The 114,353-nt window shown below is 39.6% G+C and overlaps 3 protein-coding genes and 1 pseudogene across 8 annotated transcripts; 1 reads left to right on the top strand and 3 right to left on the bottom strand.

Moving 5' to 3' along the window:
* Window positions 1–6,635: 6,635 nt before the first annotated feature.
* Window positions 6,636–21,346, bottom strand: LOC142832894 (uncharacterized). 6 transcript variants are annotated; one of them, XM_075943716.1, is made up of 7 exons: window positions 21,067–21,326; window positions 19,013–19,123; window positions 18,441–18,531; window positions 17,423–18,320; window positions 15,027–15,118; window positions 13,069–13,195; window positions 6,636–9,122 (listed from the first exon to the last, which is right to left on the bottom strand). In XM_075943716.1, the coding sequence occupies exons 4-7, from the start codon at window positions 17,481–17,483 to the stop codon at window positions 7,960–7,962; spliced, it is 1,443 nt and encodes a 480-aa protein (XP_075799831.1). In that variant the 5' UTR covers window positions 17,484–18,320; window positions 18,441–18,531; window positions 19,013–19,123; window positions 21,067–21,326; the 3' UTR covers window positions 6,636–7,959. The 6 variants fall into 6 exon arrangements, with proteins under 6 accessions (XP_075799831.1, XP_075799869.1, XP_075799839.1 ...); XM_075943754.1 differs by lacking the exon at window positions 19,013–19,123 and having other exon boundaries at window positions 18,196–18,320; window positions 21,067–21,342; XM_075943724.1 differs by lacking the exon at window positions 19,013–19,123 and having other exon boundaries at window positions 6,682–9,122; window positions 21,067–21,346.
* Window positions 21,347–45,416: 24,070 nt separating this feature from the next.
* On the bottom strand, window positions 45,417–70,116 carry LOC142832814 (uncharacterized). The gene is given in 10 exon segments (XM_075943575.1): window positions 45,417–46,520; window positions 46,522–47,578; window positions 48,144–48,270; window positions 49,835–49,947; window positions 51,171–51,261; window positions 52,219–52,874; window positions 60,002–60,128; window positions 63,090–63,176; window positions 66,909–66,994; window positions 69,991–70,116. Coding segments are annotated over 8 exon segments (2,319 nt in total). The 5' UTR covers window positions 63,120–63,176; window positions 66,909–66,994; window positions 69,991–70,116; the 3' UTR covers window positions 45,417–46,402.
* A 29,409-nt stretch (window positions 70,117–99,525) lies between these two features.
* LOC142859492 (vomeronasal type-1 receptor 4-like) lies at window positions 99,526–100,473 on the top strand. Its single transcript, XM_075989693.1, has one exon. It carries the CDS (start codon window positions 99,526–99,528, stop codon window positions 100,471–100,473), a length of 948 nt encoding a protein of 315 aa, XP_075845808.1.
* A 2,925-nt stretch (window positions 100,474–103,398) lies between these two features.
* LOC142833022 (MARCKS-related protein pseudogene) lies at window positions 103,399–104,001 on the bottom strand (annotated as a pseudogene).
* Between the last annotated feature and the right edge of the window lie 10,352 nt (window positions 104,002–114,353).

Raw genomic sequence — 114,353 nt, forward strand, 5'->3', positions numbered from 1 at the left:
GAAGCAAACGGAGATGTCTCCATGAGACCGCCTCCGCATAATCCTTGCACTACTGCTTCTGCCCCTATGGACTTAGAGGCAGAAATCCGAGAGATCCGGGACAGGTTAAATTATCTAAGTGGAGAGAAGCAGATTTATCCTGTTGTGGAAAAGATTGATCAACAGGGACAGAGGACCAGGCAACATAACCCTCTGGCTTTTAAGGATATTAAGCAGTTGATAGAAGCAGTTGTAGACTATGGAGCTCATGCTCCTTTCACTGTAGCTTTATTGGAATCCTTTGCAGACCTCAACCTTATACCCAATGACTGGATGCAGCTTTGCAGGGCTTGTCTTTCAGGGGGAGATTATTTGTTATGGAGAGGTGAAATGCAGGAAAATTGCAAAAAGACTGCAGGCAAAAATGCTGAAGCAGGTTTCCCCCAGAATAACCTTGACATGTTGACTGGTGAAGGACAATATGCTAGCTTAGAAGCACAGATTGCTTATGATCCTGCAATTTATGCTCAGATAGCTGCAGCGGCCGTTAAAGCTTGGAAAACTTTACCTAACAAAGGATCACGAGAACAGCTTTCTAAGATCCTTCAAGGATCTTCAGAACCTTATTCTGAATTCATTGACCGCCTTCTACAGGTGGGAAGCCGCATTTTTGGGGATGTGGATTCAGCTATGCCAGTCGTTATACATTTGGCCTTCGAAAATGCAAACAAGTTCTGTCAGCAAGTCTTACGCCCCCATAGAGATGGAGATTTGAATGATTTTATCAGATTATGCAGAGACATTGATGGCACTCACGTGATGGGCCAGGTCATTGTTTCTGCCCTCAAGGAAGGTCAGGGTGGAGCTAGGCCTAGGAATTGTTTTCAATGCGGAAGGTCAGGACATCTCAAAAGGAACTGCCCTGCTGGTAAAGGAGCAATTAATCAGCCTAGAAGGAATCCAGGTGTTTGCCCAAAATGCCAAAAGGGAGTTCACTGGGCCAACGACTGTCACTCTAAGATGGACAGTCAAGGAAATCTTATCCCCAGGTCAAAAAACGGGGGGAGGGGCCTGCCCCGGGCCCCCAAAACACAAGTGTACGGGGCCATGAGTGGAGCAGGAGCTCCCATCAGATTCATTCCTCAGAGAAATGCCTCACTGTCAGCGACCTTGTACGAGGCACCTCAGGAAGTGCAGGACTGGATCTCTGTACCTCCGCCCGAGTAGTATTGACCCCACAAATGGGTGTGCAAGCCTTGGGGACTGGAGTATTTGGACCTATCCCAAGGGGTTCAGTAGGTATAGTTTTGGGTAGAAGTAGTTCTGCGCTCAAAGGAATCAAAATTTTACCAGGAATTATAGACTGTGATTTTACTGGAGAAATTAAAATTATGATTGAAGCTGGTATGGGAGTCCTTGTCATCCCTCAAGGAGCGAGAATAGCTCAATTAGTGCTTTTGCCCATGTTTCGCTCTACTAATCCTTTCTTTAAACAAGAACAGGGGACAAGGGATTTGGCTCCACAGGATCCCCTGGAGCTTATTGGGTTTCTAGTTTAGAGAATCGCCCCACTCTTACTTTAACAGTCAATGGGAAAAGGTTCCAAGGCCTTCCTGAGACAGGGGCTGATTCTTCAATGATTGCTAAAAGGCACTGGCCTGCATCCTGGCCTCTACAGCCAGCCTCTACTACCTTGCAGGGAGTAGGAACGGCCAGTTCTCCAGAGTGCAGTACTCAGTATTTAGATTGGGAGGACGAAGAAGGCCATAAAGGCATTTTTAAACCATTTGTCCTGGAACACCTTCCTCTTAATTTGTGGGGAAGAGATGTTTTGCAAGCTATGGGAGCAGTTCTGACCACTGAACCTGTGCAGCGTATGCTATTGAAGCAGGGCTTTGTCCCTGGTCAGGGTTTGGGCAAAAATCTGCAGGGGGATGTGCAGATTTTAGCAGACAAGAAAATAATACAACAGTCACCTGGACAGCGTGCAGGGTTAGGAAATTTTTCCTAGGGGCCATTGCAGAGCAGCCAGAAAGCATTCCTATAAAATGGAAAACTGAAAAACCTGTTTGGATAGCGCAATGGCCCCTGAGTAAAGAAAAATTACAGGCTGCTCGTACTCTAGTCCAGGAACAGCTAGAAGCAGGACACATAGTGCCATCCACTTCTCCCTGGAATACCCCTATCTTTGTTATTAAGAAAAAGTCTGGTAAATGGAGGTTATTGCAAGATCTTAGAGCAGTAAATGATTGCATGGAAATTATGGGGGCAACTCAACCTGGGTTGCCTCAGCCTGTAGGTATTCCTGCAGGATATTATCTTTTAGTTATTGACCTGAAGGATTGTTTTTTCACCATTCCCTTGCATCCAAAAGACTCTGATAAATTTGCTTTTAGTGTACCTTCTATAAATTTCAAAGAACCATACAAGCGCTACCAATGGGTAACACTGCCCCAGGGTATGGCCAATAGTTCTGTAATTTGCCAAATATTTGTGGCACGGGTTATTGCCCCTATTAGGTATAAATATTCTCAACTGTATATAAGTCATTATTTGGATGACATCCTATTAGCTGGACAGGACCCAAAAGTAGTCCTTGAGGCTTTTGCTGACTTGCAAGAATGCCTAGCACGTGCTGGGTTAGTTATTGCTTCTGAAAAAGTACAACAACAGTTTCCATATCAATACTTGGGGCATCAGCTGTTGCAGACAGGAGTAAAACCGCAGAAGGTTACTCTTCGCCTAGATAGACTACGAACTTTGAATGATTTTCAAAAGTTGCTTGGAGACCTAAATTGGGTCCGGCCCAGTCTGGGAATTTCTACTGGAAACTTAAAACCACTTTTTGACATTCTGCAGGGAAATCCAGACCCAACCTCCTTTCGTGAGTTAACACCTCAAGCAAGGCAATGTATTACTCTAATTGAAGAAAAGCTTGCCTCTGCTCATATTAACTATATTGACTATAGTCAGCCACTGCTGTTGATAATTTTCCCCTCCAAGCATAGTCCTACTGGAGTTTTTTGGCAGCAAGGACCCATCATGTGGGTACATGAACATGTGTCGCCTGTAAAAATTGTTATCTCTTATCCATCAGCTGTGCTACGTGTTATTCAGAAAGGATATAAGCTTAGTTTGCAAACTTTTGGAATGTTACCTGATAAGGTTATTACACCTTATACCCAGGCAGAAATCCCTAAAATTATTTCTTTGCAGCCTCTGGCAGGGGCACGAAATGTGTTTACTGATGGATCTTCCACCGGGAGAGCTGTGGTAGCCTCCCCTCCTGATTTTGTTATTCAGTCTGTTAATACTAACTCTGCTCAGATGGCTGAATTGGTTGCTGTCCAGATGGCCCTAGAGAAATATGCTGATATTCCATTTAACCTTTTTACTGACAGCCAGTATATAAGCAAAATTCTTGCACCGTTGAAAACTGCAGCTTATATTGCCTCTGTATCTCGAGTCCAGATGCAGTTATTGGCTATTCAAACTTTGCTTTGGGCCCGATCTGTACCCATTTACATAGGGCATTTGCGGGCTCATACTGACCTCCCTGGTCCTTTGAGTGAGGGAAACGCTTTGGCTGATCAGCTTACTCGTCAAATTTATGTAGTTAGTCAGGAATCTTATGAAGCTGCAGAAAAAGCTCATAATCGTTTTCATCTCAATGCTGGATCTTTAAGATTCTCATCTCATTTTTGCCTCAACTCACACAGGAGAAAGATTACGAGATGTTAAAAGTCATTGTCTCCAGGCTTTTGCCTACATGGGAGTTCCTAAAACTGTAAAAACTGATAATGGACCAGCCTATACTAGCACTGGCTTTGCTAAATTTTGTTCTGAGTTTTCAATTTCTCACAAAACGGGTATACCTTATAACCCTCAAGGACAAGCTATAGTGGAGCGAGCGCATCGTACTCTCAAAGCCTATTTGCATAAAACAAAAAAGGGGGAATATGGTTCCACCCCCAGAGATCATTTATCTTTTATTTTATACATTTTAAATTTTTTGACTGTTGATGCTCAATCTCATACTGCCGCTGACAGGCATTGGCGGCCAGATTCTTCCGGGATGCCTCATGTCTAATGGAAGAATCTATCAGATGGCACCTGGCATGGTCCAGATCCTGTACTGGTGTGGGGAAGAGGGGCTGTTTGTGTTTTCCTGCAGGATGCTGACAATCCAATATGGGTACCTGAGCGGCTGGTGCGTGCTGTGGATTTTCCTGTCCAGAAGCCTGAAGACAGGACAGAGCCGAGAGATCAAGGAGATTCTGGCTTGTCAACTGAAGAGTTGCGGGTTTCCTGAGGAGCTGGCTATGGTGGTCCAAGTGCCAAGGATTGTTCCTCGCCCGTCTACCTATCTACCCTTCCCATGATATCGGCAGCCACAGCTGTTGCTGCCACAGCAGCTAAGCTGCTGGATTTTTCATTAGTCAGTCAGTTGCTTCCTGCTAGCACAAAGGATACCTTCTCAGGGCAGGTTGCAAATGCCGTAGCCATTCAAATTGAGCTAAATTTACAAATGAATATTGCAGTTAATTTTGCTCTTGGTTGTGGTTAAAGACCACTGCTAAATGTTACAGTAATAAGCTTATTGCTGTTGTTTACGGACCCTGAGGTGTACAATTTACAAATTGGCTCTTAAAATTATTCTAGTTAGCTATACCAGGGTTATTTTCACCAGCGCTGAGACCTTACTTAAAGGGCTCCAATTTGGGCAGAATTATTAAGAATTGAGCAAGCACAGTCTCCTTAAAGGATGCTTACATATGCTGGAGCATCATCTTCATGGTCATGATGCCAGAGCCAAAGGCAAGCTCAGGTCAATGTTGCCACGTGGCAAGTCCCCTTAGCTATTGCCCCAGAGAATCTTTCAGCACAAATCTGGCTGAACTCGGTGTTGGATGACTAGTGAGCCAAAGACGGGAAAGGCTTTTGGGGGGCTGCCTCAACCTAAGACAGGAAATGTGTTTTGACCTGGATGCTTTCCCATGACGGGTAAGGGGTATTGCCTGATGTCCAATGCCACCCAAGACAGGCCTAGTCATAATTTATACAAAAGGGGGACCTGTAGGGCCCTGGTCTCCCTTATTCCTGTGGTGCATTTGTGGGGACAGTTTATGATCAACTTACTAAGCTTCCTGTGTGTTTCTGTGCTATGCCTGCCCCGCCTGGTGGTTAGCTGCAGGGCATTCACTCCATTGATAATATGGTAATTTCCTACCTGCCTGGGTGGAGATCGTGGTTAGCTGCAGGGCATTCATTCCATTGATAATATGGTAATTTCCCACCTGCCTGGGCGGAGATCCTTGTGCTGCAGTCAGGTAGATAAAAACTCCCCCAACGCTGAATAAAGTGGCATTCGGCTGATCTCCTTCCGAATGACCCTGGTCTCTCTGTGTCTTCTTTTCAATCTCCAGGCCCTTGCCCGACTCGCGTTCGGTACAGTGGCGCGCGAACTGTACCGAGGGTGTAACACCAAATCGGGTGTTACAGTAAGACACCACCTCATGGTGCTACACAGATTATTAGAAATGGGTTAAGCAAGATATGAGAGGTAGCCAAGAAGAGGCTAGATATAATGGGCCAGGCAGTATTTAAATGAATACAGTTTGTGTGTTTGTGTGTAAAGCTGGCCGTGAGGGAGCTGGGGGGGATGAAGAGCATGCCTGCTCGCCTCCTCACTACAGCAACTATGCAAGTTTGGGACAATTACCATTTCATTATGGTTGAAGGAGGGTCACAGGAGTCTCCTTTTCCTCAGTGAAGGTCTACTAAGGTTAAGGACAGGTATATTATTTTAGAGTTTAGAATATGTGGTGGTTTGAAAGAAAATGGCCCCCAAATGGAGTGGCAATATTAGGTTTGGTCTTGTTGAAGTAGGTGTGGCCTTGCTAGAAGGAGTGTGCCATTGTGGGGGCAGGCTTTGCTCAAGCTTAGCTCAGCATGAAACTTAGACTCCTTCCTATTGCTTACAAGTCTAGGTGTAAATTTCTCCACTCTCAGCTCATTCTCCAGCACCATGTCTTCCTGCATGCTGCCATGTCCCATTATGATGATAATGGACTAAATCTCTGAAATTGTACGCCAGTCCCAATTAAATGTTTTCCTTTGTAAGAGTTATGGTGGTCATGGTGTCTCTTAGCCCAATAAAAACTCTAAGACAGAATAAATACTTCCCCATTTTCCTTCAGCACTTCAAAAGTAATTTCTGAAAGCCTTCAGAGCTTTCTTTTTTTGAAACAGGGTGTCTTGGTATTTGCTTGTAGACTAAGATGGCCTTAATTTCCCAGAGATCAACCTGTCTCTACTTCCAACATCCAGAGATTAAAGCCATAGTCTACTAAGCCTTGCAACCTTGGGGATTTCTTTTTATGTATAAATGTTTTGCCTGCATGTGTATCTGTGCAGTATGTGAAAATGGTGCCTACAGAATCCAGTAGGCATCAGATACCCTCATCCTAGAGGTACATACAGTTGTGAGCTACCTGTTAGGTGCTGTGAATCAAAACAGGGACCTACAGACCATCTCTCCAGCCCTGACCTGGAGATTTATAAACTGTAGGTGTTGTAACATTCACAGTCCAATTCTTTACAGTTTCTCAACCTCTCCCTATTTGCATTAGTATAAACCTAAGATGAAGATGTTTGAGGATAGATAAACGATGAGAATTTATTGGAGCATTTTTTGTGTTTCATTATGAATTTCATGTTTACTATTCCAGCACTAGGCAAAAAATTTGTCAAACTGAATGTATTTGGGGGTGAAATTTCCAATGAACAGCAAGATATGGGGGTTATATATGGTGTACCTTTATAAAGTTTGTCAGAAGTATAAATTTAGTAATATACAGCAAAATTAGAGGAAAAAATAAAGGTTTTTTTCACAATTTTTTGACGCATTTTTGTCATTACTGTTTTTGGATACAGAGTTTATACAGTTCTGCCTGTTTTGATCTATTATGAAGACCAGGCTAGCCTTGAACTCACACGAATACCCTGCCTCTGTGTCTGAAGTATTGGGATTAAAGGTGAGCACAACATGACAGGAATCATTATGAATTTGTAGAGGCTGAACAAGATGTTTTACCATAGTTTTTCTCAGGGGCTTGAGAAATGGCTTAGTGGCTGAGAGCTCTGGCTCCTCTTTCAGAGATTCAGGGTTCTATTTCCTGCACACATGCAGGCAGCAGCTTACAACTGCATATAGCTCCAGATTTGGGGATCTGATATTATTGGCCTCTACAGGCAGAATGCATACATGCATGCAGTCAAAATTCCTGCATTTTTTTAAAAAAAGCTTTTCAGTTTGATTTGCAGAATTTTATTATAATATAAATTCTTTGATATTTTTCTAATATATACACCTCATTCAAAGTTTTCAAAAATTTCATATTTTTATGTTTCTATTGTGTATACTGTTGTGATTTATAAGCAGAGAGTACCAGGTAAATGCTACATCACAACATTCACAATGGCATTTTTCTCTCCAGTATTTTCTGATGTGCCTGAAGAGTTGAGCATTTAGTAAAAAATTCACATTCTCTACATATGCAAATCTATCTCCATTATGAACTCTATAATATATTGTAAGATTTGAATGCTGGATGAAGGATTTGTCAGTCTCTGCCATTTGTAAAGTTTCTCTCCAGTATGAATTTTCTAATGTGTTTGAAGACTTGAACACGTAGAAAAAGATTTGTCACATTCTTTACATCAGTAAGATTTCTCTCCAGTATGAATTTTCTGATGTGTTCTAGAGTAGCGGTCATAGTAAAGCATTTGTCACATATTTCACCGTTCTACGGTTTCTCACCTATGTGTATTCTGTAATGCATTTTAAGATGGATAGCTGAGAAAGGACTTACAACATTCTTTGCCTTTGTTTAATTTCTCTAGAAAATAAATTTTCTACTGCCTTCCTAATAATGAATAGTGGTTACAGGACCTGTTACACTCATTGCATTGGTAAAGCTACTCTCCAGCATGCCTTTTGTTTGAATGCATTTTTTGATGGCTTTTAAGTGCTGAGGACTGAGGAAATGACTTTCCACATTCTCTGCATTTGTAAGGTTTCTCTCCAGTATGGAGTCTTTGATGAGTTTTCAGACTTGAGCACTGGGTAAAGGATTTGTCACAAACATTGCATTTGTAGGGTTTCTCTCCAGTATGAATTCTCTGATGCTTTGTAAGAGTAGACTTTAGAGCAAAGGATTTGTCACATTCCTTACATTTGTGAGGCTTCTCTCCAGTATACATTTTCTGATGGCTTTTAAGTGCTGATAAGTCATGAAATTCCTTTTCACAATTTTTACATTTGTAAGGTTTTTCCCCAGTATGGAGTCTTTGATGTATTTTAAGATGTGAACATTGACTAAAGGATTTGTCACAAACATTGCACTTGTAGGGTTTCTTTCCAGTATGAATTCTCTGATGCTTTGTAAGAGTTGACTTCACAGGAAAGGATTTGTCACATTCCTTACATGTGTAAGGCTTCTCTCCAGTATGCATATTCTGATGGTTTTTAAGTACTACCAACAGGCGAAATGACTTTCCACAATCTTTGCATCTGTAAGGTTTCTCCCCAGTATGAAGCCTTTGATGTGTTTTAAGACTTGCACTCTGCTTATAGGATTTGTCACAAATGTCACACTTGTAGGGTTTCTTTCCAGTATGAATTCTCGGATGTATGATGAGGCTTGAGGTGGTACTGACACATTTCCCGTGTTTCAAACATTGGTGTGGTGTCCCTCCATCGTAGATTGTTTGTTGCAAAACACTGTATGCAGAAGAGAAAGTGTCATCATATTCTCCCTGTCTGTGTTCTTTCTTTGCAGTGTAGAGTATGTGATCTTGAGTAATGATAGAACCCAAATTTAAAGATTTCTTGCAGTCTTTAGATTTAAAAGGTTCTTTTCCAGTGTGCAAGCTTTCATGTCTATCAGGGTTTGATGAGTCAACAGAGTCATTCCTGTGATCACTGCATCTGTAGCTATTAGAGTTTTCTCTAGTTCCGTGTGTTTTATAAAGTGCACATGTGGAGGGGTCATGAAGCATGTTGCCAAGCTCATTAAACTGACGAGACTCCTTTTCATTATTCACATGCTGACGGACAGGATCACATTTGCAATAGTTCTCTGAAAATGAGTAAAATTCAGGTTAATTGGCTTGTTCCAATAATAAATATGTGATAAATGACAGACTCTCTAAGTTCTCTCATAAGTCAACCAGCAACTATTTAGAATAGAGCTCCCAGTAGTCAACTTTATTCTTCCACTATAACTCTATGGATTCTCACAGGGTGACCTTCATAGAAGATGAAACATCACTGGAATGGAGCTCAGTGACTGATTATAATTAGAATACATGTCTCTTTTTAAATATTTATTTACTCAGAGACTGATGAAAAAGAACTTAATCTAATCCCAGATCCACAGTATTTATACTTCCTAGTGAACAGCAATGACGAGTACTGTGAGAATTCATTTTAAGATTAAAGGCTTACTCAAAAGCATCAAAGGTTTTATTTTCTTTTTTCTTAAAAAAAAAGCTTTACATTCTCCAAATTTAGATGCAAAGCAATTATTCTGCCAGACACTATAGGAACTAGATTGTTTAAGGCAGGGCTGTCATGGGCAGCTATTGCTAATTTCTGTCTTCCACTGTCTGAACTCCACACACTGCTGTGTTTCTTAAATTTCCTCATAGGGTTAGGATGGAGTCCACAAGAATACACAGTATATCACAACTGATATTTAGGAGGCCAACCGACCATACACACACACACTTGCTGGAGGATAAAACTCACAAGGTAGGGCCTGTGAGGAATACTGCCTTTTGAATAGCTGTTTGCCTCTACCTGCAATTCTCTGTGTGGTAACATGGTCCCCCTCTAATTCCAGCTTGGGGACTTGTCCTATAAGCTTAGTAGTGTATTCCTCATATGCTGGGCCCAATATTTCTATGCACTGATAGAAGGATGATTTCTCCTCATATCATGTATCTCTGGTGGATAAAATAAGTCATAGCCAAGTTTTTGTTCTACATCGTGATAAAAAACTGAAAAGCCTGTTCTTTCTAATTATCTTAATGACAGAACAATTTGGCCAGACAAGGTGTCCTGTAAGAAAGATGACAAATGGTACTTTCACAGATAAAACTCAAGGACAGAACTGTCATATGCCTGGATTTGTTAACTCAAAGCCTTTCGTATATTAAAAAGAACAAGAAGTGTACTGAGCTCATTCTGCCTCCTGTGACAGAAAATGTAGCACTCCACTGCTTTGACCCTAACGGCTATTAACACCTTGAATACACTTTCACCTCAGTTTATCGATACAAGATTTTAACTTAGAAGACTAACTGATTATGTTTTAGTTCTGAGATCTGGATGATTTACAAGAAGATGTTGTAAATTGATTAACCATCTTCAGAGACAGATAGCCTTCTAGCACGGTTACTGATTAGTGTGTGAAATACATGCAAGTGGCTGGAGCGGCTGGGAGGTGTCAAGTCCCAGATTTTGTATGAAATAGTAATAGGTCCCGTCTTTGCTCTAAGCACACAGAGTAGAAGTGTGTTTTAGAATTGAAAGGATTTTCATTGCCAGTTAACATTTGGTGGCTATGCTGATATGAATCATCACTGTACATTTCCCCCTTGCCTTATGCAAGTTGCCATGGTTACTCACTGACAGTTTCTGAAGCACAGCTGCATTCTCTGTGCCAGGAGATAACAGCATTTTACTTTTGCATGTTTTACTGATCACAAACTTTTAGCTTACAAATTTAGTCACACTTTGAGTGCACGAATTCCTTATTTCCTCTTAAAATTTCTATTTGGTTTAGTTTTCTGCCCTTTAAGAGACAGATGGAATTTTTTACAGCCAGGGCCACAGCCAATCATTAAAATCAGTGACAAGTTATTGCTTTGTATAACATATCTGTCTGCAAAGAATGCTTTGTGACCCTAAGAAAACAGCCTTGGAAAAGAACACCATTGTATGTGTATAAAAACTGCAGAGATTTCAAACTGGGGACAGAAGAGTAAAAAACATGACTCAAACATCATCTGTGTGGGTTTCTGTTACCCCTCTGATTACAAATATCCTCAGTCCCTTCCACCCCACTGTGGCCTTCTGACTCAAACCCTGGAGGTAGCCTTGGGAGCTGGCCTCTCAGGCTACTTACTGTTAAGGTTATTCTCAAGTCTCTCTGAACACCAACTCTTGAGATTATTTCCCAGAAGAGTGTTTGTGTATTCTTCAGTGGAAAGAAAATAAAGGATGCAATATAAAGACAGCAAGGAAGGGAATTACAGAATAATCCTACTCCATGGATTCATTTCAGACATAAAGTTAGGAAAATTATTTTAATCCAATGTCAGCATAATGAAATAAAATTGCATTTTGTGTTAGTATTAAGTCAGCAAAATTCAGGTGCAATAAAACACAATATCTTCTAAAAGTTACAACATGCATCCTGGAACCAGGACACTACACTAAGTCAAATGATCAGGAATCCTTTTAAGTGGAATTAAGTGTAACAAAACTGTTTTCAGCTCTTGATTTCTCTTTCACTGGAAGCCATCACTGTTGTTCCACTCATTCACTAGCCCACCCTGGTTGTGGCTACTCTCTCCTCCCCACATTCCAGGGCTATCTCATTTGCTCAGGACAGGTGACCAGGCCTACCTTGCATATAGTCCTGTGAGGTAGCTCATGACTCAAGGCAGAGTTTTTAGAAAGAATAAAGACATGTAACCAAGTACTGGGTTCAGTACATGAAGAGAGCACAAAGTAGAGGAATATAGAAATGAATTTTCAAGTGCTATTTCCTGTACATATTGTAAATATATTAAGGGAGACTTTTCAGTTTGCATACTTTGAGTTTTTTTCAAAACTAAAATGATGTCAAATGCAATGATGGACATCAAACTTAAGTTATGGATGGAAATAGTCCAAAATCCTGTGATCTACAATCTGTCCCACCTAGAAAATATGCTAGGGCAGTAGTGGAACAGAAATTGAGGGAGTACCTAACTAACATCTGATCTTATTCATGGCCCAATCTGATGGAACCCATAGACAACATTGCTTGGGTAACCAAGGACCAAAGACTAGATAGACCAAAGAACAAGGGTAAAACCAAAAACTACTGCCGTAAAAAGAAAAAAAAAAAAAGTCCCTGTCTCGGAAAAACAAAACAAACAACAACAAAAAAGAATGAAAAGAAAAAAAAAGTTATCAAAAATAGCAGAGATACACAGAGTCGACGTGGGATGTCTCCATCAAATCCCTTCTCCTCAGAGCTCAGAGAACCAGGCACAAGAGGAGGTTAAAGGAATCTAAGAACCCAAATGGATAAAGGACAACAGAAGAACAAGGCCCTCTGAACTACCTAGCTAAGTGAAGTGAACTCACAGAGACAGTAGCAGCAGGCACAAGGCCTAAATGAATCCGCACCGGGCCCTCTTTATATGTATTATAGCTTAAGCGTAGTCTTATCATGGGACTCTGAAGTGTGAGAAAGAATGGGTCTCTGAGGTTTCTGCCTGTTCTAAGGACTCTCTCCCTTCTGCTGGGCTACGTTGTCGAACTTCAAATGATGGCTTTGCTTCATCTTTTATTTTGCCATGCTTGGTTGTTATCTCTTTAAAAACTGCTCTTTTCTAAAGAGAGAAAGAAATGGAGTGGATATTGAGAGGAAGGGATAGAGGGTGGAACTGGGAGACTTCGAGGGAAGGGAAAATACAATCTGGATATACTGGATGAGAAAATCTATTTCAATCAAAGAAAATAAATGAAAAAGAAGATATGGGTACAAATATTATATTCTACTAAGTTTCTGAATGTATCATGGAAAAAAATGTGGGGTGTATGATACCTCTAAGTGGAAAACAGAAACCTCTAAAATGAAAAATGGAAGGGAAAAAAAATGAAGTATCATGAAAAAGTTTTCGTCTACTACCAAAGTTTCCATAGTCCCCTATCATTTCCATGACAGCTTTAACAGCGAGTCCATAACCTATAAAGTTGTTACATACAAAGGATAAATTAGGAAATCTACAAGTCAAATTTCTCACCCAGAGAGACCAGGTTGCTATAATTCTCCAACATCACATCAATGTACAAAGTCCTCTGAGCACAATTCAGACATTTCCACTCTTCTTGGGTGAAGTCCACAGCTACATCCCAGAATGTAAACAGACCCTGAAAGAAAAAAAGTACAGTTTGATCATGTGATACTGGACAGAGTATTTCCTTGATATAAGGAGACGTGAAGAAATATAAATGAGTGAAGACAATTACTCAAAAAGATGACTTCTAAATAATCACATTCTATAAGGAATGTTCCAACTCTCAGACAATAGGATAGCACAGGAGTCTCACCACGCAATACACATGAAAGAAGGCACACACTTCAGGTGTGGACAAGGTTAACTATCTGTTATGGATGCAGTGTTTATATCCCACAGATCACAGTGTACATGTCTCAGAAGGAAAATCTGTGATGAGGAAATGTGATTTTAAATGCTTTACATGTTGATCATGCTACAGTGATTCAAAACTTATATTTAATATGAGAAGCACAGAAACCTAAAGAACACAGGAAACACCCTCAGGATATAGGATGGGCAAGAACTTTCTGAATAGTAAAAAACACAAACAGAACCGGAACTAACCAAGTATCAACAGATGAGACTACATAAAAATAAAATCATTCTGTTAATCAAAGGAAACACTCAGTAGAGCACACAGACACCCAAAGAATGGGAGAAAAATCTATACCAGTGACACTTTGGATATAAGTTCATTGCTAGAATTTACCAAGAATTACAGAAATTAAATTCCAAAGATATAAAACTGCCAATCAATATATGGCCAAATGAGCTGAAAAAACATTTTGTGAAAAAAGAAACACAAATGGCCAATAAATTTGCAAAGTGTTCAGGATCCTTAAGATGCCATCATGGAAATGCAAACTAAAACTACTTTGGAATACTGCCTCACTCTGCCCAGAATGGCTGTCATCAACCAATCTGACAATAAATGTTAGAGAGAATGAGGAGAGAAAGGAATCCTAATAGACTGTCATTGTGCTGTCTCTGTGTGTGTGTGTGTGTGTGTGTGTGTGTGTGTGTGTGTGTGTGTATGTGTGGTGCAAGTTAATACAGACATCGTGGATAACAATTTAGAGATTACTGACAAAAATTAAAGATAGATCTAATGTTTGAACAGCTCTTTCATTCCTGGGCATATACCCAGGGAATTCCACATCCCATTACTGAGATATTTATACCCCACATTTATTGCTGCTTATTCATGAAAACAAAGAATTGGAATCAATCTAATTGTTTTCCGACAGATCACTATATAATGCAAACTGTATATATATGTGTGTGTATACATATATATATACACACATATATATAAAATGTAATACTATATAGCTGAAGAGAAAAACATCATAAAAATTTACAGGATAATGTTTGGATTTAGAATGTAAGTAAGGTCATAGAAGTCAGAAAAAAGAAACCATATTTTGCCTCATAAGAAAAATCAAGCCAATAATACATGTATTTGGGAAACAATGTACATGTGGGTACAGCAGAGCATGGAGAAAAGATAACAAGAAAGGCTAACTATCAGGAGTTGAGCTACTGAACACCAGTTATGAAAAATGATATAAAGCTAAGTGCTTTTCTGGGTCTAATTTTGTCATATGTCTTTGGTTTTTGGTACTGTATAATTAAAATATATTCAATTTTGTGAAAATTTAAATTTTGTGAAAATATAAAATCTCATGTGAGGCTCTAGAGCTTCTGTTCCCAAAGATGACAACTCTAACTGCCTAAATACCTTAAGTTGTATAGCCTTTGGGTCTGGTTAAGTTCAGTGTGTGGGTTTTTTGTTGTTGTTGTGTGTTTGTTTGGAACAATTTTTATAAAAAAGTTAAAAAAAATCAGAAGCAGAAAATTAAAGGCTTTCAATGTCTCAAAATGTAAAATTTCCAGAAAAAATAGTGGATATGATAACTGACCTGGGACAGATTAACTGGAGAATCAGCCATTTCTTTCTGTTTCTCGTCTTTGAGTTTTTCTTTCAGGAACAAAGAATAGATGGCTTGTTGCCCTTTCATATAAGAAAATGCAAAAGTTAATACTGAAAGCTGGTAAAAGAAAAATGTCAAAACACATGAAAAGAGCTAATAAACAGAACACTACCAGGTGTCCAGTAAATGATTCCAAAGAAAGAACATGGAAATATAGTTAAAGCCTGGAGAGAAAAATCATATCAACCATATTGTTACAATCAGAAAAATAATCTCCAATAATAAACTAGAAGAAAATATACAGAAGAGAATCAGAGGAATTATCCATGAGAACATGGGAAGTAATACATTTCAAGGGAAAAACTGATAAGTAGATAAGAAATGGAAAGTAATCATCCATGTACAAGATAGCAAACCACAAATTCTTATAGTAGAGAAACAATGCTCCTAATAACTTAACTAGCAATTGCTGTGGAAAATCCTTTTGTTACAGTGTGAAGATTTGTTGCTATAATTTTTTTAAATAAAGAAGCTGATTGGGGGCTGGAGAGATGGCTCAGTGGTTAAGAGTATTGCCTGCTCTTCCAAAGGTCCTGAGTTCAATTCCTGGCAACCACATGGTGGCTCACAACCATCTGTAATAAAGTCTGGTGCCCTCTTCTGGCCTGCAGACATACACGCAGACAGAATATTGTACACATAATAAATAAATATTTTTTTTAAAAAAAGAAGCTGATTGGCTAATAGCTAGATAAGATAAGGCTGGGTGGAAAAATCAGGGGATGCTGAGAAAAAAAAAGGACAAAGTTAGGAGAGTTGCCAGCCAGATGGAGAAAATGTCAGATACACAAAATGGGATATAAGTAAAGGCCATGAGCCTCAGGGAAGTATATGGATTTCCTAGAAATGAGTTAAAGTGTAAGAACTGGTTAGTAGTAAGCCTGAGCTACTGGCTGAGCATTTACAATTAATATAAGCCTCTGAAAAATTATTTGACAGTGTGAGAAACAAGGAAACTTCTGCTTACAAGCAACAAGATTAAAATCAAAACCAAAGAAGATAAAAACCTATGAACACCAAAAAAAAAAAAAAAAACCTATGAACAAAAATTCTAGCCACTCTGAAAGTCAATACAAAGAATTTAAAATTAAATATACAAAACCTCGGGCTGGAGAGATGGCTCAGTGGTTAAGGGCATTGCCTGCTCTTCCAAAGGTCCTGAGTTCAATTCCCAGCAACACATGGTGGCTCACAACCATCTGTAATGAGGTCTGGTGCCCTCTTCTGGCCTACAGACATACACACAGACAGAATATTGTATACATAATAAATAAATAAATATTTTTAAAAAAAAACCTCAATTTAAATCAATCTAGCACATGGGTCAGCTGTACCACTCCTTGGCACATGCTCAAAGGACCTGACATCCTACTTGTTGCTCACCCATGGTAATTGATGTTCTAGTCACAATAGCTACAGAAGGCATGCAAGCTAAATGTCCTTCAACTAATGAATGAATGGTGAAAATATAGAACATATACACCATAAAATATCAGCTGTAAAGAAAATTTAACTCATTAACTTTGCAGGTAAATGGATAGACCTAGAAAAGATCATACTGAGTTTGGTAACCCCGACACAGAAAGAGACAATGGTTGTTATCTCTCAGAGAAAGTTCCTAGCTCCAAATCTTCAGATGTGAATCCACAAACTGGAGTGACTGCAGTAACCAGAAGAGCAAAATAGACCACTGTGGGGTGTGGGGGAGTATGAGAGGGGAATAACTGAAAGCAAGGGGTCTGGAGGGGGAAATGGAAAAATGAGAAGGGATTTAATTATGGAGAAAGAACAGAAATAAACACAAAAGGGGGGTAAAATAAAAGTAAGTATGTCTGAAAACGTAATAAGGAATCTTACTATTACCATCTACCAAAAATGCCTATAACATATAAGTCTGTATATCCAGTTATAGTTAGAGTATAAATGAAAAGTTCCCATCTGTGCTGATAATGCAAGAGAACTACAAATTTTCTAACAAAACCACCAACTCCAAGTGTAAAAACTGCTTTAAAGTTGTTGGTCACAGCTATCCATGAGATTACCTAACCAGCTCCTGCTGTTGTTCATGCTTCCCTCCTAGACACAGAAGGCGAGTCCCTATTGTTGAAGAAGCCATGCACTCTGCACACAGATCCCAGAGGATTTGACAAAGTTATGACTTTAAAGCCTACTCCATGTGGATCAGCTTTCATGGTACCAGAAGGCAACATTCAAACTTCCAAAGAGGGACCTGGTCAACAGTCCTATCCAGCAATGACTCCGATGAACCACAACAATGATCTGCACTGAGGATAAACGGAAGGGTGCAAGGGTGGCACACGTACCTTGGTGGTAACCAACACCTTCTAATTGGACTGAAGACCCTCTCAACAGGAGGGAAATCATGCCTGGTCCTGGAAACCTGGCCAGTTTCCTCAGGGATAGTGAAGTCAGGGATCGTGGAGGAGAACAATTTCATTAAATCAGCATAATCACTAACTGAATTCTAAAAATTTTACTTACTTACATAGATAAATGTTATCCTCACCCTAACCATGGAAAGTTCTTTTGGAACACATGGAGATTATTACAGAAAACCGCAACCAGTCAAAGTGCAGACTTGTGATGCTCAGTTCCCACTGACACCTAAGCAACACAATTCCTTTACCTCAGGCTCAGAGATCACCGAGAAAGAGGAGAGGGAACATTTTAAGAGCCAGAGGAACAAGATATTTGCTGTGAGATTGTGACTCCTAGAAATGTCAGAGAAGCTACATGCATAAAATCTTACAAACAGGGCTGCCTAAACATGAGCAGAACAAGGCCAACACCAAGAGACATGCTAACATGGAAGGGAGGAAGCTAACTAGGCCTAAACTCTAGTCAAACACTAAGGAATTCTGAGAACTGGAGAAATAGAGAAGAGTGCACCATATGGTTATCCAATACCAAATCTTCATCCCTGAAAACATACAGACTGAGTAGGCTGTATTTTAAAAACAATGAAAGAAAAAGTTACTAAGAAATAATAAATGCTTATGTAAAGTCAAGATTTTAGATCATCTACATAAAAATGTCTATAAAGAGCCTTATACCATTTTCTATTATTGATACTCACATAAGTAAAACTTAATAGGACTAGATAGATGGCTCAATGGGTATGAACGTCTGTGACTGCTTTAGAGACCCAGGTTCCATGCTCAGGCCCCAGAGGGTGGTTCCCATCAGTCCACACATACAGTTCTAGAATGCACATGATATATAGTCATATATGTAGCAAAACACTCATGCAAAACTGATTTCCTGTCCCACTTCAACATTCACTTGATCCTTTTCTACTCCTTCCCCAATTCCTCCAAATACCTGCATCCTTAGCCACTGACTCCTCCCTCTCCATCTTCCAGGCCTCTTTGTTCTGTTTCACAGGTGAACAGGTCCTGGTGCTCAGTGAGCGCTGCACATGAGAAAGAGATTCTTCAGAAAGCAGCTGGATTTCTAACACAGTACTGTGCTCAGTACATGAAGAGAAAACAAAATAGAGGATTAGAAAACGATTTTCCAATTGTCGTGCAGTGTCAGAATACTGAAAATATTATAAAACATTGTTAGTTATTGTTACTTGAATCCCACTTCCAATCACAGCTCAGTCAAATATCAGAGGCGAAAATGTAAGTGAATGATTGGGATGAGAATCATACCCTAGGGATGTTCTGTTATCATGGACCAAAAATGCTGGCAGCCTTTTACCTCCAAAAAAAGACTCAAAAGGAGAGAGAACATTTTGTGAAAATTTTTATTTGTTCCTCTGAGGATTTTACTTTACTCTGTGAACTGTGAGATTCTATAAACACACAAGTCACACACACACACACGCACAGATTAGTTTTGCTAGGAACTCTAAGGAGCAAAGGAGATTGCAAGCAAACTATTCTCACCCACTGAAACCAGACTGCTGTAATTCTGCAATATCCAGTCTCTGCACAAAGTCAGCGCAGAGTCCAGGCATTGCCCCTCCTCCTGGGAGAAGTCCACAGTCACACCACTGGCTGTCAATAGAGCATAAAGTAAAAAAAAAAAACAAAAAAAAAAAACAGTTTGAATCTTCCTGTTGGTGCATACTTTTAGTCCTAGAATTTGGGAGAAACAGGTGGGTGGAACCCTGTGTTTTCCAATCCATCTTGGTCTACAGGGCCAAGCAGCACAAACAAAGGGTCTCAACAAAGCAAACATAAGAACCAAAAGTTAATAGTTCTGTCATGTGTCCATGGTCAGAGTGCTTTTCTTGAACCAAGGAGTCAAGACTATTGTAGACATTTTTCAGATGTAAATGAGTTATCATAATTATTAAAATATGGCTTCCAATCTCATTCTATATTAAAATGTCTTTTCTTCTTTTAAACTCAGGAGAAAGTGGGGCTTATACATTACCCAGAACTGTAGGATGAGAGGGTTTCCAAATGTTGGAGGATTTCCAGAGGAACTTTTGCTAAGTAGGAACTTGGCTAAACATTTTGCAATTATTTGACAGAACATGTTATCAGGGTACATTGATGCCGTAAGTCAAACTCCATAGGTTGGAGAGCATGCCAAATTCCAGAAACAGCTTAAAGAATGGTCAACTTGAATTTGGCAGCAAACAGAAACAAACTACAAAGCCTTTAATCCCAGCACTCAGGAGGCAGAAGCAGGTGGATCTCCGACTTTGAGGTTAGTCTGGTCCACGGAGCAAGTTCCAGGACAGCCACCGCTATACTGAGAAACCCTGACTCAAAAAAAAACAAAAGAAAACAAACTGAAATGAACTTGTTTTGACCTTATAACAAATGATTTCTATCCTTAAGATGGAGTCAGGCTGGTCAATCATTAACCCTAGATGTCCTGAAAGTCATTCTGTAGATCAAGCGGGCTTCAAACTCAAGAGACTCATCTGTCTCTGCCTCCATGTGCTGGGATTAAAGGCACGTGCCAACACCACCTAGATCATAATGCCTTTTCACTGAAAAGACCGTGAGCAGACATCTCAAACAACATACTGTACTTTCTAGACAAGGTGCAACATTAAGAAATGAGCACAAGAGGACACGTTTCCTTTCTCTTCCATCCTTTTCCTTCTTTTTCTTTTTGCTCCTCCTCTTTTCCTGTTGTTTGTTTGTTTGTTTGTTTGTTTTTCTTTGATGAGACACAGTCCCTCACCATGTAGTTGTGGGTGTCCTGAAAATCATTATGCTGGTCTCCAACACAAGGAGATTCACCTGCCTCTACCACTGGAGCACTGGAATTCAAGGCCTGTGCCACAAGATATGGTGAAGACTCTTCTCAGAGTGGTATATTCACACCACAGAGAGCATATGTCTCAGATGGAAAAATAATAAAGTATGAAAATTTTAAATTGAAATGTTAATGTCTACAGCCATACACCAATAAATAAATAAATAAGTCAGTCAGTCAGGCGGTGGTTGGTGCAGCACACCTTTAATCCCAGCACTGTGAGTTCGAGGCCAGCATGGTCTACAGAGCAAGTTTCAGGACAGTCTCCAAAGCTACAAAGAAACCCTGGGTCAAAAAAACAAAAACAAAAAAATATATTTTTATTCGATTAAATCTGCAGCCATCTGCATGACTAATATTTAAACTCTGCCCTGGGATAATAAATAATAAATCCCCAACTCCCCAGATATAATATGAAAGTTAACCTGGATGAGTGTAAATTTGAAGAGCTTTTCCTTTTCGTCATAGCAACGAGAACCGTGTTTGCAAATATCGACAGATAAATTCAAATATTCTACTTACTATATTATTTTTATAAGAATATTTTGGCAATAAAAAGATCAATAGAAAAAAAACAGGCTTATTTCATATGATCTAAAATATACGAAGGCAAAGGCATTCAAAGCAGAATTTCAGAACCAGCTTCCTTATGAAGAGCAGAGAAACTGCTCGCATCTCTGGGCCCTTCCCTGCTGGGTCCCAGCCCCGCAGCTTCTCTGACCTGGGAGGTTCCAGGGCCGCCGGGCTGCGGTTCCCGCCACTGCGCTGCTGACTTTCCCAGGCCGCCCCGCGGCGACTGCGGCTCCGGAGAGTTTTCGTGTCCCCGCGACACCTAGGTCTACACCACGCGGTTCTATACCATTCCGGTCCGGGAGCAACGACAGAAAATACGGCATTTAGCACTTGTGGCTTTGGCTCCTAAGTCGATTTCAAACACGCACCAACAGGGTTTCCTAGCTTCTGCTTACGTCACCACTCTAATCCCTCCCCCTTCTCCGTCCTTCCCTTACCTCCAGCCTATGTGCCACACCGTTCCAAGCTCTGTTTCCGGGTTAGTATCTCCGCCCCCAACGAACCGTCCTCCCTCTCTGTCTCAGGCCGCCTTCCACACAGCTCCAGCTGTCAGGCTGCCCTGGCCCCGCTCTGCACAGCCTCCCCACATGCTTGCTGCCAGCCTAGAGCAGAACTGGGATCTAGGAGGACGCTGCACCCGTCCCGTATCTGACCCCACAGTGAGGCTGAGCACTTTAGTTAAAAGACAGGCAGCCTTACCTCTACCTGACTACCAGCCTCCTTGGCTATATACTTAGACCAAATGATAACTGGATAAATTCAGAAGCCAGAGTCCCAACCAAACAGACATGACAAGTAAAATACAAATACTACAATCGTGTTTTGGGGGAAGACATTTCAGGAACGTGGATTTTAAAGAAGTTTGGCTAGTCCACTGCTAACAGGCCAGGGATGAGTTCTGAACTGTTTTCGGAACTAGATGGTGGTCCTTTCGTTTCTGTGACTCATGCTTAAGGTCTTTTTGGATAAAACATATATTTTTCTTTAAATGCAGTGGTGAATGCCTAGATTCTTGGCTGTCCTAGATGCAAGAAATAAATAAGGTATGTGGTCCCAGTTTTAAATACTTTAGTTACACCATTCGTGGCTCTGGGAGTGGAAGATGCCCGGAAAAGGGATAAGAAGGAAAAGAGGAGGAAGGACTTAGACATGCCATTCTCTAGACTCCCTACAGCTGCTGTAATCAGTAACCATCAGCAACTGTACTTACCTGCATTGACCTCACACTTAACCACCATCAGTCTAGCAAAGAGAAAGCTCACAGGGCCCACTCTTTACCTCTCAAATGTCAGATATGGATGGATGGTAGGAAAATAACCATTGCCTTGAGCTGTACTTCTCTACTGAGCCCAGTAGCTCAGCACATAGCTCCAAACCCACAGTCTTAACAGATGGCTCTGGTCAATCTCAGCAGGTCCCAAAGCAAAATGAGTCAACGTGAACTCCATAGGGAGATTTAGTGGAATTTTGGACCAGAGTAATTGAGAAGTAGGAAATGAGAGTATTTTTTTGGCACACACGACACAGAGATACACACTGTATATGTGATTATGAAATAGCGAATGATGCTGCGGGAACTGCTTTGGCAAATAGCCTTTAAGATTCCAGCCAACTGGGGCGTGGCCTCTTTTACTATAAATGCAACTGTAAAGCTCATGCTTGCTCTCTTGCTGCTTCCAGTTCTCACTTCCGGCCGCTAGATTTGGTTCCGGTGCATTTTTGGGGAAAGGACTGTGATCTAGGACAGTGATCTGTGAGTCTCCCCTAAATAAATAACCCTGTATTATACCTAAGTCTGAACTAGTGTGGGACTATTTTGTAACTTCTGTCATCATAATGATAATTTTTTAAAATGTCCATATCGGTCTGTAATTTCTTTTTGGTTGTATCATTACCTGGTTTAACATCAGGGAATACTAAGCACTGGGAAATCTTAATTTTTTGTTTCAAGAAGCATTTTAAGTAGCTTTGTTGTTAGTTCTTTGAAATTTTCATAGAATCCTGTCAATCTTGTCATAGGGTTGTCTTTTTTAAAATTTATTTCTTTTTTTTTAAATGAAATTCAACTTCTTTAGTTTCTTTAAGATTTATTTATTTAGGCTGGAGAGATGGCTCAATGGTTAAGAGCATTGCCTGCTCTTCCAAAGGTCCTGAGTTCAATTCCCAGCAACCACATGGTGGCTCATCTATAATGAGGTCTGCTGCCCTCTTCTGGTCTGCAGACATACACAGACAGAATATACAATACTGTGTACATAATAAATAAATAAATATTTAAAAAAAAGATTTATTTATTTATTATGTATACAGTGTTCCTCCTGCCTGTACACTTCTGTGCCAGAAGAGGGCACCAGATGGTTGTGAGCCACAATGTGGTTGCTGGGAATTCAACTCAGGACCTCTGGAAGAATAGTCAGGGCTCTTAGCTTCTGAGCCATCTCTCCAGCCCCTAAAATTTATTTCACTCACAGTTCTCCTCACCCCTCCTATGACTCCCCTCGCCTCCCCTGCAGCCCAACCTCCTTCCATTCCTCCCAGTGGGTCAGGACTCCCATGGGAAGTCAACGAAGTCTGGCACAAATTGAAGCAAGACCAAGACAAGCCTCCCACCCACCCAGCGCATCAAGACTGAGCATGGCACCCCATCATAGGGAATGGGCTACAATAGGACAGCTCATACACCAGGCATAGATTCTGGTCTGCCAGGTTCCTCACAGACAACCTATGCTTCACCACTGTCCCCCATGTATGGAGAGCCTAATTCAGTCCCATGGAGGCACCACAGCTGTCAGTTTAGAGTTCCTGAGTTTCCACAAGCTTGGTTCAGCTGTCTCCATAGATTTCTCCATCATGATCTTGACCTCCCTTGCTCATATATTCCCTCGTCTCTCTATTTGACTGGATTCCTGGAGCTTGGCCTGGTGCTTGGTTATGGATCTCTGCTTGTGGTTCCATCAGTTGCTGGATAAATGCTCTATGATGATGGTTGGGGTATTCCCCAATCTGAATACAGGGGAAGGCCAGTTTGGGCTCCCTTTCCACTATTGCTAGGAGTTTTAGCTGGGGCCATTGTTAGGGATTTGGGGGATTTCCCTAGCACCAGTTTTTCTATCATGATCTCATAGTGGCTCTATCAAGATCTCTCTTTCATTGCTTTCCCACTCGGTTGCTCTCCCCACTTGACGATCCCGTACTCTCATGTTCTCATCTCACATCTCCTCCCCTGTACTGACCCCCCATCCCCAGTTTGCTCAGGAAATCTCATCTAATTCCGCTTCCCTGGGCTATCCATGTTTCTCTTACGGTCTTCATTGTTACCAAGCTTCTCTGCAACAAAGTCTAACTTGGTGAACTAATGACAAATGTTGTTTTTTTTATAGGATATTTTGTCTGTGCAACATATGTGTTCCTAGTGCTAGCAGACACAGAAGTGGGCACTGAATGCCTTGGAATTGAGGTTACATATTGAGTACCCATGTGAGGGTGCTGGGAATTCGAATTGAGTCTTCTGAAAGAGCAGACGGCGGTCTTAACCACTGAGTCAACCTTAAATCCAGTGAACCAGTGAGTCTTATTTGGGGTGGCCTACAATTGTGAGGTGAGGGGTTACTTATAGATGCTCAAACAACTCAATGAAAGGTGCATCATACTGTGGGAGTGATGGCTAATGAAGCTGGAAACCTTGGGATCACTGCACAGCTGGCAGGATTTTAAGGGAGATTGGAAGTGTCTTTCAAACCATGAAGTACATCCTCCAGGTGGCTTGTCTTGTCTGGTCCAGGCAACTTGACTATTGTCTGCCTGTTGGATGGTCTGAACACCTTCTGTGCAGTTCAGCTATCTGTCAGTGTCAGCAGTTCTTAGAGATTATGTATGCTTGAGCAGGGAGGGCACAGTTTCTGTGACTTCCTGAGCTATTACGTTTTCTATTTCTATGTTTCGGGATATTTTGTGCAGAATGAAGTATTTCACCTTCATTTTCTATTGGCACTCAAACCAGTGTCATGATCCTTCGGGATTGCATATCAGATACCCTATATATCAGATACCTTATATATCAGATACCCTATATATATCAGATACCCTATATATCAGATACCTTATATATCAGATACCCTATATATCAGATACCTTAAAGCAGCAAAGTTACAGATAGAAAGAAACAAAACAATTTTATGATTGGGTTCTCCACAACATGATGAAGTGTATTAAAGGGTTTCAGCATCAGGAAGGTTGAGAGCCACTCATTTAGAGCATCTTGCTCCATTACTTCAGAGGAAGCTGATACACAGTAACCACTCCTGGGCATAAACTCCTAGAACTTGCCATCTTACTAATGAGCACTTGCCCATCATGTTCATCGCTGCTTTATTGACCAGTACTTGGAAACAAAAATCACCCTAGATGTTCATCAGCTGACATATGAGTAAACAATTTGTTTCCCAGCTTTGAACTTTTTGTTTTGGGCATTCTTGTTAGACTATAGGTAAAAGCCAAGAAGCTAGAGGTGGGCCAGCAGTTGAGATAAAAGGAGAGGGTGGCTAGTAAAATATAGGTGATCAGAATTAGAGAGGCAATCCTGGGGGGGAGGGGGCGGAATGGCTCAACTATGTAGTGGAGTGGTGAAGAGAGGGGGCTTCTCAACGGTCAACCAAATGAGATGACCATGAAGAAGCTACATGGGAGCCTATCAATTTGAAACTTGAGCAAAATATATTAGAGGATGTATTAAATATTTAACTGAGGATGGGGCAAGAAAAAAGGAGGAAGAGTAGGAGGGTCATCCAAAAGGATATATGAAGAAGCCTTATGAAATCCCATATCTTACAAGTTAAGATGAAATATAGTTTCAAAAAACTTTGAACAGAGGTATTTCACAGGGATCAATAAGGCTGCTCCCAGATACTGGGACCATTAAATGGATTGGTTATCTGCTGAATGATTACTGGGCAGGTAAGGCCTCAAAGGAATTCCAAACAAAACAAGTCATTAACAATGCTCTTGCTTGGCCATTATAAGTACATGGTGTTGCTGAAGACACTAAACTCTTGGTTGCATGATAGAGAAAGAAGAGTCTTGAACTTACCAGGGAACTTCCCCTGCTGGCTAGCTATTGTAGTACTGAAAGGTCCTGTGTGGGCTACTGGCAGACAAAAGGTGTCAGTGGTCTTACTCCTGGACCATTCATCAACAATACTAACCTACTAGTCAAGATGTGTGTAATGGTGCAATACTGGTACAAATGCTAATGGGCATAATGATACTGTCTTTTGATATGTTTGACATAAGCTCCATAGAAGGAAATTCTTGTCTGATACAGTAAACATGGCCAAAAACGACAGTGTGGTTACACAGGCCCAAGATCAGAACCTATTGATGTTTTCATGTTCATGTGTGTTATGTTGGCAAACCAAATATGAGTATACATATCAATTTGTAATACTCTCAACCTTAGTGAAAGAGTATCTTTTTGTAGTTTGTAGTGGATAATTCGGAGTTGAAAGTGTTGCTCAAAAAGTCCTTGGAACAAGCAACTGTGTTAGATTGCACAATTACCATTTCATCCTGGATTAGGGAGGGTTGGTCTCAGGTGTCCTTTCCCTCAATGAAAGTCTACTGGCAGTGAAGGGCAGGCATATTATTTTAATGTTTGGAGTATGTGGTGGTTTGAAAGAAAATATAATGCCATATCACTTAGAAATTTAATTTATATTATGTGGTCCTCAACCCTTGGAGGCAGGAAAAGTATAACTACCATCCACAGTTTATAGGGAAAAATTAGAAAAAGAAATAGAAAGAAAAAGATATAGAAAGAAAAGAGAGAGAGAATATCCTTAGTTACTAAATCTGAAGTCTAAAATGATCTTAAGTTAATGTTTTAGCATCAATCAGATGCTACAAGTGGAAGAATATACATGGTAAACTTATTTATACAAAACTCTATATAAAATTGCCTTTAGGTTATGTGTACAAGGTGCATGTGATGCATGTTAATCTCATGTCTGGAATTTGATTCATCCATAAAATATTAGACTATGTATATGCAAGTAATCCAAAATTTAAAAATTCTAAAATCCAAACTGTATCTTGCCTCAAACTTCAGATGAGGGATATTTAATCTGTAATGTGAGTTTATTTTTCAATTGTTATGTAAACATTTAAATTTCACATTAATACAAATCCCAGTGGCATCTTTAAAAAAAATTCTATAAGAGCCTTATACCATTTTCTATTATTGATACTCACATAAGTAAAACTTAATAGGACTAGATAGATGGCTCAATGGGCATGAACGTCTGTGACTGCTTTAGAGACCCAGGTTCCATGCTCAGGCCCCAGAGGGTGGCTCCCATCAGTCCACACATACAATTCTAGAATGCACATGATATACAGCCATACATGTAGCAAAACACTCATGGCAAAGCTGATTTCCTGTCCCACTTCCACTTGATTCCCTTGCCATCCTTTCACCAATCCCTCTACCATACCTGGATCCTTAGCTACTGTCTGCTCTCTCTCCATCTTCCTGGCCTCTTTGTTCTGTTCCACAGAGAACCAGGTGAGCCCTGCACATGAGAAAGAGATTCTTCAGGAAGCACCTGGATTTCTAACACAGTACTGTGCTCAGTGGATGAAGAGAAGATTCACAAATGATTCCCCAATTGTCCTGCAGGGTCAAAATACTGATGTCATTTAGAAAGAATTCTGTTATTATAACATGAATCCCACTTGAATTCACAGTTCAGGGGAGAAATGAAACTGAAAGTTAGGGATCAGAATATTTTACATTGTTGAGGTTCTGAATTTATCATGGACCAAAAATGACGGAAGTTTTATACCTCCTAAAGGGGCATACACAAGAAGAGATGACATTTATTTTTTTATTTTGTTCGAGATGTGAGACTCATTCACACACGGGGAGCAAGCAATCTAGTCTTACCTACAGAAACTGGACTACTGCAATTCTGCAACATTCAGTTTCTGTACAAAGCCGTCTGAGCAGAGTCCAGGCATTGCCCCTCTTCCTGGGAGATGTCCACAGTTATACCAAGGATTATCAACAAACTACAAAGTAACAAACAACACTTTGAATTGTCCTGTTTGTTCACATGTTTAATCCTAGCACTTGGGAGAAACATGTGGGTGGAACTCTCTGTGTTCTATTCCAGCCGGATCTACATGGTGAGTTCTGGGCCAGAGAAACACAGTGAGTTCAGCAAACACAAGAACCAAAAACTAACAGTTTGGTCATGTGTCCATGAACAATGCTTTTCTTGAACCGAGGAGACAAAAGACTATTGCAGGCATCTTTTCTGATGTACATGATCATAATTATTGAAAAGATGCTTTTTATAAATCATTCTATACTATAATGCCTCTATTTTTTTTTTGAGAAAGGTTTCTATATGCAGTATAATCCCACCAAATGAAATTCTTTGGTCAAATTAAGCAAGTTTTATTTTCTGTCAGACAGGGTTATCTCCCTAAAGCAGGGTTTGAAAATATAGCATTGAACTCAGGAAAAAGTGGGGCTTATACATTCCCCAAAACTGCAGGGCAAGGGGGTTTTCACCTGTTTGTGGACTTCCAGACGAACTTTTGTTAAATAGGAACTTGGCCGAACATTTTCTAATTATTTGGCAGAACATCTTATCTTATCAGGGTATGTTCGAACTGTGAGTCAGACTCCAGAGGGTGGGGAGCATGTCAAATTCCAAAAACAGGTTAAAGCACAGTCAAGTTGAATTTAGCAGCAAACGGAAATGAACTTCTGACCTTATAACAAATATCTTCCTCAAGATGTAGTCAGGCTGCTCCATCATAAGCCCTGGCTGTCCTGAAAGTCACTTTGTAGGGACCACTCCCCCACAGTATTTAAATGAACTCTCCAAAGAGGAAAACGTGGTCTCTTTTCCTCCTCCTGGGGGTCTGTGATCCTGTTTGCACGAACTCCCGGTTCCCCCTCGGGACCACCTGAGAGCCCAGAACTCCCATTAAACCTGGATATTTCTTAATTCGGCTTGTTTTGATTTGGCTTGATTGGGATTTTGCGTTGGCAGAGAGCTCAAATTAGGAAATATTCCTAACACCTGCCTCTGCCTCTGGAGTGCTGGGATTAAAGACGAACCGCCACCACCTGGCTCATAATGTTTTTTCTAACTGAAAATACTGTGACCTGACACCCTCAAATAGCATACCGGGCTTTCCTTGGAAGGTGAAACACTAAGAACACAGCACAAGAAGACACATATACCCCACCCCCACCCCGGCCCGCCTTTTTGTTGTTTGAAACGGAGTCTCACGATGTAGCTATGGGTGTCCTGGAACTCACTATGTACTCTTGGCTGGTCTCAAATTCACAGCGATCCACCAGCCTCTGCTCCCTGAGTGCTAGAATTCAAGGCCTGTGCAATCAGGTCTGGTTAAGACACTTTTTTAGAATGCTGTGTTTACATAACAGAGTAAGTATGTGTGAGATGAAAAATTAATGATGAGTAAAGAGTTTACTTTTAAGTGCTAATGTTAACAACCATACATGTAAAACTCGCAAATAGATATCTTCATAGTCAATTAAAACTGCAGCCATTCCTTTCATTACTAATATCTAAAAGCGCTGCAGGGATGCTATGTCCTCAAGTCCCCAGGAGTAACACGGACGTTAGCATGGATGACAACGGTAATTTTGAAGAGCTTTGTCGTTTCCACCACAGCCAAAAGAACCGCGTTTGCAAATATCAAGAACCGAAATCAAGGGGCTGGAGAGATGGCTCAGAGGTTAAGAGCATTGCCGGTTCTTCCAAAGGTCCTGAGTTCAATTCCCGGCAACCACATGGTGGCTCACAACCATCTGTAATGAGGTCTGGTGCCCTCTTCTGGCCTGCAGACATACACACAGACAGAATATTGTATACATAACAAATAAATAAATAAATAGATAGATAGATAAAAGAACCGAAATCAAATGTTCTACTAATATTATTTTTATAAGAATATTTTGGCAATCAGAAGATCAATTGAAAAAAGTCAGGCTTATTCCATATGATCTAAAATACACAAAGGGAAAGACATTCACAGCAGAAGTTGAATTTCAGAGCCGGTTTCCTTCTGAACAGCAGAGAAACTGCTCTCAGCCCAGGTCCCTTCCCTCCTGGGTCCCAGCCCCTCAGCTCCTCTGACCTGGGAGGTTCCAGGGCCGCTGGGCTGCGGTTCCCCCCACTGCGCTGCTGACTTTCCCAGGTCGCCCCGAGGCTACTGCGGCTCCAGGGAGTTTTTGCGTCCCCGCAACTCCCAGGTCTGTACCACGGGATTGCTCACAGTGCAGGCCCAAGAGCACCGACAGGGAATGGGTATTGGGTACTTCCGGCTTTGGCTCCTCCGTACAACTTCCCTGGCCTCTCCCAAGGAGTGCTCAGCTTTCCTTCACTTCACTCCTCTAACTCCTCCCACTCTGGACTCTTCTTCTACACCTAAGGTGCCGCTTCCTTCCTTCCAAGCTCAGTTTCCTGTTCTGTGTCTCCGTCCCAACAAACCGGTCCCTCCCACTTCGCCTCAGGCCGCCTTCCACACAGCTCCAGCTGTCAGGCTGTCCTGGACCCGCTCTGCACGGCCTCCCCACATGCTTGCTGCCAGCCATGACCAGAACTGATCTAGAAGGACGCTGGACCCCGGTGTCTGACCCCACAGTGAGTTCTGAACCTTTCAGATACATGACAAGCAGCCTAACCTTTACGAGACTACCAGCCTCCCCGGCTATATACTTAACCAAATAATAGCAGGTTTAATTCAGATGCCAGATTCCCATCCCCAACACAAACATGACAAGCCAAAACAAAATACTGCAACTGTATTTTGACCTGGGAAATGAGAGACATTTCAGGAACTTGGATTTTCAAAAGAAATAGGGGTCTGAAACTCACTACATATACATTTATGTGTGGATTCAATTAATATTGAGGGCATTCCTTTCAAGACTAATATTTAAACGCTCTCCAGAAATACCAAGTTCCCAGGTCTATGTGACACTCTTGAGTAAGGAACACAGAAGTTCGAGTGGATGATTGTAAATGTGAAAAGTTTTGTTTCCAACACACCAATGAGAAATATGTCAGCAAATATGAACAGATAAATTTAAATATTCTACAAGAGTATTTTTATAAGAATATTTTGGCAATCATAAGATCAATGAAAAAAAGGGATTAGTCCACTTCCCATAGGCCGTCCCATGTGGCGATTGAAACTCGGAGGCGGGGGAGGGGAGTTCGTGTCCCCACGCCACGCCACAGTGTCCTCTGTATCCAGGTCTGCACAACGGGATTCCCCACTGTGCAGGCCCCCTAGCAACAAGAGAGAATGGGTACTCGGTACTTCTGGGTTTGACTCATCTGTTCAACTTTCCTGGACTCACTCACTGGGTGTTTTAGCTTCTTTCCTTTAACCCTTCGCATTCTCCAAGCTTCCTCTACACCCACCTAAATAAAGGTTAACCTCTGTTTCAAGGTGAGCATTCCAGCTACACTGAACCGTCCCTCCCACTCTCGCCTTCCACAAGCTCCAGCTGTCAGATTGCCTTGGACCTGTTCTGCACAGCTTCCCATATGCTTGCTGCCTGACTAGACCAAAACTGGATCTACTAGGACGCTGCACCCCAATATCTGACCCCCACACGGAGTCCTGAACCCTCCAGATAAACGATGGGCAGCCTAACCTTGACTTGACTACCAGCGTCCGGGGTTACAGACTTAACTCTAAAAGACTAAATTCAGATGTCAGGGTCCCATCGTCAACACAGACAAGTCAAAATCAAATACTCCAATTGTGCCTTGGGAAGAGGCATTTTTAAGAACATGGATTTTGAAAAAAAAAATAAAAGTGTCTCCAGAATGTTAGCGCATCGCTAACAGCCCAGTGCAGAGTTTATTCCGCCCTATACTACTTTAATCACTAGATGGTCATTTTACTAACTCAAAAACAAATTTTTCTTTTGCAACTCATGCTAAAGGTGCTTTGAAAATAAACTGCAATTTTGTTTAAATGCAATGGTGAAAGCGGAGACTTTTGCTGTCCCAGATGCAGGAAATAAGCAAGGTATGTGGTCCCAGACCTAAAAAGTCAGTTAGATCATTCTGTCTATGGCTCTGCCTAGCATTTATTGGTCACAGAGGCTCCAAAGGCACCCCAAACGTAAGTGTATATGAAGAGCCAAAATGGATATTATGTTCTTCCTGTTTGTGCTTTTTCTTTGCAGTGTAGAGTCTCTGATCGTGAGTAATGAATGTTGTAATATAAAATGTTGAGGATCATCTAGGTTGTTTCCAGTTTCTGGCTATTACAAATAAAACTGCTATGTACATAGTTGAGCAAATATGACCATCCTTTGGACATATGCCCAAGAATGGTATGGCTGGGTCTTGAGGTAGATTGGTTCCCAGTTTTCTGAGGAACTACCACATCGACAAAGTTGCTGTACAAAATTTCACTCCCACCAGCACAGGAGTAGTCCCTTTTTCCACTAGAATGAGCTATCACTTTTTTTATCTTAGCCATTCTGACAGGTATAAGATGAAATCTCAGAGTCGTTTTGATTTGCATTTTCCTGAAAGTTAAGGATGTTGAACATTTATTTAATAGTTTCCCAGTCATTTGGTATTTCTCTATGAAGAATTCTCTGGTCAGATCATCGTCCCATTTTTAAAATTGGATTATTTGATGTCTACTTTCATGAGTTCTTTATTTATTTTGAATATTCGCCATCAGTCAGATGTGGAGTTGGTGAAAATCTATTTCCAGTCTGTGAATTCCCAGTTTGTCCTAGTGACAGTGTTCTTGGCCAGAAGAAGGTTTCCAGTTTCAGGAGCTTCCCTTTATCAATTGTTGATAAAGTGCCTGTGCTCTCAGTGTTTCCTTTAGGAAGTTATTTCCTGTATCAATGTGTTTAAGACTATTTGTTACTTTTTCGTCTATCAGATTCAGGGTATCTGGTTTTATGTTTAGGTCTTTTATCTACTTGGTCTTGAGTTTTTTGCAAGGTGATAGATATGAATCTATTTGCACTGGATGTCTATGTGGACATCCAGTTAGACCAGCACCATTTGTTGAAGATGCTTTCTTTTTTCCATTGTATATTTCTCACTTCTTTATCAAAACTCAGGTGTCTGTTGGGTGTGCATTTACAACCGGGTCTTTGATTCGATTCCATTGATCAACCTGTCTGTTTTTATGCAAATACCAGAAGGTTTTTATTACCATTACTCTGTGCTTAATATAACTTGGCATAAGTAATATCTGGCACTACCTCCAGACGTTTGTTAATTATACAAGATTGCTTTAGCTATCCATCATGCTTTATTCCATATGAAGTTGAGTATTGTTCTTTCAAGCTCTATAAAAATTGTGTTCGAATTTTGATGAAGATTGTATGGAATCTGTAGATTGTTTTTTTGTAAGACTGCCATTTTTACTATGTTAATCCTACCTATCCCTGAACATGGGAAATCTTTCAATCTTCTGCTATCTTTTTCAATTTCTTTCTTAAAAGATTTGAAGTTCCTGAACTTACTTAGTCAGAGTTACCCCAACATGTATTATTTGTGGTTCTTGTAGAGGGTGTTGTTTCCCTGATTTCTTTCTCAGTTCATTTGTCATATATATATATATATATATATATATATATATATGACAATTATATATGTGTGTATGTATATATGTGCATATGTACACATGTATATACACACACATATGTGTGCACACATACATGCTTTTATACACACATACACATGCATGTATGGTAGCCACAGATTTTTGAGTTAATCTTGCATGCAGTTACTTCAATGAAAATATTTATCAGCTGTAGGAGTTCCCTCATAGAATTTTATAGGTTTCTTTTGTAAAGTATCATACGATCTGTGAATAATGATACTTTGATTTCTTCCTTTCCAATTTGTATCCCCTTGATCTCCTTTAGTTGTTAATATAGCTAGAACCTCAAGTAGTATTATGAATTGATCTGGAGAAAGTGGACAGCTTTGTCTTGTTTCTTATTTTAGTGGAATTGTTTTAAGATTCTATCCACTTAATTTGATGTTGGCTATCAGTTTGTTTACATAATAAAATTGCTTTTATTATGTTTAGGTATGCCCCTTGTACCCCTGATATCTCCAAGTATTTCATCACGAAGGAATGATTGATATTGTCTAAAGCCTTTTCAGCATCTAATTAGATGAACATGTGGGTTTTTTCTTTCAGTTTGTTTATATGGTAGATTACATTGACAGATTTTTGTATCTTGAACCATCCTTGCATCTCTGGGATCAAGCCAACTTTATCATGGTGAATTATCTTCTTGATGTGTTCTTGGGTTCCATTTTTGAGTATTTTGTTGGGTATTATTGCATCAATGTTCATGAGGGAAATTGATCTATAATTCTCTTTGTGGAACCTTTGTGTGCTTTGGTTATCAGGGTGACTGTGTCAGCATAAAATGAAATTGGCAGTGTTTCTTCTGTTTCTGTTTTGTGGAAAAATATGAGGAGTCCTGGCATTAGCTATTTTTGGAAGTCTGGTAAAATTCTGTACTAAAATCATCTGGCCCCGGAATTTTTATTTTTAATTTGGGAGTTTTAATGACTGCCTCTATTTCTTTAGGTGTTATAAGTGTATTTAAATTATTTATTTAACTGATCTTTATTTACCTTTGGTAAGTAATATCATATATATTGATAAAATTGTACTTTTTAAAATTTTTCTCATTTTATGGAGTACAGGTTTTATAAATATGACTTATTGGTTCTTTGGATTTTCTGTCTGTTCTTATGCTTCCCCCTTTCGCTTTTGTTAATTTGATATTCTGTTTTTGTGTGTAGTTTTTTGAGACAGGGTTTCTTTGTAGCTTTGTAGCTTGTCCTGGAACTAGCTCTTGTAGATCAGGCTGGCCTTGAACTCAGAGATCTGCCTACCTCTGCCTCCCGAGGGCTGGGAGTGTAGGTGTGCACCACCACCACCCAGCTAATTTGATATTCTTTATGTGTCTTTTAGTTTGGATAAGAGTTTTGTCTATCTTATTCATTTTCTCAAAGACCCAATTTGTTTCATTGGTTCTTTGTATTGTTCTCTTGGTTTCTACTTTATTAATTTAGTCCTCAGTTTATATCAAGCCACATATTCATCTTAGGTGTGAATGTTTTTGATCCTAGAGCTTTAAGGTTGCTGTTAAACTGCTAGTATGGAATCACTCCAAACCTTCATGAAAGCACTTAGTGCTATGTACTTTCCTTGTAGCATCATGTTCATCATGTCCCATAAGGTGGGTATATTGTCTTTTCATTTTCATTAAATTCTAGAAAGTCTTTAACTTATTTCTTTATGCCTTCCATGACCCAGTAGTAATGCAGGAGACAGTTGTTCAGTTTCCACGAGCATGCAGGCTTTCTGTTGTTTCTGTTGTTGTTGAAATCCAGCTTTGATCCATGGTGGTCTGCTAAGGTACAAGGGGTTATTTCAATTTTAAATATCTGTTAAGACTTACTTTGTAACTGAGTTTGTGGCCAATTTTGGAACAAGTTCCATGAGGTGCAAAGATGAAAGTATATCCTTTTGTGTTTAGATGAAACGTTTTGTAGATATGTTTGATTCCATTTGATTCATAATGTCTGTTTGTGCCATTATTTCCATTTTAGTTTTTGTGAACGACCTGTATACTGGCAAGAGCGGGGTATTGAAGCTTATTAATGTGTAAGTTTCAGAATATGATTTAAACTTTAGTAATGTTTCATTTACAAATGTGGGTGCCCTTGCATTACCGGTAGAGATGTTGAAAATTGAGACATCATCTTGATGAATTTTTCCTTTGAGGATTATGAAGTGCCCTTCCTCATCTCTTTTGGTAAATCTGTTTGAAGTCTACTTTTTAGATATTAGAATACCTAAACCAGCTTGCTTCTTGGGTTGATCTGCTTAGAAAATATTTTTCCATTCTACTCTGAGGTAATATTTATCTTCAGTGTGTGTTTATTGTATGTAGCAGAAGAGTGGATCCTGTTTTCATATCCATTCTGTTAGCCTTGTACTTTCATTGGGGGTTGAATATATTGACATTGAGATATATTAATAACAAATGATTAATTCCTATTATTTTGGTGGTGATGATGTTTATATGTTTATGTGCTTCCCTTCTTTTGGTTTTGCTGGTGTGATGATGTAGGATTCCCTTCTGTATGCTGTGAATAGTTTTTATTACCACTGGCTAATAAACAAGTTGCTTTCATCTATGGCAGAGCAGAATAGAGCCACGCTGGAATAGAGAGAAGGCAGAGTCAAAGAGATCCCATATTGCTGTCGAAGGAGAAAGACACCAAAACCTTACCAGTAGGCCACAGCCTCATGGTGATACACAAATTAATAGAAATGGGTTAAGATGTAAGAGCTCGCTAGGAATTCACCTAAACTATTGGTCAAACTGTGTTGTAAATAACATAGTTTCTGTGTGATTATTTGGAACTGGGTAGCTGTAAAATGAATGAGCATTCTCCATTTACAGTGTAAAATTGTTTATTTCCTGTGTTTTCATGGGTGTAGTTAACCTCCTTAGAGTTTTCTATCTAGTACCTTATGTGCACCTGGATTGGTAGACAGATATTAAATTTGACTTTGTCATGGATTATCTTATTTTCTCCATTCATGGTGGTTGACAGTTTTGCTGGGTATAGTAGGCTGGGTTGCCATTGGTGGTCTCTCAGAGTCACATTTGTGCAGGCCTTTCTGGCTTTTAGAGCATCTGTTGAGAAGTCAGGTGTAATTCTAATAGCTTTGCCTTTATGTTACTTGACCTTTTCCCCTTGAAGCTTTTAATATTTTTTTATTCCATGTGTTCAGTATTTTCATTATTATGTGGTATGGGAACTTTCTTTTCTGGTCCAATCTATTTGGTGCCCTGTAAGCTTCTTGTACTTTATCAGCATCTCCTTCTTTAGGTTTGGAAAATTTTCCTCTATGAGTTTGTTAAAAATAATGTCTGGGCTCTTGAGCTGGGGTTTTTCTCCTTCATCTATTTCTATTATTCTTGGATTTGATCATTTCATACTGTTCCAGATTTTCTGAATGTTTTATAAAAGGAATTTCTTAGATTACATATTTTCTTTAACCAACATCTCTATTTCTGGTATCGTATCACCAATGCCTGTGATTTTTTACTTTATTAATGACGATTCTGTCTATAGTTCCTACTTACCTAGATTTTTCACCTTCCAAATTTCTGTTTGTTTTCTTTATTGCTTCTATTTCTATTATCAGGTCTTCAACAGTTTTATTCACTTCCTTTACCTGTTCTTATTTATTTATTTTCTGCAACGGATTTATTTCCTCCAATTGTTAGTTTCCTGGCTTTCTTCATGGTTTGAATTTCTGACTGTCAGCATTATCTCTAGGCCAGCATGGAGTCTCCATCCAAGTTAGGGGCTGCACTAATTAGCAGGTAGCTAATTAGCTTGGCAAAGGGCCTCTGCCTGTGTTGGGGGTGGGGCAAGTGATGAGGAGGGGAATAGCGATTAAGGATAGTATGGGGTGTCACTGAGAGAGTGGAAAAGGGTCTTTAGATTGATGTGGCATGTATTTGCTTTTCCAACTTGCAAGATCCACACCTGTTCTTCTGATTAATGTGATGTTCACTTGAGCATTGGATATCTGCCTGTTTTTTTTATTATTATTTATTTGTAGAGGCAGAGTAGCAGGGGTGGGTGGTAGAGCTGGAAGAGAGTCAGCAGCTTGGTTCTTTCAGATCCTAACAGGGGGGCATGGGCGGGTTAAAAGGGCAGTTGGGTCTCTTTCCTGTTCTGACTCCAACAGCTGTTTTACAAAGGGAGAATAGTTGTCTGGAGATGATGGTAAAGCCTTGCTCCAAAATCCCAATGGTCTCTTCTGTGTGATGTGGGAAGGTCATTTGTCTATCTGTTGCTTTCACTGGTTAATTAATAAAGAAACTGCTTGACCTGATAGGTCAGAACATAAGTGGGTGGAGTAGACAGAACAGAATGCTGGGAAGAAAGGAAGTGAGGCCAGACCACAATGGAGCCAGCCGCCAGATCAGACATGCTGAATCTTTCCCGGTAAGCCACCACCTCATGGTGCTACACAGATTATTAGAAATGGGTTAATCAAGTTATGAGAGTTAGCCAAGAACAGGCTAGATATAATGGGCCAAGCCGTGTTTAAATGAATACAAATTGTGTGTTGTTATTTTGGGTGTAAAGCTAACCATGAGGGAGCTGGGCGGGACAAAAAGCAGGCCTGCTCACCTAATCACTACATCTGTGATTCATTTCTAGGGGTCTGCCAAAGGCACCAAACAGCATCCTTACCTGCCACTGACACCCAATCAAGTACTCTTGGGTCTGCTGTATCCTATGACACCAGTTATAGATCAGCCATCAAAGCAGCCTGAACCTGTTGAAGAGCCTTTTCCCATTCCCTACCCCATATGAAGCGAGCAGCTTTCTGGGCCACTTGGCTATTAGACTGGAGTAACACATGGAAGTAAAGATTCTTGAGAATTTTTCTGCTTATTTAAAGCAAACACAAATTTAGTATGCCTCTTGTCTAGTTGGTGCCTGGAAACACCATGACTTAATAGTACCAAAAAGTCCATATGAGCCATGCCACCATAAAATTCATTTTGCCCATGCTAACCATCACTGGCTAGGCAATTACGGAAATGTTCATAATTGTCTAAGCTTTGTCCGTGCTGCTCATTACAATAACCACAACCACCTTGTCTTTGGTGATTTAGTGTTGCTATTTGGTTCCTCCTATCTCAGGGGCCCTGTTTTTAAGAGCAACCTATTATATTTAATTCATTAAATTGAGCAGCAACATCTCCAACCCTAAGGCCTGGAACAATAAAAAAAAATGGGGAGGGGGGACAACAAAGCTTTTAAAATGTGCTGGTGCCCCTCTCATCTGTTTCCATTTTATATGAATTGTGAAGGGCATGCCTTCTGGGCCTTCCCTTGGTGTGGGATTTGGTTTTCACAACACACCCACTGTGGTGGTTTGAAAGAAAATGGCCTCCAAAGGAAGTGCCATTACTATTTAGTATGATATTGTTGGTCTAGGTGTGGTCTTGTTGGAGAAAGTGTATCAATGTAGAGGTGGGCTTGGATAGTTCATATATGCTCAAGCCACACCTAGTGAGAAAGTCTACTTCCTGTTGCCTGCATAGCAACATGTAACAGCTCCTTCTCCAGCATCATTTTTACCTGCACATCAAGATCCCATCATGATGATAATGAACCTCTGAAACTGTAAGCTGACATCTCAATTAAATATTTTCTTTTAGAAGAGTTGCCATGGTCATGGTATCTCTTCACAGTAAGAGAAATCCTAAGACATCCACTCTACTATTGAAATTTTCTTGAGCCCTAAAAGCCCTTCATCAACACTAATCCAAGGGATATCAGACATCTCCAACTCTTTCCCAGTAGGATATCTTTTGACAAATGCTTCAGCCAACCATTCGGAGAAAGCAATATTTTTTTTCCCTTGCCAGCATCCATATTAAACCCAGAATCTCCATTCAGGGGGTCCATATCAAAATATTCTGCCTGATCTAGCTATATGTTCCTTCCACTATTATCCCATAAAATTAATTCGTTAGCAAATATTCACCAGACTTCTGCTTAAATGAAATAACAAATTCATTAATTTCTTTAGAAGTGTAGCACAGCTGTTCATGAACTACACTTCCTATCGCCCTTCTAGGAACCTGCTTTGCTTGAGTCTGGTTATAGGCTTAGAGGCAATTATTGGTGAACCTTGAAGTACATCAATAGTCTTCAGTGGCATATTCTTCAGAGAAAGTCACTCCTGGTTTGCCAGATACTGAAGGATTACTTTCCTAAGTGAAAGATGAAAAGGGCAATGTTTTAAGGGGTTGGGGCTGAGGGTACTACTTCCTCAGCTGAGATAAGCCCTTGAGAATCTGAGTTTTCAAGTTCTCAGCTTCAATAGGATCCTATCCCACATCCCCATTCCAAGTTACACATTAACCACTGACACCTCTGAGGCTGAAACTTAACTTTTCAATGCAGTACAGCCCATTTTATAATGAGGGTCCCAGTTTGATTTTGTGCAACTAATGACTGCTGAAGGGAAGATTCTCTACCAGAGCACAATTAGGAACCTTTATACTTTATTCATATTTGGAGCCAGTCAATTTCATCACTGAGGTCTTTGTTGCCCTTTATGGTATTTTAAGAAGTCACTTTTGGTACCCAAATCTATATTAGTCGGGGTTTGCTAGAATAACCTAACTTATAAAATAAATCTGTGTATCCGCCCCTACATCTCTCTCTGGATCTATAGTTACATATCCCTCTATATATTGATAAATAAAGGAGTATTTATTAGAATGACTTACAGGTTGCTATCTAGCTAATCCAACAATGGTTGACTGTGAACAGAAAGCCAAATAATCCAGTAGTTGATCAGTCCACAAGGCTGCTTGTCTCAGCTGGTTTACACATGCTGAAATTCCAAAGTAGGTTTCAATGCCACTGGAGAAATGGATGTATTAGCAAAGCGAGAGCAAGCAGGCAATGAGCAAAGTATTTTTCATTCCAGAAAAAGTTTTTTTTGTCCTTGTATAGGCTTCCAGCAGATGTAGTCCAGATTCAAGGTGTATGTTTGATCCTCAAGACTTAGATCAAAGGTGTGTGTCTTCCTCCCTCAAAGGTATATTGACTCAACTCAAAACAAGCCAAAGTAATAATCTTTCAGAGGTATGCCCTCAATTTCTGAACTGTAGTTCATTTCAGATGTAGTTAAGAGTAACCATCACACCTAATAATGCCAGAAGCTTTATCTCTAAAATTTCAAGAATATGTCCACCCAAAAACCAGCTGAACAAAGACAGAAACAATAGGTACACCAAAGTAGATGGGAAAAAGTCCACAAGGCCTCAACTATAGAGTGACAGGCAACTGGGAAATGTTTATAGCGGGGAAAATAGTGTCTCCCATAGATGAGCATACCAATTGCTTATTTAATACCAAATGCTCAACCAGGAAAACAAATAACATTATATGGAATGAATAGTTTATTTAGCTATGTGTGTAGCTATGTAGTATGTAAAAACAATAAAAAGTTATGGATTTGAAAGAGAGCAAAGAGGGTATGTGAGAGGATTTGGCAGGAGAAACATCAGGGAGATATGTTCTAATTATATAATGGGTAGAAATTAATAATATGTAAACAGCAAAACAAGCCTGATCTACAAGAGCTAGTTCTAGAGCAGGCTCCAAAGCTACAGAGATCTATCTTGAAAAAAAAAAACGGCAAAACAAAAATAAAACAAATGAACAAACAACAACCCAAAGTAAAACCAAAATGAACAAGTTATATACCTGCCAGGGAAATGAGGACTAGGACTCCTTTAAGTTTCCATGCTGCCCTAGCCACAGTGTCAATCATGAGGGATATTCCTCATGCTGAAATCCCAAAGTAGGTTTCAATGCCACTGAAGAAATGGATGTATTAGCAAAGCAAGAGCAAGCAGGCAATGAGCAAAGTATTTTTCATTCCAGAAAAGGCTTTTTTTGTCCTTGTATAGGCCTTGAAATAACTAATGTTGGCATAAATGTGGGAAAAGGAAGTTAATACACTGCTGTGCGAGAGAGAACTAGAGAATCAACTTCTGAAATCAATCTAGATGTTTTAAAAAATGAATAAAAATATTGTGTAAACCAATTAGAGAATTGATGTGTGATACTATTCCTGTGCAAACAATGACAAACATCTACTTATCATAAATAAGGAAACATTGACAAGCCAAAATTGGGAAGACAACAAATTCTAACTTGGTAAACCAATGAGCCACCTTTTTCTTTGTCGAGTTGATTTGTCTGTACATCAATAGAAAGGATATATGAAGTAGTCTCATGGAATATGTCTTACAAGTTAAATGTAATTTATGTAAGTAAATATGATTTTACAATTTGAACAGAAGTTTCCACATGGGTAAACATTCTCGCTCCTAGACACCAGAACTATTAAATGAAACTCTGAACCAGCAGCTAATGTCTATCTGCCTAGGACTTACTGGTCCCTATTGTTAAACCAAGCAAAACAGGTCATTGTCAGTGCTTTCTTTGTCACTAAGTACATGGTGGTGCTGAAGACTCCAAACATTTTGGTTGCAAGAGAGCCATCTTGAACTTGTGAAGGAAAGCTCTCTGCTGGCTATTGTAACCCTGCAAGGTCCTGTGTGGGCTCCAATCAGGGAAAGGATGTCAACGAACTTACCACTGTAACTGCAATCTACAATAACAACCAACAGAAGATGCATGCAGTGGTACAATACTGGCACAATTGCTTATGGACATAATCAGCCCTAATCTCAATAGGACTGATTCCAGTTCCACAGAAAGGAATTCTTGCCTGAAACAGCAAACATGGTAGAAGATCATGGGTGGAGATTACTGGTTCAAGGGCAGAACATGTTTTGTTAATGATCATATTACTAATCTGTTATTGAATTATTCATCCTCATTAAGATTTGTACTATCAACTTTAGTGAAGGAAGCCTCATACATTTGGCAGTAAATAATCCACACTGAAATTGCTGTTCAAAAAGTACTGAGAACAAACAGTTCTGAAAGAATGAGGCTATTATCATTACATCATGGTTGGGGTACGGTCCCACTTTTATGTGTACGGGTGTTTTGCCTGCATGTGTCTATGGAGTATATAAATAAATTATGTGCATAATTTCTTTTTTTGGATTTTCGAGACAGGGTTTCTCTGTAGCTTTTGGTTCCTGTCCTGGAACTAGCTCTTATAGACCAGGCTGGTCTCGAACTCACAGAGATCCGCCTGCCTCTGCCTCCCGAGTGCTGGGATTAAAGGCATGCACCACCACTGCCTGGCTTATGTGCATAATTTAGAAGGCACCAGATCCTCAGGTACAAGTCCCATAGCTGGGAGCTACCATGTTAAATGATGTGAATCAAACCAGGGACCCATGGAAGAGCAAACACTGAACCATCTCTCCAGCCCTGATCTTGGTCATTTGTAAACTAAATGACTTCATGTACATGTTGTCACACTCGCATCTTAACCCTACAGTTTCTCGTTGTCTTGATGTTTGTGTGGTTTGACTATAGTTTGAAGATTTTGAAGGTGAATAAAAGATGAAAATTTATTGGAACATTTTGTGTTTTCTTTCATGATAAATTTTATGTATGCTGTTTCAGTACTAGGCAAAGGAATAGTCAAATTGAATGTATTTGGAGGTGGAACTTCAAATGAACAATAAGGTATGGTCACTTTTATATGGTGTCAAAAGCATGCCTTTTCAGTGTACAACAAAACTAGAGGAAAAACAAAGGCTTTGTCAAAATTTTGCTATTACATTCTGTCCTTATGATTCTTTTTGAGACAGGGTTTATGTAGTCCTGCCAGTCCTGGAACTCCGTATGTGATCAGCCACATACTCATAGATATTCTTCCAACACTGTGTCCTGACTGCTGCTGGGATTCAAGATGAACAACACATTTATTGGGGTGGCTCAGTTACAGTTCAGATGTTTATTCCATTATCATCATGGTGGGAAGCAAGGCAGCATTCAGGAAGACAATGTACTGGAGGTTAAGAGTCTTTACATTTTGATCCTGTTTTAGTGTCAAAAACCAGGAGCAAACGCCAAGACATTGCAAGGCAAAAATTTATTAATGGCCGGGTCTTATTTTCAGTCTCCCATAGTAGGATAATAAAATCAGCCCAGATTAAAGGCAAGAGTAGTTTCTTTATATCAAGCAAGAAAGTGATTTAAGAGTGGAATTTTGGAGTTGTTTTTATGATCATAAGAATGGTACATGTTTATGGTCAGAGTTAACAAACCACAAAATATCTTATGGTCAGTCAATTCTCAGAACAATGGAAACAGTTTATGATGTGTAATTCACAATGTTACTGGGGAAAAACTACTCAAAAGTTAACCTCTAGCTGAGGTTAATATTGTTTAATTAAATGGAAAAGTGAAGTCAGCTGTCTTTAATTTTTTAACAAACCAAAGGCAACAGGAAGTAAACTATCTCAATGAGAATAGCTTGCAGATGACAACTCAAAGCCTGTATCCACAGCGACACCCTACCTCCAACAAGGCCACAACCACCCCAACAAAACTGTATCTCCTTAAAATCTCACTCCCTATGGGGGATACTTCCTTTCAAACCACCGAATTTGACTGCCTAGCTACAAAGGCATGTAACTATACCATAACACAAAAATGTATTCAGTCCAAATGCAAAAGATTCCACACTATCACAGTCTAAACATTTAAAAGTCCAGTCTCTTCAGAGTCATGTAATCACTTTCACCGTAATTAAAAAAAAACATACTTCCAACATATAATGGCACAGGATACTAATTACCATTCCAAAACACAGGGAAGAAAGTCTGGAAATACTGGACCAAAACAAGACCAAAAACCCGTCAGGTATTCCAAACTGCATTTCCATGTCTGATGTCAAAATGTTCTTCAGAGCTCAAACTCCCTTCAATTGTGTTGACTGCAACACACTTCTTTCTCATGGGATGGTTCCACTCCCTGTTAGCAGCCTTCTTCAACAGATATCTCATGACTCTGGCATCTCTAGCATCTTGGGGTCTCCAAGGAAATACGGGCTTTTCCTTCAGTTTCACACAATAACCTCTCTGGGCCTCCATTTATCACACCCTGGACACATGTGTGGCCTTGGTGAGTTTTGTTACTCAAGGAGGAAGGTTCCACATACATTTCTTCTACCCTTGAAGTCAGAATTATGAGGTCAAAGCTGCTCAGTTCTCTTGCTTACTGGGACTGGAAATGGCCCCTTCATCAGCTCTGCTTTCAACAATTTCCTTTATTGCCTAAGGCTGGTTGTTCTGGAACCTGCTTTGTAGAAAAGGCTGGCCTCAAACAAGAGATCTGACTGGCTCTGCCTTTCCAGTACTGGAATTAAAAGCATGTATCATCAGTACATCTGGCTGTAAGTTTCTTTTAATTTTCTTTCACAAGTTGGAAACTTATCTGGGTAGGATGATGTCCTGAGGTCACCACTCCCATTTTTCTATTTCTTACTCTGTTGATCTCCTGGAACACAGAATTCAACTCCATTCTTGGTGCTCTTTTCCTTTGCAAATTGCTCTACATTTTGTATTTTTCCTTGCTAGACATGCTCATTTCCATTATAAATATTCATTAGAATTATCACTAATAACTATATGGCAGAGTCTATATGAGGCTGTTTTGAGATGCCTTCTGTTAATAAAATTAACAAACTCCAGCCGGGCGGTGGTGGCGCATGCCTTTAATCCCAGCACTCGGGAGGCAGAGGCAGACGGATCTCTGTGAGTTCGAGGCCAGCCTGGTCTACAAGAGCTAGTTCCAGGACAGGAACCAAAAGCTACAGAGAAACCCTGTCTCGAAAAATCAAAAAAAAAAAAAAAATAACAAACTCCAAAACTTTCCTTTAGCCTCACACAGACACTTTGGACAAGGGCAAAAGGCAGCCACATTCTTCACCAAAATATCACAACAATCTATAGGCCACATACTATATTTTTTAGTACCCAATCCAGGTACTTAGTTAAAATCACTCATGTCTTCCATGCTCCTACCAGGATGTCCCATTAATCAACACTTAACTACTTTTTAAATACATAGTCACAAGGTCCACATTCCTTCAAGCATTGTCAGGCCTATCACTGCAATACTTCTGTCCCTGTTAGGGTTTCTGTTGCTGGTAAGAGACCCCATGACCATGGCAACTTTTACAAAGGAAAACACTTAATAGGGATGGCTCACTAATACTTCAGAGGGTTAGTCCATTATCGTCATGGTAGGAAGGCAGCATGCAGGGTGACATGGTGCTGGGGTTTAGTCCTTACATCTTGATCCAAGGCAAGAGGAAGTGAACTCAGACACTGGATGGTATCTTGAGCATATATGAGACCCAACAAGACCTACTCCAACAAAGCTACATTTCCTAACGGTTTTGCTCCCTTTAGTGGCCATTTTCTTTCAAACCACCGTAACCATGGATGGTATTCTCATGAAATTTAGGATATTGACCAAGGTAAATGTTTTAATTATAGTTTTCCCCAGGTGGTTGGACAGATAGCTTAATGGTTAAGAACACTGGCTGCCATTCCAAGGAACCAAGCTTCAATTGCTAACACACAGATACAACCCACAACTACCTATAACTCAAGCTTCAGTGGATCGGATACCTTCTTTAGGCCCCCATAGGAGAAGCATACATACAAGGTACAGACATATATGCAGTCAAAATACCTAGGCATTTTTAAAAGCTTTTCACACAGAATTGTGGGATTTTAATTTAATATAAACTCTTTAATAATTTCCTAAGATTTTAAGATTCTTTCAAGGCTTTTACAATTTTACCTTTATGTTTCCATCATGTACACTGATGTGATTTGTATTGCCATATAAATGCTATGTCATCTTCTTTACAACAGTATTTTTCTCTTCAGTATGAATCTTCTGATGTGTTTGAACTATTGAACACGCAGTAAAACAAACCTCACATTTCTTACACACGCTTTCTTTCTCGAGTGTGAACTCTGTAATGTGTTCTAAGAGTTGAACACTGGGTGAAGGACTTGTCACAGTGTTTGCATTTGTAAGATTTCTCTCCAGTGTGAATTTTCTGATGTACTTTAAGATATGAGTTGCTAGTGAAATATTTTCCACATTCCTTACAAAGGTAAGTTCTCTCTTTAGGATGAATTCTTTGATGTATTTTCAGATTTGAATACCGGGTAAAGTATATGTCACAGGTTTTGCATCTGTAAGTTTTCTCCATAGAATGATTTTTCAGATGTGCTTGAAGAGTTGAGCTCTTACAAAATGATCTGTCACATAGCTTGCATTTGTAAGGTTTCTCTCCGGTATGAACTCTCTGATGTCTTTTAAGATGTGAACTCTGGGTAAAGGATTTGTCACATTCTCTACATTTGTATGGTTTCTCCCCAGTATGAGTTTTCTGATGTATTCTAAGATTTGAGATCACCGTAAATGATTTGTCACATACCTCACATTTGTAAGGCTTTTCTCCAGTATGAACTCTCTGATGTCTTTCAAGACTTGAGCAATTGGTAAAGGATTTGCCACAAACATTGCACTTGTAAGGTTTCTCTCCAGTATGAATTCTCTCATGTATAATGAGGTTTGAGGGGAAATTGAAGAATTTACCACACTGCCCACACTGATGTAGTTTTTTCCCTATGTAGATTGTTTGGGGCAAAAGATTGTACGCCGAGTTGAAATTGTCACCATATTCTCCCTGTCTGTTTTCTCTCTTTGCAGTGTACAGGCTCTCATCTTGAGAAATGTTGGAACATAAATTTAAAGACTCCTCACAGTCTTTAGATTTATAAGGTTCTTCTTCTCTGTGCATGCTTTCATGTCTATCTAGGTTTGCTGAGTTCATAGAGGCATCAACGTGATTGCTGCACCTGTAGATATTAGAGTTTTCTGTAGCTTCTCTTGTTTTATAAAGTGCATATTTGGAGTGGTCATGAAGCATTTTGACAAGGTCATTACAACACTGGCAAGAATCCTTTTCATTCTTCACATGTTGATAGACAGGATTATATATCCAATAGTTCTCTAGAAAAAATACAATTCAGATTACTAGCGCTTGTTCCAAATCAAACATATGATAAATGACTGCATCTTTAATTTTTCTGTTAAGTCGATCTGCAACTATTTTGAATAAAGCTCCCAGTAGTCAACATATTTTTTCACCTTAATTATATAGATTCTTACAAAAACAGACTGACAGCCTTTGTGGAAGATGAAACAAATATTAGAGAAATCAGTAATTAGTCCTTGGGATTATATTTAGAATGCACATCTTTATTTTTAAATATTTATGTCCTCAGATAATGATGAAAAAAGTTTAATACAATCCCAGGTTCATAGTGTTTGTACTTACTAATGAACAGTCATGAAGAGTACAGTTCAGAAAACCTGATTCCTATTAAGAGTAAAGGCTTACTTAAAAGAAACAAAGAGTTTTTCTTTTTCAGGGATCATAAAAAAGTTTTTTTCCTACTACCAAACTTTCCATAGTCTTCTCTTATTTCCATGACAGTTTATCAGAGTGCCTACAACTATAAAGTAGGGACATAGAAAACCTGAGTGAGGAATTCTACAAGCAAACTATGCTCACCCACAGAGATCAGGTTGTTATAATTCTCCAACATTACATCAACATACAAAGCCCTCTGAGCAGAGTCCAGGCATTCCCATTCCTCCTGGGAGAAGTGGACAGCTACATCGCAGAATGTCAACAGACTCTGAAAGACAAAGCGCAGTTTGACCAGACAGATTTCTTTATGCATATAAGGAGATATAAGGAAATTTGGAAGTAGATGAGTAAAGACAACTATTCAAATAATGATTTCTAACATAGTCACTCTATAACGAACATCCTAACTCTATGAAACAGGATTTACACAATATTCTTGCAAGCAATATGCATGAAACCAAAAACAGATTATTGTTTGCACATGGCTATCTGCTATGGATGCTGTGTTTGTGTCATGCAGGATTAGACTGTACCAGTCTCAGAAGAAAAATCTGTGATGAGGAAATGTGCTTTTAAATATTGTATCTGTATTTAACTTTTTGAATAGTAAACACACTAACAGCACAGGAACAAAATTCAAGTATAAACAGATGGGACTACGTGAAAATAAAGTTTGTGTACATGAAAGGAAACAATCAGCAGATCACTCAGACACCCACAAATGGGAGAGAATCTGTACCAGCGACACTTTAGATAGGGATTCATACCTAGAATTTAGCAAAAATTACAGAAATTAAATTCCAAGGACACAAAACTGCCAATCAACAAATGGGCAAATGAACTGAATAGATTATATTTCAAAAACAGAAACAAATGGTCAATAAATGCTGCAAAAAGTGTTTAGGATCCCTAAAATGCCATCATAGAAATATAAACAAAAACTACTTGTAAATATTGCCTCATCCCAAGCAGAGTGACTATCATTTGCCGATCTGATAACAAATGTTAGAGAAGAAGTGACAAGAACGGAACCCTTATGAACACTTATGTGTTGTGTGTGTGTGTGTGTGTGTGTGGGTGCAATTTTGTAAACTCAAATGGATATCAGTTTGAGGATTATTAAATTCTTAAAGCTAGGAGTAAAAGTGGCCCCAGTCCTTTCACTCCTGGGCATAAGGCCAGAAAACTTCACAGCCCACTATAGAGAGTCCCATGTTTACTGTTGCCTATTCACCATAGCAAAGCATTGGAATCAAACTAATCATGCATCTACAAATGAATGGATAATGAATATGGGACACTAGTCAGTCGAGGAGAAAAATATAACAAAAATGTGAAGGATAATGTGGATTTAGAATGTGTAATATAAGTGAGATCATAAAGTGCCACAAAAAAATCACATTTTCCCTCATATGCAGAATCTAGTCAATTATATGTATTTATGGAAACAATGTTTATTATGACACAGTAGAACAGAGTTAAGAGAACAAAAACAGGGTGAATATCAGGTGCTGAGATAGGAAGGACTGCATGCAGTTAATGAACAAAAGCTTTGAAAAAGGATATAAAAATAATTGCTTTTCTAGTTCTAAATCTGTCACACTTTTAGGGGAACGGGGTAGAAGATAATTATTACAAAATATATTCAAGACTGGAACATGAAAGTCGATGTAAGGTTCCCAAGATTCTCTCCCCAATAAAAGTACATAGAGTTGTACAGTCTTGGGGTCTGGTTAATTTTAGAATGTGAATTTTTTGTTGTTTGCAACTGTTTTTCATAATAAAGTTAAAAACAATGTCTCAAAATATAACATTTCCAGAAAAAAACTGACATGACCAATGACCTGGAACACATGTCCTGGAGAATCAGCCATTTCTTGTTTCTCCTTTTTGAGTTTCTCTTTCAGGAACAACGGATGGCTTGCTGAAGAGATGGCTTGCTGCCCTTTCATATAAAGGAGTCAAACAGGAAAAGCAAAACTGTTCAATAACAACATAAAACCACGTGAAAAACCCAAGAACCAGGATACTACTAGGTGTCTGGTCAATGGTCTCAAAGCCAGGAGAGCATGAAACCACATTTAAAGTTTATGGAGAAAATCACTGTCAACCATACTAATACTCTCAGATAAAATGGTCTATAAAAGAGCCACAGATTTTTTTTTCAACAAAACTACCAATGAGAAGCCAGTATATTATATTACAGTAATGAAAACCACTTGGAATTATCATGACAACAGACAATAGGAGATAGCAATGGGCAGACAGTGTAGACAGAGTTTAACAGTCTATAAATATACTTCCTGATTCTTATCAAACTTCTATTGACATCATTTTCAGGAATGGACACATTAACACTAAAATGGTGTAGGAGGTTCTTCTTTCTACATGTTGCTTTCATTGCTCAAATAAAGAAACTCCCTTGGCCTTTTGATAGGGCAGAAACTTGGGGGCGGGGGGGGGGGAGACTGAATGCTGGGAGAAACAAGGAAGGCAAAGAGAGCTGCCATGGAGTCGCCACAGTCAGACGTGCTAAATCTTTCCTGGCAAGCCATGACCTCAAGGTGACATACAGATTATTAGAAATGGGTTGAATCAAGATGTGAGAGTTAGCCAGTAAGAAGCTAGAGGCAATGGGCCAGGCAGTAATTTAATTAATACAATTTCTGTGTAATTATTTCGGGTATGAGCTAGCTGGGAGGCCGGGAACCAGGCGGGACACAGCCCACTCCCCCTTCGTACTACACTAAAAGGTAGAGAATGTGCTAGCACACCAAAGCTCAAAACAATCTGAAAACAATAAATAAACCTAGAGGTATTGATTTTCATCCTTTTATATAACACATTAAAACCACAGAAATGAATTTCACTTAATATTTGCATGACATAATCAGTGACGTACATGAATATGGATAGTATCACTGATATATATACTCAAATAAAATTTTATGTGCCTCCTAGTATCAATTCTTTTGCAGAACAGCTCCTTTCAACATACCCTTTTATACCTATTATAGGCATGCTACATTAGGATAACCATGAGATCTTTCTCAGTGGATGGAAGTCTCCAGTATTTTTAGTGAAACAATGTGTCAAAACTGATGTCATGTCCCAAGTCCACATTCACTTGAAACCCTTTCCACTCCTTCACCAATCCCTGCAACATACCGGGATCCTTAGACACTGTCTCCTCTCTCTCCATTTCTCTGGGTTTTTTGTTCTGCTCCAAAGGTGAGCAGGTCTGGGTGATCAGTTGACCCTGCACATGAGAAAGAGATTCTTTAGAAAGCATATGGATTTCTAACGCAGTACTGTACACAGTAGATAAAAAGAAAACAAACAAGTGATTTTCCAATTGTCATGCAATGTTAGAATATTTAGGAAGCATTTTCAGTTAGTGTAACTGGAATCCCACCTCCATTCACAGCTCAGTCAAAATTCAGGGGCAGAAATGAACTAAATGATTGGGATGTACATTGGTGAGGTTCTGAATTATCTTAGGTCCAAGATGATGGAAGCTTCACGCCTCCCCAGGGACAGACAGGAAAAGAGAACATTTCATGAAGATTTTCCTTGTTCCTCTGAGGACTGGAGATATGATTTAGTGGTTAAGAGCAGTGGTTGCTATTCCAGAAAACGAGGTTTAATTCAACACACATATTATCTCACGCTTTACTGTTAATCCACTGTCAAGGGTTCTGATGTTCTATTCTGGGCTCCTGTATGCCCAGGTACCAGGCAGACACGTGGTGTACAGATTACATGCATGCAATGTCACCACAAACATAAACACATAAAAAAATTTCCAATATTTTGTAGGATTTAATGTTTATATAAACCCTGTGATATTTTCAAAGATTTAGACCTTTATTAAAGGCATTCACAAGTTTCTTATCTTTGTGCTTCTACTTCATATGCTCTTGAGATTTGTAAGCAGAGAGAATTTCAGATAAACGGTACATCACATTATTCACAATGGTATGTTTCTCTGCCTATTAATTTTCTGATGTGCTCTGAAGTAGAAGCATCTAGTAAAATATTTGTCACATTTTTTACTAAAATAATGTCTCTCTTCACTAGGAACAATCTGTTGTGTTCTAAAATATAAGTTACAGGCAAAGGATTTGTCACACTCCTTAGGTTTGCAAATTTTCTCTCCAGTATGTTTTTTCTGATGTGCTCTAAGAAATGAGATATGAAAGGATTTGTCACATACCTCACAATTATAAGGCTTCCCTCCAATGTGGATGCTGTAATACCCTTTAAGATTTGACTTTCCAATAAAAGACTTTTCATATTTTTTGCATTTGTAAGGTTTCTCCTCAGTATGAAGTCTTTGATGAATTTTAAAGTTTGAACATCGGGCAAAGGATTTTTCACAAATATCGCATTTAAAGGGTTTCTTTCCAGTATGAATTCTCTGATGTACACTGAGGTTTGAGGCAGTATTGAAGCATTTCCCACATTCCTCACACAGGAATGGTTTCTCTCTGATATAGATTGTTTGCTGCATAGGACTGTATGCAGAGCTGAAACAGTCATCATATTCTCCCTGCCTGTGCTCATTCTTTGCAGTGTAGACTCTGTGATCTTGAGTAATGTTGGAACACAAATTTAAAGATTTCTCACAGTCTCTAGATTTGCAAGGTTCTTCTCCAGAGTGCACGCTTTCAGGTCTATCTGGGTTTGAAAAGTCAGAGGCATCCCCGTGATTACTGCATCTGTAGTTATTAGAGTTTTCTGTAGTTTCACTTGTCCTATAAAGTGCACATGTGGAGGGGTCACGAAGCATTTTGTCAAGCTCATTACATTGACGAGACTCCTTATCAGTCTTCACATGCTGGGGGACAGTGTTACACACGCCATAGTTCTCTGGAAAATGAGTACGATTCAGATAAATAGGGCTTGTTCCAAGACTAATCATTTGATAAATGACTCTCTTCCTATGTTCTCTCTTAAGATAAGTCAACCAGCAACTACTTAGAATAGAGCTCACACTACTTGACCTCATTCTTTCACTAATAATTATATGGATTTCCACAGTGAGAGAATGATAGACTTCAAGGACGTTGAAACAAATAATTAAAGAATCAGAAATTTCCCTTGGGAAGGAGCCCACTGACTGATTATATATAGAATACCTGTCTGTATTTTTAAGTATTTTTATCTCAGAAATTGTTAAAAAAGAGTATAATCCAATCCCAGGTTCAGTCTCTTACTAACTAATGTACAATAATGAAGATTATATTGCAGAAGACCAAATGTCTTTAAAGATTCAAGGCATATATAAAGCATCAAAGGTCCCCCCCCCCCAAAAAAAAACTACATAGATTCTTTCAATAATAATGGATGCAAAGCAAGGATTCTGCCAGACATCAGAGGCTCTAGATCATCATTTTTCAACCTGTGGGTGGTGACCATCTGAGAAAACATATCTGATGGCCTTAGTAACTGAGATATCACTTAGTAGTAAAGTGACAGTCAAGAAGTAGCACTCAAAATAATTTCATGGTCGTGGTCACCACAACACAAGCTGTTCATTACAGGGTCGTAACATTACCAACAGTGACAACTGCTGCTCTAGATCATTAGTGGCAGGGCTATTACAGAAAGCCACTGCTTATTTCTATCCACCATTGACACACATGCAAGGTAGGCAATTACAGAATAATTTTACTTCATGGATTCACATTAGGTTTATAATTTGTCAAATTATTCCAATATCAGCACACTCACATAAATTGCATTTTGTACTAGTATTGTCTCTATAATTCGGGTGCAATAAGGCTCAATGTCTTCTAACATTTCCAATAGACTGAATCACCCTGGGGCCAGGATGATATACTAATTTAAATGACCAGGAATCCTTTTAAGTGGAATTGGATAAAGCAAAATTCTAGTTTCAGTCCTTGCTTTCTCTTTCACTTGAAGTCATTACTGTTGTCCTGCTCATTCACTACCCTCCTCTCCACACTCCAGAGCCACCTCATGTGCTCCAGAGAGGTGACCAGGCCTACCTTGCATACAATAATCCACATATTCTGTGAGGTAGCCCATGACCCCTACTAGAATGTGTAGAAAGAATACAGACATCTAACACAGCGCTCTGCTCAATACATGAAGAGAACATAAAGTAGAACAACACCGGAATGATTTCCCAGTTGCTCCATCCTATCAGAATCTTCAGCAGATTTAGGAAGAATTTTAAGTTTCCATACTCTTAATTTTTCTCACAATTAAAACAATGGCAAAGGCAATGATGGACAACCCGCTTTAAGATATGGGCGGAGACCAGAACCGGAGAGGGACAGAACCAGCTACCTAGGACAAGAGAGCGAACAAGCTCCACCAGGAGCAAAAGCCAGGAGCAAATCCAGTCCAGGGAACCAACCTATTCCCTGGACCCTGGCGGATCAGGATCGAGCCAGCGAGCAAATCCAGAGTCAGACATCTCCAGCAGAACCTCTGCGGGTCCAAGTGTGAGTCTGTGACCTCTGAGAAAGTAAGCAATTCCTCTGTGGATCTGGGCGCACCAGAACCTGGGACCTCCGAGGCAGAAGACCGGAGCCAGAAACCTTTCCAGGTCCAACTCCAACCCAGGGACTCCTGCTGGAGGGAATCCAGACCAAGATTTACAGATGCAGGTCAAACCTGGTAACCTAAGGCACATTTGCCCAGAGGCAAGGAACTCCACCTTGGGCAACAAAATCCACAGGAGTGGCTCTGAAGGAGCTCCTCAGGACAGAGAGGGCCTGAGGAAACAAGATCCACTGGAAGCAGAAGCCAGGGGTAAGAAGAACTGTGACACTGGCTGTACCACAAGGAGAAACCATCTGAACTTTGAATTCACTGGCACCTAGAAGATTATTCAACAGAATCTCAGACAGCCCCAACCACCTATTAGAGAAAAAGATGAATAGAAAAGGTAAGATCACATGCTACACCAGAAACACCAGAACAACACCAGTAAAACCTAAAGTCCCCACAACAGCAAGCCTGAACAACCAAATATGGATGAACCAGAAGAAAATGAAGTAAAAAAATAACTTCAAGAGAATGTTAGAAATTCTTAAAGATGAAACGAGAAATTCCCTTAAATAAATTGAAGAAAAGAGAAACAAAAAAATTGGAAGATATCAGCAAATTACTTAAATAAAACCAAGAAAAAGAAATCAACCATATAAAAGAAACTATTCAGGACTTGAAAATTGAAATAGAAGCAATAAAGAAAACACAAGCCGAAGGAACTATAGAAACAGAAATCATAAGAAAAAGATCAGGAAACACAAACGCAAGCATGAACAACAGAATACAAGGGATGGAAGAGGGAATCTCAAGCGCTGAAGATACAATAGAGGAAATAGACTCATTAGTTAAGGAAAACAATAAATCTAACAAAAGCTTAACCCAAAAAATCCAGGAGATATGGGATACCATTAAAAGGCCAAATCTTAGAATAATAGGTATAAAAGAAGGAGTCCAACTCAAAGGCACAGAAAATTTATGTAACAAAATCATACAAGAAAACATTCCCAACCTAAGAAAAATATGCCTATGAAGACACAAGAAGCTTACAGAACACCAAATAGACTGGATCAAAAAAAAAAAGTCTTGTCGCCACATAAAAATCAAAACGCTAAATACACAGAGTAAAGAAACAATATTAAGAGCTGCAAAGGGAAAAGGCCAAGTAACATATAAAGGTTGACCTATCAGAGTTACATCTGACTTCTCATTAGAGTCAATGAAAGCCAGAAGGTTGTGGACAAGCGTTGTGCAGACAATAAGAGACCAGGGATGCCAACCCAGACTACTATACCCCGCAAAACTGTCAATCACCAAAGAAGGACAAAACAAGATATTCCATGACAAATCTAGATTTCACCAATACCTAGCCACAAATCCAGCCCTACACAAAATACTAGAAGGAAAATTCCAACCCAAGGAAGATGGCTACAGCAGAAACACAGACAATTGATAATTCATAACAGCAAATCCCAAAGAGGAGAGAAACTCAAAGCTATCCCACTAAAACCAGGAACATGACAAGGCTGTCCACTCTCTCCATACCTTTTCAATATAGTGCTTGAAGTTCTAGCAATAGCAATAAGACAACATAAGGGGATCAAGGGGATTCGAATTGGAAAGGAAGAAGTTAAACTTTCATTATTTGCAGATGATATGATAGTGTACATAGCGACCCCAAAAATTCCAGCAAAGAACTCCTACAGCTGATAAACACCTTTAGTAGCGTGGCCGGATACAAGATCAATTCCAAAAAATCAGTCGCCCTCATATACACAAAGGATAAGGAAGCAGAGAGGGAAATCAGAGAAGCTTCACCTTTCACGATAGCCACAAACAGCATAAAATATCTTGGGGTAACTCTAACCAAGGAAGTGAAAGATCTATTTGACAAGAACTTTAAGGCATTGAAGAAAGAAACTGAGGAGTATACCAGAAAATGGAAGGACCTCCCTTGATCTTGGATTGGGAGGATCAACATAGTAAAAATGGCAATTCTACCAAAGGCAATTTATAGATTCAATGCAATCCCCAGCAAGGTCCCATCAAAATTCTTCACAGATCTGGAGAGGACAATAATCAACTTTATATGGAAAAACAAAAAACCCAGGATAGCCAAAACAATCCTATACAATAAAGGATCTTCTGGAGGCATTACCATCCCTCACTTCAAACTCTATTACAGAGCTACAGTGATGAAAACAGTGTGGTACTGGCATAAAAACAGAGAAGTCGACCAATGGAATCGTATAGAAGACGCGAATTTCAGCTCACAATTCTACAAGATTTTCAAAGAAGAATTAATATCAATACTCCTCAAATTATTCCACACAATAGAAACAAAAGGAACATTGTCAAAATCTTTTTATGAGGCTACAATTACCCTGATACCAAACCGCAGAAAGACATTACAAAGAAAGAGAATTACAGACCAATCTCACTCTGAACATTGATGCAAAAATACTAAATAAAATACTGGCAAATGGAATCCAAGAACACATCAGAACCATCATCCACCATGATCAATTTGGCTTCATCCCATAGATGCAGGGATGGTTCAACATATGAAAATCTGTCAACGTAATCCACCATATAAACAAGCTGAAAAATAAAAATCACATGATCATCTCATTAGATGCCAAAAAAGTTTTTGACAAAATATAACACCCCTTCATGATAAAAGTCCTGGAGAGAGCAGGGATATAAGGAACACACCTAACATAATTAAGGCAATATACAGCAAGCCAACAGCCAACATCAAACTAAATAGAAACTCCCAGCGATTCCACTGAAATCAGAAACAAGACAAGGTTTTCCACTCTCTCCTTATCTATTCAAAATAGTTCTTGAGATCCTAGCTAGAGAAATAAGACACCAAAGGGAGATCAAGAGGATACAAATTGGAAAAGCAGAAGTCAAACTCTCACTGTTTGCTGATGATATGATAGTTTACATAAGTGATCCCAAAAAATCTACCAAGAACCTTCTACAACTCATAAACACTTTCAGTAATGTAGCAGGATATAAAATTAACTCAAAAAATTCAGTAGCCCTTCTATACACAGATGATAAAAGTGCTGGGGAAGAAATCAGAGAATCAACACCCTTCACAATAGCCAAAAATAGCATAAAATATCTCTGAGTAACTCTAACCAAACAAGTGGAAGACATGTATGACAAGAACTTTAAATCTTTGAAGAAAATGAAGAAGACACCAAAAAGTAGAAAGATCTCCCATGCTTTTAGGTAGGCAGAATTAAATAGTAAAAATGGCCATCTTACCAAAAACAATCTACAGACTCAACACAATGCCCAGCAAAATCCCAGCAAAATTCTTCAAAGACCTCGAAAGAATGGTACTCAATTTCATATGGAAAAGCAAAAAACCCAGTATAGCCAAAACAATCCTGTACAATAAAAGAACTTCTGGAGGCATCACAATCCCTGACTCCAAACTCTACTCAAAGCTATAGTACTGAAAACAGCCTAGTATTGGCTTAAGAACAGACAGGAGGACCAATGGAACCAAACAGAAGACCTGGATATCAATCCGCACATCTTCGAATACCTGATTTTTGACAAAGAAGCAAAAAATATCAAATGGAAAAAAGAAAGCATATTTAATAAGTGGTGCTGACATAACTGGTTATGAACATATAGAAGAATGAAAAGACCCATATCTATCATCATGCACAAAACTCAAGTCCAAATGGATCAAAGACCTCAACATAAAGCCAGCCACATTGAACTTACTTATAGAAGAGAAAGTGGGAAGTACACTTGAATGCATTGGCACAATGAACCCCTTCCTAAATATAACCCCAGCAGTACAGATACTGAGAGAAAAAATTAATAAATGGGACCTGCTGAAACTGAAAAGCCTCTGTAATGCAAAGGACAAGGTCAACAAGACAAAACAACAGCCTACAGAATGGGAAAAGATCTTCACTAACCCACATCAGATCTCCAAAATATACAAAGAACTCAAGAAACTGGACACCAAAAGATCACATAATCCAATAAAAAAAATGGAGTACAGACCTAAACAGAGAACTCTCAACAGAGGAATCTAAAATGGCTGAAAGACAGACACTTAAGGAAATGTTCAACATCCTTAGTTATCAGAGAAATGCAAATCAAAACAACTCTGAGATTCCATCTTACACCTGTAAGAATGACCAAGATCAAAAACACTGATGACGACTTATGTTGGAGAGGTTGTGGAGAAAAGGGAACACTTCTGCATTGTTGGTGGAAATGGAAGCTGGTACAACCCCTTTGTATGTTAGTGTGGCGATTTCTAGAAAATTAGGAAACAATCTTCCTCAAGACCCAGCAATGCCACTTTTGGGTATATATCCAAAAGATGCTCAATCGTGCCACAAGGACATGTGCTCATTCATAGCAGCTTTGTCTGTCAGAGCCAGAACCTGGAAACAACATAAATGCCACTCCATCAAAGAATGGACAAGAAAAATGTGGTACATTTACACAATGCAGTACTACACAGCAAAAAAAAAAAAAAAAATAACGACAGCATGAACTTTGCGAGAAAAATGAATGGAGCTAGAAAACATAATTTGAGTGAGGGAACCCAGACACAGAAAGACAATTATCACATGTACTCACTCATAGGTGGTTTTTAAACACAAAGCAAAGAAAACCAGACTACAAATCACAATCCCAGATAACTTAAACAACAATGAGGACACCAAGAGAGATTAACATAGATCTAATCTACATGGGAAGTAGTAAGTAGAAAATGACAAGATCTCCTGGCTAAAGTGGAAGCATGGGGACCTTAGGGGAGGTTTGAAAGGGGTTGGGGAGAAGCAGAGAAGAGAGTAGAGAAAATTGTAGAGCATAATAAATATTAAAAAAATTAAAAAAAATGATTGGAAACTGCTTAAACTATTGAGTTTCTGAATGCATCATGAAACTAAAGGGTGAATTTTAGTGATAATGCATTTGTGTTTTAATAAATAAAGCTTGCCTGAAGTTCAGAGAATAAAATAGTAGCACTGATCAGTCTTATAGACCAGTCTTATAGACCTTTAAACCCAGTAGCCAGTTTGCCAAAGAAACTGGGTAGTAGTTGTTCATGCTGTTAAATTTAAATTAAAGAGGAATGTAAGAAGGGAGAAAACAGCTCTAACACATGGGCTCATTCTGAGATTATTGGATGCAGGATCGCCATTTTGGACTGAGGTAGAGGTAAGAGCCAGTTGCTGACTTTTTGCTTTTCTAACCTTCAGGTTGAACATTTATTTCTGTCTCTGGGTTTTTATTAATCATGTTACAGTCCATGACACCTCTCATATGAAAAATGTTAAAAAAAACAAAAAACAAATACCAAGAAAAAGAAATTTTCTACTATCACACATTTCCTAGTTTCCTGTTGCTTCCAATGCAGCCTAACAGACAATTAACGAACTATAGCCTGAGTTGGGAATTCTACAAGCAAATGTTCTCACCCACAGAGACGAGGTTGTTGTAATTTTCCAACATCACACCAATGTACAAATTCCTCTGAGCAGTGTCCAGGCATTCCTTTTGCTCCTGGGAGATGTTCACATTCACACCCCAGAATGTAAACAGACCCTGAAACAAAGGGCACAGTTTAATCACATAACACCAGGCAGAATGCTTTCCTGGATATAAGGAGACTTAAGGAAATCAGGGATGTAGACAATGAGAGAAGACAACTACTCAAAAAAGATGATTTCTAATAAAGTCACACTCTATAATGAATATTCTAACTTTGAAAGCAGGATGACATACATGATAGTTTCACAAGCATGTCCCTGCAAGAAGATATACATTTAAGGTCTGAACACAGTAATCTATACGTTATGGATGCTATGTTAGGTCACATTGGTATTGTCCATGTCTACGAAGGAAAATTCTTGATGAGGACATGTGCTTTTTAATGCAGTACCTGAAGATCATGCTAAAACACCGATACTGAATCAATACTGTCTGTACTTAGGTCTTACATGACTCTATCCTAACAGGATCAGTTGGGGTGTTTAGATTCTAGGTTCAAAGCCCCATCATTAAATAGTAAAGGGATAGATACAGAAGGCATAATTCGTGATTGACTGGATAGTCAAAGACTTTGGGGGTTTCCCAACAGTAACAAAGTGTGCCACACTGCATACTACAAATTTTAACTTCAATATATAATAAGGTCAAGTAGTCTATAGACTTAATTTCATAATAATATTGAGCTATTTTCAAGCACATAGAAAAATCAGCATCAGTCACATTTGATATAATCCAAATTTTTCTATAAATATTAAGAAGCTGACTTAAACAAATAACAATCTCAGAAGTTGCAGGGCGGTGGTGGCGCACGCCTTTAATCCCAGTACTCGGGAGGCAGAGGCAGGCGGATCTCTGTGAGTTCGAGACCAGCCTGGTCTATAAGAACTAGTTCCAGGACAGGCTCCAAAACCACAGAGAAACCCTGTCTCGAAAAACCAAAAAAAAAAAAAAAAAAAACAATCTCAGAAGTTTTGAAGAACATTTTACTTCAATTGCAGAATTGTAAAAGTTGATGGAAGTCTTAAAAACACATCAAATAATATTTAAGTTACAGCTCAGAATGTACACATAAGTGTAGTTACTTTGGATGCATTCTGGAGTGACAGATTTCCTGTCAGTAAATGAAGATATTAAATTCTATCAGAAATATATTGGATTCTTATCTTACACAATGTATATTAATCCATTCAAAATGAATAAAAAACTCATTTAGAACCAAGCAATCAGAAACCAAGAACTTAGTTAGGGACTACACACCTGGACACTGAGGTGAGCAAGAACTTACTGATTAGAAAGAACATCAGCATAGGAACTAACCCAACTATTAACAGATGGTACTCCATGAAGATAAAGAGTTTCAATACAAATCAGCAGATTACATAAACACTACACAGAATGGGAAAGAATCTGTACCAGTAGCATTCTGGATAGCAGCTCATGTCTAATTTTCACTGAGAATTACAGAAAGTAAATTTCAAGGAAATATAACTGCCAATCCCAAATGGGCAAATAAACTGAACAGACAGTTTTCAAGTATCGAAACCTAAGTGGTCAATGAATATGGCAAAGTGTATTCAGGATCCCTAAAATTCATCCACAGAAGTACAAACTAAACCTACTCTGACATATTGCCTGACCCCAGATAAAACAGCAGTCATCTAGTAACCTGACAACAAATGTTAGAGAGGATGTGGAGAGAAAGATACCATTATTCATTGTTGGTAAGGGTGGGTAGGTGGGGATGCAAATTAATACACTCCAATGGAAATCAGTTTGAAGATTGTTAAGCAATTAAAGATAGAACTAATGTATGACCCAGTTTTTGACTCCTGGCCATATCCCTAGGGAACCCCATACCCCCAATAGAGATATTTATACCTGATATTTACTACTGCTTATTCAAAAAAAGAATAAGAACATTGCTTTATTTATTTATTTGTTTATTTATTTATTATATACACAGTGTTCAGCCTCCATGTTATTTATTTATTTTATACACAGTGTTCAGCCTCCATGTATGCCTGCAGGCCAGAAGAGGGCACCAGATCTCATTACAAATGGTTTATTTATTTATTTGTTTGTTTGTTTGTTTGTTTATTAATTATATACACAGTTTTCAGCCTCCATGTATGCCTGCAGGCCAGAAGAGGGCACCACATCTCATTACAGATGGTTGTGTATTTATTTATTTATTTATTTAATGCGGTGTTCGGCCTCCATGTATGCCTGCAGGCCAGAAGAGAGCACTACATCTCATTACAGATGGCTGTGAGCCACCATGTGGTTGCTGGGATTTGAACTCAGGACCTCTGGAAGAGCAGTCAGTGCTCTTAACCTCTGAGCCATCTCTCCAGCCCCGAATAAGAACATTGAAATAATAACATTGGAATCAACCAAACTGTCTATCAATAGATGAATGGATAATGAAATGGTATATACTATGAAGTACCATTCACCTGAAGAGAAAAATTAATAATAACATGCAGGAAAGCAGTTGGACTTAGAATGCGTAATAATTAGTGAGGTCATACAGTGTCAGAAAGAAATCATGTTTTCCCTCATATGCAGAATTTAGCCAATTAAATGTCATGTGGGCACAGTATAACAAGGTAAGTAAAGTTAAGTATCAATACTGAGGTAGAACTGGATGCAGGCAATGAACATCAGTTATGAAAAATGATATAAAGCCGAGTGCTTTTCTAGCTCTAACACTGTCACAGTTTTTGGTTTTTGATGGTAGATAAGTACAACAACTATATTGAATATTAAAACTATAAAATCCCATATGAGGCTCCAGAGCGTCTGTTCGCAGTGACTACTCTTAATTGTACAAAAGTACATTGAGTTGTACAGTGGGCCTGCTTAATTTCAACATGTGAGTTTTGTGTTTGTTTGTTTTTATCTTTGTAATATTTTTCATGGGAAAGCTAAAAAAAACAGAAGCAGAAAATGAAAGGCTTCAAAGTATATCAAACTACAACATTTCCATAAAAAAAGGAGGACATGACTACTGACCTGGGGCACGTTTATTGGAGAATCGGCCATTCCTTTCTGTTTCTCTTCTTTGAGTTTCTCTTTCAGGAACAATGAGTAGATGACTTGCTGCCCTTGCACATTAAGGGATCAAAAAGAAAAACAAATACTGAAAAAGGTTACAGAACAATGTCAAACCACATGAAAAGATTCAAGAAACAGAATACGACCAGATGTCTTCACCATAATCCAAAACCCAGGAGAGCATGGAGCGAGAGGTAGGGCTTGTAAAGAAAATCACCACCAACAGCACTGTTGCACACAGAAAAATTCTATCTTACAATCGAGGAACACATGAGTGAATTTTAGGACAGTTATGAATTATCACAATTGATTTCACGAATGCAACACTGCAGATAATAAATTACAGGCAGAACATACACAGAAGATTCAGGGGAATTAAAAGAGAACATGGGAAATAAATTTCAAATGAAGAATAGATAAATACCAGAGAACTGGTAAGTAATCATCCATAGGCATGGCAGCAAAGCATTCTCACAGAGAAGGAAGAGGAATACAATGAATAATTCAACCAGAAACAGCATCAAAAAAGGATAGAAAGGAAGGAAGGAAGAAAGGAAAGCAAACAAGCAAGCATAGGGAATAAAATCCTTATGAACAAATAATTTAGGTGCTCTAGAAATCAATATGGAAAACCCTCAATTAAATCAACAAATTCTCAAGTTAAATGAATTTAGCACATGACCCAGATAGTCCACTCCTTGGCATATGCTCAAAGGACTTGACATCCTACTTCACAGATACTTGCAAGCCATGTTCATTGCTGATCTACTCACAATAGTTACAAAATGTCTTTCAACAGACAGCGAGAGTGAAAATATGATTCAGCTGTAGAGAAAACTGAAATCATGAGCTTTGCAAGTAACTGGATGGATGCAGATAAGAGCATTTCGAGTACGGTATTCCTGACAGAGAAAGACTAACATTGCATATTCTCTCTCATAGGAAGTTCCTAGCTCCAAATCTTTAGATTTGAACACACAACTTGGAGTGATGCAGTAAAAAGAAAGCACTATGAGACGTGTGGGTATTAATAGTTGGGAATAACAGGGAACAAATGATCTAAAGGGGGAAATGGAAACAAAAAAAAAAACTGCTTCAAATACATAAGTCTGTACATGCAGATACATTTAGAATGAAAACAAAAACCATATCTGGGCTGATGATGCTCCTCACAAGAGCCAGAGATTTTCATACAAAATCACCAAAATCAGGCAGGACACATGCTTTGTAGTTTGTTTAGGACCGGCCTTGACAAAAATACCTCTTACCAGGTAAAGACATGGGGATTTAGAAACATAGTAAAGAATATGAAGACGCAAATGAAAATAGCAAAATGGAGAAACATATAGCATAATATCAGGAGGGAATTCCAGTGAGTACTGAAATTTGCCAGCATTTAATTTCCAATTGCTTAAAACACTCCTGACCCCAAAAGGCAGGAATAGGACAAAAGACTGCATTAACATGATAAAAGGAATGAACAGACCAATTGAAGATCGTTGGCTACATTCATAATTAAACATTTGGTTGCTAGAACAAGTCATGCTCTATCCCTAGACCAAAGCATTCTGTAGGCAAACCACTCCCTGGGTGGGATCCATTGGGAAATGAAACTTAGTTGGATCCTTAGACTTCTGTTTGAGGTAGAACAGATCTACTTCACTATTCCTGGAGTAGGAGGTCTGGCTATATTAGCCACACCTATTGAGGACAATAGCCTTGAGAGAACAGAACTCTCTGACCTTTGGTAAATGTGGAAACAGGCTCACATTTTCAGGTCTCCACTCTCCTCCCTCTCCTTCTCTGATCTACATCAAAGGTGGGACCTTTGTTTGAGGTGGAAGCACAATAACCTTGAAGGAATTAGAGCTAAGTTCCAACTCCCTGACCTTTGGTTAATGTGAAAATAGGCTTGGTCACTGATGTCCAAGATACTCAATTCATTATAGGCTACTGCTGTTGTCCAAGTTTGCCTCCCAGAGGTAGCTGAGTTCCTACTTTTGAAGACGCCATACATTTTGAACAAAAAAACCCAGAGGACTCAAGATAACTACCTAAACCTCCTCTCTGGGAACTAGCTTGCATGGTATCAGAAGGCAACAAGCATCCTTTCAAAGGTGGGAGCCAACCAACAGTCCTAGCCAGCTATGACATCTATGAACCACAACAATGATCTGCACTGAACGATAACCCTAAAGCTGCAAGTGCAGCACACAAACCTTGATGGTAAGCACAGCTTCAAATTGGATTTAAGACCCTCTCAACAAGAGGGAAATCATGCCTGGCACTAGAAACTTAGCTAGTTTCCCTAGGGTTACTGAAGTCAGGGATCGTCAAGGAGAATCTACAAGCACTACTTTACTAAATCAAAATAGTTCCTAACTGCATAAATATTTTCTTTACTCCCAAAGATTAATGTAATGCTAACTCATCAAGGGAAGCTCTTTTTTCAGTCAAAATGCGGACTTGTGATGCTCAGTCCCCACTGACACATAAGCAATACAATTACCTTTACCTCAGGCTCAGGGTTTACTGAGAAAGAGGCAGGAATGTTGCAAGAGTCAGAGAAAGAGGACATTTGCTGTGATGTTGTGTCTCCTAGAAATATCAGAGAAGCTATAAACATCAAATCTTACAAAATGGCTGCCTTAATCGAGTGCTGGGATTAAAGGCGTGCGCCACCAGCGCCCCGGCTCCTATGGTTAACTAACGGCTTTTGAACTCCAGGCAAGCTTCATTTGTCAGAACACAGACAAAATATACTTCACAATTCTATTGCATAGTTTATAGGAAGTAATAAATACTGAAAGTACCAAGAAACAATAGAGCCAGAAAATACTAGGAGGATCAAACTTAGAGGTGACCTTTACAGCACATTTATATGACATTAACAGCAGTGGATGGAAAGCACCTGAATTGTCATGACTACAGACAAAAGGAGATATCATAGGGAAGACAATAGATGGACTGTAACCTTCTGTAAATATACACTTCCATTTTCTTTTCTTTTTTTAAGTTTATGGAGACAGAGTTTTTCTGTGTATTTCTGGCTGACATAGAACTTCAGAGTGGCCTGAAACTCAGAGATCTGCCTGCCTCTGCCTCCCTAGTGCTGGGATTAAAGGCGTGCACCACCAAGCCTGGCCAACATAGCTCCATTTCTTTTCTTGATTTTTCCAGCCTGGCCTACAGAGCTAGTTCCAGGACAGGCTCCAAAGCCACAGTGAAACCCTGTCTCGAAAAACCAAAATAATAAAAAAAAAAACCCCAAAAAACTAGATACAAGGTTTTTCTGTATAGTCTTTGCTGTCCTGGAACTCACTGAGATCCACCCGCCTCTGCCTCTTGAGTGCTGAGATTAAAAGGCCTGGGCCACCACTTACTCTCATTCTTATCAAACTCAGTTGGCATTATTTTCAGGAACGGAGAAAAAACACTAAAAGGCAGAGAATGTGGCTAGAATACCAAGGCTCAAATTTTCTGAACACAATAAAGCATTTCTTTCACCATTTTATAATTTATTAAAATCATACATGAAGACCAATTAATGATGACATGCTATGAAGGGAATGACAGGAACTCAATGTATAGCGAAATACAATTTCATTTGCCTCCTAGTGTCAATTCTTCCTCAGAACCTCTTCTCAAACTGTAATAGGATAATTGTGAGGAGATTTTTCTCAGAGCAAGTCTCCCAAATTCTTTCTAGTGAAAGAAAGTGTGACAAAACTGATCTCATGTCCCATTTCCACTCTTTCACCAATGCCTCCACCATACCTGGATCCTTAGCTACTGTCTCCTCTCTCCTTCCAGGTCTCCTTGTTCTGCCGCAGAGGTGAGCAGGTCTGGGTGATCAGCATGTCCTGTAATTAAGAAAGAGATTGTTCAGAAAGCATCTGGATTCCTAAAACAGTACTGTGCTCAGTAGATGAAGGATGAAGAGAGGATTCTACAAATGAGTCCAAGTGTCCTGCAATGTCAGAGTACTGGAAACATTTAGTACTGGAAACTTGAATGCCCCTTCCAGTCACAGCAGAGTCAGAAATCAGTGGTAGAAATGAAACTGAATGGGGGCTGGGGAGATGGCTCAACGGTTAAGAGCATTGCCTGCTCTTCCAAAGGTCTTTTTTTTTTTTTTTTTTTTGGTTTTTCGAGACAGGGTTTCTCTGTGGTTTTGGAGCCTGTCCTGGAACTAGCTCTTGTAGATCAGGCTGGTCTTGAACTCACAGATATCCGCCTGCCTCTGCCTCCCAAGTGCTGGGATTAAAGGCGTGCACCACCACCGCCCGGCTTCTTCCAAAGGTCTTGAGTTCAATTCCCAGCAACCACATGGTGGTTTACAACCATCTGTAATGAGGTCTAGTGCCCTCTTCTGGCCTGCAGGCATACACAGATAGAATGTTGTATACATAATAAATAAATAAATACATATTTAAAAAAAGAAGAAATGAAACTGAATGATTGGGGTGAGGTTCTGAATTCATCACAGACCCAGGGCGATGGAAGCCTCACACCTCCCAAAGGGAAACACACAAAGAAGAAACATTCCTTGAAATTTTTTTTCCCCTCTGAGGATTCCTCTTTATTCTGTGAGATGTGAGATCATTCACTCTTGCACAAAGATCACACACTTGCAGATTAGTTTGTTCAGAAACCCCAAGGAACAAGGGAGACTACAAGCAAACGATTCTCTCCCAGAGAAACCAGACCTCTGTATTCTGTGGCATCCAGTACCAGTACAAAGCCCTCTCAGCAGGCTTCAGACATCGCTCCTCCTGCTGGGAAAAGTCCAGTCTCAACACTGGCTGTCTAAAGACCACAAATTAAAAAACAAGAGTTTGAATGGTTGTGTAGGGGCACACCTTTAATCCTAGCTCTCAGCAGGCAGAGGTGGGTGGAACTCTCTAAGTTCTAGGTCCAACATGTCCTACAGGGTGAATTTTTGGCCAGACACTGAGTTCAGTTCTCAAAGAAGCAAACACAAGAACCAAAACAAAGAAAAAAGAAAAACCAACAGTTTGGTCGGCCACATGTCCATGGGCAGAGTGCTTTTCTAGAACCAAGCAGACAGAAGACTATTCTAGACATTATTCTGATGTAGATGAGTGATTTTCCTTTCCTTCCTTCTTTTTTTTTTCTTTTTCCAAGACAGGGCTTCTCTTTGTAGCCCTGGTTGTCCTGAAACTTGCTCTGCAGACCAGACTGGCATTGAACTCACCTGACTCTCTAAGTGATGGGATTAAAGGCGTGTGCCACCACCACCCAGTTTATAATGCCTTTCCTAACTGTGAGAATACTGACACCCTCAAACAGCATACTGTGCTTTCCAGACTCCAAGATGCAACACTACCAACTCAGCATTAAAAGATACATTGTTTTTTTTTTCTTTCTTTTTCGTTTTTTTTGAGAGGGTCTCACCATGTAGCTACCTATGTGTGTCCTGGAACTCACTATGTACACCAGGCTGGTCTCAAACATACTAGATTGACCTGTCTCTGCCTCTTGAATGCCGGTATTCGAGGCCTGTGCCACCAAGTCTGGCAAAGACACTTTTCAGAATGCTGTGGTTACATCAGAGCACATAACAGCAGATAAAAATTTAACGATAAAAAGTTTGCTTTTAGAGCCGGGCGGTGGTGGCGCACGCCTTTAATCCCAGCACTCGGGAGGCAGAGGCAGGCGGATCTCTGTGAGTTCGAGACCAGCCTGATCTACTAGAGCTAGTTCCAGGACAGGCTCCAAAACCACAGAGAAACCCTGTCTCGAAAAACCAAAAAGAAGCCGGGCGGTGGTGGCGCACGCCTTTAATCCCAGCACTCGGGAGGCAGAGGCAGGTGGATCTCTGTGAGTTCAAGACCAGCCTGGTCTACAAGAGCTAGTTCCAGGACAGGCTCCAAAACCACAGAGAAACCCTGTCTTGAAAAACCAAAAAAAAAAAAAAAAACAAAAAAACCAAAAAAAAAAAAAAGAAAAACCAAAAAGAAAGTTTGCTTTTAAATGTTAATGCTTACAACCATACTTGAGCTTGAAAATAAATTTATTTTCAGATTCTATCAAATCTGCAAGAATTCCTTTGAGGACACTATCTAAAAGTTCTCCAAGGATGTGGGCTCCTCAGGTCCAGGTACCACGCTCCTGAATATATTAATGGTTTAACAGGGAAATTAGCATGGATGAATGTGAGTTTCAAGAGCTTTGCGCTTTCCACCATAACAAAGGGAATCAAGTTTACAAAATCAATAATTCTCCTAGAGTATTTTGTTTTGTTTTTTTGGTTTTTCAAGACAGGGTTTCTGTGTAGTTTTGTAGCCTGTTCTGGAACTAACTCTTGTAGCCCAGGGTGGCCTCGAACTCAGAGATCCGCCTGCCTCTGCCTCCTGAGTGCTGGGATTAAAGGCGTGTGCCACCACTGCCTGGCGCCAAACTATTTTTTTTTAAATATTTATTTATTTATTTTGTATGCAATATTTTGGCTCTGTGTGTTTGCAGACCAGAAGAGGTCAGGAGAGCAGACCTCAATACAGATGGGTTGTGAGCCACCATGTGGTTGCTGGGAATTGAACTCATGACGTTTGGAAGAGCAGGCAATGCTCTTAACCACTGAGCCATCTCTCCAGCCCCCGCCAAACTATTCTTATAAGAATACTCTATTCGGGCGGTGGTGGAGAACACCTTTAATCCCAGCACTCGGGAGGCAAAGGCAAGCAGATCTCTGTGAGTTCGAGGGCAGCCTGGGCTACAAGAGTTAGTTCCAGGACAGGCTACAGAGAAACCCTGTCTCGAACCTCTTACCCCACCCCCCCAAACCCCCCAACCCCCAAAATAGTTTGGCAACCAGAAAGTGTCCAATTGATTTTACCTAAAATTTACCGACAAGGGAAGAAATTTACAGGACAACTTCAGAACCAGCTTCCTTATGAACAGCAGAGAAACTGCTCGCACCCCTGGTCCCTTCCCTCCTGGGTCCCAGCCCCGCAGCTCCTCTGACCTGGGAGGTTCCAGGGCCGCCGGGCTGCGGTTCCCGCCACTGCGCTGCTGACTTTCCCAGGCCGCCCCGCGGCGACTGCGGCTCCGCGGAGTTTTCGCGTCCCCGCGACACCCAGGTCTGCACACGCGACTCTCCACGGTGGAGGAACGACAGCGAATGGGTCCTCTGCGCCGCTGACTTTCCCTCAGCAGTCCACTTCCCGGTCCTTACCCACGAGGTTTCCCAGCTTCCGCTTTCGTCACTCCTCTAAATCTGCCCATGCGCCACTCTTCCCCTACATCCAGCCAATGAGTCACAGTCTCTCATTAACTGTTTCCGTTCGCGTGTCCGCCTATCCCCCTCCCCCACATCGAACTGTCCCGCCCACTCCGTCTCAGGCCGCCGCCCACACAGCTCCAGCTGTCAGGCTGCCCTGGACCCGCTCTGCACAGTCTCCCCGCATGCTTGCTGCCAGCCTAGAGCAGATCTAGGTTTAGTAGGAGTCTGCTCTCCATATCCGACTCTCTTATCCGGAGTTTTGACCACTCTGTGTTGAATTTGTTCAGTCTAACGCCTCATTATGGGATTTCAGTTCCTGGCCTATAAACGCATACAGAAAAAAAAGCACCCAAAACCAAAATGCTAGTTTCCATAACACAAACTACGATGAAATATTGCTCCCCCAAATTTCCATGACTGTGTCCTCTAAGGAGACCAAAGTACATAAAATATGAGAAATAGAAAACACACACACACACCACACAGAAGTATTCTCAATAATGTCAAAGTACATAAAGAGGAAGCAAGCTCCTGAAGTCAATGAGGACAGGATTGAAGTGATTGGAGGACAGGAAGATGCAAACAAATGGCTTGTCCTCGAAAAATGAGGGTAATTCAGCCTACACACCCAGCACTTGGGAGGCCAAGGCAGGAGAATCTCCGTGAGTTCAAGGCCAGCCTGCTCTACAAGGGCTAGTGAAACAAGAAGTGGAAAACACAATAAGCATAATCAATGAAAAGCTTCCACACCAGACTAGATCAAGAAGGAGACAGTTCAGGGTTTGTAGACAAGATAAGAGGATCTGTATCACTTAGTCACGTAAGGTGAAAAACTAGAAAAAAAAATCAGATGCTCCATGCAAGCAGCACTAGTAAAATGTGAAATGAAATTCCAGCTGCATCTTCTGCATTGATATAAAACATTATAAAACTTGATGCAGTAACTATCTCCTTGGAGAACATTCCTGGGAAGTTTGATAATCATTTTCTTCATGATGCAAATTCAGTGTCACTAAGAGCCACCTTTATCCCGTCCTCAAAGTTCTCCACCATTAACAGTCAAAAAGCTGGGATCCCATGATTAGCAACATCATCAACTTTGAGTGGGAAAGACATTTCAGGAACTCTGGATTTCCAAAGGAAATAGGTAACAATGCAAGCTGCCGGTCTAAACACTTGACTTCATCCTCTGTTGTACTGCTTTTACCAATACTTAATGATCTTATCATTTTGTTAACTGAAAAATGATTTTGTCTCCTGGAAATCATGTTACTGATGCTTTTGGATAAATCAGAGAACATTCCTTTTGAAAACACAGTAGTGAATGCAGACTTGTGGCTATCCCAGATGCAGAAAATAAGTAAGGTGTATGAGCTCAGCCCTGAACAAGTCAGTTATACCTTCTCATTTATGGCCCTGGGAACATGGAGGAGGAGGAAGAAAGGGAATAAGGGAGCGAGGAGGAAGGGCTAAGACATGTCATTCTCTAGACTCCACACAGCTGTTGCAATTAGTAGCCCAGAGAAATTGTACTCAGCTACACTGGCCTCACACAAAATCAGTCCAGTCATAATCAGTCTAGGAAGTCTTACCTCTCAGATGTTGGCTATATAAATAGTCTTTTTGGGCTGGGCAGAGGTGGCGCAGGCCTTTAATCCCAGCAGTCAGGAGGCAGAGGCAGGCAAATCCCTGTGAGTTCAAGGCCAGCCTGGTCTACAAGAGCTAGTCCAACTAGGATGGTTACACAGGGAAACCCTGTCTCGAAAAACCAAAAAGAAGGCTTTATGAAAATAATTCTTTAGCTGTGTATGTTCTCTTGAGCACCCAAATGCTCCAACAAAAATCTTCAAACACAGTTTCACACATGGCCCTTGCTGGTATCAGTGGTCCTCCATAGAAAATGAATGGATATGAACAGCCGCACAAGATTTGCTGGGAGTATGATTCTGGGTTGTAGGAAGGTAAAAGTGGGTGGCATACTTATGTAAGTGAAACTGAAATAGAATTTTTTTAAACGACCAAATGACTGTAATTTCTTTCTCTTTGTTTCTTCCTTTCTTCCTTCTCTCCTCCTTGCTTGAAATCAGAGAAATCTGTCTGTCTCTCCATCACAAGTGCTGTAATCAGCTGGGCGGTAGTGGCACAAGCATTTAATCCCAGCACTCGGTAGGCAGATGCAGGCGGATCTCTGTGAATTGGAGGCCAGCCTGTTCTACAAGAGCTAGCTCCAGGACAGGCTCCAAAGCTACAGAAATACCCTGTCTCAAAAAAAAAAACAAAAACAAAGAAGTACTCTAATCAAATATGTGTGCCTTCACAATTATTAGAAATTAGAGCCAAACTCTAATTTCACTTTTAGTTGCTTTTTAACTAGTTTTGGTGTCAGGTAATACTAGCTTCATTCATAGTCCAGGCACCTCCGTTCCTTTTCTACATCAAGTAGATTCAGTACTGGTTATTCTTTGAAGATCTGGGGAGAATTTTGTGGTGCTCAGTCTGCTACTGGTCTTTTTTTAGGGAGGGTCAAGGAAAGAAATTTATTACTTCTTCCATCTCAGAGCTGCTCATAGATCCGTTTAAATTCTTTATTTCTTCCTGGTTTGGTTTTGTTATGTTGTAAATATCTGGAAATGCATTCACTTCTTTTAAGGTTTTCAATTTAGTTGAAAATGAGTCTTTTAAGTCATTAGACATGAGATCCCCACATACACTCACATCTTCTAGGCAAAGTTAACTTGGGTACTTGTCAAGACATGACTGGAATTATCTGGCGTGAGTGAGAAGGAAACACGGAACACACAATAAACACATTTAAAGGTTTGTTAGAGCGAGCATATACAGATCTCGGGAAGTCAGTGTGCAGAGAGAGAGAGAGAGAGAGAGAGAGAGAGAGAGAGAGAGAGAGAGAGAGGGAGGGAGAGAGTGGGAGAGAGGGAGGGAGAGAGGGGGGAGGGAGGGAGAAAGAGGGGGATGGGAGGGAGGGAGAGAGAGGGTGGGAGGGAGGGGTGGGGGAGAAAAAGAGAGAGAGAGAATCCAGCTCTTAAAAGCTGCCTAGTGCATACGCACATCAGTCATGTCCACATGATGGTGCTCATACATGTGCACAAGGGCTTAGCTGAGTCAAACATGTATGATGCAACCACTCATGTGCATGGGTCACTTGGGGGCCCTTTAATATCCCTGGGGCCATTAGTTATATAGGTATTAAGAATTATAGATCAATAGCCATCTATGTTTGTCATACTTATAGTTAGACTAATCAGGTTCTTTAGATACATTGAGATTATATTCTGCATAGATAGATAATTTTCAACCACTTCAAATAGCTGTAGAAAATGGCATTTAAATCACTTCTGTTGAAGTGAGACATGATTGCTCCTGACAGCACCTCTTGAGTCTCAGCAACAATGAAATTACCTGGCGTGAGTGAGAAGGAAACATAGAACACACAATAAATCCACTTAGGAGTTTATTAGAGGGGCTGCTTACAGGCCTTGGGATCAGTGTGCAGAGAGAGAGAGGAAGATGGCACATTCAGCTCTTTTTTGTTTGTTTGTTTCTTGAGACAGGGTTTCTCTGTGGCTTTGGAGCCTGTCCTGGAACTAGCTTTGTAGACCAGGCTGGTCTCGAACTCACAGAGATCCGCCTGCCTCTGCCTCCCGAGTGCTGGGATTAAAGGCGTGCGCCACCATTGCACGGCTCACATTCAGCTTTTAAAAGATGCCTAGCACATGTGCACGGGGGTTGGCACGATTATGTGCTGATGATACAGATAACAAACAACTCACGCAGGCACGCAAGGATTTAGCTGAGTCATACGTGTATGTAACCACTCATGCATGCGCTTGGGTCATGCGGTGGGGGGCCTGAGGACCCGTCTGCACGTGCTCGCCTTTAGAACCCAGAAGTGCAGCCTCATCTGTGGCTGAATAATTGCACAGGGTGTGTGTAGCTTTGGAACACATCCTGGAACTCTGTAGACAAGGTTGGCCTTGAACTCACAGAGACTGCTAGGATTATAGGCATGTGCCACCACCACCTGGCTCAATTATCATATTTATGGAAGAAAAAAATAACACTTTCTGACATATAACTTAACATATAACATTTCCTTATGTAGAATATTTAGCAAAAATAAAAACCCATGAGTTGTGCCATGTATTACATGGAGAAGAAAAAGAAAACACTAATTTAGTCAATATTATTTCTTCTACTTTTACCAATATTATTTAGGCAATGATCATTATTGCCTAAATTTTCTTTGGTTTAGATAATGAACAAGAGTTAAATGCTTCTGTCTAGACCACGTTCAAAATACATGGACAATTGCAACTAATGACTTCAGAATTATTACCTTCACAGCAAAAATCATATAATCTTGTACATATATTCTTATTCATTTACCTTCCAGGAAGACTTAGCTGCAGGCTAATTAATGGTTGCTTTGGAAAGAATTTAGGTTTGGATTTCTGAACCTCACTGGTAATGACCTTAATGTTGTATTTCTTTGGCATCTATTTTTACAAAAAGGTTTATTTATAAGTATTTACATGTATATAATATGGAGTTATAGATATGTTTATTTTTCAAGTTTGTTGATATACCATCTGCTTGTATTTACTTATGTTTTTGTATACATGCACATCTGTGTGTGAACTCCATGTATGCAGTACCTGCGAAGGCCATTAAATGGCATGGGATCCCCAGGAGAGAGTTCAGTAAGTGTTAGTAGCAATGTAGGGGCTGGAAATTGAACCTGGGTGATCTAGAAGAGCAGACAGAGCTTTCGTCCACTGATCCATCTCTTTACACACTCCTGCACAGTGCCAAATAATATAGCATATATCACAAGAAATTGAAAAGTAACAAATGAATGAAATTTTAGCATCTTAGCACATGCATGTGCATATACAGTAAATTATTTATGATTTTAAGAATGGGCTTGGTTTTAGAAGAGAGTTAATACTTATCTTATTTCTTTCCAATTCTTTCTCAATGGCACATTCAAAGTAAGATTAACACTTAGAGTTATACCTGCACATTATAGCCTTGAGATTTCATTCCTTCTCCAACCTAACTCCAGCCATCTTTTCCTGCGAGGTTTACATCAAAACACCTTAGCACTGTAAGATTCATCTGTCAGGGACCAACTTCCAAAAAAAAAATACCTTTTGCCAGGGTAGAGGTGTCGGGATTTAGAAAATATTAGTAGCGAACATGAAAACGCAAATGAAAATAATAAACAGAGAAAAACAGGATAATATTGAGAAGAAATTTCAGTGAGTACTGAAATTTGCCCCTGTTTAATTTCCAATGGCTTAAAATACCCCTAGCCCCAAAAAGTAGAAGAGAAAGAGCTGGTTAAATCCAGACCCCTCTAGCCCAAAAAAAAAAAAAAAAAAGAGCCAAAAATCTAAGCGGGAAGAGAAGAGCCAAAAATCTAGGTTAGCAGGTTCAGTGATTCTGTTTTAGGAACTAGCTGAAGATAAAGTTAGATTATAATCTTGAGAATAATTTTGAGAAACAGGGAGTTATCCTCTTGTGATTATCACTGGTATTTTGGGAAATTTTCAATGATCATTGGTATTTTTGAAATTTTCCAATGACGCCCTCCCTACCCCCTTTGGATTACTGGGTTGTGTTTTTTTTTTCCCTTAAATACCCCTTCTTCCAGCTACTTTGCTTCGAACTCTCTACCCCTGCATGGAAAATGAGTTTTGGCCCCAGTGCGCTGGTTCCTGTCAATAAACCTTGTGCGATTGGAGCAAGGATAGTCTCTTGTGAGTTCCTAGGGGTAAAGTTATCCTGAGACTTGAGTGAGAGTCTCCCTGCTCTGGGGGTCTTTCTGGAGTAAGACAAAAGACTGCATTAACAGGAAACAAGGAAATGAACAGACCAGTTGAAGGTCAAGTGCTATACCCACAGTTAAAACTTTCTGTTTCTGGAACTGAGCGAGTCACGCTTACACCCTAGAAAAAATATTTTGTCGGCAAAACACTCCCTGTGTGGGATCCAAAGTTATCCCCTTAAGGGAACTGGAACTTAGTTGGATCCTTAGACTTTTGTTTGAAGTAGGAGCAGATGTAATTCTCTAGTCCTGGAATACAAGGTCTGGCTATTAGCCATGCCTGTGAGCAACAACCTTGAGAGAGCAGAACTTTCTGGTCTGTTTCTAGGTGGAAGCTTTGTTTGAGGTAGAAGCACGATAACCTTGAAGCAACTAGAGGTAAGTTCTGACTCTCTGACATTTGGTCATCATGGAAATAGGCTGACATTTTTTGGTCTCCACATTCATTTCAGGATCTAGGACCCATATCCCTAGGCACAGTTCTACCTTATCTGGAGGTATCACTCCTTCTACCTGTGTGGCTTTGTTGAAATATAAGCCTGAGTCTCACAAGAATGCCCTTTTCAAGGGAGAGAACCCCGTTGCTCTTTCTGACCCTGTCTGTAAGTTTGAAAGGAAAACACTCCTCTGCCTCCTCCCTCCCTGCTTCAGCACGATTCTCTCAGGTAACAGGTCCAAAGGCCATGTGCATTTGGAATGGGTATGACCCTCAGAGAGGGCACAAAGATAAACATAAATTCACCTTCCTTCAGAACATAAATGAACATTTCTCTGTGCTGTTAATGACACTGAAGTGTTTTCATTGTATTTCTGAAAGTTTCCTGTAATTTTAAATACCTACAAGCAATTAAAAGTTTCTGACTTGTGCTAAAAATCTCTGCAGAGCCATAAATATGAGACAAAGGATCAGTGTTTCCAATGTCTCTGGGGCAGAGAATGTCCCCACTTGTAAACAACACATAAAGCATATGTCTGAATCTTTGAGGACTCACATTGTAGAATAATGCTATCCATTAGGTACATAGTCCCATCGGATGGTGTGCATTTGCGAGAAAACTTTTGTACTGCAGATTCCTCCTCTAGTTTGTCACAGTCCCCTAAATTGCACAATTAACAAGTCAATTAGAGATATGGAACATCAAATGAACAGTACAATTAAGAACACTGTGCCCAGGAGTATTAATCAAATCTGTTACAGAATGTTCATGCACATCTACACAAAGTATTTGTAAAATATGTTTGAGAGGAGTAATTCTGAATTGGGAAGAACACTGGCAATACTCTCTTACTGACTTAATCTTCCTCAGAGACTTCATTAAGGCAGTCTACTATGGAAGTAAATGTGATGAATAATTATTGCTTTTAAAGTACAATTGGTATATAGAAAAGTATATACATACAAATATATTAAGATATTACATGTACAAGTATGTAGACAAATATATATGTACATATATATATGGGCTATATATATCTATGTATACATATTTGAGTTATATTTCAGGAATAGAAAATATTTTGTAGCCCTAATGTCTAAGAGGATTAAACATGGACATAAAACATAGCCTTTGCACCTAAATTTTGTAATCAATTATATTCTACAACAGAAGAGTGTGGGATTGACTTTTCTGATGAATGCTGTTTGATGTTTGCCTTAACAAATCAAACATTCACCTAACTCAAAGTCGAGCTAAAAATGTGTTTGCAATCAATTAGGAACAAATACTCATCTTGCTAACATACTGTGAGCTCAGCATGCTAAAAATTAATAAACTTTTAAAGAAAACAATTGAATTAATATCACTATGCTGTGGAATCCTGATATACTGACTGTATCATGCACTTCTCCTTCATGGCTTATTCATTTTCCTGATGCAGAAATATGTCTGTATGCAGTCACTACATCAACGACCACTGGCTGAAAGCAGTGAAGCATTAGAAACAATGTCCTCAACATGACAAAACATTGAAAGCAACACCTGGATATATATATGAAACACATGGTCATGACTTTTGGTGATCGCCTGAGTTAATGGGGTCACAAAATAATTTTCCCCATGAGAGACTCTTGTAGAGGAATTGATAAGACAACAGTCATTTCTTCCATTTCAATATCGCGTTTGCTGTGCTGGCCAATAAATAGAGAGGACGGCCTTTGTTCAAGAGATCAGAAGTCGCCGGGCGATGGTGGCGCACGCCTTTAATCCCAGCACTTGGGAGGCAGAGGCAGGCGGATCTCTGTGAGTTCGAGACCAGCCTGGTCTACAAAGCTAGTTCCAGGACAGGCTCCAAAGCCACAGAGAAACCCTGTCTCGAAAAACCAAAAAAAAAAAAAAAAAAAAGATATCAGAAGTCTTCAGATTCTTGGAAACAGATCAGTACCATGCCTGTGCAAACTATAGCAAAGATCAATTGCTTTTATTTTACTTCATATAACACCACTGCACAAGGGATTTTATATAACATATGATATAGAAAAACTAAAAGCCACAACATTGTTGCATATCTATACAAGGGGAAGAATTATTGAGGATTCCCTAGAAACAAAAGTTAGATTTAAGAAATGAATAAAAGATAGAGAGTAAAATGTGTGAAAAGATAATCCACCTTGTTACCCCAGGAGAAATCCTATAAGTATGTATGCTTTAAAAATGTTTGCGGGGATCAAGGGTTTGTTGGAGCTATAGAAATTACCTCAACACTTTCACTGAAAAATAGTGCTACATTTGCCTGAATGGAATTAGACATCAATGTAAAAGAGTTCATAAAAATTAGCAGATACAATGAATTCTATGACAATAATGTAGAGAACAAAATAGGAATATGTTATTATAGCTGGGCGATGGTGGCGCACGCCTTTAATCCCAGGACTCGGGAGGCAGAGGCTGGCAGATATCTCTGAGTTCGAGCCCAGCCTGGTCTACAAGAGCTAGTTCCATGACAGGCTTCAAAGCTACAGAGAAACCTGTCTCAAAAAAAAAAAAAAGAAATATGTTATTGTATGGTGATATTTTATTTATGATCCAACAAATAAAACTTGCCTGAAGACCAGAGTGCAAAGCTAGCAACACTAGCCAGCTATATAGGCCAGGCAGTGGTGGCCCACGCCTTTAAACACAGAAATCACACTAGTTAGCCTTAGAGGCCTGGCAGTGGTGGTATTTGCCTTTGATACCAACACTAGAGAGGGATATAAGGCAGGATGAAACGGGAACTCTCTCTTTTCAGTCTGAAAAGGTATTTTTAGACTTGGTAACTTTCTTGACCCTGAAGTAGCCTTACAGGCAAGTGTGCTTGCAGTCACCCATGGCCTCCCTTAGGCCCTTTGATCTTCAGCAGATCATCTGACAGAGATACCTGACACAGAACTGTTTAGTGCCTTCTAATGGACAATCACATGGGAAAGGTTCGTATTGGCATGCATCAGACTGCATTATGAAGAAGGTTGGCAAACTGGCCACATATGTGAGCACCACCAGTTCACTGAAGACCAGCTTACATAAAGCACCTATACAAGTTTGTACTAAAATTTCTGGAAAAGGACTAATAAGAAGAAATCTGTTGCCCTTTATTTAAAAAATGTATTTGAAACTAAATGAAGTGAATTGATGTGTTTCTAACTATTATTCTAAAATGTTAATGATTTTGGGGCTGGAAAGATGACTCAGCAGTTAAAAGCCCTGGCTCCTTTTCCTGATGAACAATGTTCAACTCCCAGGATCAAGGCTATCAACCATCTACAACTCCAGTTTTAATATTTATTTATTTATTATGTACACAATATTCTGTCTGTGTGTATGTCTGCAGGCCAGAAGAGGGCACCAGACCTCATTCCAGATGGCTGTGAGCCACCATGTGGTTGCCGGGAATTGAACTCAGGACCTTTGGAAGAGCAGGCAATGCTCTTAACCACTGAGCCATCTCCCCAGTCCTACAACTCCAGTTTTAGGTCCTTCTAAGTTTTCTTTGTAGCCTTTGTGGGCACTGTATGCACATACATGAAGGAAAGAAATTCACAGCCAGGCAGCAATGGTGCACATCTTTAATCGCAGCTCTCACGAGGCAGAGGGAGGCAGATCTCTGTGAGTGTGAGGACAGTCTGGTCTACAAAAGCTGGTTCCAGAACAGGCTCCAAATCTACAAAGAAACCCTGTCTTGAAAAAAACACAAAAAAAATGTAAAGAAAAGAAAAAAGAGATTCACACATATGAAATGAACAAATTGCCCTAAAACTTTTAAGTATTAATTATTTGATCTCAGACAGAAAGTTAAGAAAAACACAATACTAATGAGTCATGAATTGGTATCTAATTATGATTGAGAAGACATCAACAGACATGAGCTGGGATAAACAGTTTCCATTTGGAATGTTCCCCCTGTATTTGTCAGATACATTGTTGGTACATTAGAATATTAGCAATTTAGCAAAGCAAAAAATATCAGCTCTTGTTAGTCACCCTTGACTGTGTTGGTCTTCAAGGACCATGCCATGCATGAGTCCAAGTTGATCAGGGTGGTGGGTTCTGCCATTTGGAGCCATGGAGACATTCAGGCACAGGCCACTGCCTAGGGCAATGTCTACCTCATGACCCAGTGAAGGCTGGGATCTTGGCTGGTGTCTATGGCTCCTATTGTCACTGAGGGCTACACAGTTGACTGAGGTCTGGTTAGCCACCTGGAACCATGCTGCCACTAGGGCAGTGCTGATCTGGATGGCCTGTGCTGTCACCAGGCCATGGCCGTGTTGTATACCAACGGCCATGTTCTCCTTACTCATAACCTGAGCTGTGGTCTAAAACAAGTTCTAGGCATAACTCATAGTCCTAGCTGTGAAACATATTTTTGTATATATTTTTACTCATCAAAGTTCTGTATAAGCTTACATCATTATCAATTATATGGCCCAGTTTAGGGAGAACGTCATCTTCATAATAATCTACAGGTAAAAATGAGCAGTGGAATGGGAGGTTTCCATGAGACAAAAACATCACCATACAGGTAGTGAGGAATCTCCCTACACCCAATTTAGCCATGCCAGGTATCAGAGAAGGATTGTAACAGCAAGCATGTAAAGGGCAACGAAGAAGCAAGACACATTCCAGGGTCTTTGATCTCAGGGGCCTTGCCTAACCAAGATTTATCCATCAGAGGGTAGCCTCCTGGTGGGCTGACATCTTAAACCTCAATCTCTACCCTGCTGTCCCTCTGGCATGGCCATCGGCATGCCATCCGGTTCCCAAATAAATCACACAGATGTAGATTATTACTTATAAATGCCCGGATTAGTTTGGCTTATTTCTAGCCAGCTTTCTTTCTTTTTTTTTTTTCTTGGTTTTTCGAGACAGGGTTTCTCTGTGGTTTTTTTTTTTTAATAGGTTACATAATGTTTTTATTAACCTTGAATTTTCTTTTTTTTTTAACATTTATTTATTTGTTATGTATACAATAGTCTATCTGTGTGCATGCCTGCAGGCCAGAAGAAGGTATCAGACCTTATTACAGATGGTTGTGAGCCACCGTGTGGTTGCTGGGAATTGAACTCAGGACCTTTGGAAGAGCAGGCAATGCTCTTAACCACTGAGCCATCTCTCCAGCCCCCTCTCTGTGGTTTTGGAGCCTGTCCTGGAACTAGCTCTTGTAGACCAGGCTGGCCTCGAACTCACAGAGATTCGCCTGCCTCTGCCTCCCGATTGCTTGGATTAAAGGCGTGCGCCACCATCGCCTGGCTAGCCAGCTTTCTTTAACTTAAATTTTGCATCTACCTTTTGCCTCTGGGTTCTTTCCTTTTCTTATTTCTGTGTATTTTACTTTCACTCTCCCTCTGTGAGTCCCGATGTTGGGTGACTGGCCCCTAGTGTCCTCCTCTGCTTGCTCTCTTGTTCCTCCTTCTCTTGCTCTGTTTTCCTTCCATCTATTGTCTCTGACTTCCAGCTCTGCCTATTCTTTCTCTGTTCAGCTATCAGCCCTTCAGCTCTTTATTGGACCAATCAGGTGTTTTTTGACAGCAAAGTAACACATCTTCACAGTGTTAAACAAGTGAAACAAAAAAAATGCAACACAGTTTTCATCATTAAAGAAAATGCAGGGGCTGGAGAGACGGCTCAGTGGTTAAGAGCATTGCCTGCTCTTCCAAAGGTCCTGAGTTCAATTCCCAGCAACCACATGGTGGCTCACAACCATCTGTAATGAGGTCTGGTGCCCTCTTCTGGCCTGCAGACATACACACAGACAGAATATTGTGTACATAATAAATAAATAAATATTTAAAGAAAAAGAAAATACTCCACAAAATGAACAAAATGTAACACACCTTAAAATAATAATCTATAACAAGAAAGTTTGCCCTTGCAGTTGGGAAAGATAATCCCACCGTTCACCTTAAGCATGCAACTCACCTAACTAGTTGGGAAGTAAACTAGAACTGACCCTGGGGTAGGGGAACACAGGTGAATCAACCATGTGAGCATGAGTGCAGGAAAGCAGGAAAGCTGACCCATTGCCCACCCTCATCTACCATGCAGTGGCACAGGTAATAGAAAGATGCCCTCTCTATTCCACCCATCATTACCTGTGGCAAGTGAGATATCTGGCCCCTGGGTACTGATCATGAGAGAATGAGCCCTGCCCCGTCAGCTATAGCTGACAGAAAACTGAACCCTGCACTCAACCTGGACAACACAGTCAAGTTGACTCCATTGTCAGGGGCACAAGTGTACCAGCCCTGAGGGCACAAAAGCAGGAGAGCTAACACACTGCCACCCCCTTCATATGCCCCCACAGCAATCAGAAGAAAGAGCACCCAACCTTGTCTGGTCAAAAGTATAGAGCCTGCTCTGTCAGTATGAGTGAGGGAACCTGAATCTGAGGACCCACGAGCAGGAGAATGTGTCCCACTCCTTGCTGTAGGCTGCCTCAGATGAGCTAGCTGAGGCTATACTGGAGAGTTTGTGTGGGTAGTGAAGATGAAGGAAAGCTAGCAAACTGTCCAACCCACCTACCAACCAGGCCCATTACCAAGGCTATGAGTTGGCCCACCTGTCGGATCCGGCCCACTTTGAAGGCCATCAGTCAGGTTCCCACATTTCAGCCACATCTGTTGGGGTCCAGACTAGGTGGGTTTGTACATTCCAGGGTAGGACTGTGTGAATTAGAAATGCTAGGCAGAAAGAACAGAGACACAGAAGAAAAGGACAGATACTTCTTCCATGATACATACTGCATTTCCATGATCCAAAAGAACAAACAGGGTAATTACCCCTTCAATACCTGAAACATCAGTAATTATATCCTGAATTAAGTATTCTGTTGCTTTGTCAGAACATGCAGCAACTACGTCTTAGGCAAGAACCCTTAGGTAGTCACATCCTGGGTCAAATCGCCTGTCACAACCTGAAGGAGCAAGAATAGGACTAAATACTTTGGTCAAGGTGGAATAGACCCACATCCATGGACTTTGACCCCCACCCCAATATCCACCACATTTATGAACCATTGGGGCATGTGAAGTGAAGACATATACAGACCCAAAACAGCAGAATCTCCATGACACACGAGAACAGGATATCAAAGAGAGGCCCTAGTGAGAGCCCATTATCAGTGGTATGGTGGAAGGCAAAGGTCTTATGACAGACCAGTGACTTATGACAATGAACACTTGTAAGTAAAGATGAAAGTATTAAAGGGTAAACTAGGTAACTCAATGGACCACACTACAACTTCCCCAACAAGATTCTTCTTTTTTTCTATTTTTGTTTTGCTTTTCTTTGTTTTATTTGTTTTTTTTTAAATTTGGTTTTGATTTGGGGGAGAGAAAAGATGTGATGGGACAGAGATATTTTGGATCAAAATGCATGATGTGAAATCCACAAAGAATCAATATGCCAGGGACCATTGTCCTAAAGATAATAGCAGGGACCATTGTCCTAAGATGTTTGCAGAGAGCCCCACACCCCAACTATCTAGAGAATTATATGTTAACGGAACCCAGCTCACATTCCAACTATCTTGAGAACTGTTTGTTGATGGAATCACAAAAGAAAGGTTTCCGCTTGCACAGGGAACACCAGGTGTGCTGACTGGTGACCTTTGCTACCCTGGCAAAGTTCCTTCCTACCCCTACCCCCACCCCAAGCCAAATTCCTCATTCAAGGGTTATATAAGCTGCAACCATTACCCTAATAAATGGAGACCTTGACAACAGAACCTTGCTTGGTCTCCTTTTTCTCTCCTGCCCATGATTCTTTCAGGTAGTGCCTCTTCAGACCATTAATAACTGGACCTGCTGAATGAGTCATCAATAAAAGGAAAAATATCAGCTATAGGCTTCCAATATTATTTGGTGAAATTTTAGCTTAGAAGTTAATGGAAGCTAGTCTCCTAAGCAACTACATTTTAAAGATTTAACAGAACAGAAAATAAGGTGCTGGCTCAGACACAAAGGTTGTTGGTTATAGCTATTAATTGGACTAGTGGTAGCTCAAGAAAAAATTTGCTCTTGATCCCCAACAAGCCTATGACACATCGTCAAGAAGTCCTAATAAGTCAATAAACTTTCTAATTCTTCAACACATGTGTGTTTTTCTCCAGCAAAACCAATTTTGCAATATTAAAAACCTGAGTATGTTTTGCATAAACATGTTGCTCCACATCCTGAGTCCTCCATTCAAGAGTTAAATGGATGGTAGACAAGCTTGAACCTAAGGTATCTGGAGTCTCCAATAATTTGTTAGGAGCATCAATTATCCTGTAGGTTCAATATCCCAGAGAAATTCAGACCCACCCATGATATATGGCACTTACGACTTTTTCCTGTTCTTATGACTATTTCACTTTTTAAAAGAAGATGTCAGATCTGGAAATCCTTCTTGGGATAAGAAATGCATTCATATAAGAAAAAAGACCATTCAGTTATGCAAGCAAAGGATTGCCTCCATGCAAGTCCTCTTTCCAACACATTTCTCTATATTAATCTTTTATTATGGAACAAGTATAGGCTTTACTCTGTTTTCAGATTTTCTCTATAATAAATCTCTCAAGTTTCAGTGAATATTCGTAGCTCCAGGATTATTTTACATATCTCAGTCACAGAAAGAATCTCAGTTAATACTAGGTATCAGGTTAGTAATTAGATTTCAACAGGTGTTAATTATCCTGCAGCATATAGAAATTTTCAGGTCAGTAATGCTACCTGTTGCCACAAGGTGGCAATCACAGACTGCTTCTGTAAACTCCAATATGCTGTGGGATAATACTCTTGTACACTGTAAAGATTTGTCACTCACATTGTTTTATTAAAATGCTGATTGGCCAGTAGCCAGGCAGAAAGTATAGGCGGGACAAAGAGACTAGGAAAATTCTGGAAAGAGGAAAGGCAGAGATGCTGTATTATCCAGATGGAAAGGAACCAAGATGAGAATGCCTTACTGAGAAAAAGTACAAAGTTACATGGCTAAATATAGATTAGAGTTATTGGTTAATTTAAATTATAAGAGCTATCTAGTAACAAGTCTGAGCTAATAAGCCAAACAGTTTATAATTAATATAAGCCTCTGTATATTTCTTTGAGACTAAAATACAGTCTCAAAGGCAGAGGAATAATCTCTGATCATCTTTCCCCCAGGTGTCTATTATCAAAAACAGTTTCAATTTTCTTGGTATCCCCTCAATTGAATGTCACAGTTTGGAGCTTCTGTTATCTACTGAGTTTTCTGGAGACCAGTATAGATGGTGAAATTCTGATGTCTGTCTTCCATACACTTTTGGTGTATGCTTGCATCTTTCTATTTCAGGATTAAGCAACGCGTCTTGAGACCAAATCTGGTTTACCTATTCCTGAAGTGAAAGCTTGCCTTTTAATCTAGTTACTCATATTATGTGACCCCCAATCATAAATTTATTTTTGTTTTTAATTCTAATTTCCTAATATTATATCTCTCATTAGAAAACAGAAAGGTGGTGGTCCACTCCTTTAATCCTAATACTTGGGAGTTAGAGTCAAGTGGTTCTCTCTGAGTTTGAGGCCAGCCTGGTCTTTGGAGTGATTTCCTGGACAGTCAGGACTACATAGGGAAATACTTGTCTCAAAAAATAAAAGAACTCCTACTAAACAAAAGCACCTACCACCACCAACAAAACACACAAGAAGTTTTATAAAAGATAAAATGTAATCATGCAATATAACAACATATTAAGTATATAATATAATATAATATAAAGAAAAAACCTACAGTGCTGAGGAGTTCCATCCAGAGGGCTGAGTGTGTGCTATCCCAGGGCAGACTGTCCCGGAAGAGAGCACAGTCCCACCCCCGAGCTCCTGCTGCAGGGTCTCCTGTGTTCCACTCCACTCTGCCCTGCCCCCACATTTTCCCTCTTGTCTGCGGTAACCTTAGACTACCAGGAGGCCCTGTGTCTGTGCTGAGGAGTTCCATCCATACAGGCACAGTTCCTGCTCCTGCACTGAGGAGATCCACCCAGAAAGTCAGTCACAGCAAAGACTGGACCAAGACACCAAGACTCTCCTGGCTCCATTTGAAGGAAGAGATGGGCAGGCACCAATGCAAGAATTCCTCCAACAACCTGAAAGGCAACATGACATCAATAGAATCCAGGGATCATGAAACAAGAAGAATTGAACACCCTACTCCAGAAGAAATACAAGAAGTTGACATTAAACAGAACATTATGAAAATAATAGAGGAACTTAAACAGGAGGTGAAAAATTGCCATAAATAAATGGAGATGACAAACAAAAAGGTAGAGGAAATGAATAAATCTCTCAAAGATTCCCAAGAAAAACAAAAAAAAGCGCAATCAAACAGGTAAGGGAAACAGTTCAAGACTTGAAAAATGAAATGGAGGTAATGAAGAAAACACAAACCGAGGGAAGGCTGGATATGGAAAATCTGGGTAAACAAACAGCAACTACTGAGACAAGTATTACCAACATAATACAAGAAATAAAAGAAGGAATCTCAGACACTGAAGATACTATAGAGGAAATAAACTCACTGATTAAAGAACAAAACTAATCCAACAAATTCTTAACACAAAACATCCAGGAAATCTGAGAAACTGTGAAAAGACCAAACCTAAGAATAATAGAGGTAGAAGAAGGAGAAGAATTACAGCTCAAAGGCCTTCAAAATATAGTCAACAAAATTATAGAATAAAACTTTCCCAACCTAAAGAAGGATACTACTATGAAGGTACAAAAAGCATACAGAACACCAAATAGACTTGATCAAAAAAAGAGAATCCCCTCTCATATAATAATCAAAACACAAAACATACAGAATAAAGAACAAATGTTAAGAGCTGCAAAGGAAAAAGGTCAAGTAACATATAAAGGGAAACCTATCAGAATTACACCTGACTTCTCAATGGAAACCATGAAAGCCAGAAGGTCTTGGATAGATGTGCTGCAGACACTAAGAGACCATGGACAAAAGCCCAGACTACTATACCCAGCAAAGTTTGCATTGACCGTCGATGGAGAAAACAATATATTCCAGGACAAAAACAGATTTAAACAATACGTTGCCACAAACCCAGCCTTACAGAAAATACTAGAAGGAGAATCACAAACGAAGGAAGCCAACAACACCTATATTAACACAAGCATCTGACAACCCTCTACCAGCACAACTCAAAGAAGGAAAACACACAAACTCTACCACCAGAAAAATAAGCAGAGTTAGCAACCACTGGTCATTAATATCACTTAATACCAATGGACTCAATCCACCTATAAAAAGGCACAGGTTAAGAGAACGGATACGAAATCAGGAATCAATATTCTGCTGTTTACAAGAAACATACCTCAAACTCAAAGACGATAATACCTCAGAGTAAAGGGTTGGGAAAATTTTTTCTAATCAAATGGTCCAAAGAAACAAGCAGGTGTGGCTATACTAATATCTAACAAAATTGATTTCAAACTAAAATCAATCAGAAGAGATGGAGATGGACACTTCATACTCATAACAGGAACAATTCATCAGGAGGAAGTCTCTATCCTGAATATCTATGCCCCTAATATATAAAACACCCACATATGTAAAAGAAACATTAATAGAACTCAAAGCATACATCAAACCCCACACTCTAATAGTAGGAGATTTCCACAATACGCTCTCACCAATGGACAGGCCAACCAGACAGAAACTTAACAGGGAAATAAGAGAACTATCAAATGTAATGAACCAAATGGACCTAACAGACATCTATAGAACATTCCACCCAAACAGAAAGAAGAAACCTTCTTCTCAGCATCACATGGAACCTTCTGAAAAATTAATCAGATAATTGGTAACAAAGCGAACATCCATAGATACAAAGAAATTGTAGTAATCACCTGTGTACTATCGGATCATTAAGGAATAAAATTAGCATTTAACAACAATTCTAACCCCGGAAAGCCTACAAAGTGAACAATCAACTACTGAACCACACCTGGGTCAAGGAAGAAATAAAGAAAGAAATTAAAGTCTTCCATGAATTCAATGAAAATAAAGACACATCATATCCAAACCTATGGGACACTATGGAAGCAGTGCTAAGAAGAAAGTTCATAGCACTAAGTGCCCACATAAAGAAAATGGAGAAAGCACACATTAGAGACTTAATAGCACATCTGAAAGCTCTAGAAAATAAGAAGCAGATTCACCCAGGAGGAGTAGAAGACTGGAAATAATCAAATTGAGAGTTGAAATCAACAAAATAGAAACACAGAAAACAATCCAAAGAATCAATGAAACAAAAAGCTGGATCCTGGAGAAAATCAACAAGATTGACAAACACCTATCCAAACTAATTAAAAGGCAAAGAGAGAACACGCAAATTAACAAGATCAGAAATGAAAAGGGGGACATCACCACAGACACAGAACAAATTCAGAGAATCATTAGATCTTACTACAAAAACCTATATGCCACAAAATTGGAAAATGTGAAAGAAATGGTCACCTTTTTAGATAAGTACCATATACCAAAATTAAATCAAGACCAGGTGAAGAGTTTAAATAGACCTGAAAGTCATGAGGAAATAGAAGCTGTCATCAGAAACCTCCCTACCAACAAAAGCCCTGGACCTGATGGTTTCAATGTAGAATTCTACCAGAACTTCCAAGAAGAGCTGATACCTATACTCTTTAATGTGTTTCACAAAATAGAAACAGCAGAGTCATTGTCAAACTCCTTTTTTGAAGTTATAGTCACCCTGATACCAAAACCACACAAAGACTTAACAAAGAAAGAGAATTACAGACCATTCTCACTCATGAACATTGATGCAAAATTCTCAATAAAATAATGGCAAACCAAACCCAAGAACACATCCAAAAAATTATACGTTATGATCAAGTAGGCTTCAATTCCAGAGAGGCAGGGCTGGTTCAATATATGAAAATCTATCAATGTAATCCATCATATAAATAAACTGAAGGAAAAAACCATATGATCATTTCATTAGATGCTGAAAAAGCATTTGACAAAATTCAACACTCCTTTATGATAAAGGTCTTGGAGAGATTAGGGATACAAGGTTCATTCCTAAATATAATAAAAGCAATATACAGCAAGCCGACAGCTAACATTAAATTAAATGGAGAGAAACTCAAAGCCATCCCATTAAAATCAGGAACAAGACAAGGCCTTCCACTCTCTGAACAGAGATTTCTCAACTGAAGAATTTCAAATGGCCAAAAGACACTTAAGGCCATGGTCAACATCCTTAGCAATCAGGGAAATGCAAATCAAAACAACTTTGAGATACCATCTTACACCTGTCAGAATGGCTAAAATCAATAACACCAATGATAGCCTTTTCTGGAGAGGATGTGGAGTAAGGGAAACACTCATTTATTGCTGGTGGGAATGCAGACTTGTACAACCTCTCTGGATATCAGTGTGGTGGTTTCTCAGGAAATTCGGGATCAACCTACCCCATGATCCAGCAACACCACTCTTGAAAATATACCCAAGAGATGACCTACCATACTACAAAAGCATTTGATCGTTGCAGGGTTGGTGAAGATCTTCTCCCAGTCAGTAGGTTGCCTTTTTGTCTTAGTGACAGTGTCCTTTGCTTTACAGAAGCTTCTCAGTTTCAGTAGGTCCCATTTATTCAATGTTGCCCTTAATGTCTGTGCTGCTGGGGTTATACATAGGAAGCAATCTCCTGTGCCCATATGTTGTAGGGTACTTCCCACTTTCTCTTCTATCAGGTTCAGTGTGTTCAGATTGAAGGTCTGATCTCCAAAATATATAAAGAACTCAAGAAACTAGACTTTAAAATGCTAATTAACCCAATTAAAAAATGGGGCACTGAACTGAACAGAGAATTCTCAACAGAAGAAGTTCAAATGGCCAAAAGACACTTAAGGTCATGCTCAACCTCCTTAGCTATCAGGGAAATGCAAATCAAAACAACTTTGAGATATCATCTTACACTTGTCAGAATGGCTAAAATCAAAAACACCAATGATAGCCTTTGTTGGAGAGGTTGTGGAGGAAGGGGTACCCTCATCCATTGCTGGTGGGAATGCAAACTTGTCCAACCACTTTGGAAATCAGTGTGGCGGTTTCTCAGGAAATTCGGGGTCAACCTACCCCAGGACCCAGCCATACCACTCTTGGGAATATACCCAAGAGATGCCCTATCATATTACAGAAGCATTTGTTCAACTATGTTCATAGCAGCATTATTTGTAATAGCCAGAACCTGGAAACAACCTAGATGCCCTTCAGTGGAAGAATGGATGAAGAAAGTGTGGAATATATACACATTAGAGTACTACTCAGTGGTAAAAAACAATGACTTCTCGAATTTTGCATGCAAACTGATGGAAATAGATAATACTATCCTGAGTGAGGTATCCCAGACCCAAAAATATGAACATGGGATGTACTCACTCATAATTGGTTTCTAGCCATAAATAAAGGACATTGAGTCTATAATTTGTGATCCTAAAGAAGCTAAATAAGAAGGTGAACCCAAAGAAAAACATATAGTTATCCTCCTGGATATTGGAAGTAGACAAGATTGCCGGCCAAAAAATTGGGATCTTGGGGGTGGGGTGGTATGACAGTAAGGGGAGATGGGGAGAGAAAAGTGAAAAGGGGAGGATGGAGGGAACTTGAGGAAATGGGATGGTTGGGATAAAGAAAGGATGGATATGGGAGCAGGGAAGCATATATCTTAATTAAGGGAGCCATCTTAGGGTTGGCAAGAGACTTGAACCTAGAGGGGCTCCCAGGTGCCCAGGGCCAGGTCCCCAGTTATTTCCTTGGGCAGCTGAGGATAGGGAACCTGTAATGGCCCTATCCTATAGCCATACTGATGAATATCTTGCATATCGTCATAGAACCTTCATCTGGCGATGGATGGAGATAGAGACAGAGACCCATATTGGAGCACCGAAATAAGCTCCCGAGGTCCCAGTGAAAAGCAGAAGGAGGGAGAACATGATCAAGGAAGTCAGGGCCGTGAGGGGTGCACCCACCTACTGAGACACTGGGGCTGATCTATTGGGAACTCACCAAGGCCAGCTGGACTGGGACTGAAAAAGCATGGGATAAAACCGGACTCTCTGAACATGGCAGACAATGAGGGCTGATGAGGAGTCAAGGACAATGGCACTGGGTTTTGATTCTATTCCATGTACTGGCTTTTTGGGCACCTAGTCTGTTTGGATCCTTACCTTCCTAGACCTGGATGGAGGAGGGAGGTCCTTGGTATTACCACAGGGCAGGGAACCCTGACTGCTCTTTGGAATGGAGAGGGAGGGGGAGGGGGAATGGGAAGAGGGGAAGGGAACTGGGAGGAGGTGAAAATTTGTAATAATAATAATAATTAACAAAATTAAAAAAGGAAAAAGAAAATTGGAAATATCCATATCTCTTTGATATGTGGACTTGAAGTATTTTGGCTGAATACCCAGGAAAGTAAATGTTGGTCATGTGTTAGCTATGTTGTTTGGGTTTTTTTTTTAGGAACTGTCACACGTATTTTCACTGAATATTTGTAACTTCCAGCAGTGTGAAAGTTTTCCTTTTTGACAACTTTTCTTTACCTTAGTTCCCATTTTCACCTTTGAACTTGGGAGATTAAATATAAACGTAGTTCGAATTTGATTTTCTCTAGTTGAATATTTTTATACATTCATTAGCTATTGTTAGATCGTCTATGAGAATTGTTTGAATATTTCATTATTATATTTACTGTTAGGATTTCTTGATTTCTAACATTTTCTAGATATTAGCACTGTTAGTTGTAGCTTACACTTGCTGATTTCTGCAGTCTGCCTTCTTAATTTGTTGCATATTTTTCTTTATTCTAAAAATATTATTATTCATCATTTTATTAGTAATTTTACAATTACATTCATGTACAAGATGCATTCTGGTTCCACTCACAACCCCTTCATCTCTCTCTCTGATCCTCATTACCTTCCTCATCCATGTATCTTTTTCACATGTTTGTGAGTTTTGGTTTTGTTCTCTGACCCACTTGTAATAGCCAGGGATGTTTAAATAGCTATATGACTTGGATTGTTCATTTCACCCAAGTGAGTAATTTTTACACAACTGATGACACTGTGTCACCCCTTTCTAAATCGGTTAATGGTAAACACTTCAGCAGTGAGGTGTAGTCCTTCTGAGTCCTTCATTCTTTCTTGCTTGGATGTTGACCTAGTCTTGTTCAGATCAAATACAAAAATCTATAGGAGTTTTGGATTTACAAATCTAAGGCAATTTATTGACCAGCAAATGGCATAGTATAGCTCTTATCCCCATTGTCCCTTAACTTCTCAACCTTACAATCTTTTATCTACCTTGTCTAAAATGTTTTTTGAAGATTATAGTAGGAAGGTAAAAATGTCTTGCTTAGGAAAAAGCACTAGTTCTCACTTATTGTCAGTCCCTTATTAAGTGATTTTTTATCTTTATTGAAGTTTATTGCTGAAAGCCTTCTTTGATTATATCTTAGCATTTCAACTACCTTCTGAAACGGACACATATATTTAGAAAGTGGTTCTATAGTGTGTCATTTTAGCTAAGCAACAGAATTAGTTCCCCCTCCAGTCCTATGATTTATGTTACCAGGTGCTTCGTGGTTGGATTACAGGAATGCGTACAAGTTCCCTTCTGGGGTCTCTGCCTCAAATCCAATCAAATAATACTTTGTTAGTCTTTAATCCCTATATCATTATTGTACAAATGAAAATAGCTTATCTGTGAGGTTGGTATCATAGTTTGCTATTCTCATAGCTGGGTAGTTTCATACCTCCGTATAATATGGATACCTTTCCCACTAGCAACTTGAGTAAAATCTTTTAGGATTATGAATTCTAGTCTGCTGGAAAGGAGTATCTATCCCATTTCCAAATTTATTTCTCTATCATGTATAGTAGCCATATGGTATCTTCAGTAATAGGGCTTCATCATATAATCCTGGTCAGTAATGAACAATGTCAACCCTGTATTGATTGAGTACCTAACGTCTCCCTGACAAACAGTGCAGAGATACTCAACCCTTAGTAGTGGTGTTTTAATGATAAGTAGATAGTTGAAATGTGGCACATATACCCAAAGAAGTATAAATCAGCTGTCAAGGCAAAAAGCAAAGTTATACAATTTTCTAGTAAATAAGTAAAACTGAAAAGGTTATATCCAATGTGGCAACAAGGGCACAAGAATATAACACGTACACACATTCTTTTTAGGTCTGTCATGTCTTCAAGTCTCTAGTGTGCTGTGTTGAACTTATAGTTTCCAAAGATGCCAGAAATATAGAAAGAGGACAATAATGAAGTAATATCTTAAGGGAGGGTTAACACGACACTCTATCTATGCTGATAGCACATATACAAAAAAGAACTCTGTGGAAAGGTATAATTAGTGACAGTTAGGGAAAAAGAGAGGATAGGAAAGCAGGAAGAAGTGTCCATTTTTAAAAACTGCTGTATGAACACATCATGACCTTCTTTTTTTTCTTTTTTCTTTTTTTTAATTTATTTATTTATTAAAGATTTCTGTCTCTTCCCCGCCACCGCCTCCCATTTCTCTCCCCCTCCCCCAATTAAGTCCACCCCCCTCAGCCCGAAAAGCAATCAGGGTTCCCTGTCCTGTGGGAAGTCCAAGGAACCCCCACCTCCATCCAGGTCTAGTAAGTTGAGCATCCAAACTGCCTAGGCTCCCACAAAGCCAGTGCGTGCAGTAGGATCACCCATTGCCATTGCCATTGCCATTGTTCTTGAGTTGTCAGTAGTCCTCATTGTCCGCTATGTTCAGAGAGTCCGGTTTTATCCCAGGCTTTTCCAGACCCAGGCCAGCTGGCCTTGGTGAGTTCCCAGTAGAACATCCCCATTGTCTCAGTGTGTGCGTGCACCCCTCGCGGTCCTGAGTTCCTTGCTCGTGCTCTCTCTCCTGCTCCTGATTTGGACCTTGAGATTTCAGTCCTGTGCTCCAATGTGGGTCTCTGTCTCTGTCTCCTTTCATCGCTTGCTGAAGGTTAATATTCAGGAGGATGCCTATATGTTTTTCTTTGGGTTCTCCTTATTTAGCTTCTCTAGGATCACTAATTATAGGCTCAATGTCCTTGGTTTGTGGCTAGAAACCAAATATGAGTGAGTATGTCTGGGTATTCTGTTTTCTTTCATTAGACTACATGAAAATTTTTGATATAAGATCATGTGTTCTTATGTCTATGGCTCTTTAATCAAATTTAATTATGTACAGTGATTGTCATAATGTATTCTGGAAACATCATCATTGATTTTTTAAAAATATCTCATTCAGATTAACATTTTGTCTCTGAGCCAAGTTTCTACTTAAATGCCCTGGTCATTCTATTCCTGATAGCATGTCTCAGTATAATCAATTATGTGGCATAACAGGCCTTCTCGTAGGATTACATTTCTTCAGTTGCAGAGCAATTGAGTAATACAATAAAATACAAAGCAATAAGAATATATACATCTCTACATAATAGTACACTGGCAACTTCTATCTCAAAAACACATCTATGACTTTGGAGTGAAATATGCATAATAAAATGCACATTTAAGAACCACAACAATAAACATCAGATGTTTCAACCATTAGTATGTACCATGTACACACCTCACACCTGCAGCCTTGTGAATCATAGGTCTGTGCTCAAAGTACGTGGATTAACTGTCCATATTATGTAGGCCCAAAAGATTATTATAACTGTGTGTGAAATATCTGATAGCTCTATTTCCTTTTGCTTCTCCCTCTAGTTTTATAGGTGCTGAGTTTGACACTTTCGAAAATTTTCCCATGTCATCAGAGCCCACATTCCTGTCTCCTGTGGGATTTAACTCTGCATTATTTGTTAACTATCTCCTTGTTTTATCACCAGATATTTGAGTTTATAAAGCATTAAAACACTCTTACACAGATGCCTCCAAGATGGTCCAGCAGATAAAAGCGTTTTCTACCAAGCGTGGTTTCTTTAGAACTGTCCCAAGGATCAACCTGGAAGGAGAATAGATATGGCTCCATCAGTTTGTACTCAGACTTTAAGTATTTCCCGAATCTTTCCACAATAGCTGACATTAACCCTTCCTCCCTAGTTTTCTTTCGGTGTTTCGTCATGGCAACCAAAAGGAATCTGTGATAAAAGACTATTATACAGTTTTGATTGGGTCTTAAATGTACTATAATAAAAGACATATTATAATATGTCTTTTAGTACATAAGCTATTTTATTAGAATTTATGTATTCCTGTGGTAGAACCAATTTGTTATACCACACCTCCTAGAGAGAGATTCCCTTCTTGGTTTTATATCCATTTTTTAAAGAAGTCAATTACTCCCATAACAGCCATGTCATTATTGCACCAGTATTGCTTGGAAGTTCATCACTGTACCATGAAGGGCACAGTGCTAGGTTAGACTATTATTGTAATTTCTTCAATAAGAGTGCTCCATGGAGAGGTTATGGTGAATTTTTTATGTACTATATCATTAGTGCATGTGTTGATATTTTGTTTGTGCTTTAACAGATAAAGCTTGGCTGAATATCAGAGTGCAGAGCAAACCACAGTAGAGGTCAGACAGTGGTGGCACACACTTTTAATCCCACCACTTGGGAGACAAAGCAGACAGATCTCCATGAGTTCAAGGCCACCCTGGGCTACATGATTGAATTAGACTAAAAGAGAAACAAAGCCAATCAGTAGTGGCTCACACCTTTAATCCCAGCACTAGAGAGATGGATATGAGAAACTATAGGGCTGAGCAGAGAGAATACTATAAGGTAGAAGACAGGAATTCAAGATTCAGTCTGAGGCTCTGTAGAGATGGCATTCTGTCTGATGATTTGTAGGGACAGGATCACCCCTTAGGTCTGAGCATTCAGTAGAGGTAAGAACTAGTGGTTCACTGTACTACTTCTCTGATATTTTAGTATTTACCCCTATATTCCACTCAGGGTTTTTATTATTAAGGCCAATTAGAAACTGCACTACAAGTACTTGGTTTAATCAGTAATATGCTCTTACAACTGGTTATGATGAGCACGTAAGAGCAATCACAAGAGCCTGTGCCATTTGTTTACCTCACAATCCTCTCATGACAATACTCACACTGAAAAAGCAATGCCTGGAATGAGATTTCATTCAATAAATTACACTAAAATATTTTATTAAATAACTCATATCTGATGTTAGAATTGTTCACCAATGCTTGGTACCTCTCTTTAAAATTCTTTTGGTTTCTCTTGAGAAAGTATTGCCAACAATATTGAAAAATGTTTTTTCCTCATAAAATATCATTTTTTGCAAATTGGGTCCAGTTTTAAAAGCAAACAGAAACAAATTACATTGAACAACTTACATTTTACAAAAAATACTACTGTGAATTTGTAACATCCAATTCATTTTATGGTGTTCTTTGACCATATCAAAAATCTTTGTCATTAAACTTCTATTCTATATAAAATGATGGCCCCAACAAAGATAAAGAAAAAAATGAGATTGTGTACCAAGTACCACAATCCCATCAAGAAACAGAATGAACACACATAGCTCAATTATAACTATCAGATGGACCACATTATCATCTCATTTATGAAACTGAGATCCCATGACCTCTAGGAAATAGAGTAGATAACAACCTCTCTGAAGCCTCAATGTTCCCTTAAGAGCTAACAGCAGAAACTTGCAATGCTTCCTTGCTAATGGTCACCAGGGGAGAAAAGTTCACAGCAAAGTTCTTGTCTGTAATGTCCACTGCTACTGCAAGTGAAATGATAATTGCAGGTCCGAGGGGAGGGGAGGTCACGAAATCACAGACCATATCTCAGGCACTGGGTGTATCCCTCCAGCTAACCTCCTCCTGATCTCTGTGGGTATGGAGCTGAGATCATCATACTGGAGAGAAAGAGTGCCGAGAGTGTAGTAGACTGCAGAAAAGAGAAGAAAATGTGAGAGTCTTGGTAAGTGATTATAGGAGACATTAGGACATGAGACTAAACTGGAGGAGGGACAAAGCCACAGAGGACACAGACAAAGTCTTCAGGAATAGATCAGGTAGAAATGAATTCAGGGGTCCTAGAAGCACTGCATTCTAATTCTGACTTAGCCCATTCCTCACTGACAGTGCCTGCTGTGCTCTCTGTCTTACTGAAAAATAAGTCTGGTGCTTACAGTGTCTCAAAATGTCTGTAAAAAGGCAGAATTTCTTTAAACGCCTTTTTGAGGAGATTTCAATAGGGCTCCTGATAAAGAAGTGTCACCGTGATCACTGATACTGCTTAGCTTTTGGGGGATTTATATCTATGAATATTAGTCTCATGTGGGCTTTTATGCAGAGTCATAAGTGTGGGCAGTGACGGACTTGATCTTGAGGTCTGAAGGTGATTCATTCACATGGTACTAGTGTCATAGATTCAAACATTGGTTTGTGTGGATTTTGTTATGAAATATTTGTAAATAACTTTCATAAATGAAAACAGATTAAAAAGTAAGTTCTCATGACCATAAATTGACAGTAATAATAACTTGCAGCCCCATCATAATAAATATTTTATTTTTATTTTATTTTTCATTTTCAGCACTTCTAGAAGTACAAGTATTATAGCTTCATTATTATGATTGTAACGAGAAGTGGAACATGCTTCATAAAACAATGCAATTGTACCTGTAGTTGCATGTAAATGTAGGTCTGATTTGCATAAAACTTTTTTCTAACTCAGAGTGAGGGTGCACTTCATAGAAACAGTATGCTTAATGGTTTGAAAATACCCAAATTAATAAAAATATCAGTATTTTTTCTTGTGGATATAGGAAGAGGCATTTAAATGAATGCAGTTATAAATATTAATTTTATCTGCTTTGAACTACTGGGATTAAATTTTTTCAAGTTTGAAAACATTTCCATCAATTATAGGATTAATTATAATTGCATAAGACATTGACCACATAGACAAATTCTATGGAATGTCCTATAATCACACTTACATTTCTCTCTGAACCTAAAATATTCTAAAAATTAATTCTTATTAACATAGTAATTACACTTTAATCTGTATCAAAGTTTGAAATTTCATTTTTCACATTACTTCCTAATATAGTTATAGCCTTAATAATAAAACTTAACTCATTTATCATTAACCCCAAAATCACTTCATTTGAGTGTCAATAAAGAAATTACTTGTGATCTTAAATTAATAGTTTTGTTTCCATTTTACCATATTTTCCATGGATTCATGCTTGTTTTCCAAAGTTCAAGTATGTCATTTGCTTATCAGGTAGCTGTTTCACTGGGTCATGACTGTGCTTCAGATATGAACCAGGCTCCGGAGATGTTCTGTGCTGTCCTGTTAAGGAGCTATTGTTGCCTCAGGCTCCGGAGATGTTCTGTGCTGTCCTGTTAAGGAGCTATTGTTGCCTCAGGCTCCGGAGATGTTCTGTGCTGTCCTGTTAAGGAGCTATTGTTGCCTCAGGCTCCGGAGATGTTCTGTGCTGTCCTGTTAAGGAGCTATTGTTGCCTCAGGCTCCGGAGATGTTCTGTGCTGTCCTGTTAAGGAGCTATTGTGGCCTCTTTGCACATTTCACACAGTATGAACGTACAAATATTTGAGCACTTTGTGCCCCATTCAACTGCCTTCACGTGTTCAAGTCATGTCAAAGAGGCACATGCCCTACAGACTGAATTACCTTGTGGACTCCTTGAGGATAGAGAATGTTGTTTGTCCAATGATACAGTATAAGTGGCCCAAGCCTCATCTTTCCACATGATTTCCTCAGTCTGGGAGCAGTAACTTGCAGCATGGAAGCCAGCGAGCTGTCTATAGCAATGATCTTCTTGTCTTTGACTACCATTGGATTGCTGGGGAATTTCTCTCTTCTCCACCACTACATGTTTGTTTACCTAGTGAGGTACAGATTAAAGTTTACAGACTGGGTTCTGATGCACTTGATTGTAGCCAACATCTTAACTATACTGACTAAAGGAGTACCTCAGACAATAGTAACTTTTGGGTTGAACAACTTCTTCAATGATGTTGGATGCAAATTGGCTTCCTGTCTTCACAGAGTAAGTAGGGGTGTGGGGATTGGCAGCACCTCCTTCCTCAGTGTCTTCCAGGCCATCATCATCAGCCCCATGAACTCCAGGTATTCGGAGCTTAAAATAAATTTACACAAGTACATCTGTTACTCTGTGTACCTGAACTGGGTAATTCATTTCCTTATTAGCAGTATTAATCTTGTGCACATGAGGGCAAAATATGGAAATGAGAGCACAGAAAACTTGAAATCTTTTTTATACTGCTATTCTGTCCGTCATGACCCAATCAGTGACATCTTGTATGCAACATTGCTATCAGCTCCTGACATTGTTTTTCTGGTACTCATGTTATGGTCCAGTGGCTCCATGGTTGTCACCCTGTACAGGCACAAGCAAAGAATGCAACACATGCCCAGGACCAATGTTTCTTCCAGATCCTCCCCTGAGACAAGAGCCACTAAAACCATTCTTCTCCTGGTCAGTACGTTCTTCTCCTTTTACACATTCTCTTCGCTCTGTCAACTCATTGCGGCTGTTCTATATGATCCAGGCTGGTCTCTGGTGCATGTGACAGCAATGGCCTCTCTACTTTTCCCCACTGTTTGTCCTTTTCTCCTCATGAATCATGATTCTCGGGTATCCAGCTATTGCCTGCCCTGGAAAATTAGTAGACATTTTTCTAAGACCTCTGATCAAGAGCTGAAGTGAAATCTGCTGCCCAGTCCTCACTTGGTTATTGAGTCATTTTGAGAGAATAGTGAGCATAATAACATTCATATCACATGACTTTTGAGGTGATTGAAGTTGAACCTTCTCACTGCTGTGAATGGAAGTGAATGTGTTCAGCCACGTAGGCATACATAACTGTGTGTGTCCTTTTGTGCACAAGTATGAGAATGGATTTATTTAAAATATATTTACTTTACACATCAAGAAATATATTTAGTTCATGGTGTAACAAATTACAAATTATACTGTAAATTAGCTAGACTTTAAGTTTCAGATTAAGATAGTTGTTGAAAAACAATAATTGCTTTGTGTTGTGATTCCTGGATATTTGGGAATTGAACCTGAAATAAACAAAATAAAAGTTTAATTGAGCTCTATGCTAATATCTAATGTGTTTCCCTGCTCTGGTGCATTCTATGCTACACTCCATTGTTTTAATATGGAAGGTAAAATTTCCCCTGCATTTACATTTCCCCTTGTACGTGACACCGTACCTTGCTTCCCTTGTCACATCCCTTGTATCTTACTTCGCTTGTCACATCCACAGCAGACATGTACCTTTAACACCTTTCAATGTACAAGGGGCACACTCAGAGTTCAAAGAAATTTTCCACTTTGGATACAGCTCTGTTTTCATTTCCCAAATGAAAGCTAATGCAATTATGCTCACATCTGCCTTTTGAGTACCCCCTTCTATCAGTCCTAAATAGGAGGAAGTTTGAAATCACTGCACAAATTCTCTGAACCCATTTTCATTTCACATAAAGGAAGTGTTTCTATTTGTATGGTTAATTTCAACTTTTACGATTTCTTGTGTCTTATATTATTAATTTCTATGTTTCTACAAATTAATGATAGGAGTCACCTCTTTGAATATCAAAGAATCAATATGGACTTTGATTTCTTCAGTGCTGGAGAGAAGGACCAGCAGTTAAGTATTGCTCTACTCTCACAGAGCCTTGATTAAAGTCCAAGCCCCTCCATCCACTAGCACACTGTTGCCTGTAACTTCAGATGCAGGGATGTGATGTCATTTTCTGAAATCACCAGGCATTGAACATGTGTGTACAACATTTGATAATATAAAAAATAAACCTTAAAAGAACTTTGCTTTGTTGATCCACATGCACTGTGGTTTGGACACATTGTTGGTGTCTCTCCAGAGACCATGTATTGGAGACCTTGTCCCCCCTGGGATTATGTTATACTGGAGGAAGCATAGCATGTTCAAGCTCTCTCTCATTACCTATCTTTCCAACGTGAGTTCTTCTGAACCATATTCACAACCATAATGAATATAACTGCTTTAATGTCCTCTCTGAATTTATGCAGACTCAACACACTGGTCTACTTTCACCCTATGATATAAATAATTTTCCTTTCTTCAGGAATTACCCAGGCTTATGCATCTCATTCTGGAGAGAGAGAAAGTTTAATTTTAAATATGTGTATTTTTCAACACAAAGTATCATGTATAAAAACTAACATTTGGGTTTTCCAACATGTTCTGATGGTAGCTAAATAAATAATATTTTGTAAAAATAAATGTTCATACTTGTTGGTTCACAAGTATTTTTGTGTCAGCTTCAAAATGTATATCAACACTTTCCACAGATGGCTCTCAAAATACTCAGTAAATGTTCTTCTTTTTTAGCAAAATCTCCCAGTCATAAATTTTGATTGGTTACAAATGCACACTCTTATGAAGACCCTTTTCTAGTCAATACTTTTGAACTTACAATTAAAATCAATTGTGAGCTATTGTGTCATGGCTATGATTGTCAAGAAAAAATAGAAATAGCAGGAGAGTTGGAACTCAGTTTAGCGTGTGAGGGATGACAATCTAAGTGAGGTAATAACTTGTGTTATAATACATCGGCCCAGTTCCACTAAGTTTCTTCTAAATTATAAAGACAGAAAGAATTGGGGCTTCTCAGGAAATAACCCCTAATTGTAAAACCACAATAGTAGTTTGTAAGCCTTGAAATCCAATACATTCTAACAATATAAAATTTTACTTTTTTATACAAGTGTGTGGGTGTGTGATAATAAAGAAAAAGAGGGATCGAGTCAGTGGGACATGAAACGTGTTGAAGCAAGAAAGGGATAAGGGAAATGTTAGTAATATTTTTAATTAAAATAAAAATACCATCTTTTTTTTTTAAGGGACAACATTTATTCTTTTTCCAAATGTTACAGTAAATCCAGGTGGAAGAGAATGGTTTTAGCAGTTAGAAAAAAAAAAGTACAAATCTGGGGTTTGGCCATTAAAAGTTATTTACAACGACGGGAGGGAAAAACACAACAAAAAGTTGTTTCACATCACAGACCTTCCTCCTGCCCCAAAGCCTAATACTTGCCTATCAAGTCAGAGGCGGTTGATTCACAAGCTGGAGGTTTGAACTTGAGTAAGACAGTTATAAAACCCAGACAGGGGCAATGTCCTCCTCAGCCCAGGTGCCACTAGGCACAGCACAAGAGACTAAAAACTCAACAGGGAAAAGCTGGACACTCAGGGTTTGGGAGTCTAAGCCCCCACTTCTGGCTCAGGGGCTTTGGAAGTAGAATAAACAAAACGTACTTGGAAAAGAATTGGGAGAAAAGCCAGCAATTGCCTTCTGCAGGGGTGGGGCCTGGGTAGGAAGGAGGTAGGGACAGGAGCATTTCACATCACTAACCTAACTTGAGAAACCTTAAGGGGCCATCTTCAACTGGCCTTAAGAGTAAGACCAGATGGCTGATGGGAGAATCCACAGGAGGGAGGGAACATGGCTGGAAGGGGGCAACAAGCCTCTTCCTTTCTGGGCACCGGAAGGCAGCCAGGGCACCAGGTCCAGGCAGTGACCTCACAAGGACAGCACTGTTTTTGCAGTTTAGGAGATCACCCACCTGCCCTCACCCAGTTTACTCATTCTGCTCAGCGCTGGCTGATGCAGGGCCACTCTCGGTCCCCGAGGGAGTGGATGGCTCTGCAGCCCGGGGCCCTGCCTCCTCTTCCCTGTCTCCTCCCTTGGAGGCTGCACTAGCCTCTGCCCCCTTGGCCTGGGGCTCTTGCCTTTCAGGGGTGGCGGCGGCCTTCCCTTCTTGAGCAGTGCCCTCTTGGCTGCAGGCGCTGATCTCCCCCTGCTCCTGCTCTTCCTCTGTTGGCGAGGAGGCCGAAGAATCACCCCCACCCTCCTTCCGATTTCTCTTGAAGGACAGGCCACTCAATTTGAAAGGCTTCTTGAAGGAGAATTTCTTCTTCTTCTTGGGGGTCTCCTTGGGGGAGACCTCCCCCTTGGCCTGAGCTTCCTGGCTAGGGGGCGCTGGCTCGATGGCGTTGCCAGTAGCCCCAGCTGCCTCATCTGTTCCGTTCACGGGTGGTGACTCCCCTTCACCCTTGGGGGTTAAGTCTCCATTGCTTTTCACATGGCCATTCTCCTGTCTGTTGGCCTTCGCGGGGGAAGCGTCCTCTGCCTCCTCGGCGATCACGTCGCCCCGGGGAGCCTTGGAACTCTGGCTGCCCATGATGGGGGTCTGCTGGGGGCTCCCGGAGCCGCCCCGAGCTGGCGCCGCAGGGGATAGTTCGGCTGGGATGGCCTGGAGGGCGGAGGGGTGGGGCTGCGTCCGAGGGGAAGGGGTACGGGGGCAAAGAGCGCTGCACCCCAGCTCCAGCCCGTCGCCGCTGCACTCCACGCCAGAATGCCCTAAAAATACCATCTTATACACAAAAATATGTCAGAATAATCCTCACAGTCAGTACCATGCATTTGTCAGTAGTGATCTACCACTTTACTTAGATGAACTTTTACAGTTCAATATATTATGGAAATGTCATGTTAATCTTATTACTGAAGCCTGTATTACCTCACTTAGATAGCCATCCCTCACACTCTGAACTGAGTTTCAACTCCCTTGCTATTTCTATCTTTTCTTGTCAGTCAATCATAGCCATGACACAGCACCTCACAATTGATAATAGTCGTAGGATCAAAAGTATTGACTACAAAAGGGACTTCATAAGAGTGTGCAGTCAAAAGCAGCAGTGATGTTTTCCCCTAGATAAGAGCATTTTCACAATCTGATACAGTGGCTCAGGGTGTATAGTGCACTGAACACTTGACAACTCTCATTTAAACCCTGGATTGTACACTAATTCTAGGTTATAAGACTTAAAACAAGTGTGTCAACTCTATTCTAGTTACCACATATGTCAGACATTTACATTCATGTATTTTTGCAATATCACATACCCAGTCATAGAAGTAATAGTGAGTGGTAAGAAATCTACATGTAACTGTTATACATAAATATGAATAGATGTTTTAGTTGTGGATATGTGAGCACAGAAACAGAAAACCAACACTATAAACTGCTCCATGTAATTTCAGGTATCTTCCTTTGCTTTCCCAAGGCTTAAAGGACTAATATGACGTACTTCCCAATGATCACCCAGTTCTTTTACACTCATCAGCTTCCATACACAATGTAATAGAGACGATCATGGAGACATAGTCTCACAGAACAATCAAAAAGCCTTTAGGGTGAAGCAGAGTCTGGGAGTGAAAAAGAGTCATTTTAGAACTACAGTGTTAATGCCCACAGATCTAGTTTTCAGCCAAGATCTGAAATTGCACATAATTTAAAGGGCAAATGCCTAAGAATATTTAGAGAAATCATGTTTGAACAAGTCAAATGGTGTACTGAAGTCATAAAAAAATCTGAAGATATTTAGGAAAGCACAGTGAAAAAGAATCATAAAAATAACCAGTCATAGCTGGGCAGTGGTGGTACATGCCTTAAAACCATCCCTCAGGAGACAGAGATAGTTGGATCTCTGTGAATCCGAGGCCAGTCGGTCTACAGAGTGAATTGCAGGACAAACTCCAAGGTTACAGAGAACCCTGTCTCAAAAAAAAGCATTCATTTAAGCATAATAATAATAATAACAACAACAACAGCAACAGCAGTAATCATCATCGTCATCATCATCATCATCATCATCTCCCCAGCAATTTAGCCATAGAGAAGAGGATTTCTCCACTGAGAGCCATAGAGATTAAACTGTCTGCTCTGTTCCAACCTCCTTCATCCTTTTATTCATTCTTATGAATAACTTCTGCTAATTCTTGGTGAAAACATAAGCAATCATCTGTGGGTTTTTCTCAAGTGTGAAGCCTTTCTGTTCCTGAACTTTGACTCCAGAGCATCGAACAAGAACATTTCCTTGGTGAGAAAGGTACACTAACCCTTACCAACATGTAAATTGAATACTGAACAGTATTTCCTGTGTATTCAATCATACACATAATTACAAGTACATTGGAACATACTTATATATTAGGCATGGTGGTCTTATATCTTTGTATAAGGGTAATATGTATCATCAATGTTTATGCACACATGCCACAGGTACAAAAAGCTCATGCTTTTTGTGCATCAAGACATGTCTGGGAAGTGGTCTATGACCTATGCAAATTGCAAAGGATAAACAAAAAGTAATGAATATAAATTTCAGAACAATGAATTTCAGCAACAATAAACTGCTTTATTTTAACAAAAGCTATTTTATTCATGGTCCCTTGGAATGTGTGTGTGTATGTGTGTGTGGTTATCTTAACACAAATATGTCATTCATTGATTGTCTGTTTATGGCTAAATCTATAATCTTGATAGCAATATCCAACTGAATGCAGATAGAAAAATTTTAGAAACAGCTAACACGAATGTTTCATAAAATACACAGTTAAAAAACTGATCAATTAATGACTGTCTGTGGCACTTGTTTTATTTACTTTATTTCTCATTTATTAGCAGATTTCTGTAATTACACTTTTCATTTTTTTATAAAACACATAATGTGATCATAAAACAGCGTTCTGAGTTCCAGCACCCTTTGACATTTTCAGTATCGCATGATGTTTTCTTTTTACAACTGGGGAGTAAACTGGCAATCTGCAACTGTAAAACACTCTTATGTGCAACCGCTTCATGCACATTCACTACTTAAAGAAATTTCATAAACTAGATACCAATGTACACACACAATCTGTATGTAAGAATATTTTCTGGCTCAAGCATGGTTCCTGGTGTGCCTTCTCTAGCTGATATTCTTCCCCATGTTGGTTTCATATAGATATGAAACCACAGAATAAATCATAGTAAAAGAGACAAAATATTCCATAGAACAATTTTATTGGGGTACTATGAAAATGGTTCCATGCAAAAGTGCTTCCTTACAGGCATAAGCATATTTTTTGGATCTCTAGCACACATGAAAATTTTGTGGTATGGATGTGGATCAGGAATCATAGCATTTAGAAAGTAGAAACAGAGAAAAGACACTGAGCTCACTGGAAAGCAAGTCTCATCAATTAGTGAGCTTCTGACTCAGTAAAAGACTTTTGCTCAAAAATTACATCGGGGGGCTGGAGAGGTGGCTCAGCAGTTAAGAGCATTGCCTGCTCTTCCAAAGGTCCTGAGTTCAATTCCCAGCAACCACACGGTGGCTCACAACCATCTGTAATGAGGTCTGGTGCCCTCTCCTGGCCTGCAGGGATATACACAGAACATTGTAAACATAATAAATAAATAAATAAATAAATAAATAAATAAATAAATAAATATTTTGGGGGCTGGAGAGATGGCTCAGAGCTTAAGAGCACTGACTGCTCTTCTGGAGGTCCTGAGTTCAATTCCCAGCAACCACATGGTGGCTCACAACCATCTGTAATGAGATCTGGTGCCCTCTTCTGGCCTGCAGGCATACATGGAGGCAGAACACTGTGTACATAATAAATAAAAAAAATTACATCGGCAAGTAATAGAGAAGACAAATAACATCATATACCCGGTCTGCACTTGCACCTGCACAATCACATATATGCATAAAAACACATGCACAAATTTAGAAAAAATATTTTAAATGTAATCAGATGCAAGTACGGATCTATCTTCTAAAGAAGTACATGACAAGAGTCTATTCAGTATCACAAATATATCCAAGCATAGGGATTGAATTTACAATTAACATAAAATTGCTCACAAAATAAAGATTTTGTCTGGTAAAATAAATACTGAATTTAAAATGAGTTCAAAGTGCTAGTAGAAGCATTATGTAAAGTCACCAAAGTAGCTTAAAAATTAGGTACAAAAAGTCAATAAGCAAACCATGATATGAAAAACCAAGTAGTACAGAACTCAATTCTAATCTGTTGCTTTCATTGGTTAATTAATAAAGAAACTGCCTAGGCCCATTTGATAGGCCAACCCTTAGGTGGGTGGAGTAAACAGAACAGGATGCTGGGAGAAAGAAGCTGAGTCAGGGAGTCGCCATGGTTCTCCCACTCCAGACAGATGCAGGTTAAGATCTTTCCTGGTAAGCGCACCTCGTGGTGCTACATAGATTATTAGAAATGGGTTAGGAGGCTGAAACTAATGGGCCAGGCAGTGTTTAAAAGAATACAGTTTCCGTGTAATTATTTCGGGTAAAGCTAGCCGTGCGGGCAGGCGGGTGCCGGGAAAGTAGCCCGCCGCTCATAACACAACAACAATTCAAATACATGAACCCAGGAGGACATTTCTAATGCAAAAGAGAATATATTTAATTTCATAGTCTTTCCAGAGAAGAAAGCAGGCAATCTTAATTTGGTTCACTCTACTTTCTTAAGTGCATCACAATTTTCACTTCATTTGTTTAGGGTTTATACATATTACTTTAAAATTGATTTCACTATTATATTAAATACTAATTAATATAACACTACGTAAAGGAAAATTTTCTTTTGATTTGCTTTGTTTCATAATTCTAGATTTCTGTTTATACTCACCTCTAGGTCTGTCTTAGGTAATGCTAAGCACCATTGTAGGAGATAAGAAGTAAAGAAGTTTCTATACTTGTGTGTGTGTGTGTGTGTGTGTGTGTGTGCATGTGCACGCTTGTGTTTACATGTGCATATCTGTGACTGTCTATTCACTTATCCATGCAGCTGCACATAGAGCCCAGAAGTTGCTCTCCGGTTGACATCTTCAGTCAGGACTTTGTATTTTTGTACAAACCCTCCCCTGAGGCCAGAGCCACTAAAAATATCCTGGCCCTGGTGTGCACCTTTGTATCTTTTTATACACTCTCCTCCACCATTTATGCTTATATCTCTGCCTTTAACATTTCAAGTAAGTGGCTAAATAACATCTTTGACCTGATTTCTACATGTTTTCCGACCATAAGTCCTTTGGTTTTAATGAACCCTGACCACACTGTAAAAAAACTCTGGACCAAATTCAGACAGTCTATCAGATGCATGTCACATTTATGTTAATTCACATACTTTGTGTTCACTGAAAAACCAATGTGCAACTCAAGGAGAAAGACACAAACTTCTTTTTTATTGATTTTTTTATTGAGCTCTACTTTTTTCCCTGCTCCCCTCCCTGTGTCTCCCCTCCCCTTTAATCCTCCCCCAAGGTCCCTGTGCTCACAATTTACTCAGGAGATCTTGTCTTTTTCTACTTCCCATGTAGATTAGATCTATGTATGTCTCTTTTAGTGTCCTCATTGTTGTCTAAGTTCTTGGGATTGTGATTTGTAGGCTGGTTTTCTTTGCTTTATGTTTAAAAAACACTTATAAGTGAATACATGTGATAATTGTCTTTCTGTGTCTGAGTTACCTTACTCAAAATAATGTTTTGTAGTTCCATCTATTTTCCTGCAAAATTCAAGATGTCGTTAATTTTTTCTGCTGTGTAGTACTCCATTGGGTAAATGTACCACATTTTTTTTTTCATACTTTCTTTGATCGAGGGGCATTTAGGTTATTTCCAGTTTCTGGCTATTACAATAAATGCTGCTTTGAACATAGTTGAGCACATGTCCTTGTGGCACGATTGAGCGTCTTTGGATATATACCCAAAAGTGGTATTACTGGGTCTTGAGGAAGATTGTTTCCTAATTTTCTGAGAAATCACCACACTGACACCCAAAGGGGCTGTGCCAGCTTGCATTCCCACCAGCAATGCAAAAGTGTTCCCTTTACCCTACGACCTCTGCAGCATAAGTTGTCATCAGTGTTTTTGATCTTGGCCATTCTTATAGGTGTAAGATGGAATCTCAGAGTTGTTTTGATTTACATTTCTGATGACTAAGGATGTTGAACATTTCCTTAAGTGTCTTTCAGCCATTTTAGATTCCTCTGATGAGAGTTCTCTGTTTAGGTCTGTTCTCCATTTTTTATTAGATTATTTATTCTTTCGATGACCAATTTCTTGACTTCCTTGTATATTTTGGACATCAGACCTCTGTCTGATATGGGGTTAGTAAAAATCTTTTCCCATTCTGTAGGCTGTCATTTTGTCTTGTTGACCGTGTCCTTTGTTTTTCTGAAGATTTTCGGTTTCAGGAGGTCCCATTTATTAATTGTTTCTCTCCGTGTCTGTACTGCTGGGGTTATATTTAGGAAATACTCTGCTGTGCCAACATGTTCAAGAAGACACAAGCTTTGTAAGGCAGACATTAAGGCTGGTTGGGATTTCTCCAGATGGTTGAATGTGAATCTACCTTACAGCAAGGGGCCATCCTCCTTCTCTCTAAAGATCCCAGTCATGATGCCTTTCATGAAAAAATTAAATAGACCTAGTGTCATATTAACAATCTTGATGTATATATAAAGCAGGATTGAGTTGCAAATATTCTAGACACAAAGAACACTCTGCTAGGCATGTGAAGTACATGTCAGTCTCATATTAAATATTCTTAGCAGGTTTCTTCTAGAATTCTCTGTGAAGAAAACATAGACCTTGGACCATAAAGACAGTTTCATTTGCTCATGGCTATAACAGAATGTTTTCTTATGTGAAATCATCTTGTTACTCAAGACTCAGGTAGGACAATTTTACTAAAAGTTTCTGTGAAGAGATTGACATTTCTGGAGTTATGAGGGTGGCTCAAGGGTTAAAGTGTTTGTTGTACAAACATGAGTTTGCCTTGTGAATGTGCTGCATCTGTGTCCTGTGCCTGTGTAGGATGCAAATCATGGTGCTACTAGAACAGAGCATGAGCCCTGAGAATAAAATTTCAGGTAAAAATACCAGCGCTATATACAATGAATTTGTGATTCCATCCCGAAGCCCTGCAGAACAGTACCCAGAATCTATTTTCCATGTGAAGTTTTTGAAATTCCATTTTCTGTGCTTGTACAGAGGGAAAATTAGGTTTACACACATGTATAGGATCCAACAAAAAAAAATAGAGATACCAATGTAGCGGGTGGCTTTTGTTTTAAGCTTCTTGCAGCTGGAGTTCATAGGGCTCGTCTTGATAGCCTGAAAGACACTGAGTATGCAGGTTGCTGCAATTGACATTCCCCTGGCCACTCTGTAAATATACAGAATAGATATACATCCAAACTCATGAAGGAAATGTTTTACTCCAAATGCTGTCATGGTCTGTGGGATTCCTTTGGAAAGCATGATAAGGGAGTTGGCTACAGTCACGTGCTGAACTATGACATCTGTGGTCTTGAACCGAAATCCAGTCAGACACAGGGAAACATAACGATAAAGAAGAGAGAAATTTGCTAAAATTCCAGCTACAGTTTGTACTGTAAATAGGGTTCCTGCTAAAACATGAAGGGCCATTGTGTCATGGGAATGTCTTCACAATTTCTTTTTCCTGAGATAAAATAACCATTGACAATGCATAACACTGTGATTTACATTTCTTTGTGTGGTTCTTTTGATTTCTGGAGGTTTCAAGAGTCAAAAGATAATCAAATTTATCTACTCCATCCTTGAGGCTGTGTTGCCCTAGGTGAAGCAATGACAAGAATGACGAGGAATCACAGTACATCTGTCCCTTGGTATCTTCAAAGTTCTGGATTTAAGTATCCTTGTAAATAAACAAAAGTTGTGGCTGATCAAGTCTCTTCTATAAAAAGGCACAGTGCTTGAATCTGTGTACAGAAACTCCCTGTGCCACTGGGAGATTGGGGAGATGAGAAAGCAGAAAAGAGTGTAGAAATGACTAACATTTGTTATGTGACTTATGAAATTGTCAAGCAACGGAAAAGTAAAAATGATCAAAATAAAATTTTCTGTTCTATCTGAAAGCTATTTCTCTCCAGCTTTAACACAGGCAGGCCATTCTGTAAAAAGAAAAAAAAAATCAGGTTTCAGGAATGGTTATCTCATATACATTTGTCTTTCTTTGTCATTTTCCCAAAACTTCTCTGCCCATTCATCAGAACTACTTAAAGGATTGAAAACTCTACAGTCAAAGATTTCTCAAATACCCCCAGATTATATCAAAACCAACGCATTACTTATTGGATTTAGAGATTCTTAATAATCTTGCATTTTGAAAGTATTTACATCATCATTTACAGTGAGCTATTATTTCCCTTAGAATTTTTGTTACTTCTATTATTTATTTTAGTTTGTCTTTCTTATCCCTTGACTGTTATGTGTCTGCCTCATCATCTTGGTAAAAGTTTCAGCGATGAGTAGGTACACAAATAGACTTTTATAATGTGTTTCTTGTGGTTTTTTTTGTGTATCAAAGAATTTCAAGTAATGGACACCCTGTATTTACTGTTTATTGCCCATAAAAATAGTGAATTCTGGAAGAACAGTAATTGTGGCAGAGGTTTGCACAAAATACCATCAGTAAGTTTACAGAGAAAACACACAATGAAAAGTGAAAAATGGGGCTGGAGAGATGACTCAGAGGTTAAGAGCACTGACTGTTCTTCTAGAGGTCCTGAGTTCAATTCCCAGCAACCATGTGGTGACTCACAACCATCTAAAATGAGATCTGATGCCCTATTCTAGCCTGCAGGCATACAGGCAGGCAGAATATTGTTTACATAATAAATAAATCTTTAAAAAGAAAGAAAGGAAGGAAGGGAGAAAGAAAGAAAGAAAGAAAGAAAGAAAGAAAGAAAGAAAGAAAGAAAGAAAGAAAGAAAGGTGGAAAATGATCAGAGACACCCCCAAGAACAAGGTCATTTTAAGAATCTCCAGACTCAGAAATGCATTTGTGAGAATCACTGAAACTATGGATGTGTTTGACTTGTGGGTTTCAATGGACCAGTGTGAACCACCCACCGAGATTTTGATCCCCAAAGCAAATATCAAGATTATCAACAACAATCATGGCTGTGAGTGGTGGGACTTTGTTTTGAAGCTCAACATGAAAATTTCACAAAGAATTTTTTTTGTAAATGTTCTCATTTTGTCAATCACATGTAAAAGAAAAATGAAAATTATTAGCAAGTCTGAGTCTACCTTATGAAGATAGATGTTCCTGGACTCCCTCCCTTCACATCTCTCTTCCTCCCTCTACTTCCTTAAGCCCCCACTCCATTTTCCTAACCCTGGCTTCCTCTTCTCTCCCTCTCCCAGCTCTTTCTCTCTCTCTCTCTCTCTCTCTCTCTCTCTCTCTCTCTCTCTCTCTCTCTCTCTCTCTCCTTCTTTCTCTCTTCCACCTTCTCCTTCCCTGTCTTCTTCCCCTTGGCTTTACCTTCTCCTTCTTCCCTCTGCCTCTCGCTGCCCTACCCCATGGAGCTGGCCAGGCTAATAACAACAAACTGGGGGAGACTATCTTTGATAGTGATCTTTGAGCTAGAGCTACACACCATTGTGAGCTGTCATGTGGGTGCTGGGAATTTAACCCTGCTCCTCTGCAAGAGTAAGAAGTGTTCTTAACTATGATCCTTCACTCTAGCCTCCCCAGTGTTCCCTTGATTGTCACCATGATAATTTATGAGTGAAGCTTATAACAACCTTGAAATTATTTTGTTCTGTTTTCTATTAAAACGTCTGAGTAGCAGAGTAGCTTTATAATCCTCAAACATGTGAAAATTTAGCTTGATTATATTAAAAAGTCATTATCAAGTAAATAAACTATGAGTTTCAATAAGATTGTCATAATGTCTTATGATATTCATTTTCTTTACTCAGATACCTCATGTCTTTTATTTATAAAAAACTTTTTAAAGATTTATTTATTTATTATGTATACAGTGTTCTGCCTCCATCTATGCCTGCAGGTCAGTTGAAGGCACCAGGTCTCATTAGAGATGGTTGTAAGCCACCATATGGTGCCTGGGAATTGAATTCATGATCTCTGGAAGAGTAGCTAGTATTCTTTACAGTTGAGCCATTTCTCCAGCCACAGCTACCTCATGTCTTAGAATTCATTTCTTTGTTCATGATTTTTGCAGTTGATTTGTTCTTTCCTAAAGATATTGTTTGCTATAGTGTAAACTCAAGGCTCACTTCCTTTATAGACTACCCTAAAATTAAATTGAAAATGCTTACCCGACTCAGTCTTGATACTAGGTTGATAGCATCCATGTGATGGTCTCCACAATCCATTTGGATATTTGGAAAGTACACAGCAAGGGAAAATAAAGACTGGTAACTCTGTGATCTCATCTCCCTACAGAATGGTAATTGTCACTTCATGTCCATTTTAGAGCAATCAACAGTGCAAGCTTGGAGAGCCAGCAGTATCTCTAATTAATTTTCTTCCAGTTGGTGATTTATAAGAATCACAAATAATTAATAATCATCTAATGAAACTTTCTGTGTCACCCTCTTTCTCCCCGACTCTTCCAAATTCCTGGGAACTGTAGTACTCTCAAGTTCTATAAGATTAACTCTTTTACATAAAATGTAATTAACACTATGTGTTCCTCACCTTTCTATATCTGTTATATTGATGGAATATAATGACCACCTGTTCTAGCCATATGACTATAAATCACAGGTGGGTGGTAATTTTTACTTTTATTTTGTGAGTTTCAGACATAAGTAAAACGTACACTGATTAAATTCCCGCTCATTACCCTCTTTTATTCATTTCTTTTTCTCTGTACCCCTTC

This window comes from Microtus pennsylvanicus, chromosome 1 (genome assembly GCF_037038515.1).
Source record: "Microtus pennsylvanicus isolate mMicPen1 chromosome 1, mMicPen1.hap1, whole genome shotgun sequence".
Taxonomy (NCBI): domain Eukaryota; kingdom Metazoa; phylum Chordata; class Mammalia; order Rodentia; family Cricetidae; genus Microtus; species Microtus pennsylvanicus.

Excerpts from the sequence above, each read along its gene's own strand:
- LOC142859492 (XM_075989693.1), top strand. The coding sequence starts at position 99,526 with ATGGAAGCCAGCGAGCTGTCTATAGCAATGATCTTCTTGTCTTTGACT.
- LOC142832894 (XM_075943708.1), bottom strand. The coding sequence starts at position 21,241 with ATGCCGTATTTTCTGTCGTTGCTCCCGGACCGGAATGGTATAGAACCG. Across the intron at positions 15,119-18,440 it reads GTCAGTGGCTAAGGATGCAG|GGCAACAAGCCATCTATTCT; the intron begins GTATTTGGAGGA and ends CTTATATGAAAG. Across the intron at positions 9,123-13,068 it reads TAGCAACCTGGTCTCTCTGG|AGAACTATTGCAAATGTGAT; the intron begins GTGAGAAATTTG and ends ACTCATTTTCAG.